We start from the raw sequence: 144,179 nt of genomic DNA on the forward strand, positions 1-144,179 counted from the left end.
TGTTTTCCAGTCAGACTCATGATAGAGGTTTCATAGACTAGACCAGTCAGTTATGTTATGTCAGACATTTGGAGTCGTATAGCCATTTTGGCTCACTCATGTTTTAAACAAGTACTTTATTAAGTATTATGAATTATTACGTTTTACAAAGGCTCATCATGCATTCACGTTATATTTCGCTTATGTTATGCATCATGATGATTTAGCAAGTCATGTGGTTCGCTCGGTCACATGTAGTCAGGCACCGAGTGCCGTGTTACGTCCAGGCCATGGTTCGGGGCGTGCCATCTATATCATATCAATCTCAGGCATAATCAACTAAAAAATACTCCATCTGTTTCAATTTGTTTGAACCTATTTTCTTTTTAGTTCGTGCCAAAATGAATGACCTCTTTCCTAATTTGGAAACAAATTCACTTTATGAATTTACAGCCACACAAATTTTCAAGGCTTATTTTGAACCATAAGTTTCAAAAGTCTTCCCTTGTTCTTAAATGTCGTGCCCAGTCAAATGGATTCATATAAATTGAAATGGAGGGAGTACTTTTTATGACAGTGTTATTTTCTATGCGAACTTCTTTTTTTATTTTTATATTATAGGAAAAATCAGTACAACATGATAACATAAAGTATAAATATCATTATACCAATAATAAAAATCATAATTTATACCAAAAATACTTTTAAAAATAATAAAAATCAAATTTAACCCCCGGGGCTTACGCTTTTGCGCCTGGAACTTATGTCCCAAATTCTAGGGCGTATGCCCTATGGATCTACGCCTTTCATTTACGCCCCGGAGCATTTTTGGTACACCCCGCCCCTGGACTCGCCCCAAAAACGCCTTTCAAAACACTGGTGTCCACTTGTCAAGTAATGAAGTAGCCTCACATAAATAATGTTGGTCATATGACTTACAAAATAAAATTTCTTAGATGGTGATTGTTAGAACCCGTATTTTTGTACAGTGGAATAATCCGGATTTATTTATGATAAGCTAAGGACAAAATTATTTTGGGATACAAAGTCGGGATTCTTGACCTTCGAATTTATTTTGAGATATAAGTTGTGCATGAATTTATTGGTATGGAACAGTTAGGAAAATTTGGGACCAAAAGTGAAAAATTGGAAGAAGAAAATCATCCACAACTTCCATGGTTGGCCCACACAATTTTGTGTCATCTTTTAATTGGGACAACACATTAATGTGGGCCAAGGGATATTGTACACTCTTTATATTAGATAAAAGATGACTTCTAGTCATTATTCTTCATTCACCACACTTGGAAAAAAAAGGGGCAAAGCTGAAAACCTCCAAGAAGGCTCACGGCCAGCAGGAACAAAGATCAACTTCCATTTCTTGTCCTCCAAAAATTATTTTGATGATGTAAACCCACTATATTGAGGTCCCTAAGTAGCGTGGAAGCATCGTTGGAGCGATCAACCCATTATTTTCATCTTTTGGAAACCCTAGGCTATTGGAAAGTTGAAGAAGGAAGGTAAGCATTCATTATGTTTTTGTGTTATGAAGGTTATATTCATGTTGTAGTATCTTATAGTGGTTGGAAATCATGAAATATAGTATGATTGGAAGTGGGTTGTGTGATGGGTGTGCTAGCCGTGTAAATGGGTATTGTGATTGGGTTGTTGAATAAATTCCTTGTAGCATGTTAAATTGTTGTAGTGTGTAGGATGGCTAAGAATCATCAACATATGTATATGTGTAGTGTTGGTCGAAATGGGTCATATTATATGACAATGAACGAATGAATATCGCTTAATGTTTTAGTCATCGTCATTGTAAATTCTATGTTGGAAATGAATGTCTAATGACTCAAATTGATGTTGTAGTTGTTGTGAACTGATTTGGAGATCATTGTACATTTAATGTATTTTGTATATTGATGAAAATAGCATTGTTAGAATGTGAATTGTGGGTACAAATCATGATTCGAAAATGAAGGAAAGGTTATAGGGGTGTCTCGGGTTTAGGGGCTGAATTCGGCCAAGTTGGAGAAAAATTTGGATTGTTGGGAATGTTGTATGAATTGCTTAGAACGTCCTTAAATATTGTTGGTATGGGTTCGGGTTAGTATGTGAATGTATAAGCGTCGACGTTGGCTTGAATGCAAGTCATCAAAGTGAATTTATGTAAGTTGTTGAATGATGGAAAAGAAAGCTATTATTGTTGTATTGCTTTCCGGATTGGTTGTTGATGTTGCTAGGTTGGTTATTGTTGTTGTTGTTGATTATTTTGGCCGAGTTAAATTCTCGGGGTGGCCTATTTACAGGGGAAATGCTGCCCAAATTTCTGTAGAATTAAGGGCAAATTTGGAATTTAATGCCCAAAACGTCTTTAGCTAATGTTTGGCATTTTATGGCTTGTTTGTAGACCTTGGGCAGCCCGAATCATAGGTTGGATTTAGCTTGAGTTTGGATCGTATTGGAGAGCGTTTGAGGTATGTAAAGTAATCCTCCTTCTTCGGCATGCCTTAGTTAAAATAGGCTATGATATAAGCCTCGAGGAAACTCTATTCTCACAATCCGAGCATGTTTATGAATCGCATTTGTTCTTTGGCATCCTTGCCTTGTCATGGCAAAACATTGATCCTTATGTTCTTGGAATCCATAATTTGTAAAGATTACATGAAAGCTGATTTTTGTTTTAAAGTTCATTCTTTAGCGATTTCAAAACTTCAAACGCCCATAATTTCCTCAGAAAAGCTCGGATTGCTTTGAAATTTTCGTAGGAGTTTGTATGATATAAAATGAGTATGTTTTTCATAGGCGGGCTCAGTTCGGGTCTATACTCGTCCGTGGGTCCCGCGACACCCTTTATGTAAATTCGACAACTTTGAATCAAAAAGTGATAATTATCATTCCGATTTCGAATATGACTATTTTACTTATCCTTCGGATTTATAATAATGATTTTATGCATATGATTCCTCACTACTCCGCTCGTGCCTACTATGATATCGTTCGCCGGTTCCCGGGCCGGTTCTGTTGTCGTGCGCTTTTTGATACATTCCGGTGTTATGCTGTGTTTATGGTTCACCGTGCTCCTCGCTCGAGGGCCGGGTTCCACTTATGTTTGGCGTTGTGCTGTGTTTGGCGTTATGCTGTGTTGTGATGTGTGACGGGGATTCGGAGATTTGAAACTTTCTGGTGTTATGCTGTGTTGTGGCGCCATCGACAGGCGGGCGACCACATTTTCCAGTGCCCTATGCATAATTTATACTTTGGAAATAAACATTTTGATATGTATTATTTTCTATATATCTGATTCGATTATTATTCAGATTTATTTCTGTACCTTCTGCTTTGCATACTCAGTACATATTTCGTACTGACCCCCTTCTCCGGGGGCTGCGTTTCATGCCCGCAGGTACAGACGCACAGCCTGGTGATCCACCTGTTTAGGACACCCTTTCTGCTATTCGGAGTGCTCCTCTCTTTCCGGAGCTTATACTTTTGGTATATATATTTATTAGTGCATTTGTATATATTCGTTCATGGGTACGGCGGGGCCCTGTCCCGTCATATGATTCTGTCGGTCTGTTTAGAGGTCTGTGGACATGTTTGTGGGTTAGGGTCTTTCTGTATGAATGTATGTACATGTCGTTTGGGCGATCCCATACGCCGAGGCGGCCGGTCCGCATATGTTGTTTGGGCGACCCTATACTCCGAGGCGGCCGGTCCGCATATGTTTATATATTGCTTGGTTAGCCCTGTGTGACTTTCGTTGGTATTTTCTGCGTGCAGGGTATATTGGATAGTCCGTAAAACAAAGGAAACTCTGCCGAAATTTTTCTGGAAATTACCTAAATTTGAAATAAAGCCTTGTCGGCTTCCGCCATATACTAGAATGAGTTGATAGAATTTGAGATAATATTTAATAGATGGGTTCGGGTGCCCAGATCGGGCACTAGTCACGGCCTACGGGGTTGGGTCGTGACAGTGATAGCTAAGGTAGGAAAAGAGAGCAGCTAATTGTTGGGATGTGAAACTCGCGAAAAAGTGATAGTTCAGGTGTGTTTTTCTCAAAATGCAATAAAGAAAAGAGAGTGTGTTTAATCGCAACGCTAACCGTTGTTGTTATCTGCTTCGAAAATAGTACTCTTTAAATACATGAAATTTATTTTTAAAAACTTAAATATTTCATAATTCATATTCAAATTAAGTTGAGTCTCCAAATTCGAAGGATACCACATTAATGTTGTTTCCTTATTGTTGTCCTACGTACAATGGTTGATAACTCCAATTTCAAACCCCTGTGGGACATAGCTCTGCTTTACTTGTCCGCGTTATTTTGGTGTTGTCCAATGTCCTTTTCATCTAAGAGCTTCCCTTCGTTTCCATCAATTGTACAATTGGTAATGAATATCCTTTGTTACCGAAAGGCAAGGCTATGTGCTCCTTTCATTGATTTCTTCCAGTGTACGAATGAATGTGATGGTCAGATTTTAGGTCTTGTAAAACCCACCAGTTAAATAACAGTATAGTATATAAATTCTTGCAAAGCCTTCAACTTTGTGATCATATTCTACTCACCAAGTCGTCTTCTTCTTTGCTTGCAAAAATGGATCTCGGGGAGTCAATCACCAACCAGACGGACGTTTTTTTCATGCTCGCTAAGCACGTTTTCTCGAAAGAGATTAAAGGCGATACCAACCTGGTGCTCTCTCCTCTCTCAATTCAAATAGTTCTTGGCCTCATTGCTGCTGGCTCTGAGGGACCAGCTCCTCTGTTTCCTCAAGTCCAAATCCATTGATGAACTCAACTCTCTTTATTCTCATCTTGTCAGTATTGTGTTTGTTGATGGAAGCCCCAATATAGGTCCGCGTTTGTTGATGGAAGCCCCAATATAGGTCCGCGTTTATCTGTCGCTAATAGTGTTTGGATAGACCAAACACTGCCTTATAATCCTTCTTTCAAGCAGGTTCAGAACAAGGTTAGTCCTTTATTATTCTCTCTATCCTAATTTATTGACGCTTTTCTCTTTTTAATCGGTCCTAAAAAGGAATGATGTTTTTCTTTATTTAATAACAATTACTTTGAACTTTTCATTTTACCTTTTAATAAGATGATTTAGAGCCACAAAAATATTTTGTCGTATTTTAGATCACAAGTTTCAAAAGTATTTCTTTCTTTCTTAGATTTCGTCCCCAGTCAAACAACCATTATATAAATTGAGTCGGACGGAGTAATTGAGATGTTTCATCGAAATCTTGTTTATCTTATATGCTGCTGACTGTTATAAATTGGTTTGCTAACTTCCCTAAATACTACTCCCATCATAAGCCTCCAAATACTATCATATGAAATGAATTCAGATTAATTGGTTGAAATGCAGTTTGTTGATTGATCTATTTGACTCTGAAGGAGTGAAAGGACTCGCATGGTATCTTGAAACCTCTTTGCTTGTCGGGGTAGGAGTAATTTGTATCGATTGGCCTTTAGATGATTTCAGCCTCGAATAGTATAAAATTAAATGTCAAATCGAAACCCCCTTCATATTACTCCGTCTGTCCCAATTTAAGTGTCTTATATTGACTGGACACAAAGTTTAAGAAAAAAAGACTTTTGAATCTTGTGATCCTAAATTAAAGAAGTGTTTAATGTATTAAAATGTCATTTGAATCATGTGGTTTTAAACTTGTCATGCAGGATGTTTGAATTGTCAACTTATTAAACATAGAAAGAGGCACCCTTTTTTGGACATATCAAAAAGGAAAGTAAGACGCTTAAATTAGAACGGATAAAGTAGCATTTAGATAGTTGAAATAATTAAAAAAAATTCCTTTCTAATAAGCAAGTACAGATTGAGGTAGATGCCTTAAGAAACCTAAATAGGCTCAACTGGATATTGGGTCCTAGGTGCTCAATAACTAGGTTCAGTTTTGGCCTCACTTGTGCATGTCTATGCGCAATCAGTACTAAAAATACCACTTAAAGCAGCCAACTTGTCACTTACCCCTTGTCAATATTGTCGTCCGCTTTTCATTGCAATCTTCCTTTGTTGGCAACATAGAACAGGAAACTGCTGGCTAAAACATATATGTGCTAATTCTATCATACTCTGTCTTGCTAATTGATTAAGCCTGCTGAGGTTGCCGATCAAGTCAATCAGTGGAATGAAGACAAATGATCTCATCAAAAAGATTCCTCCTCGTGATGCAGTAGACGAGAAGACAAGGCTAATCTTGGCCAATGCATTATATTTTAAAGAAGCATGGAATGAGAAGTTCGATGCTTCGGAAACAAAAGACCATGAATTCCATCTCCTCAGTGGAGGCTCTATTCAAGCACCCTTCATGACTAGCAAGAATAAGCAGTACATAGCACTGTTTAATGGCTTTAAAGTGTTGAGGCTTCCTTATAAACAGGGTACGGACACGAGTTGCCTCTGCATGTATTTCATTCTACCTGATTCTCATGAAGGCTTACCTGCTTTAGTGGAAAAAATCACCTTAGAACCTGGATTTTTAAATAACCATGTCCCATATGAAAAAGTTAAAGCACCTAAGTTTCTCATCCCTAAATTCAAAATAACTTTTGGTTTTGAAGCTTCCGAGGTTCTAGAGGGGCTTGGTCTCACGTTGCCATTCTCCCCAGGTGGTCTCACTGGGATGGTTGATTCCCGTTTATCTAAGGATCTGTGTGTTTCAGAGGTTTTTCACAAGTCCTTTATTGAGGTAAATGAGGAAGGAACCGAAGCTGCAGCTGTTACTGCTAGTAGGGTAATGCTGTGCTGCTTGAGAATTGAGAAGGAAATAGACTTTGTGGCAGACCATCCATTCTTGTTCCTCATAAGAGATGAATCTACGGGTGTGGTGTTGTTCATAGGGAGCTTGTTGAATCCTCAAGCTGGTTAGCCCACGGGAGCAACTAAGAATGAGTTTGCAAAGAACGAAGGCACGTGAATCTCTGAATTCATAGTATTGCATGGATAATAGAAAATTGAGTGGTGTTATGTATCTAAATAACCAGTTTCCTGATATGTTTGTAACTATGTTCTACGTACTATTATGATGAGACCTTGTTAGGTAATCTCTGGCATCTTTCATGATTGCCTCGTTTAGGCTTAATTTGCTTTGTCTATTTTGATCTGACAGAGTTTACACGTACTTAAAAGTTTAGCTACGATTGACTTTTAGTTATGTCCATAACTCAGTTATTCACTGTGCGTGTTTTACTTATCAAACTAATGACACCCATACCATGATGTCTTCGAGTAAAATTAGTTTTCTTTGCTATTGATAATGATAATTTGCTATTGATAATTTAGATCCACCCTGGGACAATGAAGAAAGGGAGAAAATGTAACCACCTTTACTAATTAGGCATTAAGTCATCTACACAAGCTTATGTCAACCAATAAAAATCAAGACATTTTTCAAAGTCCTTGTCAATGAAGAAGGAACATAATCTGCAATCTTTTTCTACTGTTAATGTAAAACTAATCAAGTTATTAGTGATGGGATGAAACCAAAAAATAACCCCTCACGTGTGAACTTATAGAAGATCCCCTTTACGATCAAATAAATTCATTGAATTGAGTATGATTGTATGTGTGTTAGCATCTCGGGCTACTAAATGAATTTTTACTGATCATCTGCTCTTGCTCCTCATGTTTTGGATATTATACAGAAGGTAGAGGCAGTGCCTAACATCCCACCTGGAAGCTGATTCGACCAAGGAAATAAAAAAGAACTTAATTACTATAATTCAAAAAAACTAAACTAACATCACAAGAACTATGGTTGATAACTCCAAAGTCAATCCCTGCTTTCCTTCTCTGAGTCATTTTGGTGTTGCTTTCATCTAAAGCTTCCATTCGTTTTGATCAACATGTCATTTTCTCTTTCATGTACTCATTTCTTAGATATTATAATTTATATTCCTAACATCCACCTGGAAGCTGATTTGATCAAGATAACTTATTGACAACAATAAAAAATAACAATAGTCTGTTGAATAGCAGTTCAAAATGTCACTATTAAGTGCTTCAAAAATAACAGCTGGTGGGACATGCTCGACTTTCCTTCTCCGCGTCATTTTGGTGTTGTTTCCATCTAAGAGCTTCTGTTCGTCTCAATCAATTATACAATTAATTAATACTGAAGATTTAATATTGATTTTGTTGTGGAAAGTTAGTGCTACGTGTTATTTTATTGATTCCTTCCTGTGTTGGTATGAATGTGATCTTCAGAGAATAAGTCCTAGATCAATTCATGCATTTCTTTATTCAATCAATCGACATCTCGCCAGATGGGCTTTACTTAATCAAGTCAAATTCAAAACCCCAACTGTTTAAGTAGCAGTATAGTATATAAACACTTGCACAGCTTTGAACTTTGTGATCACTATATTCACTAAGTCGTCGACTTCTTCTTCTTCTTCTTCTTTGCACCCAAATATGGATCTCGGGGAGTCAATCAACTACCAGACAGACGTTTCTTTCATGCTTGCTAAGCACGTTCTCTCCAAAGAGGTTAAAGGCGATACCAACCTGGTGCTCTCTCCTCTCTCAATTCAAATAGTCCTTGGCCTTATTGCTGCTGGAACTAAAGGACCAACTCAGGATCAGCTGCTTTGTTTCCTCAAGTCCAAGTCCATTGATGAACTCAACTCTCTTTATTCACATATTATCAATGTCGTTTTTATTGATGGCAGCCCGATCGGAGGTCTGCGTTTATCTGTTGCTAATGGTGTTTGGATCGATCAGACACTGCCTTTCAGGCCTTCTTTCAAACAGGTCGCAGATAATGTTTACAAGGCTGCTTCGGAGTCTGTTGATTTCAAAAACAAGGTTAGGCCTTTATTAGTAATACTTTTCATCGAAATCTTGTTCCCTTTATAGGCTGGCTGGTATGAATTGGCTAGGCCTTTGTTAATATGTTTCATTGAGATCTAGTAGGATGCATAGAGAAGCCTAAATAGTTCTAAGCTCAACTGGATATCGGGTTGTAGGTGCTCAATATGTAGGCTCAGTTTCGGCCTGACTTGTGCATATTTATGCTCAATGAGTACCAAAAATACCACGTAATTTAAACCCAACTTGCCGCTTACTGTCATCAATTTTTCATTGCAATCTTCTTTTGTTGGCAATATCGAAACAGAAACTGTTGGCTAAAACATATATGTGCTAATTCTATCATACTCTGTTTGTTTTGCTAATTGATTAAGCCTGCTGAGGTTGCAAATCAAGTTAATCAGTGGGCTAAAATGAAGACAAATGATCTCATCAAAGAGATTCTTCCTCGTGACGGAGTGAACAACATGACAAGGCTGATCTTGGCCAATGCACTATATTTTAAAGGAGTATGGGATGAGAAGTTCAATGCTTCAGAAACGAAAGACCACGAATTCCATCTCCTCAGTGGAGGGTCTGTTCGAGCATCGCTCATGACTAGCAACAAGAAGCAATATGTAGCAGCATTTGATGACTTTAAAGTGTTGAAGCTTCCTTATCAACAGGGCACGGACCCGCGCCATTTCTCCATGTATTTAATCCTTCCAGATGCACATGATGGATTACCTGCTTTAGTGGACAAAATTAGTTTAGAAACGGGATTTTTAAATCACCATGTTCCATATGAAAAAGTTAAAGTACGCAAGTTTCTCATCCCCAAATTCAAAATAACTTTTGGGTTTGAAGCTTCTAATGTTCTAAGGGGGCTTGGCCTCACATTGCCTTTCGCTCCAGGTGGTCTCACTGAGATGGTGGATTCCCATTTATCTAAGGATCTGTTTGTTTCAGAGGTTTTTCACAAGTCCTTTATTGAGGTAAATGAGGAAGGAACCGAAGCTGCAGCTGTTACTGCTAGTAGGGTAATGCTGTGCTGCTTGAGAATTGAGAAGGAAATAGACTTTGTGGCAGACCATCCATTCTTGTTCCTCATAAGAGACGAATCTACTGGTGCGGTGTTGTTCATAGGGAGCTTGTTGAATCCTCAAACTGATTAGGCCACAGGAGCAACAAAGAATGAACTTGGAAAGAACGAACGCAATGTGAATATCTGAATTCACAGTAAGGTTTTCTATTACCGATTAGGACAAAATTGAGTGGTGTTATGTATCTAAATAACCAGTTTGCTGATATGGCTGTGACTATGTTCTATGTACTCTAATGATAAAGACCTTGTTACTTAATCTCTGACATTTTACATAAAATAGTCCCTGGACATGTGTGTTCCTATTAATCAGTACAAACTTTTTTAAAACGGTATAAATAATAATAAAACATGTATGTAATAAGAACTTATAAATTTGGAAGGAAAAAGTACAGTTGAATTGGATAACTAGTCCAGGAAAAAAAAAAGGGATAAATGAAGGGATAGGGAGTTTTTGCTCTTTGGATTGAAAGGAAATAAAAAGGAAAAAGAGATAAGTAAAAGTTAAAGACAAAGAAGAACAGGAAAGAAAACACTCAGAAAAAAAAACTGATACAGACCAGTTTTGAAGTATACTAACAATACATAATGTTCCAAAAATATATTTCTGTTGCTAATTACAGAAGTTTCTAAATATCAAGTAATCTAGATTGTGTGGCATGATATACTACTACTGTACATACAACGATCACTCTCAATATCCTAGGAAGTACAACTACGTCATTTTAATTTGAACTTTTAAATTGTTTGGTTCTATAATAAGTATTACAAAAAAGATCTAGTGTGGCCAAAACTCATTGCCTCAATCGTGAATAAACAATAACATTAGAGAGTGGTTCTTAAAAGAAATTGCATGAACAAGAATATAAACTTTCATGAACAGAAAGCAACCAAAAAAAAAAAAAAAAAAATGAACACGCCTGGCATAAATCTGCAACTTGCCTTTACTGCTTCTTCTAATGGAGAAGGTTATAACTTATAAGTACTCTTTATTTATAAGTCCATTTATATAAATTGATTAGTGAGCAAAACTTAAGATATCAAATAAGATAATTCATCTATTTAATTTAGTAACGGAAGAAAATCAAAAGTTTTTCAGTTTAGGAGGTGGAAATGTTTCCATGATAAAATAATTATTTGGAAATTCGTAATGTTCTTTATTATTTCTATTGATTAACCAATAATTACAATAACTGAAGTAGCATTCAATGCTGGCCAAGCATTATAATGACACTTTAACAATCTAATAATAAAAGTAATTTATGTGAAATGTTAAATGTTAGCTACAAATGAGATATGGAAATAGCTTTAGATATATTGTAGTACAATCAAACCTCTTTATAGTGGCAGCGTTTGTCCGAAAATTTCATGGCTGCTATAGGGAGGTGTTGTTATGCATGTATACTGACATTTGATAGTTAGATCTCATTTAGCTGTTATAAACAAAAGTACGCAAACAATTAATTTTTTGTACTTTTTATGTTATGAACGAAAACAATATACTTGTAAATTTTAAAATCTCAATTGATTTTCATATCTCATAAACTAAAATTGAAAAGACTAATAAATTACTACTAAATCCATAACTAGTTGTACCACACAGATAAAGAATTAAAATCGATGGAACATATGCATTTTAAATTAATTGAGAATTTAAATATTTCAAGTTTAACGTAAGAACTCTACAATTGTAGGTTGTTTCGTAAATTCTAGTCTCTTAGTGATAACATAACGCTTGAACTGACGAAGAATTTTGTCCAAACGTTTAACAAAAGGAAATTCAATAGCTTTCCCTTGAAGGTTGTCTAAGTGCTTAACAGTTGACTCTTCTATCTCCAAGTAGCAGTAGGTTTAGGCTCTTCATCGACACTTTTGTTGTCACATAATATATTTCTTACAAAATACTATTACACGTTATTTGAGTATGGCTGTTATAGAGAAGTAATTTTACAAAGAGTGTACCCCTATAATGAATGACATTGCTGTTACAGGTAGAATGCTGTTATAGAGAAGTAAAATATAACATAAAAAATCGGTTCCGGAGAAAATCAGGCCGCTATAATGAAATGTTGTTATAACGAATGACAATTATAGAAAGGTTTGACTGTATAATATTATCACTAATTAATTGGGAAATAAGTTTAATTTCTGTAAGAGATTAAAGGATATATGTTACAAGAAGATAAATGGTTAAGATTAGAAGATGCAAAATTTCCTTCTCGGTAATTAAAATGCACATTAAGTACGTAATTGTAATTCTTCATTTAATGGGTGGCAATTATAATATTACTATTTAATATTTATTATATCAGATGTTTTATTACATTTGAATTAATAATTTACAGCATGGGCAAAATTGTAACCCAACTTTGAAAATAGGTGCTTCCCACTTTAATAATAACTAGTTTCTATGAGAGTTTCCTACCTAAAATATCACCAATTAGTTTGCAAAACACATATCAACTATCAGTTGTTCACTTTTCCTACGTAAACTATCATGAACTAGTTTGCAAAACACACCTACGCTATTGTTCACTTTTAATGAGATGTATTTTGCAAACTAATTGGTGATAGGTAGAAAAAGTGAACAACTGATAGTTGATGTGTGTTATGCAAACTAGTTGGTGATAGTTTAGGTAGAAAACTCTCGCATCTGATAGTTCAGATAGCAAACTCAAAAATAGGTGATACTTGAGGTGTATTTTTTACCCTTAACTCTTGTCTTTTAATAATTATATTTAATTATGAATATGCATCATAGAGGTGTAAGTGCCAGATTTTCATAGTATAGGGGTTTAACCGTTTGATTTTTATATACAGGTGTCGATCTGTAATTGAGTCATATTACAGGGATATTTAGTGTAGTTAACCTGTTACACCTCGGAAAATTTTCCATTCATGCACAGTGAATAGACTGACGAAGGGCACGACGTATGCAATGTTTTGATAAGTAAGAAATAACATTTGATGATTCTAAATGAGATTTCAAAGACATGTGAAGTAGGAGACGGAAGTTGTTAAGGAAGGCAAAGCATATGTTGTGTTTTGGAAAGATTTACGAGTATCGAATTAATGATGACTTAATGATGTTTTGGAGAAGAGTGATAATGTTCCTTAGATTGTTAATGAAGTATTAAACAAGTGTTAAGAAGGTTGTATAAGGATTAGAGATCAAACGAAACGACGAGGACAACTTCGGAAAAACTGTGAGTTACACGACCACCTTATACAGACCGTAGAACTTTATACAGACCGTATAAGGGTCCGTATAACCCAACAGAAAGAATGTTTTCCATGGCAATGAACCACGGACACTTATACGGACCGTACATGGTTATACGGACCATATAAGTGGTCCGTATAATGCCCGACGGACTGATTAAGTTGCAAGTATAAATAAATGCTCCCACTTTTATTTTCTCATTCTTTCCACTTCTTCATCTCTCTCAAGAGTTCTAGAGGGTTCTTGTCACGACCCGACCTAGGGCCGTGACGAGTGACCGAGCTTAACCTGCCCGATAACCCAACTCATGTTACCTGTGCTCAAGCATGACATTCAATAGGTTTTTTTTTTTTTCAATTAAGTCTGAAAGCTGTAAATAGAATACCGAAGTCAACCTGTAACTCAAAACATCCCAAAGCATATTTATATATACATAACATATGACAAGGCAAGCCAACGAGGCTACCAACACTTCTGTACAACAAAATAGTGGCCGGCAAGGCCAAACAGTAACCATAACACCCACGCTGTTCACAGACTTCTAAAGAGTATGACCCGCAATATATACACAAAACTATACCCAAACAGGAACAGCCTCCGAAGCAAGTGAAGCTGTCTGACTCCCAGTGCTGACTCCTCCTAGGTGGCTGGATTGCCGAACCGCGCCCCTGAACCTGCGGGCATGAAACGCAGCCCCCGAAGAAAGGGGGTCAATACGGAATATGTACTGAATATGTAAAGCATTACGGAATCATAAACAAGGAAAAGCGTAGCAGTAAACAAGTTTAGAAGCAGCCCGGGGGTAACCTGGATCAGCATTTTGAACCGTGCCATATGGTACCTTATCCAAATTCTAGCATTCACAATATAAATATGGCATACACAAATTCTAGAATACACAATATAAATATAGTATCACCATAGTCCCTTCGGAAAGCCGCTTCCGGCATAGTAACATAATAGTCCCTTCGGACGGCCGCTTCCGGCATAATAATGATAATGGCCCCTTCGGGCATGCCGCTTCCGGCATAACAACATAATAGTCCCTTCGGACGGCCGCTTCCGGCATAATAATGATAATGGCCCCTTCGGGCATGCCGCTTCCGGCATAACAACATAATAGTCCCTTCGGACGGCCGCTTTCGGCATAATAATGATAATGGCCCCTTCGGGCATGCCGCTTCCGGCATAACAACATAATAGTCCCTTCGGACGGCCGCTTCCGACATAATAATAATGATAATATGTAAAGTAAAAATAAGTCGTAAATGAAATGAATTAGTAAAACCTCGCACCCCCTTCGGAGTGGTTTTGAAAATAGCGCATTCAGACATAAGCTGAGGCCATAGCACATGCCTGAGGCCATAGCACACTCAGGCGTAAGCTGAGGCCATAGCACACTCAGGCATAAGCTGAGGCCATAGCACGCTCAGACATAAGCTGAGGCCATCGCACACCCAGACATAAGCTGAGGCCATCGCACCCCCTTCGGAGTGGTTTTGAAAATCTAAATAGTAAAATTCTCGCACCCCCTTCGGAGTGGTTTTGAAAATCAACTTTATGTTTCCTTTAGTACAAAACCAATTTTTATTGAAATCATTAGTAAACCACAACCACATTTCAAGTAAACCCGGGTTAATATAAGAAAGTTAGCAACCATATGCACGAACAGAGTAGTGAGAAACTAAATACACATAAGTCAACTTTTAAGACTCGATGGATAAGTATACTTACCGACGCCCGAAGACTCAGAAACAAGTTTCGGGTCAATCTGATTAGTGGGAGAAAGTTATCAGCGTTTGAAGTACAGAACCTTCTACGAACGTTTCAGAAGCCATTTTTGGAAAATCAAAGCAACACTCATGCTAGGAACGTTATTCATTATAGAAACCTCTACGAACATTTCCAAAACAATCCGAGACCATCCACGAAAGTTAGGGACATCACTACTTACAAAACTCTTTATGCTTTGTTGTTGTTCAATCGTACAATAAGCTCGACTATACTATGGGTACGCATCTTCAAGAAGTGAATAAGAATCATTAACATACTCGGAATCAAGAATAGAATTACCCCAAGATACGTATCATAACTTACTCAGCGCTAGGACATGCCAAAAGAAAGAAAGATTAGGCCTTACATACCTCGTCCGCTTACCAATCCTAAATCCAGTCTCGGGCTCCCCAAGATCTACAATAACGTCATTAAATACCAAACGTTAGCTACAAGTACTTAGGAATTCAATCTTAACTAGCACTTGTCATATCCCATTTTAACCGGGTTAAAGTAGGAGTACGACATATTGGTGATTCCTATTTCTTGTTTGTGTTAAGGAGTCGCCACCTAATTATTTATGGTGAATTAGGACACCTAAAGTTTATTAAAGTTATTTTCTAAAGTTAGCTCTGTTTAAGGTCTGCGAAACTTGAGATTCTGGGTAAGGGTTCAATTAGTCTAAAGGGAAGGTATTAGGCTTCCTTTAAGACCCATTAACAATGGTTAACCGACCGAACTTATAATTAATTAGGCTAAGTGTAAAAATGTGAACATTTTATGAAAGAAAGTATGTTGAAGATCTATTTTATAGTGTGTAAATTGGTTAACATGATGTTTTAACAAAAGTCCAATATGATTTTGAAAGTAGAACTTTGATTTGAAGACTTAGAAAAGTTTTGGTAAAAATGGGGGCTTAGGATTGAATACCAATTTTAATAATTGACTAACTCGATTAGACGTAGAAAGAAAAATATGTCTGGCTGTTGGAGTTGTTAAACGTCCCAGAAAAATGATACAAAATAGAGTTTTGCAAAAACGTTACTTTTATAGCATATCTTCCCTTCTAACGAAAAAAAAAATGTCAAACTTACGAGGAACAATTAAACTCACTTGGTTTAAGACTTAAATTCACTAATTGAGGCATCCTAATATAAAATAGGATCGGTTAAACATAAACAGCTAAATATTTATCATAATCACACAGTTAGGCAAATGTTAGTCACACAAGTCATTTAAATCACGCCAGCCAATAAACAAAGTGACACTGAATGATTTTAGCCATCTTCGGCTTTCACGAAGGGATAATGATGCGCAATTCTCTGTTCGAGCAAAGTGAAAAAATGAAGACGGTGGATGATATGTGGACTCCGTATGAAATGTCGATGAGTCTCAAAGTGAAACTCTTTGGCTCCGGTGTACTTGCCAAACAAAGAAAGAAATGATGAAGTTAGAGAGAAATCTTACTGTCAAAAGGTATTAAAGAACCAAGCAGTAAACCATACCATGATTTTCATATAAGAATATATATGAAGACCTTAGCATATATTTCGTATACTCAAACAGATTCCGATACCAAATGTGACCGACTATAACAGATATGAAAGAAGAACTATGTTTTCTAATGACCAAGTATGGCAGTCTATATTTTTTTAATATTAAGTTTATCCGAGATACAACACAGCGTCAAGTATAGCAACTATCTTATGTTTGACTTTGGCATTTATTCATCTTCGAATTCCCTAATAAGCACAACATCAAGTGATGCATCTGTTGATTTCAAGTCCCACAATAAACTTGCATCAAACATAGTATCTACTCATTTTGAATACAGTTGTCATTAGCCTTAAAGATGCAGCAATAGTGTGTCTAAACGCAGCAGTGATTCAGCTCAAAAAATGCAGTGGTTCATGGCTCGAAAGTACAACAATAAAGTGGCTAAAACTACAGCAGTTCATGACTGTAAGTAAGGCAGAAAAAGACTGAAATACAACACTTCATGGCCCACGGTGAAGCAGCGAAATGGCTAAAATGCAGCAGCAATTCCAGCCCTAACTAGGCTTCAAAATTAAATAGCCAAGTCCATCAAAGTAGAGAGATTTTTACTCTTTCTCTAATCCTTAAAATCGAGACATCTTCATTAAGCAAGAATGGTTTCATAGAGCAAGTGCATATATTCATCCAATTTACACAATGTCCTCAGGTGAGTACAAACAAATCCAATTTACTAAAAAATGATCAAATAGCACTCGACTAGCATGTTTCATCAATAAAGAAATTTCAGATATCATCACGAGACTCAGAAAGTCACTTGTACAGATTTAAAGTGGCTAAAACTGAGCTTTTAAATGCTTAGACTCTTTTGAACCTATTCTGTGATTTGGCAATATTAGGGCCAAGCAGCATATTTTATTTTTTGTTTGTAACAGAATCACTAAACAGATTTTAAACTGGCAGTTTCATAGAAAGAATAAGCATTTGAGGGACATCAACTGATTTTGAACACCAAATCATCTCGGCTTAATCATCCAAACATGAACTCATACGAACATCTAAATAATCACAAAATGAACTAAACTACCAAAATCGACTGCAAATAGTTAGAACAGAACCTAATGTCCAAAGAGTTACTGACTTTGGTGTATAATACGCAAAATGAAAAAATCCTCATTCTAATGACATCTATGATGTGAAGAAGCATATCAAAAACTAAAACGCTTCCAACGCATAAACACAGAACTCTTAACACACATTAAGCTTCGAGCAAAAATGCAAGAAAGGAAAGAAAGGAATAGCACCTCTTGTTGGTGCAGTGAACGGGGGCTCGGGTCTCGGATCTACGTTCGAAGACGACGAATAGAGAGTGCTCCGATTAAACCAAAACATAGATTGTATGAAAATATAGTGATTTAGAGTAATATCCGGCTAAAGTTCATCGGAAAAGTGAAAATCATGGTCGGAAGATGGTGGGTGTCCCTAAACACTGAATCAATTCCCAAAATCTGAAAATTGATCCCCTTTTTGTGAATAATTCTTGTACCTTTATAGAGTGAGGAGAGGGGGACAGGCGTGGGGGACAAGGGGAAGTGGAAGGAGCGTGAGGCGTGGGGGGACAGGGGTAAGTGGAGAGGAGCGGGGTGCGAGAGACGAAGGAGATGGAAGAGAGAGAAGAGGGAGGCGGCTAGAAGGAGAAAGAGAATGAAATGAAACCCTACTGGTTTCATTTCATGTTATGGGACGGACCGGGTCGGGCAAATTTGGTTGGGCTGGGTAGGGGAATTATTTGGGCTGGTCGGGTAGGAATGGGTAATGGGCTGGGGGAATTAAAATGTGTGGGCTGATTATTTGGGTAGGGGAATAATGTGGGCTGAATTGTTTTGGGTAGGGGAATAATGTGGGCTGGTCTGAAATATTGGGGTGAATTAATTAGAGTATGGGCTAATAATTTAGCTAAAAAGAAATTGTTCCTTCCTCCTCTATTTAATTATTTTTTGGGCTTCTAATTTAATAACTAGTACAATATAGACAATTAATATGTAAAAAAAAAAAAGGATTTAACAAAGTGTTGTCCTGTAATTAATTTAACGAGTCCAAACCCGAAAATGAAACGATGACGAACTATTTAAAATTTATGATAAAGTAATGCTTGTAATGTTGAAAATAAAAGTAGCGATATTAATAGTAGTAGCAATAAATAGTGAAAAATAAAGTATTTAGCTCGTCAATAAATTTAGAAGCTCTAGGAAATAAATTGAAATAAAGGAGGGACAAAATTGGGTGTCAACAGCACTTGTCTACAGAAATTTCGGCAGCACCTCCCCTGTAAATACAACAACCCCAAGAATTCAACTCGGCCAAATTTATCAACAACCATACCAACAATTATTTCAACAATACCAACAATCAATTTGAAACATGTTCTAACATTAGTAACCCGCTTTAACATAATTCAACGGCATTCTGTTTACATTCACCTTAACTACAACAATCAAACCAACGCCAATGCTCGCATACTCCAACACTAATCCAAAGTCATTTAAACAAGATCCAAGAACATTTCAAACAACCCGCACAACATTCAAACAATCCAACCAAAACTCCACTCCACCCGAAACCTTCCAAATGCAACAAAAGCAACAACAATACATTTTCTTCTTTCAAATTCATGGACTATACCAACAATTTACATGCTAGCAACATTATTTTCCATAAATACAAGAAGTGATATTGTAGTCACCTTAGCCTCTAAAACAACTCTCCAACACTTACAACTTCAACTAGAATCATCAAGCTTTCATTATCAATATAGAATCCACAACAATAACAACCAAAACACTAGATAAAATAATTAAGTCATTATTCCTACACACACATACACACGGCCACCATATATACATCCATATTCTCATGAATTTTACCAATTTCTACATACTACAACATACACAACCATCCATAACACATAAAAGAAGATTAATTCTTACCTTCTTCCCTTGATTTCCCTCTTGTCTAGAATTATGGACTTGCAACCAAGAGGGGTTTTCTTGCTCCAACAATTATACCACGTTAAAGAGGACCTTTGAATTAGTAGGAATACTAGAAGAAAATATTTTTTTGGATCAAGATTTTTGGACCTAATTTTTGGGCACCATGGCCGAAATGGCCTACTCCTTTCTTGTCTCCAAAGTTCTTGAATTTTCCAAGGGATAAAGATGAAAAGTGTGATGGATTAATCATCTAAATTCACATATATAATTTGTCCATGTGGGCCTTGGCCCATACCCAATTTGGACGGCCACTTTGGCCCATTTATTCAAGACCAATTTTTTTTTTTTTTTTTTTTTTGTAATTCATGAAAATTTATTTTCCAAATTCCAAATTTGCCCTTAGCCTTCCTCCATATTTCTATGAGTCATCTTGCGAATTTTCCTTTTTACCCCTAGCCATTCTTAATATTTTCATATCAAAATTTTCATAATCAACTTATATACCAAACAAGATCAAAATATAGCCTTGTCTTTAACTTGTCGCAATTATCTCAAAATATCCGAATGTGCAAAATACGGGATATAACAGTTCTAAATATTTCATCCACACAAATCAAAGGTTCATATCATAAATCCAAGAGAATCAAGTGCAAGAAACTCACTAGGGTTCATCCAAGACAAGAAATTTCATTGGAGGTGTACTAGGGTTTTGGCTCAAGAGAAGTATTTTCACCCAAGGCTTATTTCTACACCATCTAAGGTAAGTTTTATGGTATTTCTATGTTGTTTAAGGTATTAAGAAGTTGAAACACTTGGATTGTAGAGGGATATAGAAAATGGGTTACAAATATGAGAATAATGACACTTTTGAGTAGTAGCTTAATGTGAATCATGATTCTTGATATGTTGTGATTGTAATTACGTTATGAATGATGTTAAGAGCATGAGAGAAACGTTAGATGAGAATGAATGTAATGTTGTATTATGATCATGATTAGGGATGACCTTGAGATTTGATAATGATGAATTTGACGAAAGTTATTGATGATGATATTATGAATGTTATTATTGACGTTTTGGAGTTGATATACGATATGGAGAAAGTAGCAGAAACAAAGGAAATGCCGCCCAATTTTCTCTAGCTTTAGTAAGCACATTCATATAATCGATTAGCTAATGTTAATGCGAATTCTCTTGAAGGCAGACACGTGAGCATTGAAGGAGAACAATCTGTCACGACCCAACCCCGTAGGCCGTGACTAGTGCCCGATCTGGGCACCCGAACCCATCTATCAAATATTATCTCAAATTCTATCAACTCATTCTAGTATATGGCGGAAGGCGCCTCGGCGTATGGGATCGCCCAAACGACATGTACATACATCTATACAGAAAGACCCTAACCCACAAACATGTCCACAGACCTCTAAACAGACCGACAGAATCATATGACGGGACAGGGCCCCGCCGTACCCATGAACGAATATATACAAATGCACTAATAAATATATATACCAAAAGTATAAGCTCCGGAAAGAGAGGAGCACTCCGAATAGCAGAAAGGGTGTCCTAAACAGGTGGATCACCAGGTTGTGCGTCTGTACCTGCGGGCATGAAACGCAGCCCCCGGAGAAGGGGGTCAGTACGAAATATGTACTGAGTATGCAAAGCAGAAGGTACAGAAATAAATCTGAATAATAATCGAATCAGATGTATAGAAAATAATACATATCAAAATGTTTATTTCCAAAGTATAAATTATGCATAGGGCACTGGAAAATGTGGTCGCCCGCCTGTCGATGGCGCCACAACACAGCATAACACCAGAAAGTTTCAAATCTCTGAATCCCCGTCACACATCACAACACAGCATAACGCCAAACACAGCATAACGCCAAACATAAGTGGAACCCGGCCCTCGAGCGAGGAGCACGGTGAACCATAAACACAGCATAACACCGGAATGTATCAAAAAGCGCACGACAACAGAACCGGCCCGGGAACCGGCGAACGATATCATAGTAGGCACGAGCGGAGTAGTGAGGAATCATATGCATAAAATCATTATTATAAATCCGAAGGATAAGTAAAATAGTCATATTCGAAATCGGAATAATAATTACCACTTTTTGATTCAAAGTTGTCGAATTTACATAAAGGGCGTCGCGGGACCCACAGACGAGTATAGACCCGAACTGAGCCCGCCTATGAAAAACATCATGGTTCATATTTCATAAAAACATACATAAGAGTGCCAAAGAATATATATATGGATCATTACATGCTCGGATCTCGAATTTGGAATTCCCTTAAAGCTCTAATCTAGCCTATGTGAAACTAAGGCATGCCAAAAGAAGGAAGGTTGCTTTACATATCTCAAACGCACTCAAGATAGCCAATCTTAAGCAAATCCAAATCTACGCCTCGGGCTCCCCAAGGTCTACAAGTATGCCAACGAATATCCATTATTAACCATAGGTACTTAAGCAATTATTCATTCCAAACTAACTCTAAATTCTACAGAAAATTCGATAGCATTTCCCCTGTAAATAGGCCATCCCGAGAATTTAACTCGCTCAAAATCAACAACAACAACCACAATAACCAACCTAGCAACATCAACAATCAATCCGAAAGGCAAAATAATAATAGTAGCTCTCTTTTACACCATTCGACAACTTTCCAATTATTCAATTCTATGGCTTACATTCAAGTCACAATGTCGTTCATACGTTCGATTATTAACCCAAACCCATACTAACAACATTCAAGAACATTCTAACAATTCACATAATATTTCCAACAACCCACAAAAAAAAAAAAAAATCCAAAAGTGGCCGAAAACAGCCCCTAGCCGAGGGCAGTCCACTGTGCCCATTTCTCAATTTCAATTCGTGCTTTGTATCGACACTCCACAATATAACGATGTCATTTTCATAAAATATACAATTTACGTCAAACGCAAAACTATCCTCAAAACAGCCCACAAATTCTCAACATCAATCTTGAGTTATTAATTGCTCATTTCCAACTAGAATTCATAACGACGACAATTGAAACGTTAAGCGATATTAATGCGATCTTCGACGTATTATATGGCCCACATTCGTCCACACTACACATACATATACATGTATCGATGATTTTTATTCTTTTCCCCACTCGAGACCAATCTAACATAATATAGAATTAATTCATCAATTCCATTTCTCACACCCATATACACGGCTAGAACACCCATCACACAACCCACTTCCAATCATACTATATTTCATGATTTCCATCCCTATTAACATACCATAACATGAATAAAATGTTCAAAACACAAAAACAAGAGCAAAACATACCTTTCTTCTTCAACCCACCAAATAGTTAGGGTTTGCTAATTGACATAATGGATGGTTGGATGACCCAAACAATACTTCCACGCTACTTAGGGGCTTCAATATAGTGGGTTTGTATCAAGGAAATAATTTTGGAGTGGCTTGAATTTGATTTGGGTTTTCCTTTGTTCTTGGCCGTGAGGTGCTTGGTGATGGCCTTCAATTTTCTTGATATTTTACTAAGTGTTGAAAGTGACAAAGATGACTTAGAAGTCCTCTTTTTACCTCCACAAAATTCCTCCATGTGTCCTTGGGCCCACACATGTGTTGGACCAATTAAAATTGGCCACACAAGGTGTGGGACCATTTAATGGACCACACGGCTAAAAGGGCCAATTATTGCACAACATTTTTAATTCCAATTTTATGAATTGTGGTCCCAATTTTTCCTAAGTGTCCCATACCAATAAATTGATGCACAACTTATATCTCAAAATAAAATAGAAGGTTAAGAATCCCGACTTTGTATCCCGAAAAAAAAAAATTTGGCCTTAGCTTATCATAAATAAATCCGGATTATTCCACTGTACAAAAATACGGGCTCTAACATCCTCCCCCCCTTTAGAACATTCGTCCTCGAATGTCAGATTAACCTTACCGGTCATACAACAATTTGAGGGAGTTTCCTTACTAACTATCACAACAATACAATCATTGATCAACGATTCATTTATCAAACAACATAGTCAAATAGAGAATTGGATTACCTGTAGGCTCTGAAAATAAATGAGGATACTTCTTCTTCATATGCTCCTCAGCTTCTCAGGTCATTTCCTCTCGGTTATTGTTCCGCCACAACACTTTAACAGAAGCCATATCTTTGTTCCGCAACCTTTTTACCTGGGGATCCAATATGGCTATAGGCTGCTCCTCATAAGATAGCTCCTCGGTGACCTGAATATCATCTACAGGAAAGACTCTGGAAGGGTCACCAATACACTTACGAAGCATAGAAACATGAAATACCGGGTGTACCGCTCCCAAGTCAGCTGGCAAATCCAATTCGTAGGCCATCTTGCCTATTTTGCGAATAATCAGATAGGGCCCAATATATCTCGGACTGAGCTTTCCTTTCTTGCCAAATCGCATAACACCTTTCATCGGTGACACTTTCAGGAACACCCAATCACCAATCTGAAACTCTAACGGTCGACGTCGCTTATCGGCATAAGATTTTTGTCGGCTCTGGGCTGCCAACAATCTTTCTCGAATAAGTTTCACCTTATCCACGGCCTGCTGGACCACATCTGGGCCAATCAACTCAGTCTCCCCAACATCAAACCAACAGATCGGTGATCTACATTTCCTGCCGTACAAGGCCTCATATGGTGCCATCTGAATACTGGAGTGGTAGCTGTTATTATAAGCGAATTCAACAAGCGGCAAATGGTCATCCCAGCTACCCCTGAAATCAATAACACAGGCACGCAACATATCTTCCAATGTCTGAATAGTGCGCTCTGCTTGACCATCGGACTGGGGATGAAATGCTGTACTCAGACTCACCTGGGTCCCCAATCCCTCCTGGAATGATCTCCAGAACTTAGCTGTAAACTGGGCACCTCTATCAGAAATAACAGACACAGGAACTCCATGTAGTCTCACAATCTCCTTAATATATAACCTGGCATAATCTTCAGCTGAGTATGTAGTCCGGACTGGAAGAAAGTGAGCTGATTTTGTCAGCCGATCAACGATAACCCAAATGGAGTCGTACCTCCGTGGAGTGCGAGGTAAACCTGTAATAAAGTCCATATTAATGACCTCCCACTTCCACGTCGGTATCTCCATCTCCTGCAATAGCCCACCGGGCTTCTGGTGCTCAATCTTAACCTGCTGGCAATTTGGACACTGAGCAACGAACTCTGCTATATCTCTTTTCATACCGTCCCACCAATATAGGCATCTGAGATCATGGTACATCTTCGTCGACCCTGGGTGAACAGAATATCGGGCGTAATGTGCCTCGCCCATAACCTGTCGCCGCAACCCTGCAACGTCAGGTACACACAATCTGCCTCTGTGAAATAACACTCCATCAGGTGAAATCTCAAACGAAGTCTTCTCCTGTGCCAGAGCTGCATCTCTGTACTGTGCCAGAGTAGGATCCTCATACTAATGCCGCTTAATATCTTCTGTAATAGAGGACTCAGCAATACCTCGAACAGAAACCCCAACATCTCCCGAATCAGCCAAGCGAACTCCAAAACTAGCCAACTGATGAATATCGCGAACCATTTCTTTACTCTCTGATGGCACGTCTGCTAGGCTGCCCATAGACTTGCGGCTGAGTGCATCCGCCACAACATTAGCTTTCCCAGGATGGTAGAGAATGTCAACATCATAATCTTTCAGCAACTCTAACCACCTCCGCTGCCGCAAGTTCAGCTCCTTTTGCCTAAAGATGTACTGAAGGCTCTTATGATCTGTATAAATGTCAACGTGAACCCCATATAAATAATGTCTCCACATCTTCAAAGCATGAATGACCGCGGCCAGCTCCAAATCGTGAGTAGGATAATTCTTTTCATGTTTTTTGAGCTGCCGGGAAGCATAAGCTATCACCCTGCCGTGCTGCATCAACACACATCCCAAACCAATACCAGAGGCATCACAATAAATCACATACCCATCTGGACCCTCCGGAAGAGTCAGGACTGGAGCCGTAGTCAACTTCTCTTTCAGCAACTGGAAGCTACGCTCGCAAGCATCTGACCACTGAAACTTATCTCCCTTCTGAGTCAGCCTTGTCAAAGGCGCTGAAATGGAAGCAAACTTCTCCACGAATCTCCGATAATAACCAGCTAATCCCAAAAAGCTACGCACCTCTGTCGGCGTCGTAGGTCTAGGCCAATTCTTTACAGCCTCGATCTTCTGGGTATCCACCCGGACGCCATCAGCCCCAATAATATGTCCCAGAAATGCCACTGAAGATAACCAGAATTCACACTTAGAAAATTTAGCATATAATTCCTGGTGCCGAAGTGTGCCAAGTACCGTCCTCAAATGGTCCGCATGCTCTGCCTCTGACCGAGAATAAACCAGAATATCATCGATAAATACGATCACAAACATATCCAAGAACGGTCTGAATACCCGATTCATCAGGTCCATAAATACTGCTGGGGCATTTGTCAGCCCAAAAGACATAACTCTGAACTCATAGTGCCCATATCGGGTCCTGAATGCTGTCTTGGGAATATCAGCCTCTCGTACCCGTACCTGATGGTAACCCGATCGCAGGTCTATCTTCGAGAAGTACCTGACACCCTGCAGCTGATCAAACAAATCATCAATCCTGGGGAGGGGATATTTATTCTTGATGGTTACCTTATTCAACTGCCGATAATCAATGCACATCCGCAGCGAGCCGTCTTTCTTCCTCACAAATAATACCGGAGCTCCCCAGGGTAACGCACTAGGCCGAATGAAACCCTTCTCCAATAAATCTCTCAGCTGCTCTTTCAATTCTTTCAATTCTGCAGGTGCCATTCTGTACGGAGGAATAGAGATAGGCTGAGTGTCTGGCAACAGATCAATAGCAAACTCTATCTCCCATTCGGGAGGAAGACCTGGAAGCTCATCTGGGAATACATCTACAAATTCATTAACCACTGGGACTGACTGAAGAATCGGTGCCTCTGCCTCTAAATCATGAACACGGACCAGATGATAAATATACCCCTTTCTGATCATTTTCTCAGCCTTGAGGTATGAAATAAACTTACCCCTCGGCGATACTGTATTACCTGCCCACTCTATAACTGGCTCCCCTGGGAATTAGAATCGGACTATCTTCTTTTGACAATCAACATTAGCATAGCAAGAAGCTAGCCAATCCATACCCATAATCACGTCAAACTCGATCATATCTAACTCCACCAAATCCGCCTTAGTGCAGCGGCCACAGATAATCACGGAACAATCTCTATAAATCTGACTGGCTATAACAGAATCCCCTACTGGTGTAGCTACCTCAAAAGGCTCTATCGGTTCGGATTCTATCCCAATTTTATCAGCAACGAGTGGAGATATAAATGATAATGTAGAACCAGGATCAATCAATGCATACACATCACGAGAGAAAACCAGTAATATACCTATGACGACATTAGGCGAAGCCTCCTGGTCCTGTCTGCTGGCTAAGGCATAAATGCGGTTCGAAGGATCGCTAGAACCCGAAGCTCCGCCACGACCCCTGTCGCGGCCTGCTGGTGCTGGAGTACCTCGCCCCGCAGGGCGCATCGCCACCGAGGCTGAAGATGAACCACCGGCTGACCCGGTAGACTGAGCTGAACTGCCTGTACCACCTCTAGCCGGACAGTCTCTCATCTGATGGCCCTGATGGCCGCACACAAAGCATGCACCCGTAGCTCGGAAACAGTCTCCCGGGTGCTGTCTCCCACAGTAGGAACACAAAGGTTTGGGTGGCCTCATCTGACTGCTGGAACCTCTGTCCAACTGTGAACCTGAAGCCCTGGAGCTCGGGCCTGCCCCTGAATATCCGGCACCCTCAGATCTCCTGCCGATAAACTGTGGGGGTGTACCCCGGCCTGACGGAGGAGGATGTCTGCCTGACTGCTGCTGCTGAGGCTGTCCGCCTCGAGAATCTCCAGAATAACCTACGAATCTGGCCCTCTTGGGCGGCCTCCTGTCCTGATCTCTGCTAGAATAATCAGCTCTATGTCGGTCCTCCATACCCAGGGCATAAGCCTGTAGTCGGGAAATATCCATGTCTGCCTGCAATGCCACCGCCATACAGCCATCAATCAAAAAGCGGTCTAACCCCATCACGTATCTGTGCATCCGATCGGCCATATCTGCTACTATGGCAGGTGCAACCCGGGCCAAAGAATCAAACTCCATATTATACTCACGGACGCTCCGACCCCTCTGCTGCAGATGCAAAAATCGGTCAACCCGCGCCCGCCGTAACTCTGGGGGCAAAAAGTGGTGAGTGAAAGCAGTCACGAACTCGTCCCAAGTAGCTGGGGTAGCACCCTCACCCCTGGATAGCTCCCAGGACTCATACCAGTGAGCAGCAACATCTCGTAGTCTATGCGAAGCCAACTCAACAGGCTCAGTCTCTGAAGCCCTGACCAAATCTAGTGAGCGCCGCATCCCCCGAATAAAGTCATGGGGGTCCTCGTCGGGCTTAGACCCGTAAAACTCTGGAGGGCCACATAATAGAAACTCTCGAACCCTCAAGCTGTCACGCCTATCGTCATCATCATCATCTCTCCGTCCGCGTCTGCGAGCCTGTCCCGCTACCAGAGTGGTCAATAACTGCACAGCCTCTCTCAGTGTCCTGTCCTCCGCCCCTGGCTGAGGATCTGGAGGCGCGGGAGCTGAAGCCCCTGGAGCTAATGGTGAAGCTGCTCCAGACTTCTCTGACGATAAAGACGTAGCAGAGTCGGCAGGCCGGGACGTAATATCACGCATCATCTGAGCAAGGGTCCGAGTATCCTTCTGAGCCCGGCTGGTCTCTCCTACTACGCCCTTTTTCTTCTGGGCGGTCGTCGCCTTTTTTGGAGGCATCACTGAAAGAAAAACAACAACAGATCGAAACAGAATCATCCTAATAGCACAGTTCTATCGCACGATCTAAGATCAGAAGAAAAGACAACATCCTAAATGTCCTATAGCCTCCTGTTTATAGATGTGGTGCACAACACACCGATAAACAAGACTCTACTAGACACGATCTGTGGACACTCCGAGGACAAACCGCTCTGATACCACTTTTATCACGACCCAACCCCGTAGGCCGTGACTAGTGCCCGATCTGGGCACCCGAACCCATCTATCAAATATTATCTCAAATTCTATCAACTCATTCTAGTATATGGCGGAAGCCGACAAGACTTTATTTCAAATTTAGGTATCCAATATACCCTGCACGCAGAAAATACCAACAAGAGCCACACAGGGCTAACCAAGCAATATATAAACATATGCGGACCAGCCGCCTCGGCGTATAGGATCGCCCAAACAACATATGCGGACCGGCCGCCTCGGCGTATGGGATCGCCCAAACGACATTTACATATATCCATACAGAAAGACCCTAACCCACAAACATGTCCACAGACCTCTAAACAGACCGACAGAATCATATGACGGGACAGGGCCCCGCCGTACCCATGAACGAATATATACAAATGCACTAATAAATATATATACCAAAAGTATAAGCTCCGGAAAGAGAGGAGCACTCCGAATAGCAGAAAGGGTGTCCTAAACAGGTGGATCACCAGGCTGTGCGTCTGTACCTGCAGACATGAAACGCAGCCCCCGGAGAAGGGGGTCAGTACGAAATATGTACTGAGTATGCAAAGCAGAAGGTACAGAAATAAATCTGAATAATAATCGAATCAGATGTATAGAAAATAATACATATCAAAATGTTTATTTCCAAAGTATAAATTATGCATAGGGCACTGGAAAATGTGGTCGCCCGCCTGTCGATGGCGCCACAACACAGCATAACACCAGAAAGTTTCAAATCTCCGAATCTCCGTCACATATCACAACACAACATAACGCCAAACACAGCATAACGCCAAACACAGCATAACGCCAAACATAAGTGGAACCCGGCCCTCGAGCGAGGAGCACGGTGAACCATAAACACAGCATAACACCGGAATGTATCAAAAAGCGCACGACAACAGAACCGGCCCGGGAACCGGCGAACGATATCATAGTAGGCACGAGCGGAGTAGTGAGGAATCATATGCATAAAATCATTATTATAAATCCGAAGGATAAGTAAAATAGTCATATTCGAAATCGAAATAATAATTATCACTTTTTGATTCAAAGTTGTCGAATTTACATAAAGGGCGTCGCGGGACCCACGGACGAGTATAGACTCGAACTGAGCCCGCCTATGAAAAACATCATGGTTCATATTTCATAAAAACATACATAAGAGTGCCAAAGAATATATATATGGATCATTACATGCTCGGATCTCGAATTTGGAATTCCCTTAAAGCTCTAATCTAGCCTATGTGAAACTAAGGCATGCCAAAAGAAGGAAGGTTGTTTTACATATCTCAAACGCACTCAAGATAGCCAATCTTAAGCTAATCCAAATCTACGCCTCGGGCTCCCCAAGGTCTACAAGTATGCCAACGAATATCCATTATTAACCATAGGTACTTAAGCAATTATTCATTCCAAACTAACTCTAAATTTTACAGAAAATTCGACAGCATTTCCCCTGTAAATAGGCCATCCCGAGAATTTAACTCGCTCAAAATCAACAACAACAACCACAATAACCAACCTAGCAACATCGACAATCAATCTGAAAGGCAAAATAATAATAGTAGCTCTCTTTTACACCATTCGACAACTTTCCAATTATTCAATTCTATGGCTTACATTCAAGTCACAATGTCGTTCATACGTTCGATTATTAACCCAAACCCATACTAACAACATTCAAGAACATTCTAACAATTCACATAATATTTCCAACAACCCACAAAAAAAAAAAAATCCAAAAGTGGCCGAAAACAGCCCCTAGCCGAGGGCAGTCCACTGTGCCCATTTCTCAATTTCAATTCGTGTTTTGTATCGACACTCCACAATATAACGATGTCATTTTCATAAAATATACAATTTACGTCAAACGCACAACTATCCTCAAAACAGCCCACAAATTCTCAACATCAATCTTGAGTTATTAATTGCTCATTTCCAACTAGAATTCATAACGACGACAATTGAAACGGTAAGCGATATTAATGCGATCTTCGACGTATTATATGGCCCACATTCGTCCACACTACACATACATATACATGTATCGATGATTTTTATTCTTTTCCCCACTCGAGACCAATCTAACATAATATAGAATTAATTCATCAATTTCATTTCTCACACCCATATACACGGCTAGAACACCCATCACACAACCCACTTCCAATCATACTATATTTCATGATTTCCATCCCTATTAACATACCATAACATGAATAAAATGTTCAAAACACAAAAACAAGATCAAAACATACCTTTCTTCTTCAACCCACCAAATAGTTAGGGTTTGCTAATTGACATAATGGATGGTTGGATGACCCAAACAATACTTCCACGCTACTTAGGGGCTTCAATATAGTGGGTTTGTATCAAGGAAATAATTTTGGAGTGGCTTGAATTTGATTTGGGTTTTCCTTTGTTCTTGGCCGTGAGGTGCTTGGTGATGGCCTTCAATTTTCTTGATATTTTACTAAGTGTTGAAAGTGACAAAGATGACTTAGAAGTCCTCTTTTTACCTCCACAAAATTCCTCCATGTGTCCTTGGGCCCACACATGTGTTGGACCAATTAAAATTGGCCACACAAGGTGTGGGACCATTTAATGGACCACACGGCTAAAAGGGCCAATTATTGCACAACATTTTTAATTCCAATTTTATGAATTGTGGTCCCAATTTTTCCTAAGTGTCCCATACCAATAAATTCATGCACAACTTATATCTCAAAATAAAATCGAAGGTTAAGAATCCCGACTTTGTATCCCGAAAAAAAAAATTGTCCTTAGCTTATCATAAATAAATCCGGATTATTCCACTGTACAAAAATACGGGTTCTAACACAATCAAGTGATGGAATTGTTAAACGAAAGAGGTATGTAAGGCTAGTTCCTTCTTTCCAAGGCATGACTCCTATGGTATGAATCCTCCTATCTTTCCATGATTTTCCTACATATCGGAAATTATGAGTCTACGATTATAAAGAGCTTCATACAAGATAAAGAAAAGGGATACGTTACGAGCATGGCAATACTGATGATGAATCTAAGTCTAGAAGTCCTCAAGCTCATGATATGACATTCCTACGAAGCTAATGATCCTTATATGATTCCTATGATATTATTTTCCCTACTTCTCCATGACTTTCTTACATTCCGGGAATTATGAGTTAAAGTTGATAAAGAGCTTCTTATGAGATAAAGATGAGAAATATATCATGAATACGATAATAATGATGATAATAAAAAGCCTAGAGATTCTAAAGCAAGATATGATGTCTATGAAGTAAATGATCCTATTTACGATCCCTTGATGTTGTCCATGGTGTACACTCACCTTAAAATGTTAGTTCCTTCAAGGTGAGATATGATGAATATGATCACTCCATAATGTAATCGGGGGTTCCCGACCTTATGTCACCCCATTATTGTTATAGATTGTCTATAAGCTCTAATACATATCCTATGACCAATGTTCCGAAAGATTATGAGTCTATGTTCGTAGGGGGCTTCATATTAGATAAAGGTAAGAGATATGCCATGGATACGATAATGGTAATGATGAGCCTAAGTTTAGAAATTATAAAGTCTATCATACGATTTTTTTTACGAAGTTCATGCTACGAATATGATATGACTTTTCATAGATTGTCTTTAAATTCAAATGCATGCTCTATGAAGCTTTAAATTCAAATGCATGCTCTATGAAGAGTTATGATAAGCTTATGAGATGTATGTGATGATAAAATATTTCCGTAGTGATAATGATAATGATGACGACGATAATGGTGATGATGATAATGATGACGATGATAATAGTGATGACGCTAAAGATGTTTATTGGCTTTTACGTATATGTGCCTGTGTATGGATATTATGAAACCTCGAGCTTATATGGCCAGGTAGAATATATATTTATATATATGATGCGCGCGCACCACTGCAGTTGGGTACGGATACCACTGAGCCTTGGTAGGGCCAGGTACAGATACCACTGAGCCTTGGTAGGGCCAGGTACGGACAATACTGAGCCTTGGTAGGGTCAGGTACGCATAACACCAAGCTTTATTATAGCTGGGTACGTAAGACACCGAACCTATATGGTCGGGTATGATACTACTATGTATTCAAATGTATGAAAAGCCCGGAAGACATGTATGTGATATTGTCGAGCCACTAAGTGACCGAATACGGATAATGTTTAATGTGTATGAGCAGATACGTTACTATGATATATATATATATATATATATATATATATATATATATATATATATATATATGATACGATGATGTACACGCTATGGTGATACATGTACTATGATTATATATGATATAGGCATGAAAGGTATCCACCCTTAAAAGTTATGCAGGTTATATCTTCATCTTATGTTTTATGATTTTTCTATTATGTTATTTCATTCATGCCTTACATACTCAGTACAATATTCGTACTGACGCCCATTTTCTTTGGACGTTGTGTTCATGCCCACAGGTAGACAGGGAGGCGACCCAGATTTATAGAGGCTGATAAGCAGACTTTTGAGAGCACTCCATTATTCCGGAGGTGCCATTGATTTACCATTTTGTGTACATATATGTTTTGGGCACGACGGGGTCCTGTCCCGTCCATATGTCTAGTAATCTATTTATTCTCAAATTCAACTCTGTCGAAGAACTTAACTCTGTTTATTCTCGGGTCATCGCCGATGTCTTGGCCGATGGCAGCCCCATGGGAGGTCCTCGTCTGTCCGTCGCTAATGGGGCTTGGATTGACCAATCTCTGTCTCTAAGCATTCTTTCAAACAAATTATGGACAATGTTTATAAGCCTGCTGCAGCTTCTGTTGATTTTCTGCACAAGGTTAGTCTAATCCTTCACTCATTAGAAAAAAAAAAATCAGATTTTCTAACTTTGATAAACCATTTTTCACATATGCTGACAAATATTATGAGCATGTTGGTAGACAGAATATTTTCAAATTAGCAAGCACATTAGAAATATTTATTACTATACTTTTCCAGTAAGATACGAACAAATGCAGGTATCTGATCTAGACAGACTAAGATCAATTGAGCTAGTGAATCTAATGAGCAAATAGGAATATATGTGTGATAAAATCTCACTCCAGCTCCTCATATTTTTTATATCATACACAAGGTAGAGGCAATGCCTAACATCCAACTTGGAAGCCGATTCAACCAAGGAAAAAAAAACTTAATGACTATAATAAAAAACTAAACTAACATCACAAGAACGATGGTTGATAACTCCGAAGTCAACTCCTGCTTTCCTTCTCCGTGCCATTTTGGTGTTGCTTTCATCTTTCCCTTGGTTTTGATCAATTGTACAATTATTTAATTATATTCAGTAGAATATAATATGTTTTTTTCCTGTGGAAAGTCAGTGCTGTGTTCCCTTCAGTAATTCCTTAATGTGTATAAGTGTGATCTTTAGAGATCAAGTCTTACGATCCTGCATTAATTTCTTTATTCTCCAACTCTTGGTATGGGTTTTACTGAATCAATTTAAATTCAATACCCCACCTGTTAAACAACAGTAGTGTATAAAATAATGAAAAGCTTTCAACTTTGTGATCATTCTTTTCACCAGGCCGCCTCCTCCTTTGCACTCAAATATGGATCTCCGGGAGTCAATCACGAAACCAGACGGACATCTCTTTCATGCTCGCTAAGCATTTTTTCTCCAAAGAGGTTAAAGACGATTCCAACCTGGTGCTCTCTCCTCTCTCAATTCAAATAGTTCTTAGCCTCATTGCTGCTGGCTCTAAGGGGCCAACACAGGATCAGCTGCTCAGCTTCCTCAAGTCCAAATCCATTGATGAACTCAACTCTCTTTATTCACATATTGTCAATGTCGTCTTTGTTGATGGCAGCCCCAATGGAGGTCCGCGTTTGTCCGTCACTAATGGTGTGTGGATTGACCAAATGCTGCCTTTCAAGCCTTCTTTTAAGCAGGTTGTGGATAATATTTACAAGGCTGCTTCAGAGTCTGTTGATTTTCAGAACAAGGTTAGCCCTTTATTAATTGTGTCATTGAAATTTTGATTCTTTTAATGCTGATCAATGAAAATTGAATTGTTGACTTACCAAAATTACTACCCACGTCATAAGCCTTCACATACTAGTCACGTCAAATGGATACAAATGCAACTGCAGTTAATCTTGGGATCGAGGTGTAGTTGATTGATGGATAAATTTGATCTGATAAGTGTTAGACAACTAGGAAAAATGTTGTATTGCTTGACCTTAACCAAGTAAAGATGAAAGAAAAATTAATGAATGCATATCATCCATGCCACAAGGTAGTTGACTAGTTGGGCATTTATACTGTCATCAATTTTTTATTTTTTATTTTGATGCAGTCTCCGTTTGTTGCAGGCTAAAGCTTAAATGTCCTAACCTGTCATTCTCTTTTTGTCTTGCTAATTTATCAAGGTTAGCGACGCTGCCAATCAAGTCAATCGGTGGGCTCAAATGAAGTCAAACGATCTCATCAAAGAGATTCTTCCCCGTGACGGAGTGAACTTCATGACAAGGCTGATCTTTGGCCAATGCAGTATATTTTAAAGGTGAATGGAATGAGCAGTTTGATGCTTCAGAAACGAAAGACCATGAATTCCATCTTCTCAATGGAGGGTCTACTCGAGCACCATTTATGACTAGCAAGAAGAAGCAGTACATAGCAGCGTTTAATGGCTTTAAAGTGTTGAGGCTTCCTTATAAACAGGGCACGGGTACATGTTGCTTCTATATGTATTTCATTCTCCCAGATACACATGATGGATTACCAGCTTTAGTGGACAAAATCAGTTCAGAACCTAGATTCTTAAATGACCACGTTCCGTTTATAGAAGTTAGTGTGCGCAAGTTTCTTATCCCTAAATTCAAAACAACTTTTGGGTTTGAAGCTTCTAACATTCTGAAGGGACTCGGCCTTACGTTGCCTTTCTCTCCAGGTGGTCTCACTGAGATGGTTGATTCCCATATATCTAAGGAACTGATTGTTTCAGAGGTTTTTCACAAGTCCTTCATTGAGGTAAATGAGGAAGGAACCGAAGCTGCAGCGACTACTGGTTCTGTCGGTATATTTGCCTCTTATAAGATTGAAAATTCAATAGATTTTGTTGCAGACCATCCATTCCTGTTCCTTATAAGAGATGAATCTACTGATGTGGTATTGTTCATTGGGAGCGTGATTAATCCTCTAGCTGGTTAGCCTACTGAAGAAATGAAGAATGAGTTTGGCGAGTATGAAGGCGACGTGTATCTCTGAATTCACATTATTGCATGGATGATAGAAAGGCTAAGCTATGTAGCCTGCTTACTCTACGGTTTTGCTTGAACTATTGTCAAGCCTGAGTGCCTGTGCAATTTTTAAGACAGGGTGTTATTATACCAGTGGTGGAGAGGCTTGAATCAATTTTATATTAACTTGTTGACTGGTGAGATATTATATATGCAGAGAATGAATGATCTACCATCTGTTAGGACAAAGTTGAAACTGTGTACCCTTATTATGGTGAAACCTTGTTATTTAATGCTCCCTCTATCCTACATTAACAGTTTACGTCAAAAAATTTATCCTAAAATAACTATCAATTTAGAAATACAATATTAAAGTTAGTACTTAATTGTTTTCAAGGGAAGATAAAATCTGCAACTGTATTAATTAATTCATAGAATGATTGCTAATCTAATCCTCTTGTTAGTTAAGTAGACCTTGTTGCAGTAGAGAGTGTGTTCTAAATACAAATGCTAGCATGTACTAGCTGTAGTGCATATGTGTTGGAAATTACTTTCGGTTACTACTGATTTATCAGAATAAAAAGTAGTTTAGCTTTAGGAGGAATCTTTGTTTAAATTTAAATTTAATTTGATAAGATTAGTTAAGATATTTTAGGTTTCTGAATTTTAAAATGTGCAGATTTTTTGTTTTAAGTTGGCTATTTAAAACCCTCTAGCTTATGTAAAATTATTGAGAGACACTTTCAATCAATTAACCTTTTTGATGCACCATCTTTTAAAAACCAAACAATATGTGCTTTACTTGATAGTAACTCAAATGCTCAAACCAAATTATGTTCATTTTAATTATCTCTTATTCACAGTACTTGTTTTGTAAGGTTTCATTATCTTTATCGTCGACTATACTATATTTTAGCATAATGTCATGACTCATTTCAACAAGAAATATTTGGAAGCATTAGTTACATGTATTGTGTTGTGGAGACGTTACTGATAAATCGAAAACAAACCAAAAATTACAAGACCCAAAACCGACTTTTGTTAATTTGATTTATAGATTTTTTTAAAAAATATAATTAATTTAGTTTGTTAAATAAAAAAAATCGAATCAAACCGACATATGTGCCCCCAAAGTTTAGAATCATAAGTATAAGAAAGAACTTTTTCCTGAAAAAAGATGTACGTATGAAATACAATTGACAATTCATGAGTATTATGAAGGCACGAGGAAATAACAATAATAATAATAATAATAATAATAATAATAATAATAATAATAATAATAATAATAATAATAATAATAATTAAATTATGAAATATATAATCCCGTGAACAATAAACAATAAAAATGGAGGAAGAAAAAGTAATTAAAATTGGAAAATCAAAGGTGGCGGCAATATAATCGAGCCTGCATCGGTTAAAAGCAATTAACAGTTACCTTATTGATTAGAGTAGGAAAACGTAGCTCAAGTATTACACTATTACTCCACTTTTCATGCGAAAAAAAAAGGGGGGGAAACTGAATCCAATTATAATCAGAACACAGTATTAGTAACTATTAACACAACGCTAACCAACTCCTATATAAGGAGTCTCTCTCAAGTTTTGATTTCACTCATCACAAATTATGGATTTCCGTTCTCAGTTTCAGTCATCAGAAAGTATGGATTTCCGTTCTCAGTTCGATACTATGTATGCATCTGCGTGCATCGATTCAAAAACAGAGCGATGTTCCATTGATTCTTGCAAAGCATGTATTTAAAGCCGACGAGTCCAACAACAAAAACATGGTGTTTTCCCCGCTCTCCATTCAAATAGTTCTATTGCTGCTGGCTCTAGTGGTTCCACATTGAACCAACTCTTGTCTTTTCTCAAATTCAACTCTGTTGAAGAACTTAACCGTGTTTATTCTCGGGTCATCACTAACGTCTTGGCCGATGGCAGCCCCATGGGAGGTCCTCGTCTGTCCGTCGCTAATGGGGCTTGGATTGACCAATCTCTGTCTTTTAAGCATTCGTTCAAACAAATTATGGACAATGTTTATAAGGCTGCTGCAGCTTCTGTTGATTTTCTGCACAAGGTTAGTCGTAATCCTTCACTCATTAGAAAAAAAATCAGATTTTCTAACTTTGATAAACCATTTTTCATATATGCTGACAAATATTATGAGCATGTTGGTAGACAGAATATTTTCAAATTAGTAAGCACATTAGAAATATTTATGCAGGTTGGTATCAATTGCTTGGTATCAATCCTTCAATTATTAGAAAAAAAATATTGCATACATTTAATGTTTGAAACGCGATACTTACTATTTTGAGAGTCAAACGAGTTTTTTTTTATCGCGATTTTTCTTATATGTCTTATAAGAATATTTTGAATTGTTAGTTACACTGACTTATAGTACGTTTTACATAGTCTCTAAATATGTAACTTTTATGTCAAAAAATTAAAACTTCATGTTCGAATTCACGATCAAAATTGAAAAGTTTTTCTTATATGGCTTATAATGTTTTGTTAAACATTATGAGCATGTTGGTAAAAAAAAAAAAAAATCAAAATAGTAAGCACATTAGAAATATTTATTACGCTTTTCGAATAAGATTACAAACAAACGAATCTAATGTGCATATAGGATATCTTTTTTGTTACTTTGACTTTCAACTATATCGTGTTACTAGCCTGCTGATTTTATGTTATCTGTTTTTTTTTATTTAAAACTGTTTTTATGCTAGGCTGACGAGGTTACTGCTGAAGTCAATAAGTGGGCTGAAGATAAAACGAATGGTCTCATCAAACAGGTTCTTCCTCCTGGTGCAGTCAATGGCGGGACAAGTTTGATCTTGGCGAATGCACTATATTTCAAAGGAGCATGGACTGAGAAGTTGAATGCTTCAGATACAAAAGAACATGAGTTCTATCTCCTCAATGGAGGATCTGTTCAAGCACCCTTAATGACCAGCAAAAAATGGCAATACGTGAAGGCCTTTGATGGTTTCAAAGTGCTAAAGCTTCCTTATAAACAGGGCGAGGAGAAGCGATCTCGCGGCATGTATATGTTTCTCCCAAATGGCCGTGACGAATTACCAGCTTTACTGGAGAAAATTAGTTCGGAACCTGGATTCTTAGATCAACACATTCCCTTTCAAAAAGTTAAAGTGCGCAAGTTTCTTATTCCTAAGTTCAAAATATCTTTCGGGATTGAAGCTTCTGGGATTCTAAAAGGACTCGACCTCACATTACCTTTTGAAGGCGGTCTCACTGAGATGGTGGGCAACAATTGCTCTTTGGCAATTGCAGAAGTTTTTCACAAGTCGTTTATTGAAGTGAATGAGGAAGGTACAGAAGCTGCAGCTGTTACTGTCGCCACGATGACGTGTGGGGCCTAGATGATGACGGTTAAAGAGGAGGAGATAGACTTTGTTGCTGATCATCCATTCTTGTTCCTCGTGAAAGATGAGACTACTGGTGCGGTTTTGTTCATGGGGACTCTGCTGAATCCTCTTGTTGTTTAGCATGTTGCTTCAGTACTTTCATTGCATTCATTAGTCCATTGTAGTTAGTTACATTGATGTTACGTTTATTTTAGTATGAATTTCAAATTATGTTAACTAGAGAAGTTGTGTCTCAGTTAATTTATAATTAAGTTCTTTCTTCGTTTTTTTCTTTTGTTCAGTGGGACTCTGTTGAATCCTCTTGTTTTTAGCATGTTGCTTCAGTACTTCCATTGCATCCATTAATCAATTTTAGTTAGTTATATTGATGTAACGTTTATTTTAGTAATTTCAAATTATGTTAACTACAGAAGTTGTGTCTCAGTTTGTAAAAGATATAGTATGTGCTAACAGTTTTTTTGAAGACGTTTTCGGGGCGAGTCCCAGAGTGGGGCGTACCAAAAACGCTACGGTGCGCAAATGAAAGATGTAGATTCGTAGGGCATATGCCCTAATTCGGGACGTAAGCCCCGGGTGCAAAAGCGTAAGCCCGGGGCCTAAAAGTGTACGGCCTGGGCGTTAAATTTGATTTTTTTTCAGGCATAATTATCTAAAAGAACTATTTATGCAGTGTTGTTTTCTATTATAGTTGCTTTTTTAATTTTATATTTTAGAAAAAATCACTACAAGATGAAAATATGATAGCATATAAAACAAAATACTTTTTGTTTAAAAAGTAGATCATGTTTTTTATTATTGGTGTGATGGAATTAATACTTTATATGCTATCATGTTTTCATCTTGTAGTGATTTTTTCTAAAATATAAAATTAGAAAAGCAGCTATAATAGAAAACAACACTGCATAAATAGTTCTTTTAGATGATTATGCCTGAAATTGATAGGATAGAGAGATTCATTTTTTTGTCATTGCTTTACCTTTTTATTCTTCTCCTTCTTTGAAATGTATTCACAAATCAGTGCAAATATTAGTTGATGGTGGGAAGGACAAGTAGATGTGGAGATCAATGATGATTTTCTTTTAAAGATTATCTCAGTTATTATCATGTTACCTTTCTCAAATAATAAATATAGGAGTAATAATTTTTTATATATAATTGGTGATTTATTTGAATTTATTTGCGGAATTTTAATGAAAATATTTCTTTACTCATTTTCTTAGTAATAAAATTAAAAATTGAAGATACATGAGACTAATGCCCTAAATATCCATAGGACTTAGGATTGCGCCTCGCCCCGTGCTGCATAGAACGCCTCGCATCACGCCCCCGCCTCTTAAAACACTGTGTGCTAATTCTATTATACTTTGTTTGTTTTGCTAATTGATTAAGCCTACTGAGGTTGCTGATCAAGATAATTAGTGGGCTAAAATGAAGATAAATGATCTCGTCAAAGAGATTCTTCCTCGTGATGCAGTGGACGAGAAACACTAATCTTGGCCAATGCTCTTTATTTTAAAGGAGCATGGGACGAGAAGTTCAATGCTTCAAGACACGAAAGACCTTAAATTCCATCTCCTCAATGGAGGGTCCATTCAAGCACCCTTCATGACTCGGGAAAAGAAGCAATATGAAGCAGAGTTTAATGGCTTTAAAGTGTGGAGGCTTCCTTATAAACAGGATACGGACTCACCTCTGTGAAGAAATAAAGTTAATTTTTTGGAGGTACAAAAAATCCTAAATATTTAGTATGGGATCTAGAATAGTCTAGTGTAGGATCTTGGATAATTATCTTAAAGAAAAATCTAGATATTCTAGAGTAATGGTAGAAGATAAAGTTTACTAGATTTTTCTTGTAGATGTGTCTAGAATAATTTCTAGAATCATCCCTACACAAGTATAAATAGGGGTGGCCTTAGTCATTTGTAATCAACCCATACAAACCCAAAACAACCCATAAAAACACAATTCAAGTAAACACTTCCTTTTCCAAAGCTTCCTCTTCTTTAGTTGAATCTTCCGATCTTAGTTAACGATCTTGGCTTGCAGAAGGTTTCCCCGATTTACTTTTCTTCTGCTATATTTCTCTACATGGTATCAAAGCCGTAGCCGCAGTTGGCTTCTGAATTTTACTTCAAGATCGAGTTAGTGGTGTTGACACCCAATTTTGTCCCTCTTTATTCCAATTCATTTTCTTGAGCTTCTAATAGTTGTTAATAAACTAAATATCTTATTTTTTACTATCACTACATTATTATTATTATTATTATTATTATTATTATTATTATTATTATTATTATTTATTAATACCTTGTACATTGCTACTTACTAATTATGTACTAATCATAAGATATAACCCGGATAATATTTTACTCTACTATTACCTTACTTATACTTTATCTACTAATAATAAAATTAGCATGCTAAATTACACCTTATTAATGGTAATTGCTAAATTATTATTATCGTTAATTCAAAGAAGCTCAAAGAAATACAAGGAAAAGAAGTTTAAATCCTAAAATAGGCCCAAAATATTATCCATTACAGAGAAGCATCAGCAGACCAGGTTTTACGACCCAAACGTAGCCCAAAATTAGTCTTCAAACCCACTCAGACCTAGGCCCAATTAGTTAAGGTTATATGTTAATTAGTTAAGGTTATATGTTAATATGCTAATTAAATTATGTATGATTTGTTTCATTCTCTGTATGCGTTTGGTTCAGCCTAAATTATGTTTAGTTTATAACATATGTTTATCTTGGTTTAGTTAATAGTTTGATGCAGTCGACTTTAACAGTACTATGTATAGCCTTGTGTTTTAAATCCTTGATAAATGATTTGGCTTAAAACATGCTGCCTAATTTAATCTTGAATTTGGTTTATTTGGAAATGAGCCAGGTCTTTCCTTTAAATTTTAAAGTCTCAATTCTGTCCATTTTATGGGTGTTAGTTTGGTTCCTTACATGTTTGGTTGAAGGATATTCTCAGCCTGCTCTAGCTATGGAATTTGGTCTAGTTTGCTTCCAAAAATGCTTGTTTTTGTTATGTGTGTTAGTTGTTTAAGTGGTGACCTGATAATCACCATACACCCGTTTAAAGAGAGTACTAAATCCTTCCAGCAGTAACTTTTTTTCTCTTTATTTTAATTCTCATAGTTGTGAAAATGTCGTTAGCTCTCGTTGTTTTTGTTTAAACAAATATCAGTATATTTATGTTTAGACTTTGGCGCTGTCCATTTGTTGAATCGACATTCTCTGCACCTTAAATCATGAAGTAACCATGTTTTAAAGATCTTAGCAATTTTACAGAAATGAACAACTCTGTTTTGTTTCTTTTGAGTGTTTAAATATCGAATGAACTAGTTTGAGTATCCTTATTTGTTATCGCTGTGAAATCCTTTAAGAGTGTGTTTTCGCCTTGAAGATTAGTGACTTATTTTTTAGAACTTAAGAGAATTGGTTTTTGACCTTTTTAGTAGACTGTTGGGAATTTTCTTGCTCAAAATCAAGTCCGTCTTTTCAAACCTCCTTAAATTATGGAGCATAAATGAGTTTGAGAACTGAAATGATCACTGGTCATTGTTCTTTCTTGTTGGATCAACATGAGATTAAAATATGCTAGCCTATGTGCTTTCTTTAAAAGTTTTTGTAAAAAACAACTGGGGCTTTTTGTAGAAACTAGCTAGTTTTGTCTGTTTAGGTGTTGTTTTTCTTAAAAATTGGGTTTAACATATAAAAATACCGGATTTAACATGTGTTTAGTTAGGAACTCAGTAAAGTTAGAAGTCTAAGGTGAATTCCAGTGAATGTTTGGTAATGTTTTTTTTATGAATTTTGAAGATTTAATAACTTGATTGTTCTAATGTGATTAAAATGCTAGTAATCTGTGTTTTTGTGTCTGGGTTTATGCTCATATTGTAGCTAAATGTTTCTATAATTAAAAGTGAATTTTAGCTTTAAAAAATTTGGGGCTTTTTGTGTCTTTACTTAGAAACTAGCTCATATTGTAGCTGCTTATATTTATAAGTCGATTTTAGCTAAAAAAAAAAAATTGGGGCTTTTGTACTCTCATTGTTCAAATGTAATCAAAATGCTAACAGTAGGTTTTTTTTTTTTTTTTTTTGTTCGGATTTATGCTCATATTAGAGTTGTTGACACCCAATTTTGTCCCTCCTTTATTCTAATTTATTTCTTCGGGCTTCTAAATTTATTAACGAGCTAAGTATTTTATTTTCACTACTATTTCTACTACTATTAATATCATTACTTTCATTTTCACTCTTCTGCTATCAACATTAATAGTATTATTTTATCACAAATTTAAATGGCTCGTCATCGTTTCATTTTAGGATTTATACGTGTTAAATTAATTTTACTTTATACATACTAATTACTATTTGTCTTCACATAATATATAGTGTACTAGTTATTAAGTTAAAAGCCCAAGAATAATTAAAATAAAGGAGGAAAGACCAATGTTCTTCAGCCAATTAATGGCCTAAACAATCAAGCCCACGTCCCTTAAACAATTCCAACGGACCAGCCCACAACAATCCGTAGCCCATTAACTTTCAGCCCAACTCCCGACCGGCCCACTATCACTACCCGACCCGACCTGGTCCACTTCCATTCCTTTTCATCAGTTGAACCTAAACGAACCCTAAACAAAAACAAGAACACAGTCGCGCCTTCTCTCTTCTTCATCTCTCTCGTCGTTTTCCCTTTTCAACAAAGATTCGTTTCCCTTTTAGCCATGGCAGTTTTGCCTATCCCATTTCCATACAAAGAAACTCGTCCCTACGTCTATTTAATCTACGCGCCCTGTCGTTGACAGAGGATATTTCCTTTTTTTTGCTTCAAACACAACAAATCCACGAAGACCAGAAAGAAATCGGTTCGTTTTGGGCACAAATCTGCAACCAAGTCACGTGAAGATCTGTTTGGATCTCAACGGATCTTTTTCTTTGACTGATTTTTGAAAACCCTAGTTCAACAGCCCGCCTAATTTCGAACCAATAAAACCCTATCTTGATACTATAAATAGGGAGGCATGAGACTAGTTTGAGGGGGGTTCTTCTTCAGCCGCCTTAACGCCTCCAAAATATTTACACTTTTCAGTGATTATATCTGAAAAATTATCATCAAGATTGCCTCACTCTAAAAAAAAAAAACAACGTATTACTCTATTTCGCTTCTCAGTTTGAAACTTTAGTTACTTTAATCGGGTTCGAGTTCGGGTTCGTTTGAATTCGAGCATAAATCCGAGACCTCGACGTCCCATTTCACTGTACACAAAACAGGTCAATAACTCTCCATCTCTTTTTGCTTCAATTCTGTTCTTTGTGTTTAATATTTTAGTTCGTTTTATATAGATTTCAGAATGTTAGTTAAGGTTTAGTCGTCTAATCTCAATCGGAATAGGAGTTAGTTGTAGCTTTGTTTCGATTTCATGTCGTTGCGCCGTTATTGAGCTTATTTCTCTTTTCATCGAACTTGCGAAATATGAGCCCATTACAGCTTTTGTTACCCTTTTGTCTGTCCAAAAAGTGAACTAGCTTAAGAGGACTAACGCAAAGTATAGACTAGGTTTTATTTGAATCATATCTTCAAATCTCTTCCCGCATGCTTTTAGTACTGTCTTCATAACGTTGTTACTAGTCAGTAAAGTTATTAGGCTGCTGATTGATAAATTTATTTAAAGCTCAAGAATGCGTTCTTGCATAAAGTTGAGTTTGTTTTGTTTGGTTTGAGATTTAGTTTAGTTATAAATTAATAAGAATTATTCGATGCTTTCAGTTCTGTTTGCTTTGTTATGTTTATTTGCTAGTTCTATTTAGCTTGTTTTCAGCCGAGAACTAGCTGGTTTGATTTCATGGATAGTTTAATTCTGCCTTGGCTATGGTATGAGTTTAGTGTATAAATCGATCTTACGTTTTAGTTCGGTGTTTTCACGTTCGGTTGTTATTTAGGTTCTAGGTGTCGAATTCCATTTACTTTCTTCTTTTTCTTCTTCCAGTTTTCCTGTTAATCAGTCTACTTTCGGTTTGTTGGGTTAGTAACATGTATAGGTTCATGTATTAGTCTGGTTTAACTTGATCTTATCTTGTTGGATTCTGTAGTTGTTTAGTTTTAGGTGCATTTGGAAGAATGGTTATGTAGATTTTAAAACTCGTTGTATATTTTGATTAAGTTATAAGCCAGCTTTATGACGGCAACCTATTAGTCAAGCAGATTTGTATTTTTATCAGTGTTTGAATCGTCTTGTCAAGTTATGATCTTCTTTGCTTTGAAATGTGATTTATGTGATTAAAACTAATTAGTCATGAGCTTATTAAGTCTAGAATCTTAATTCAGTTATGTCTGGTAAGATTTCAGTCAGTCTACTATGAATTGTGGCTATCTACTTATTTGCTTATTGTGTTAAACTCCCTGCTCAAGGCTTTCCCATAATGACACTGCTTAATATGGGAGATATCAATACATGCCTAAATGTCTTACTATGTTATGTATAGTGTCGAGTACCTGAAATCCGTATTCTCTTCACATGCTTGCTTATTCGGTTGTCATGCTGTCTTAATGGCACAATTGCACACTCGACTCTATATTTGTTATGCACTGTTTGACCTTTTTATATATCACCATGCTCCTCTACACCCCATTGTGTGCGTTACTTTATCCATGGTCTTGGGACTAGGCCCTTTTATCCTTGATTACCTTTATGCAGGCCACTGTAATTTGTATTAGAACGTCCCTGGTCATAGGACCGGGCTTTCCCATTCCTGCTACCTTTCTCTATATGCTGAAATGTACAAATGCTTCATCAGATGCCCCTTTCAGATCCTTTGAACAATTGCCCCTTGTCTAGACTGCCACCCTATATGCTCGTTCTGTTGACAGTATGTGAAGTACACTCAGTATACACGATATGTACACAATCTACATGGTCCACTGGTTTGTTTGAATTTGCATTATGCACGTTTGGTCTTATTTGTTAGTTATGTACTAATCCCTTTTCTTTCCGTTTTTTTTTATGCATGATATCTCGAGTCCAAGGGACTCGTCACCTCCCACATTCGGTGTTGGGCTAAAAGCCCAACGAAATTTCTCTCGAGTCAGCCCATTCGCAGCAGTCCGTATGAAATCACTGGGCCAAAGCCCAACAGAGCAGACAGCAGCAGTCCTAATGTTATATCCCGTGTTTTGCGTATTTGGAAGAAAAAAAAAAATGGAAATAATCTTGACTTGTGAAAAATAAGGTCATAATTAATTTTATGTAACACATGAGTTGTTTATGAAAGAATACTTTTGTGGAAGTGTGGGATAAGGCTAAGGGTAAATTTGGAATTTTGGAAATTAGTTTCGGGAATTACTGTTGACACCCAATTTTGTCCCGCCTCTTCTCCGAAATACATATTTGCGCTTCTAATATTTTCAAAAAAAAAATATATAAAATGAAATAATAATATATATTATGTTTACTATAGTTATTAGTCTCTTATCAATAACGGCGTTTTATTATTCTGTTACAACTATTATTATTATCATTATTATTATTATTATTATTATTATTATTATTATTATCAATTATTATTTTTGTTATTAATTATCAATATTTGTTATCTACTATTATTATTATATCTATTATTATTTTTCATCACCATTATCATCAGCATTATCATTATTACCATTGTCATTATTGTTATTATTATTAGCAGTATTACTACCACTATTTATTTGCTGCTATTATTTAGTATTATCGGAATTTGCATTTCTCAACGTTCTACCAACTTCCGCATGCACATCGCATTTATTTTGCACATTTAAATGATAGCGTTTGTTTGTTATTAAATATTATTGCACGGTCATTGCAACATCATATAATTTTATTATCCGGATCTTTTATAGTTACATATTTCCGTATTAGGTGATATTCTGGCACATTTAGTGCATCGTTAATCAAAATGGGTCTCTTATTAAAATTTAGAAGCAAACTATTTCTTGCACTCAGTCCGTATTTCCACTTACCGGACCCCAAATCAAAGTCCAATTGACTCCTAAATATTTTTTGGGTTGGCCCATATATTTTATCTCGATTTTTTAGATCAGTCCATGTTTTAATTCACTAGTCCATCCTTTTAATACCCAGTCTAAAATTTGACCCGGTCCACAAATGGACCGGGTCCGATCCATTTTCAGCCAAATAAGGGGAACCCTTTTTAGGGTTTCCCCTTCATTCCCTTCACTCTTTTCCCTTCTCTTTCCTCCTTCTCTCCGCCGCTCCCTTCTCCTTTTCCCTCTCCTCTCTTCCCTTTACCCCGAAAACCCTCGCCGCCGCTCCCACTTCCCCCTTTCCCTCCTTCTTCTCCGCTCCCCACTCACCCTTGTCCCCCACTTCTCTCTCCCGCTCCTCCTTCCCTTTTTCAGTACAAAACAACAACAAAAAAAGCTATAAAGGGCAATAGGGAACGACAAAAAAAGGGGATCGGAAAAAAAAGAAACCTAAAATTTCCTTTACACACAAAAAAAACGGATCTTGAACCCAAAATCCCTAAAAAAGGGGAAGTTTCTTTTAGCCGCAATAATTTCTGTCAAGTTCGATCCTTTGTGGATCTTCCTTCTTTGTTTTGTTTTCATTTTGTTTTGAGTAAGTTCGTAGCCTTAGAAACGAGGATTCGACCTCATTATAGACGAATACTACACTAAAAGAGGATCTCAATACCTCGCGAATTCGAGGTAGATCGGAGACTCGAAGCTTCAGTTCGCCGCACCCGAAGAAGGTAATCCCCCTTCCTATTTTCCATTTTTTTTTGCATTTCCTATCAGTTTAAGTTATTTGTATATATATGTTCTTATGTGCTAGTCCAGTCAGCTAAGTTTTTTTTTTTTCTTTTTCTTTTGGTATCAGTTTTGTTTGATAATTAAACTTGTTTATAAGCTAATGTTTTAGTTTAGTTTATAGAATCATGTATGTTAGCTTAGCTTAGTTTCACGCAGTTAGATATATCTTATATGTTATTACGGTCTAATATATTAAACATAATTATACCGATTTTTAGCTTGTTTGGTTAAAATGCCTTAAGTATTATTCTGGCCCTGGTCTGCCCATGACAAGCATCTATTATATTGGTTTTGCTTTAACTAGTCACGATTTATAGGTGGCCTTGCCAGTGTTAATTATTTAGTTATTGTATGGAGAGATTTAGATGTTGTTTGTTTTGAAATCTGACTGCTAAGTAGATATTAGTCCAGTTCATATAGCTTGTTATTGGTGTCATTGATCCCTTACTGGGATAGATGTGGTGCTAGTAATGCTATGAATGGTTAAATGTGCTAGTATAAAATGTTTAGCCTGTTTCTTGCATAATGTCATGTCTTATGGAAATCGATCATGTCATAGTTTCTGTGCTTTTGCTGTTTCCTTCTGGTGGAATGGGAGTGGAGGCTATATGTCTCCATATTGGATACCAAAATCCAGTTTAGCTTTGCTTGTTACCTGAATGTGAATTTGGATAATCGTGGAGTTAACCTTGAAGTCGTTTTGATCTGTGGTATCTAAAATAATGAGCTGATTTTCTTAATGATATATAGTTTCAAGCAGAATGTTGTTTTACCTCAAAGAATGCAGTGCTAAACTTAGAGTATGACTTCTATGTTTATTAGACACAAAAAAAGGGAACTGCACTTTTTTTTAGATTACAATATCATGTGACTTGAATTATTAAAGTGACCAAGACCTTGTGTGCTCCTTTAAAGGATTCTGTCTAGACTATAGTACCTGTACATTCCAACTTGCTGATTATCACAGCATCTAAATATCTCAGGATACATTCCTTTAAATGGGTAAAGATGTTCAAAGTTAGTTCTGCCCCTTTTTCAAACTATTCTACACTCTTGTCGAGATTAGTTAGCAAATTTTTGAAGTTCTGTTAGGTGCCTGAAATATGGTGATTTCCCTGTTAGTGCATGAATTCTGAAATTCATTCCCTCCTTAAGCAAATATGGCTAAAACATTTTCATACCTTCCCTTTTTTCCCTTTAGGATTAGGCTTAAAAGTTAAGAATATAGTGTGTTCAGGACAAGAAATCAAGTTACATTTAAATGTTCTGAATATGCTGTTATGGATTTCCAATTAAAGGAATATATTGTTGCATTTTGGCCTCCCTACTGTTATTACTGTTTTTACTTGGTTGTTGCATTCCTCTTGAATAAGTTATTATTGCTCCTTTTTTGCCAACAACCGCTTCACTAAGAGTCTGTGTTTGTGTACAACCTGTAAGTTTCTCCAGAATCATTTTGTTGGCCTGAACTAGAAATTGACCAAGTTGTGTCGAAGTGGTCATGTGTCTGACTGAACTAGAAATTCTCTTATTTACAAATCTGTAATGAGTCTGCCTGAGTTCTTACCGAATCTTCATTGATGGTTGAATAGCTTGATTTATTTAGCAGCCATTTGGTCTGAACTGTTTGTAATATTTCCCTATAATTGAATGTTGTATCTTGGACATGGAATCCCTGATTAGTTTGTTAGTTGGGAATTTCCATGTAGTTAGAAATATGTCTTCAGGAAAGTTTTGAACATAAGATCTGCTTTATATCACCCACGTTGTCTCTGAATCACTTGGTTTAACTATTGGCAGATATACGTTGATTATACAAAGCATATACATAACCTTCGATCTTTCTGCATATCTAGTTTACACGTTTAACCATTATTCATTGATTGTGTACTAATTCCTTTTCCTTTTCATTTTATGCATGACTACCGCACACGAGTCCGAGAGACTCATCTCCTTCCGCGTTCGATGTTGGGCTAAAAGCCCAACGTGCTCACTTTTCTCTGTTCAGCCCCATCAACTACAGCAAAAAAAAAATAAAGAATCGATATTCTGGGCCAGGCCCAATCCCAACAACAGCAGCAGCAGCCCAGTAATAAAAGGACTGCTGGGTTGAAGCCCAGCAGTGGCCCAGGTCAAAAAAAAAAAAAAAAAAGACTGCTGGGCTGAAGCCCAACAGCAAACAGCAGTCTCAAAATAGGCCGAGCCCATTTAATCTTATTTTATGCCTTTGATTTATTTTATACCTTTTAACTTGTATGTATTATTTGACTAACACTTTTCATATTTTTCTGTTCTTCCTTAGCTTAGTTGAATTATTGAGAATTAGTATAGATAGCTTAGTAATGGGTAGTTAGTTTAAAGAAGACTAATAACCAATCTTATAAGTTTATTCTCTTCTTTTTTATGTTAAAATTATTTATGATGTCTAATATTATTTCATTTGGAATAAACAATTTGCAAAAAAGCGCAATTATATATCAATCGGTATCTCGGCATTTCAGTTTATTTATTAAAGAAAATTGCACAAACCCACTTTGTCTTTTACTTATGCGTCTTATTTTAATAGCATCATTATTTTAAAATCTTTGCAAGTTTATTTTTTAACGACATTTAAAGTTTCCTTTTATGCGAATTATTATATCTTCTACAAATTTCATTCTAAATAGCACTTTTATTTAAAACTTTAACAATATTTATAAATCTCATGGCATTTGAAGTCTCCTTTTATATAAATTATTATATTCTTTCCTATAGGTTTTATTAGCATTTTATTTCGGAGCCTTAGCAACATTTATAAACTTTTATTTCAAATAGCATTCTAAAATCTCCCCTTTATGCAATTACTAGTCTCGTTTTTGTTTAAACAGCATTATTATTTGAAATCTTTTTTTTTTAAATATGACATTAAAAAATCCTCTTTTGCATATTCTTACAAGTCTTATTTGCACAAAGCTGTTTTCTTAAAATTTAAATATTATATCCAACATCGATTAATTAACCTTAGTTTGGTCGGATAACCGCAAGTTAACGGATTCTAAAGGATGCCTAACCCCTTCCCTTTAGGATAATATAGAACCCTTACCTAGAATCACACTGATTAAGCAGATTATTTAACGGAGGTTTAATTATTTTTACCTTAGTTAATAATTAGGTGTCCTAATTCATCGTAAATCAATTAGGTGGCGACTCCTTAAAACAAATCAATTTAGGAATCTCCAATATGTTGTACTCCGCTCTAACCCGGGTTAAAATGGGGTATAACAATTACAAAACGTGGACTATAAGTCATTGGGCCAAAATAAAGGTATGGAAATTAAGGCCCAAGGCACAAGGGTGGTCGGCCATGGTGTGGCCCAAGCCCATGCCTTCATTAAATTCCCATGTGATGAATTTAACTAAGGGACTATATTATTATATATCCTCATCATTATCTCTTCTCTTAGAAGACTTAAGATAAGAAGCAAAGCAAGAGCAAAAAAAAAAAAGAGGGTTTCGAGTTTGGCCATAGAAAATCACCTCCAAAAATCTTGCTTCAAAAATTTATATCTTGTGGTTTTCATACTAATTTAAAGTCCCTCTACAACTTGGTGTAGCTAATTTGGGAGGTAGGGAGCTTGTTTCTTCAAATTAACAAGTGGGTTTAGTGAAGAAGCTTGGAAGAACAAGGGTAAGATCTTGCTCCTTTTACTTTGGAATATATATATATATGTGTTGTAGCATGTAGGAATAAGTAGAAATTATGAAAATATGGAAGTTTACGAAGTGGGTATATATGGGTGCATTTGGCCTTGTGGTATGGAGATAAGAATGACAATGAATTAATTTTGTTTAATATGTTAGTTGTGTTGTTGTGATCCTTATAATGTAAATGAAGGTTTAATGAATTGAAATGGCATTGAAATTGCTTGTATGTAATTATGAGAAATTATGTGAATTTTATATGATTTTTGTATAAGTGTGGAAGCAAGATTCTAAATGTAAATTATGGTTGTTAATGAGTTTGGAAGGAAAACAATGTGATTTGGAAAGTTTTGTTGCATTCGTAGAAGTTTTGGATAGAATATGGAAAGTGGCGGACTACTCGAATTCATGTATATCGCTTGGAAAATTATTGGAAGGTGTTTGAATAACCTTGAATGAGAAAATGAATACGATAATGTTGATGTTAGTTTGATGTTGTGAAGTTCGAATGAAAGTTGTCGCTTTGGGTAGAAAGGAAGAATATTGACGTTAGATTTATTTTGTTATGATTTATGATGTTTGTGGTATTGTGGGCTGTTGTGGTTGATGTATATTGAGCCGAGCTAAGCCTCGGGGATGTTATATGTATAGGGGAAGTGCTACCGAAATTTCGGTAGACAAATTTGAAGTTAAGTAAATTCTTAAAGTTTGCAAATTCCTAATTGGTAACTTTGACCATTTGTAGATTCTGAGCGAAACGGGATTTGAGTTTTGGACGAGTGCAAGACGCATATAAGGTATGTAAGGCTGCCCATTCCTTCTTTGGCATATCCTAGATGTACTAGGCTTGGAATTACGTCTCGGGGAATATTCTGTCCATCGGAATTCGCTTTGGAAATTGTTGCATTTTCATTCAATAGAATTGAATCCCTTAAGTATGCTTTCTTGAAAGATTATGCAAATTTCCCCAAAATTGCTTAGGAAGCTATGGAATGCCCTAGGATCTCTGTAGGTGATCCCATAAGCTTAATATACGTAATTTGAGCCCACCGCTTCATTTGTTCCGAGGTGGGCCCACTATTTCCGATTTTACCCTTTTGTGGTTATGACTTGTCTTCAAGTATTTCCTTTAGAGATATTCTAACTACTCCTCTAACCATTACCTAAGAATTGTTCTAAACATTCCGTTAAGTCTTATATATTGTTTTGGGATCTTGAAAACGATCTTAGAAAGATTATGCCTCCGTAATCCATTATGACATCTGAAATCACTTACTATGATTCCATCCGATCTCATTGAGTCTCTGGTAATATATACGGTATTTTTATTGCATTTAGTTTCTCACTACTCCGTTCGTGGATGCCTCAATGTTTCCCCCACTGAGCCCGGGCCAGGATATGTTGTCAAGCATGTTCCTCTGCATTGTTCGCCGTGCCTCGTTGGTGAGGGGGCAGGTATACGTGTACATGGGTTGTGGAGTATGTTGTGCCATGTACACTATTTTGATATGATATGATATGATCCGATATGGCCAATTGTTATGACATGCTATGTTATGGGGTTGTCCCTATTCTGATCCTTATGCGTTGTGGCACCAGTGTCGGGAGGGTGACCACGGTCTGTCTACCGAGTCCCTTGGCGGGAGGTCGGACATGATATGGCATATGTTTTTGTACACATTCCTTATGTTTTGAAATATGCATTTGATATTCTGTATTTTTGCATTCCTTTCTGTTCGTTCTATTTCCAGTTATGGTCTTGGTTTCTGTACTTCAGGCTTTACATATTCAGTACATATTTCGTACTGACCCCCTTTCTTCAGGGGCTGCGTTTTCATGCCGCGCAGGTACAGACGACAGGTTTGCTGATCCGCCCGCTTAGGGTCTTACTCTGCTATTCTGAGGCGCTCTCTTATCCGGAGCCTATATTTTGGTACAGTCTCCTGCTATTGTATATATGTACGTCATTCAGGGGTACGACGGGGCCCTGTCCTTTCATATGATTCTGTCGGTCTGTTTAGAGGTCTGTGGACATGTTTGTGGGTTGGGGTCATTCTGTATGGATGCGTGTATATGTTGTGTTTGGGCGATCCCATTCGCCGCGGCGGCCGGTCCGCATATGGTTATATGTTGCTTTGTTGGCCCTGTGTGGCCTTTGTTGGTATTTTCTGTGCGCAGGGTTATATTGGATAGTCCGTAAAACAAAGGAAACTCTGCCAAAATTTTTCTGGAAATTATCTAAATTTGAAATATAGCCTTGTCGGCTTCTGCTATATACTTGGGTGCGTTTAATAAAATTTGAGATAGCATTTAATAGATGTGTTTTTGTGCCCAGCTCGAGCGCTAGCCACGGCCCACGGGGTTGGGTCGTGACACCTAAAGTGGGTTGAACCCATTTTAATTAAATTCATTCTTCTATTTTATTTATGCCCTTTAATTCATATTGTGCAACTAGTGCTCTATTTGTTTTGTTTGCCTCTATTTTCTTGTGTGATTGTTTAAAATCCACTTTAGGTTACTCATTATCTGTTGAGTCTCGTGATTAACAATAGGATTTAGAATAAAATTCAATTATTCATTTAGAATTTCTCCCCCATTTAACATTTTTATATCATCACCCTCACTTGCTTTCAAACTAATCTTTGAACTCAAATGTTGAAGGTTAAATCAAGTACTTTTTCTCTTTCACGTTAAAATGGATTATGTTTTTAACTGATTCAGTTAAGGCTCTTTTAGTTCCTTTTTGAATCACTTGGCCTTTCTTCTCATCAGCAAAACCTTATTTACTCATATAGTAAATCTTGTTTGCAACATATACATTACTAATATTTCTTCAAGTATTTATAACATTTTAAGCGTTATTGTACATTAATACTTATTATTTCTAATTAATTAATAGTCTTTCTATAAGAACTTTAAACTTTACCGATATTAATCTTACAATAACTCTTTTTAAATTTGTTAGTTAGCATGACTCATTTTCTCCAAATATTTACAAAACATTATACATCTCGCATTTTTCCCAGTTTATTTACAACTAAACTCTTTTATGCAAATCTTTATTTTTTCCTACAAGTCCTATTTTAAACAACATTCTCATATGCCTATTAATAACTTTAGCAATACTTACAAGATATTTTCTTAAAACATTATAAAATATTACATCTACATTCTTAGCCTAATTAAATTTTAGTCCGGTCGGTTAACCATTATTAATGAAATTTAGAGGATGCCTAATACCTTCCCTCTAGATTAGTTGAACCCGTACCTAGAATCTTTTGGTTTCGTAGACTTTAAAATAAAATCAACTTTAGATAATTACTTTAATTACCTTAGGTGCCCTAATTCACCGTAAATAATTAGGTGGCGACTCTTAACTTTAAATAACCCCGGAATTACTCGGATATTATAAACTATTTTGACCCCGGTTAAAATAGGGTATAACAAGAGTAAAAAAAAAAAACTGATTTTAGCTAAAAAAAAAAAAAAAAAAAGGGGGCCTTTTTGTGCTCTCATTGAGAAACTAGGTCTGTTTGTCTCTAAATTGGTTAACATATTAAGAATAAAATTGGTTAACATATCTTTAGTTGGTGGAGCTTGCTCCCTTTGTTCTTTTCTTTTTGGTGTCTGGTCAAGCTGGAAATGTTAGGAATTCAGTCAAGTAGATTCCGGGGATTGTAATATTAGCTTCATGAATAGATGAGTGCATTTTGTTGATCAACGAGTCTGAAATTGAAGTATAATCAGAAAAGAATGTAATCTCCGTGTTTGTCCAAATGAAGATGGTATATTGATAAATCCAATGATTTTTTCTTTGACTAATATACTGTGAAAATTGCTCATGTACATTATCTATTTAAGTACACGAAACTTGGAAAGAATGTGTCAAAATCTCATATGTTAAATGAAGATATTATGGAACTTTGTCAAAATATATGTTCAGTTTGATAGTTTTCATACTTTAAAACTATACGGCTGATTTGTATGAAGAATTTGTTTAATTTTCGTAGTTTCCCGTGTTTTTTTTTTATTATTTGTATCTTGCATTCTAATCCTTTTTTCTTCATCGTCTTTGTTTACATGTGCACCCTGGGAGCAAATAGAGTCCTAATTCGGGACTCTTGCAAATTTGAAGTCTTAACCCAAGACTATCCTATTATCGAGCATGGAGTCTATTCCGCAGATTCTCCTTTAAATGCATCAAATCTGTCAAGAGGAACGAGCAAATTTGCTCGGGATTTCTTTTGGCTATCTTTCTATTACCACTTATTCCATTTTCATTTTTATTTTATTGCATTTTTCTAATTTATTTGCTAAATACGATCGTTGGTTTGTTTACGCTTGGTGTATTCCTGTTTTGGGATTTTAGGATAAACTTAGTTAGAGTAGGTTTTTTTTTTATTCTATCATTTAGACTATCCCAATCATTGGTTATTAATAAAGTAATATTTTCATCGTTTAAAGAGTGGTAATATTTATATAAGAACTGAAGATGAATCTGAAAACAATTCTTCGAAGGTAGTATTATACCCGCTGAAATATATCAATGCAGTGTTTGGGCTGGTATTTTTATTATTATTATTTTGCAAATATTATTTTATTTTTTCGCTAAAATCGTGGCTTTCCAAACAACTAGACCAGAAACTCCGTTTTCAGTTTTGGCATATTTTGAGGTAAAAGAATACCGTTTTATAAAGCTTATTTCGAATCATTCAAATTCAATAATATTTCGATATGTGAAAATGCCAAGGATTTGTAAAGATTTCTTTTATATTCTATTCTAGTTTTGAAACTATAAAGTTGACTGCTCTTATTTATGTTTTAACGCTATAAGCTTGCTAGTTACAAGTTATTTTTCTCAAATGGTTATAAAGTACCTAAAATGCTATACTTATATTTTAAGGCTATTTAAAAAAGAAAAAAAATTAAGTTTGGCCGGTTGACCGTAGTTAACGGATCTTAAAGGATGCTTAACCCCTTCCCTTTAGGATAATTAGGACCCTTACCGAGAATCACGTTAGTTAAGTAGACCATTAATCGGAGTTAATTTTTTAGCATTTACTTAGTTAAAATAGGTGTCCTAATTCACCTTTAAAAATAATTAGGTGGCGACTCCTTAAGTTAAATAATATAGAGATCACCAATATGTTGTACTCTGCTTTGACCCAATTAAAATGGAGTATAACACGGATAAGGCTAGCCCAATCTTCCAAGAGTCAAACTAGGTTTACCCTCTCTCATAATTTTCTCTCTCCCCACGCCTTCACTACGTCCCTTCTCCATCTTCAGCCAAAATCCAAATTCCTTCATTCATAAAACAAAGTTTGACTTGCTATTCTTGTGCAAGAGATGATATTACCCTCTCTCTCTCTCTCCTTTTTCAACTACAAGATTCAGTCAAAAGGTGAATTCAAAAGATGACAAAGCCTTTCATCAGAAATCTCAGCAAAAACAATACTTTTCAGAGATTTGATTTTTAATTTCAAACGACTCTACACCCGTGACTCTATTTGTTGTGCTCAAAATTTCAAATCTGAAAACCTTAACTTTCTCCTATAAATACCGTGTTAATGCTTCAGCCGAAAAAAAAAAAAAACTGGAACGATGAAAAACTCTCTCCTTTAAGCTATTGTTATTTTTCTACTATTTCTAAAACAAAACTTTAGCATTTTGTAATCCTCAATCTCTGTCCATTTCGACTTTATTCGAAGGAAAGTAGATCTAGATCGCCGTCCCGTTCACTGCACGCACAAGAGGTAATATCCGATCTTACTCTTTTTCCATTTTGTCAAAACATCGTATTCTGTTGTAGAAATATAATGTCTTGAGATTTTCAATGAGTTCTGAAATATTCGCAACATTTAAGTTTGAATTTTAAAAGTCGTGTTTAGGCGTCAAAATGCTTCTCCTATGTTTGAACATTGCTGAATAAGAAATGTGTTCTCTCTTTTTGAAATATGGCGTTAACTACTTGTTGGGAATTTCATCTCATATATTCCGGATGTAATCCTTGAATTTAAGTGTAATGTAGTAAACTAGGAAAGTGTTCTTGCTCATAAAAGTCTATAGGTATTTAAATAACTTCAAAATATGTTGGTACTAGTATCAGGTTTTAAAACATGTAGTAGCTTTCTGCTTTTATGTAGATGCTCATTAACAAGTTCCATGTGAGTCTTCTTTTACACCTAGAAACCATGCCATCAATTTTAAATTCTGGTTTGTTAGTATAAGTGATGAGCCTGTGAAGCTAAAGCTGAAAATGCGCGTCTTGTGTTGAGGATATTATGATCTAGCTTTTTCGTTTGTGATATTAGAAGCATGAACATATGATACGAAGCTTACTTTAGTTTGTTTTATATATTCAAAAATGATAGCATAATTTATTTGAGTGTCGATGCACATCTTTAGTTCTTTATTCTTCAATATAAGACTTCTAATTTCCTGTTCTTTTCCTTGCATGTACTATGGAGCCGAAGAGTCTCAAAATGAGACTCGACGATATCACCATTAAGTGAAGACCAGCGTTTCCTCTTCATTTTCCTTCATCTAGTGTCTGTCGCTCCTTCATACGAATCGAAATTGAAAAGAGGGGCGAGAAAAGATGGCAAATGCTCCTCAATATTCCTTGGCTTAATACCTAGATGGACCCTTAAACTTGACATGTTTTGTAAGATAAGCATATAAACTTATAAGGTGACCAGATAGACACTTAAACTTACTCAAAGTGTATTTTTCAAGTTTTTCAGTTGTTTTGAAAACAAAAACTATATTTTTCAAACACTCACAATTTTCATGGCCAAACAAGCCCTAAATATATCACAAAATATTTTTTTTAAAATGCAAAAATAAGGCAAACGCATATACATGAGATTATAAATGTGCACTTAAACCAATAAATACTCGCTAATCGCAATTTTGCAGCTTTCAATTAACTCGGATTTTTTTTTTACACTTGAATAATTAAAAAAACAATAACTTTAACCAATAAAAATCCTTAAAAAAGAAATTTCAAATTAAGAAATTTCTAAGTTCAGTATTTCAAGTGTAAAAGAAATTTCAAATTAAGAAAACTGTAAAGCCGAGAAGAAAATCCTTAAAAAAAAAAAAAATCTTAATTTGAAATTTCTTTTTTTATTGGTTAAAGTTATTGTTTTTTAATTATTCAAGTGTAAAAAAAAAACCGAGTTAATTGAAAGCTGCGAAATTGCGATTAGCGAGTATTTATTGGTTTAAGTGCACATTTATAGTCTCATGTATATGCGTTTGCCTTATTTTTGCATTTTAAAAAAAATATTTTGTGATATATTTAGGGCTTGTTTGGCCATGAAAATTGTGAGTGTTTGAAAAATATAGTTTTTGTTTTCAAAACAACTGAAAAACTTGAAAAATACACTTTGAGTAAGTTTAAGTGTCTATCTGGTCACCTTATAAGTTTATATGCCTATCTTACAAAACATGTCAAGTTTAAGGGTCCATCTAGGTATTAAGCCATATTCCTTCAATCGCTAAGCGTATTATGTTTGCTTTGACGACATCTTCTGTTGAAATTATGTGACCATTATTTGTCTTCTGGTTTATTTGTTGAAGGCTACTTTAGTTAAATAACAGGGTAGTTTTGATCTTATAGGAATTTTCATTTTGTTAGCTGGTTTAAATACATTAGCGGTGCTAAAGATATATTCACACCACGTCTACTAAGTTTTTATCAAGAATTGGTCAAATTTTTGCTGGAAAATATTCTGCTCTAGTGTTCTGGAAGCTTTCACTTTTGTTTACAGCAGTAATCAATATCTTTTCAAATGGAATTTTCCTTTTGTTTATCAAATTTTCTAAATCCTTTAAGTTTGGGAGTTTGAACTATTATATTAATCCCATTTCCCCTTTTTAGACTTCATAAAACGTAAGTTTAGTGTTTTAAATCTGTAGTTTTTTCGAACTTTTACGTTCTTTTTTTTATTACCTTGAGTTGTTGAATACTTCATATTTAGCTAGTCATGTCCAAGTTAACTTGAAGCATATGAACGTTTTCTGATTTACTATCTCTTTAAAACTTTAAACAATTGATTTTCATGCTCAGCAAAAACCTTTTTAATTAACTTTAAGTCCGGTCGGTTAATCATTTTTAATGGATCTTAAAGGATGCTTAACACCTTCCCTTTAGATTAATTAAACCCTTACCTAGAATCTTAAGTTTCGTAGACTTTAAAATTGAGTTAACTTTAGACAACCACTTTACTAATCTTTAGGTGTCCTAATTCACCATAAATAATTAGGTGGCGACTCCTTAACTTTAATTAACCCCAGAATTACCGGTATATTTTAAACCATTTTGACCTCCGGTTAAAATGGGATATAACAAGTGGTAGATTCAACTGGTTTCTCTAGATGAATTTGAGCAACCGTGTTAATGGACTGGGGATGGAGTTTTTGAATCAGTCCAATTACAAGGTATGGAAGACATGTATGGAGTCATACCTTGCTGGTGAGGATTTGTGGGATGTTGTTAATGGGAGTAACACAAGTCCTCCTACTGACGGACCGGAAAATAGCAGCGCATACAAAAAGTGGAAGCAGATTAATGTGAAGGCGAAGTTCATCCTGAAGAGGTCCATCTCTCACAACTTGTTTGATCATATTATAAGGTACAAATCAGCTCATGAAATTTGGAGGACCCTTGATCGTCTGTTCAATAAGAAGGATGAAGTGCGGCTACAGATCTTGGAGAATGAATTGGCTAATATCATTCAAGGTAATCTTTATATTGCCGAATATTTTTTGAAGATTAAGAAATTATGTTCAGAGATCTCATTATTAAATCCGGATGAGGCTATCTCTGAAATTATGATTCGCGGTTTGAAGAAAGAATATATTCCTTTTGTTACATCAATTCAAGGATGGGCTCAACAACCATCCTTGGAGGAGTTTGAGAATTTGTTGTCATCACAGGAGCTACTAGCCAAACAGATGGCTAGCGTGTCTATCAAAGAAGGGGAAGGAAATGCTCTTATAGCCAACAAGAGGAACTTCAAAGGAAAAACATTCACAGATACGCCTCACTCTCGATTTCAAAGTGTTTGCAGCTCGCCAGAAAAGGAGGGAGAGTCTACTAATAACTATAAGAGGACTCCCAAATGTTACAGGTGTGGTAAAATAGGACACATAAAAAGATATTGTCGAACAAAAGAGAGCAACATGGCTCAAGTTGAGAAAGCTACTGAAGAAGAAAAGGACTAGGGAAGGTGTTTCATAGCTGAGGCTCTAGTAGTAGATGCCCTGGCTTCCTTTAATTTCAAAAGAGATTGGATCATGGATTCAAGAGATAATACAGTCCATTACGTGGAGAAGGAAGGCATTGGTGTCATCAACAAAAAGCAAGCAAATTCCAAAGACGTTCAGACTAGTGACGTGGTAGCTGCCATTGAGGAAATCAACGAAACAGATCCTCAAATTGGTAATAAAAGTCTGGACGTGGAGGATGTTGAAGTAGATCCTGAGCATGAAGTTTCTGAAACTATATATGACAATGGTGACCACTCTAGAGAAAGCATTGAGGGAGTTGTAGTGGAAGTTGAAGTCTCTAGTCAATCATCTGTCATATTAGAGTCAATCACTAGCTCAAATCAAATACTGGAAGCAGATGGAGAAGTTGACGGTCAAATAAATGAAGAGGTTGACCTTGAAGGCTCAATTTCATATGGAGAGACAGATAATATGGTTCTCGGATGCTCTGAAGCTGACAAACAGTTTATTGAGGAGTTGGGAATGAAATCTAGTGGTGGATCCTATGTTGGTGTTGAGTCTTCGAAGGGAATTCATCGTCAGATCGTCATCGACTCAGATGCCTCTCCAGATAATACAATTGTCAAGGAGCTAAGAGAAAGGGGGAGTCTGGAAACTCAAGAATATGAAATTCAGCATGAAGATGATTCACGTGGTTCGCAAAGGCCAAAAAGAAACAGTGGCAAGTCTGCCCGCTACAGAGATGAAAATTTTATCAAGACGTATTCATGTTTCTTTGGAGACCCAATTATTAGCGGAAAACCATCATCATTTGAAGAAGGAAGAAGTGTCGGGAAAACATTGCTAAGATCTTCACCAAGGCATGTCCAAAAGCTTCATCTAAGTTCTTCTGCAACAAGCTCGGGGTAGTTTCCAAAAAATCACTTTAAGGGGGAGTGTGAAGAAATAAAGTTGATTTTTTGGAGGTACAAAAAATGCTAGATATTTAGTATGGGATCTAGAATAGTCTAGTGTAGGATCTTAGATAATTATCTTAAAGAAAAATCTAGATATTTTAGAGTAATGGTAGAAGATAAAGTTTACTAAATTTTTTTTGTAGATATATCTAGAATAATTTCTAGAACTATCCCTACACAAGTATAAATAGGGTGGCCTTAGTCATTTGTAGCCAACCCATACAAACCCAACACAACCCATAAAAACACAATTCAAGCCAATTCAAGTAAACACTTCCTTTTCCAAAGCTTCCTCTTCTTTAGTTGAATCTTCCGATCTTAGTTAACGATCTTGGGCTAGCAGAAGGTTTCCCCGATTTACTTTTCTTTTGCTATATTTCTCTACAGCCTCTGCATGTATTTCTTTCTCCCTGATTCTCGTGATGGCTTACCTGCTTTAGTGGAAAAAATCAGCATAGAACCTGGAGTTCCCATATGAAAAAGTTAAAACACCTAAGTTCTTATCCCTAAATTCAAAACAACTTTCGGGTTTGAACGTTCTAAAGGGACTAGCCTTTCTCTGCTGGTGGTCTCAAAAAGATGGTGGATTCCGCTCTAGCTGAGGACCTATTTGTTTCGGAGGTTTTTCACAAGTCCGTCATTAAGGAATATGAGGAAGTAACCGAACCTGCAGCAGTTACTGCTAGCGTAGTAACGCTGTGCTGCTTGAGAATTGAGAAGGAAATAGACTTTGTTGCGGACCTTCATTTACAACTGTGCATTCTGAGATTTTGTGTTGGTTATCATAAATTCTTGATTTCAATAGTTGGAAGTATTTAACAAAGACTTAGAATAAGTAAGAAGGGCTCCTTCTCTCTCCCCTTCTCAAATTCCGATTCATATTTTTCCTGCTGTCTTGATCAATAGGCAGTGTGCTGATTTTGTAAGTCAATCTACAATTACCTAAAGGCGTTAGTTATTTTTAATATCAAAGTAGAAAACAATAGCGGCTGGGGACAACTATAAATATAATGATCCAAAACGGCTTTTATCAGGAAAACAGAAAATAACTGACGACTTTGATTCATCTATTTCACCAAACTTTGAGATACTTCAGTTTTAGTTAAAATGTTTCTATCTAACACTTCAGCTTAATGTGTCTTGTATATATGCTACGGTCAACTTTTGATATTTATTGCTAAACTATGATCACGTTGAGTTTAATTCTTGGATATTCCCGTGGATCTTCAAGAGTTTATGCCTTTGATAAAAGCCAAAGCCGGCAATATACTGTTAACTATCACCAAATATCTCTCTTTTTTTCTTTTTTCTTTTTTTTTTTTAATTTTATATCTTTTTCATTTTTGACATTCTTGGGCTCATTTCTTATACTGATGTTTTCTAGAATTGACCCATGAAATTGTTTTGAGAGATTATTAGTATGAGAGCTAACTACTGCCTAAATGGTTCATGAACATTAACTCAATAAATTTTGGTAGTTAAACACGAAAGCAATCATTAGATGCAATGTTCTTGACTCCAATAATATGGGTCAAAAGAAAGCAAAACCTTGACAAGTATTGTGAAATAATATCTGAGCAAGTTAAACGAGTAAATAAGCTGCTTCTTTTTTTAGAGAAAAGACTCTTCCTTTGATTATTTTCGTCCGGCTCAGCAGACAAGTAGTCGTATTCGACACCTCTCGACATGTTGTAATGCTTCATTATAGTAAATCAAATTTTCTGTGTTAAAAATCATCATATAAGAGTTATTCTAGAATATATGTTGCCATCTACATAGCTCTAGCATAATAATGTTAGTATTTGTCCTAAAGTGAGTGTCAAAATGCTAAGTTGCAATTCAGCATCAGAGCTCAGTTGACCTCCTAATGATTAGCTAAGACTGACTGAAGTTCCTTTTTATATTAAAAATGTGTAGGAAAAGCATGCTTAAGGTTTTAACAAGTTTATTTTGATAAGTTTCAACTACTATGTTACTTTAATTAAGCGGCTTAGAGAATGAAAGAAAATAGCAGAATCTTTTTTATTTTTTTGGATGCACTGTTAACTGATACTTATTGTCCCTTTGCTCGGGTTAAGATACCATTGATCAAATGAGAACTATAAAGTGTAAATTCCATAAAACATCACTATTTTGGAGCTAAAATATTACAACCATCTGTTTAATTAACTCCATGTTGGCAGATGAAAAGAAAAATTATACTAGTAATTGGAATATACTGCCTAGTTTTCACTAATGAGTATTGTTCTTTGTGATTAAGGTGTTTGTTTTTTGGTAGTCCCAGACAAACATGAGCTGGGAGAGCATAATAATTAAATCTAATTTTCAGCAGACTAAGTTTTTCAACTAATTAGGCATTAAATCATTTCTAGGAGCGAGGATTTAAAGTTTATGAGTTCTAAACTTGCCACCGAACAATAGCTCGTTTTAGTTGTTGGGCTCGCACTTAAATATTTTATACATATTTGATGGATTTCTTGATACAAATATAGGATCTAAGCAAAAAGTATTGGGTTTGTTTGAACCCGTACCTAATATTGTAGCTCCATCCCATAAGGAACAAAAAGAACCTTCTCCACTCATTAAGTTTACAAATATGAAAATGCATTTTGATTCCTTTTATCTTTTCTTGTCCCTATGAGAAAGATTATATCTATTCATTTTACTATATAAAGGAAGGATTATATCTATTCAGTTTACTATATAAAGGAAGTTTTATGATAGATTCTAATAAACTCAAGCATTCATAGGAACCTTTCTAACTAGCAATATACATTTCACATTTTGGTGCTTGAAGGAAAACTCCAACATCAAAATGGTAAGCTCTCCTAGACAACATGTAGAAAAGAGAAGTCTTTCATGACTTAGAATTATGCATGGAATTTATGGCTAATTAGTTTTTTTTTGTGTTACTTATATGCAGGGAATGTGCAGAGATGTCAAGACTGAACCCAAACAACCACCTAGGCTGGGAGGAAATAGAGCAGCTTTATTTGTATATGGTAAACAATTTGTGACTCTTTAATCGTGGCATAACTCACTGGACTTAATAAGCAATGAAATACGAACAACTGGCTTTCAGAGTATTAATATGGTAGTCTTTTACCAAATGCAGCTATAGCGGGAATCGACACCATGGCTTTCATAGCAACTGGTGTGAGCTTGGTGACTTACTTTTATGGATTTATGAACTTCAGCATAACAAAATCAGCCACAAGTGTTACAAACTTCATGGGAACAGCATTCTTGCTATCATTATTTGGAGCATTCCTTTCAGACACTCTCTTGTCCAGATTCAAGACTTGTGTTCTGTTTGGCTGCTTTGAAGTTGTTGTAAGTTAACTACCCCCCCCCCCCCCCCCCTTCCAACTTAGCACTTGTTGCTTATCAACTACTTTTAATCAACTAAATCAAACGGATGCTTTCGCTTTCAGGGGTATGCACTTCTAGCAGTGCAAGCACATTTCAGGCAACTAAGACCCTTTGCTTGTAAGGACATAACCTTGAGCCAAATGAATCAATGTGAGTCTGCAAATAAAGGCCAATTGGCAATCTTATACGCCGGACTTTATCTAGTTGCAATCGGGACTAGTGGAGTCAAAGCAGCTGCACCGCCTTTAGGAGCAGATCAATATGATGAGAAGGACACTAAAGAGGCTGCTAAATTATCAAGTTACTTCAATTGGCTTATGTTTTTCCTCACCACTGGTGCCTTATTTGGTGTCACATTTGTAGTTTGGATAAGTGAGAATCAAGGATGGGATTGGTCTTTTGCTGTCTGCAGTATTGTAGTTGGATTGGCAATTCTGTTCCTAACAATGGGAAAATCACTGTACAGAAACAATGTCACAAATGGAAGCCCCCTTACACGTATTATGCAGGTGTTTGTTGTAGCACTTAGAAACAGAAATCTCCCTTTGCCAGAGAATGAACACGAGTTACACGAGATTCATGATGAGGAAGCTAGATATGATACTGAGATTCTTCGAAAAACTAACCAATTCAAGTATGTTAAGACATTTTACAATCTCCCAATTTGTATTCTAGTTGATATTTCATATAGCATAAATGATGAAGCCCCGAAATATTTGCAGGTTTTTAGACCAGGCAGCGATAATGAGGACTCACCAGGCACATGGACCATGGAGACTATGTACAGTAACACAAGTTGAAGAGACAAAAATTGTAGTCAGAATGTTTCCAATTATATTAAGTACTGTCTTCATGAACACTTGTTTGGCTCAGCTCCAAACTTTTACCATCCAACAAAGCACAACAATGGACAGAATAATCCACAAGTTTGAAGTTCCAGGGGCTTCAATTCCTGCAATTCCCCTGTTGTTTATGATTATCCTGATCCCAATATATGACCGCGTTTTCGTTCCAATAGCAAGAAAATTCACAGGGATTCCAACAGGGATCCGACAGCTGCAGCGTATAGGTGTTGGCCTAGTACTTTCAGCTTTGTCAATGGCAGTAGCTGCAATTGTAGAAAAACACCGGAAATCAGTTGCCATTAAGCACAACATGGTTGAATCCGCCACACCATTGCCAATGAGCGTCTTCTGGCTAGGCTACCAATATGCGATCTTTGGTTTAGCTGATATGTTCACATTTGTCGGATTAATGGATTTTTTCTATTCAGAGAGCTCATCAAGCATGAAAGCACTAAGTACCGCGATTTCTTGGTCTTCACTGGCAATTGGATACTACATTAGTTCAGTGGTGGTGAGTATTGTGAACAAGGTGAGTGGCGGCTGGTTGGCTAACAACAACTTGAACAAAGACAAGCTTGATTATTTTTATTGGCTGTTAGCAGGATTGAGTGTGCTTAATTTTGGATTTTATTTACTTTGTGCTTCTTGGTATAAATACAAGAATGTGGATGTGAATCCAGAAGATGATGTCCCGAGTAATAAGGAGGCCAAGGGGAAAGATTGAGATGAGTATAGTTTAGGAATTCTACAAAATAATGTTGTTTGATCTAGTGTTCATAGTATGTGCCTGAGAGGTTTGACTGTACTATATTATGTCATTTATCAAGGGTTCAATAAAACTAAAGTAATCTTTGGCATCTACCAACACATAAACTCGCAAGAGCAAGAGTCTAGAGCCGAATATAATATGGGTTCGAGAAGAATTTACTACTTAAGACACAAAGCTTAGATACATATGTGAAAATTCATTGAGGTGACGGTAAATATTAAATTTTGAATCCACAATCTCAAAAGTGTAATGAGTTCGATAGTAAGAACATTACGATTGAACCATAAAATCTAAATCTTGAATTGACCTCTCGTTTGATCATGCCCTTCTTCAAAGACCAAAAGACTCGGAAGGAAAAAGAAAACAAAGAAATGAACGGACTTGCTAACCAAGAATCAATTGAGAAGTCATAAATGGCTTATGAAACTCCACAATAAGCAATATGACATTGTATTAGTGGCATAACATGAAATTGATAGAAAACACAAAACTGCATATGTACCGGAGCTAGGGGCACAAGGGTACATCTAAACGCGCAAAATTACACTATATATAGGGTCAAAATATGTATATTAACTGGTCAAATCTTCAAAAGGTTAGGATACCATCTAGGGACAATCATTATTTGACTCATAACTAAAGGACCATTATATTAAAGTCCTTTCTTAATGGTTTCTGAGGTTGTTAATGTCCTTTATAATATCAAAATTACGCCGCAAGCACACTTTGGGCCCTAAGACAAGGATGATGGGAGGAAAATAAGTCACATCATTGTCCACTAATTGCGACAATAATGTAGTTACAAAATCATTACTATTACATTCAATAAACTTTCTGAGTACTTCTACTATAGTATTTCAGCTTCATTTTCGATCAAATCAAATTAATTAAAGTTGGCTTAATACCCAGATGGACCCTTAAACTTGGCATGTTTTGTAAGATAGGCATATAAACTTATAAGGTGACCAGATAGACACTTAAACTTACTCAAAGTGTATTTTTCAAGTTTTTCAGTTGTTTTGAAAACAAAAACTATATTTTTCAAACACTCACAATTTTCATGGCCAAACAAGCCCTAAATATATCACAAAATATTTTTTTTAAAATGCAAAAATAAGGCAAACGCATATACATGAGACTATAAATGTGCACTTAAACCAATAAATACTCGCTAATCGCAATTTTGCAGCTTTCAATTAACTCGGATTTTTTTTACACTTGAATAATTAAAAAACAATAACTTTAACCAATAAAAATCCTTAAAAAAAGAAATTTCAAATTAAGAAATTTCTTTTTTTTAAGGATTTTCTTCTCGGCTTTACAGTTTTCTTAATTTGAAATTTCTTTTACACTTGAAATACTGAACTTAGAAATTTCTTAATTTGAAATTTCTTTTTTTAAGGATTTTTATTGGTTAAAGTTATTGTTTTTTAATTATTCAAGTGTAAAAAAAAATCCGAGTTAATTGAAAGCTGCAAAATTGCAATTAGCGAGTATTTATTGGTTTAAGTGCACATTTATAGTCTCATGTATATGCGTTTGCCTTATTTTTGCATTTTAAAAAAAATATTTTGTGATATATTTAGGGCTTGTTTGGCCATGAAAATTGTGAGTGTTTGAAAAATATAGTTTTTGTTTTCAAAACAACTGAAAAACTTGAAAAATACACTTTGAGTAAGTTTAAGTGTCTATCTGGTCACCTTATAAGTTTATATGTCTATCTTACAAAACATGCCAAGTTTAAGGGTTCATCTAGGTATTAAGCCATTAAAGTTTATGAATGATCACCCAACATGGGTTCAGTAGTGGCTTTCATATTAGAAAACGGTTTAATTTTTTCCCCTTTTTCTGGTTTTGCTTTTGCCTTGTTTTTTCCTTCTTTATTCACTTTTTCTTTTTTGTGTGTGGGGGTTTGATTTTAAAAGATTTGGTATTATAAAAAATAAAAATAGAAATGCTTCGTGAGAGCTACATTACAATGATTTTGCAAGGGGAAATAGTCCCCATCTAATACCTTAGAATATTAGTATCTAGTACAAACGTTGCTTAGAGTGATGGCATCACAAAAATTAAAGCACAAATAATTAATATGATCTCCGTACATGTGTAGGTCAATTTGTCAAGTGATAAAGCTGGAGGATACAACGTTAAAATTATGAAAGATATGAAGAACTTTTATTAAGTATTTGCCACCTTTAAGTTTTGCTTGCAAAAGGGAAGCTACAATTGAAATGGTAAGTTGCCTTTGTTATTGTGAGTTTCCTCTCAAAGTTAGCATACGAATAGAAGAATTACCTTTTTTTCTCTGAACCTAACAGTTACATGTTTGGCTAAATAGTTTCATTGGTTACTTGTTGCAGGAAATTTGCAGAAATGTCAAGACTGAAGCAAAGCAACTTCCAAACAAGGGGGGAACTAGAGCAGCTCTTTTTGTCTATGGTAAGCATCTTTCAAGTATCTAATTGTTGAATTCCTTTGACATGGAGCGGAATTCAATTGAAGCCCCTTAGTCGGAAAATAATACCGTGCATATATGTAATGGTGAATTGTACGGGGTTATATTGTCAAAATTCTCTTGACACGAGAGAAACTTCTATTCTAAGGTGGCTCAAATTTTGCGCTTGAATCCCACTTGTGGCACTCTTAAAAAAAAAAAAAAAACTGAATTCTCTCGTTAGAATTTTTGGCTCCGCTACTGAACTTGACTTTGGAGTTTTGATATTCTGATATCTGATCATGCAGTTGTGGCGGGGATCGATACCATGGCTTTTATTTCAAATGGTGTGAGCCTGGTTACTTACTTCTATGGGTACATGAACTTGAGCTTAACAAAATCTGCCACTACTGTCACAAACTTCATGGGAACTGCATTTTTACTCTCATTATTTGGAGCCTTTCTCTCAGATACTTACTTCTCCAGATTCAAGACTTGTGTCTTGTTTAGCATCATTCAAGTTTTGGTACTTCTTATTGCTTCATCTTTAGCTAAGCAAGAAAACAAAAAAACAGATATTTCACATGTTTATGCAGAATCAAGAATTGACTTTGATCATTCTTTCTTTCTTAGGGATATGCACTTCTAGCAGTTCAAGCACATTTCAGCCAACTGAGACCATTTCCCTGCAAGGATGTGCCTTTAAGCCAAAACAATCAGTGTCAATCTGCAGATAGAGGCCAATTGGCAATCTTATATGGAGGTGTTTATCTGATAGCACTTGGAAACAGTGGAGTCAAAGCAGCTTTGCCATCTTTAGGTGCTGATCAATTTGATGAAAAAGATCCCAAAGAGGCTGCTAAGTTATCAAGTTACTTCAACTGGCTATTGTTCTTCATCACCATTGGAGCCATGCTTGGTGTTACATCTTTAGTCTGGATAAGCGACAACCAAGGATGGGATTGGTCATTTGGTGTCTGCTCTGTAGCAGTTGGTTTGGCAATCCTGCTCTTGACCGTGGGAAAACGGTTCTATAGAAACAATGTTCCTAAAGGAAGCCCTCTAATGCGCATTTCACAGGTTTTTGTTGCAGCTTTTAGAAACAGAAATCTCCCACCACCACAGAACAAAGACGATTTACATCAGATCAAGGGTAGAGAACCTGAAAATGGAACTGAGATTCTTCAAAGGACTGATCAATTCAAGTACTTAATAAGAACTTTCTTAGTTTCAGTTTCTTGTTGATATATTGCTTCACTTAACCAAATTCCCACTATATGTACAGATTTTTGGACCGGGCAGCAATAATGAGGATTAATCAGGAGGCATCCACATCAAGTGTACATGGACCATGGAGCCTTTGTTCTGTCTCACAAGTTGAAGAAACAAAAGTTGTAGTCAGAATGCTCCCAATTATACTGAGCACTGTCTTCATGAACACCTGTATGGCTCAACTACAGACCATCACCATCCAACAAAGCATAACAATGAACAGAAAAATCCAAAACTTTGAAATCCCAGGGCCTTCCATACCTGTAATTCCTCAACTATTTCAAATCTTCCTGATCCCAGTCTACGATCGTATCTTTGTCCCAATAGCAAGAAAATTCACGGGGATCCCTTCAGGGATTCGACAATTGCAACGTATAGGTTTTGGACTAGTACTTTCAGCAGTTTCTATGGCAGTAGCTGCAGTTGTTGAAAGTCACAGGAAATCGGTTGCCATTAACCATAACATGGTTGATTCCGCCGGTCCATTACCTATAAGTGTGTTCTGGCTTGGATACCAATTTGTAATATTTGCAATGGCTGAAATATTCACATTGGTGGGGTTGTTGGATTTCTTTTATGCAGAGAGCACATCGGGCATGAAATCACTGAGTATGGCCGTTTCTTGGTCCTCACTGGCATTTGGGTACTTCACAAGCTCAGTAGTGGTGAGTGTAATTAACAAGGCGAGTGGTGGCTGGTTAGCTAATAACAACTTGAACAGAGACAAGCTTGACTACTTCTATTGGTTGCTAGCAGGAGTCAGTGTGCTGAACTTTGGCTTCTATTTGCTGTGTGCTTCTTGGTATAAGTATAAGAAGCCAGAACTGAACCAAGAAAATGCTATCTCTGATAAGAAGGCCGAAGGAAAAATGGAAACATGTGTTCTCTAGGAAATATGCATCCTCATGATGTTTGACCAAAATTATGTTATATAATAATATTGTGCTTGTGACCATATTACACAGAGTCCATGTAATCCTGCATCGTGTTTTTAGTTGATCGAATATTCAAAGGTGCAAGTATCAGTATCCAATGTACCTAAACCAGAGCAAGGAGAAAAAGTCCTGGGCATGAGAGTGTATGGACTTGATTTTGATATTCTATCCAAGTACCCTGTTACGACGGAATGTAATACATTGCATGGTTCAATGTCTTCATTGCTAAACTTCTCCTTGCTATATTTCGTTTTGAATGTCTGATAATTTAGAATGAAGGCTACTGCATTTCCATTGGTACCAAACGAACATGGTCTTACACTGCATTTATTCTTCTTTTGTCTCACCCTCTTTTTGAATACCAGAGCTTGGACAAAGTAGCTAAGATAAACTTTAAACAATCAACTGGTCGTAAGAAAACATGGACTGCGACAAAGTGGATTGAGTCGACAATCCCACAGACAAAAGCAAACGTGTTAGAAACCAAGGGTCCTTGGCCGATTAACATCCTGGAACCGCGTACTTTATAATCTGGGGTTTTCTACTGACAGAATTCAAGGTCACACATAAGTGAGCAGCATCTCATCCTCAATCCCGACAAATGTCACTTTTACGGATTCACAAAACAGGTAATCTTTTATAGTTCCTTTCCAACGACTTTCAATATACAAATGATATGATGTACAAATCAGGCAACCATTTTCAATTTACACAGTAAGGAAGATAAGAATCTACATTACAGCAAGCCAGACTGGTTATAAATAAATAAACAACCTGTTATTCCCTACCATCTAACATCCAATGTTAAAGGCTCTGGTGGGACAAGAAAAGAAGAAATTTTGGTAAAGGACAAATTTGACATCAAATTACTCCATGATGATGAATCTACTTCAATAAAAGGTCTGACCTTCTTAATCAAACGCGGCTTCAAGATCTCTGCCTCAAACCTTGCGGTTACTTCAAACCATGAACGCTCAACAACTGGCCTTGTTCTCCACTCCCCTAAAGTAGTCCAATATGTGTCGTTGTTCTGAATACCTCTTTCCAACTCCAACTGGAAGCGAAAAATAGTCAAGTCTTTAACTTTCACTTTTATAAGATTGAAATTTGCAATTTGACTGGCTTTACCACCTAGAAAACTCCTTAGCACTTTTTCCAGTAATACTATCTTCTGGCTCAGAAAATCATTGTACAAGCTCCGTTTTCTGTATATATGCCTTGTATAACATTTTTCAGATAGCAACTTGATAGATCTTCTGGACACAAACGTAGTTTCAATTCTTAAATCAGGGTTTCTGGTTATGTAGGCAAGTACTGAAGTAGGTCCCCTTGCATGTACAGGAAGCAACGGTATGCAACACGATTGTGACATATATCCAAATTGACCGCTCCCTGACTTGGTCAAAATGCTTCCATTTACTAATTTCAGCAAATCAGAGATGTTGAACATTGATATTTCATCAGCACCTTTAACTTCTACAGTGATGCCCTCACCAACAAGGATCTTTTTCAACCCCGTATAGGAAGAGTTCAGCTGTTAAAAAGGTAAGTAACATAATGTTGTTAGCCCACCTGAAAACATAATGATTAGTAAAATCTCACTTTCAATGCTCGAATAGAACACATAAGGCATCAACTCATGACGAATCACATTGAGGCAACTAGTTGCGAACTAGCAAGAAGAGATGAAAGCACAAACTCTATCCATTTCAAGAGTAATCTAAATGATTAAAGAAAAATGTCAAACATCAACATCCAAACAGGCTATGTCAACCACGTCCGGCCACAGATAAAGAATTTCTCCGTGATACAACATGATAATATTCATATCCTCGAATCTTATGTAACACGAATAAACATAATAGCTAGAAGATCATCGATGGAGAACACACGCTAGTGTGACATTTTATCCCTACTACACAGTCAATACGTTGAACTAATATATACCACATGCATTCACAAATTAGATGTTATCTCCCTGTTAAAGAATAAAGTTCTAGTAAAACTGCATCTAAAGAAGTTCCACGCGTATGCAGCAGCTCTATTTTGGACTAACCCTAGACCAGCCTATAACAACTTTGCTGCTAAAATTGCAGCTTCCTAAGAGGAACCTGATAAGTCAACTGAAACGTCAAGTGGGTTAGCACTTCATAAATATGCTGCACCTAAGAACTTCTGAAGTTTTGGCCGGTAATGCCTTGATACACAAAGACTCTTATGGTAGATTTGACTTAACAAATGCAGCTAATAAGCCTGGGGGCCTAATGCCATGGGAGAAGATTCGCTTCATCCAACACCATCTACTTCACGAAGGCACTCCAACATAAGGATCAACAACCAAATACTAAACCTGTAATATAGTTCCACAGTTCAATTACAACACAATCCAAAACTTTGAAACCAATCTGAGGTGGATCTACAATTCCAAGTCAGCAGGTGCTAACTACCACTACAACCATTACTCCTTTGTAACAGTGGGTGCAAACTCCTTTGTGACAGCCATGAATCCTTAGTGTGTTTATCCATTAAAAAAATTCAACCATATAGATAAAGCTGCTACCACTACTCTTTGTGACAATGAATGCTATCTTATTGTGCGTGTGTATTTAAAAAACAACTATACATGCATAAAGTGGTAAAACTAGAGCTGAAGTGGGTGTACCAGCACCTCCTTCCAGGTACATCCACCTATGAAACCAATTATATATACATATACAAGACTTAAATGCAACTAAGGAAACATTAGTTAAGAAGCAAAGGCCATCTACATAATTTACTGCTACAAAGTACAAACAAAAGCAAAATCAAAGAAACTGAGAAAGAAATTATTAAAAAATTAAAGAAAGATAGCCATACAGGTAAGGTCAGTGAGAGGTAATCATCTCCAGTAGCGTACAATTCGAATGGCCCTTGGATTTTTAGGACATCAAGAGTAGCCTTTGAACCAATCTCTTTAACCAAAGACTCGAAGTCAGACTCAGACTCATTCTTGCTAGGAAAATGAAAGCTTTTCCAGTGAGATACTTCATCTGACATCATGAATACGAATTCCGTCTTCCCAATTCGGACGCGAAACTCATACTTCCTTAAAGTCCCAAACTTCGATTTCTTTACATCCAATTTGGAAACTCTTAAGTCCTGCAAATCCCATTTCTCTCGTTCAGCAATCCCCTTTAACACATCCTGAATAACATATACAAATAAAACCATTAGAGAATCAGAAAAATAATACTCCCTCCATTTCAATTTATTTGCCTTACTTTCATTTTTAGTCCGTGTCAAAACGAACACGTCTCTTTTCTTTTTTGGCAACTCTTTAATTCCAACTTTCCACATGACATATTTAAAATCACAAGATTAAACGGCGTTTTGATACATTCTAATATCTTTAGTTTAAGAAACATGAGTCAAAAGTCTTCTTTACTTTCTTAAACTTTGTGTCAAGTCAAAATCAGACAAATAAATTGAAATGCACTGAGTGGTAATAAGGCAAAACCCACTTGAGAATCAGACCAAATAACAGTAATGAGGCAAAAAACATTAGAGAATCAGAACAAATAACAATAATTAGACAAAACCCAGAACAAATAACAGTAATTAGGCAAAACCCATACGAGAATAAGATCAAATAACAATAATTAAGCAAAACCCACGAAACCTGGAGAAATGAAGGAGGATTAGGTGACAATTGTGGATATTCCACGTAGCTGATTCTTGGATAAAGATAGTGAGAAATATTGAAAGGTAAGGAAGATGACGTGGCAATAGAAATTAGAGATGGGGATATAGAGAGAAGAACAAAGAGTATGAGAAAAGTAGAAGAAGAAAAGAAAGGGGTAAGGATCATCATTGATCTTTGATTTTTTTGCACTGCAATGGTGATGGGATTATTAACAGGTTTTTCTTTGCTTTGCTTTCTGCAGAGACAACAATCAGATCTCTTGCAGAGGGGCAACTAAAATGACTATTTGGGACACTGCATTAAGAGATTGTACGCAGGGGAGTGTTGGCGTTACTGGTAAAGTTGCTGTCACGTGATCCGTCACGTGATCCGGAGGTTACGGGTTCGAGTCGTGAAAATAGCCTCTTGCAGAAATGCAAGATAAGGTTGCGTACACTAGACCCTTGTGGTCCCACCCTTCCCCGAACCCCGCACATAACGGGAGCTTAGTGCACCGGGCTACCATTAAGAGATTGTACAACATGAATTATAAGTCGTGCCAAATAAGTATCTCGGGTTGGCAATATGGAGCCCGTTTGAATTAGCTGGAAAAAAAAAAGTGACTTTTAAGCATAAATGCTTAAAGTATTTTTTTAAGTGCCAAAAGTTATTTTATAAATAAGCGGTTACGTGTTTTGATAAAAGTGTTTAAAAGGTTTTTAGAAGGGTAATATTGGAATTAATAGAAAATATAAGGGATAAAAGGGTAAAGTTGTTGGTCAAATCAAAATGGCTTTTAAGCCAAAAAAAAAAATTGGGATTGAGCAACTTCTTGATTTTGGCTTATTTTAAACATTTTTTAACTTAATTTAAACTGTTTTCTATTTTACGAAATGCCCAAATAAATTCAATCCAAACGGGGCTCGTGATCTTTTACTAATGTTGCTTCATTTAAGTTCTTAATAATAAGCCAAAAGAATATTTGGCACTAAAAATGATCCATATTTTATAGTACCAACGTATAAATTTCTGACAAGACCGAAAACTATTGGCAAATTTTGGACCCAATGTAAACGTACTTAACCCCGACTAGTAATTAGTATTGCTTATATAGATATTTTTCTTTTATTGTGTCTTATTTTTCATTAGGTTACACATTCTACTAAATGTCAATCATTTTTAATCTTATACGACTCCACACCAATTTTTGGTGGGCGTTCGGTTCTTCAGTTCGATTTTTTTAAATTTCGGTTCGATTTTCGGTTTTTTGAAAGTGGGAACCGAACACCCGGTTCAGTTTTTTTCAAGTTCGGTTCAATTTTTCTAATTCTATTTTTTCAATAGGGGCCTAGTTAATGGGCTATTTCTCTGCTTGTAAAATGGGCTAGTTTTTTTATTAAAAATAGGTTACTTAATGTTTTTTAATTCCAAAAAAGCTATTTTAAGTTGTGTTCCAAAGTTTAATTCAAATGAGCTTCTTTCACTTCTCATTTTCATTCTTGTGTAACATGATTTCTGCGCAGGCTTACAGTTTGTGGTATGTAATCTTATTGCACCACGATTTAATACTACCATCTTTGAACAATTCAATAGAAAACAAATAATTTCAACCATAAAAAAAAAAATAATAAAAAAAAAAACTAACAAAACTAACTAATGGGCTTCTTTTTATTCTACTCTGTTCCATTTCATTGTTTATGACAGATTGACAGCACTATTTTTTTTCATTCCGCAACCTCATAGCCATATTCAAACTTGGGAAAAATGACAAAAGTTGTGTAGTATATATATTCCAACTTGCAAGATGATGAAAGCAGTTGTGATCCTATTCAGTTGTACTCATATTGCAAAAGTTGGGTTAAACCGAAATATCGAAAAATTGGAACGTCATAATCGAACACCGAACTTTTAGAAGAAAAAAAAAGAACTGTAACCAAACGGAAGAATCGAAAAAACAAAACCGAAGAACCGAATTAATTCGATTCAGTCCGATTTTTTGGTTTTGCGTGTTTATGCCCACCCCTAATTTTCAGAGCTCTGCTACAGCCATCTTGTTACTTGCCAGATATTTATTCGCATATAATATTATTGGTCACAATAATTTTATAGAATTTTTCTTTCACTCGATTATAACAGTAACTACATCTCAATCCCAAAATAAATTGGGCTCAACATATAAATCACCATTCACCGTTTTTCTTATTAAAATTCATCACATGCCAACACTAAACCAAACACAGAACTCTTTGATAGCGCCTCTCCATTTTAACCATCCTATTTTGATCTATATGTGACATCTTGATTTATCATATCATTTCAAAATAATTTTTTTACTTTTTTGAAAAATAAATCAACCAAAATTTTAATAAATTTTCAAAGCAAACAAATGTTTTAAACTGCTTGATTATTAGATAGATAATCACATAAAATGGATCACATACTTTTGATAATGTCTCAGTGTGAAGTTCAATGTGTATGAAACTTAAGGAACAAAGGAGTGACTTTCTGCCGAGGGGATAGAGCAGGCTTTTCATAATAATATAGTAGTAAGAACTGAGAAGCTTTTTTCCTTCAAGATTTTCATTTTAAGCGTTTAACACTAGAAAGGATCAATTTATAATTTCAAGATCAATAGCAAACTTTTTTCCATATATTCACCTAATAAGCATACTGCAAAAGCATTCCCAGAAAATGCAGATTTACTCAACCACGATCGCCACAGAAATAAATAAGCAATTAAGCATTAAACGGTTTCTTTTCAGCAGTAGCATTACACAGTTGAAAGTTGATATAATGATTGCAATTCTTAATTTTCACAACATACACGAAAAGACGTAAGAACTCAGGAATATTACTACATCATAGTTCACTAATAGTTATTGGAATAGCCAAAAAGATACAAGGGTAGTGCTACGAAGCCAAGAAAACTCATCTCAAAAGGATGGTCAATCTTGAGGCTAATTGCCTCCCAATTCAAACCAATATATTCCAAAATCTTAAAGCTGTGCAATTGTAGGTTCATAACACACTGACAACACAGCAGAGAAAATTGTTACATGGAGACCATACTTCAAAATCAACTGCATTCAGCAGGAATAAAAGCAAATATTAAACATATTCAGCCTCAGAATATTGTCACAATTTACAGCTGAAACTTTGTTGGGTCGATGTAGACATGTCTCCCTAGTCTGGTTCTCCACTCCAAGGTTTGGGAGAAAAGAAAAATGTTCCAGTTCTTCAGACCATGACAACTGAGTTGCTAATTCCAATGATCAGCTTTATCTCTGAGGCTTTCCACTACATAAAATTGCAGAAACACCCAAACTAGGGCCCTTGAGAAAAATAATAACACGGCGGATTAAGATAATCCATCCTCAAACTTGTTCAAATTCTGGATCGAACAACACCAGACAGGATGGGATAAGATTTTACAGCTGATTCAATGAGCCAAAAGGCAGAAAATGATCAGTCAAAGAATAAAGAGATGAAAGAAGTCAGTTGAACACCTTCCCCTCCGAAAGGGTCAAGAAACTGCAATTACTCTCTTCTCCATTAGTGAACCATGTAGGGTGTCCGACACTCTGGACGGAGGCCAATATCTGAATACTGACCTGCCAATAATGTTTTCAATGGGAAGTGGACCCCTGAAAAAATTAGACAGTAAAGATGAGATCCATAAATAAATAAATAAATAAATAAGACACGAAATGCTATAAAGGGTTAATTTTTGCTTTTCCAGCCATGAAGGGTTAAATAAATAAGACTCAAAATGCTATAAAGGGTTAATTTTTGCTTTTCCAGCCATGAAGGGTTCACATGGAGAACATGATACACCAGTTCTTTCCTCTTGATTCTAATTGTTTCAGCTTCCTAGCCACAATGCACAAGCGTTCCCCTATCACTCATAAACAAGGGAATTTTTTAATTATATTTAAAGAAAGGCTTGTTTTTAGGGGAGGGGGGAGGGCAGAGACAGAAGACGAGGTTGGACATTATTTCAGCTCTTTTTCAGCAGTGAATTGTTGCTTCTCTATTGAATAAATTAAATCTATCAATGCTCACCAGTCATGAGAATCAACGCTATTATTACGATTGTCCCCCATCACGAACACATAGCCTTCAGGAACAAGCTACAAAATGACCAAGCAAAATATTAGATATTTGATGAAATTACATAATAGATATTATCACATAAAGACAGAATAAATGCATTACCACTGGTTCCATTTCATAGGCAAGGGGCTCTAAAATGAAGTCTTCATCTTGAGCAATACCATTCACAAACAGTTTACCCTCACGCACCTACATAAAGTGTTATCCTTGAATAAGACAGCAAACTTACAAAGCTACTTGTAAAACATGGTAAGAGAAGAAGAACTTACATAAACATAGTCCCCAGCTAATGCAACAACTCTTTTAATGAAGACGTCTCCAGCATTACAACCAGAAATATGCTGCAACAAACAGAAAATTGCCAGCTGCTGAATGCATGTGCAGAAAAAAATCTCACACTACAAGCAGTACAGACAACTGACATACCTGAAGGATTGGCGGTGCTCTAAATATCACTATATCTGAAATTTCAGGATTCCGAAAAACATATGAAACCTGAAATGCGGTAGAGAGAGCATAATAATCAGTGAAGAGCTAGCATCACACATGCTAAAGCCTTTACAAGGTTGGTAGATAACCAGGACATAGAAAACTTTATTTGGATGGAACTACAATATGTCAAAATTCCTCTTAATGATTGTAGGAGACACATCTCTCGCGTGAAAGGAATAAAGCTATAAAGACAGAACTAATCATTAAACATAATGAGCATTCTTTCCCCAATTAGGAGGATTGGTTATTTTGCACTACAAGAACAACCCTCTCACAAAAGTTGGGTGCAATACAGGCTTTATGATAAAGAAGTCAGCTCAACAATTGTATTTGTCATGAACATTAATGGACAGTCACCATTTCTGAAGTCTAAACAAATCATTGACAAAAAAATGGAGACGGAAGACATCAACTGTCTAACACAATTATTATGGTGCAAGGAAACTAAACCACGCTCTTGCAAAACATCGAAAAGACCAAATAAACTAGTAGGCAATATGGCTCAGGGTTAGCCAATATATCCAATCAATTGACTATGCCGCACATATCAGTTGAAAAGTACTACTATGATCAAATAATTCTAGTAAAGACTCTGAAAACTACACCGGTAAAGACTAGATTTTCCAGGCACAAATGATCACGATAACCACCAATCACATATTCAGCCCAGCTATCTGCGAATGAAAAAAGAAATAAAACAGCAATAAACTTCTAATTGATCATACTAACCCAGGTTCAAAGCAGTGATTTCAAGCACCGATGATGTAATTAAGACATACCCAAAATACACATAGCACACTAGTTAGAACATCTCTAAGGGTGTGTTTAGTATGGAGGAAATATTCCAATTTTCTGATCTCTGGATATGTTGTTTTAGGAAAACAAGTTCCTTAACAACGAGGAAAATGGCTTCCCTAATGGAAGTAGGAAAAAAGGTCCCACAAGTGGCATTCCACACCAGCGAACACATCTCATCTTCACCCCCACAAACACCCACCAACCCACCCCATGCCCCACCAACCTACCCCTACCCCACAACCCCGCCAGCCACCCACCCAGCCCCTCGCCACCACACCCCCCAACCCGTATAGTATTTGTCTAGATTATATACCAATGCTTTTATTTAGGATAATATTTTTTGCGTAGTACCAAACACAACAAAATAGGCAAGAAATCCACGGAAAACATTTTCCTTCATACCAAACACACCCTAAGTATTTAAGCTATATCAACAAAACTCAGAAGAAAATATACCTTTTCAGCCATTATACGATCCCCTTTATCCAAAGTAGGTGACATAGAAGCAGATGGAATTGATCTTGGTTCAGCCAAAGATGATTTAAACATTATACTAACACTCAACGCTGTAAATGCAGCTTTTGCATCATCAGAACATATATTCAACAACTTTGACACCCAACACGTCTTATTAACCACCTTCAATTCACTAACCAAAGGTTCCTTACTAACAACCACCCTTTCACTTTCACTACATTTACTACTTGGCTGATTACAAGGAAGCCACTTTGAACCTTGTAAAAACGTAAGAAACGACGACGCTTTCAATGGTGAAATACCCATTGTAGAAGATGACTTCATCAATGAAATCAATCCAACCGCCATAGGTGAATTGGAACTTTCACAAAGAAATTCAAGAGCACGTGATGAACATATTGAACCGGATGAAAAAGACCGGACGGGAGGTTTGACCCGGTTTCGAAAATCGGAGTAATTTGGGGGTGATTCGGGTTTTTGATGGAAGATGCGAGATCGGACGGTTATAGTACATTCGTGAAAGAAACGACAACCTGCGACTTTTGATGAAGCCGAGGAAGCTATGTTTTGGGCTAGGTAGCCGGAATAAGTGACGGTTAATCGGATCGCCATTGTTATGAATTGTAATAAACTGAGAAAGATGTAGAGAATTGCGGGTTCGGAGATTAAAGGGGAGAGTTGTAGAAAGTTTACAAGGAGTGATGAAATGCCATTGGGGTTGATCAAATCGGTGAATTGGAGAACAAATTGGGGAATTGGAAAGTTAGGTCAACGATAATGGAACGGGTGATTTGGGAGAATCGGGTCGGAATTAGGGTTTGAGATGATCGGAAAAGTGATCGGACGGCCGGCGGCGACAGATCGCCGGGAAAAGAGGAGAATTGTGAGACGCCAGGAATGTGAGAAGTTTTGAGAATTTTGTCAAGGGTTTTGGGTCTAATAGTGGGCGGCTATTTGTTGTATGGGATTTTGCCCTTGGTTGTTCAAGATAATACCGAAAATGCCATTCCTCACCTCTGGGACTTATCCAATTATATTGGGTTTTATCCGGCGTTCAACTACCTGAATTTGGCGATTTTTTTTTTTTTACACACCCTTAAAAAAATACTTCTTCCGGATCGAAAAAAGTGTTAACTTAGTTATTTTCACACTCCTTAAAAAAATACTAAATTTTAGGCATAAATAGATAATTTGAATAAAATACTCCTAGTTAATTATTGAATTTGATCACTTAACACTTAATAAGAGTAAATTTGAAAAATAAGGCTAATTATTTCTTGTTTTGGTTAGTGGACACTCTGTTTTATCCGGAGGAAGTATTAATTGGGAAGGGTATTACCCTTATTTATGTATAAGTTATAATCTCTCTCCATTAATTTTTTTTTTTTTTGTTCTATTTATGTGTCGTCTCCATTAATGATAAAATTCTATTAATAAAAAATCAGAAAGAAATAACTGTCTTGAACTTCTAAAACGCCAAATAATTTAGACAACTATTTTTAGCAACCACCGGATAATTTGAGAGAGAGGGAGTATAAGATAATGAAAATATTTGGGGAAATGATTATTTTTAGAAAATTTTGCATGTTTAAGTTCAATTTAAACGAAATATAGTTGGATTATTTTGTTGTAGATCATACTTTTAGCTGTCTTTTTTTATTTTTTGGAAATTAAAAAAAATAAAATTCAAATTGAAGTGTTGATCTTAATCTCGTTACTCATCACATAGACCTGTTATGATATTTTTCTTTTCTCTTTTTTTAATCACTAATATATATTTGTTCTGATTATTTATGAGAAAATAATATGTTGGCTATAAGCTCAATTTCGATTATTTTATTAGAACAAATATTATAATTTGACAAAAAGACGAAAGCATTTGTTCTTGTATAAAAATTAGTTACAAATCTATCAAGTTAAAAATTTCTTTTGTATTAATGTTACACATTTCTTTATATACTTCACATGTTGTTCTCTTGATATTGTGTAGCATACTACTTATAAAATCTTACTACATGAAAAGGGGAAAGGGCTAAATGCTCCTCTTTTAATTCAACATTTTTATTCGTTCGTTACTAAACTCAGAAAATGACAAGTACCTCTCTCCTTTTACTTTCTTTCTCTCAACTCCTCTACTTTCAAGCAAACAAACAAGTTGACAAATCAAAGAAAATTTTGGTATTGATAATTTAAAGTTCTATTTTATTTTAAAAAAATAATCATCCATTAATTCAGATCTCACTCTAAAGTTTAGTATATGAAGCAATAACAGAATAATAGAGAATTGGTAATTATTATTTTTTCTCACCCGTATTAAATATTATTTTTTAGGTTCGCTTAATTCGAATTCATGTCAAATATTTTGACATTGCTCCGTATAAAAAATGAATGTTGTTCGCGCCGAGAATTGGTGATTGTTATTCAAGCCATTTTAAGTTTTCAACCTTAAAATGGTAAAAATGAAAAGTCCAAAACGAGAAAATACGGCATAACTCAATAATGGCAGATTGGCAAATATGCTTTAAAAAGGTGGGGAATTTCTTAATAGCGACCTTTGACTTGATTTAGTTAGTAGCCATCATTCTGCAGGTAGTAGGTAGTTGCGGGACGGGGTGTTTCTTGTGAGCTTCCCCTTTATATTTTAAAAACGGAAAAGGCCCAAATATACCCCTGTACTATTGGAAAAGAGTCAGATATATCCTTCGTTATACTTTGGGTTCAAATATACTCCTGTCGTTATATTATTAGTTTAAATATACCCCTCCTCCGTTAAAGTTATCCACTTTGAACATCCTATCCTGCGTGGCACTGACGTGGATGTCACGTGGCACTGACACCTCATCACCCCTAACTCATTTTACTCTCTCTTCAACCACTAAAATACCCCCCATCACCACCACTACTGCTGCCACTGCCGCCATTACTCTGTCTATTGTGTGCTTAGGTAAGTAGCATAAATTTTTGAATGGTGATGTTCTAACATTAAGAATGTGTATTTCATGACTTCTTAATATTTACTTATCCGTCATGGGTGGGTTTTCGAACTACCCCTGAAGCAGAGTTCTGTGTGTATATGTATAACTGCCATCAACACCAAACCGGTGAAGTTACTATACAAGGTAATACTAGTATTAGGAGAAAAACGAAAGAGAAATACTACACATAAAATTAAACGAAAGAGAAATACTACACATAAAATTAACCATTAATATTATCACCACATTGAATTAGAGTAATACCAGTATTTAACCATCTTGCAACGAGTGCATTGTTTTGTGTAGATATTACCACATATGCCACATACCAAAGCTCGACGAAGAAGGAGACTCAAAATTAGAGGGGTGGAAATTTTAGTGGTTGAAGAGAGGAGTGAGGATTAGGGGTGATGAGGTGTTAATGTCACGTGGCATCCACGTCAGTGCCACGTAGGATAGAATGTTCAAAGTGGACAACTTTAACGGAGGAGGGGTATATTTGAACCAATAGTATAACGGCAGGGGTATATTTGAACCCAAAGTATAACGAGGGGTATATTTGGCTCTTTTCCAATAGTACAGGGGTATATTTGGCCCTTCTCCGTTTTAAAAATATGCGATAACTTTAGAATATACAGATATGAAAAGACAAAATTAGTCATTTGCTACCACAACAATAATAAAAATATACCCAGTGTAATCTCACGAGCGAGGATTGAAAAGAGTAGGATGTACACAGACCTTAGGGTTAAAAGAGATTGTTTCCGATAAACTCTAGGCAAATTTGCAATATGATATTTATCGCTTTGTTTTTCTAGTTTTATAAATTTTGGTGTCTATTAGTGACGTTAATTTGTGGACTTCACTTGCAAATAAAGATGTTAAAATTTATAAAAAAAATAGACCTCTTGCCCTCTTACAATTTGAATAGAAAAAAATAATTTTAAAATTTCTTATGTGTTTTTTCAGATTTTTTATGTGTAACAAATAAATATCTCTCGTAAAAGAATCATAAAATTTAAAAAGTTTGTAAAGAATTAAAAAATATTTCTGCCTAACCATTTTTTCGTGAAATGAGGATAACATTCGAATCTGTTCTTGTTACTTTTTTGAAGGTATGCATTTCTATTGAAACTTTTCAAAAGTTCAATATTGACTTCAAATAATTTTTTTCTAACTTCAACTTCAAAGTGTTTGTCCAAATGGCTTTTAAGAGTATCTATTAGCATACTAACCTATTAGCATAATAGATTTTCCGCTCCAAGACTTGTTTTAATAAACGGAAAAGGGCCAAAATTACCCCCGAACTTTGAAAAAAAGTTCATTCATACCTTTCGTTATACTTTAGGGCAAATTATACCCTTACTGTTATACTATGGGGTCAATTATATCCTTATGTCTAACGGCTGTCACGTGACATCATCCCAACCCTTCGAAATTATTTTACCCTCAAATAATTTTTTACCTACTAAAATAACTCAACCCGACCCGAATTATTATTTTTTTTCCAGCCAAACTAATAGGGATAATTTTTCTAGCAAAAAAAAATATTCCGTATTAGTTTGGCTGGAAAAAAATAATAATTCGGGTCGGGTTGAGTTATTTTAGTGGGTAAAAAACGATTTGACGATAAAATAATTTTGAAGGGCTGAGATGATGCCACGTGGCAGCCGTTAGACATAAGGGTATAATTGACCCCATAGTATAACGGTAAGGGCATAATTGATCCTAAAGTATAACGAAGGGTATGAATGAACTATTTCCCAAAGTTCAGGGGTAATTTTGGCCCTTTTCCGTTTAATAAATGATGTAAGGGATTGGTTGACTAATTAGCACATTTTTGTCGATTTTTTGTTGCCAGACATTGTAAAATGGTGACTTAAATGCTGAAAGAGGCTCCAAATTGGTTAAACGTATATAATTACTTATCAATTTTGACGAAATACCAAAACTCTTCACAAGATAAATAAGGATTCTACACCAAAAAGATGGAATCTCTGTTAGTATTAAACTGTTAATTGATCATGCCCTATCACACATACTTAACAGATAAGATTACTAGTATAAGTTGGTTTAATATCATTTTGGTCCCTCAATTATTGCCAAATTTCAATTTTCTTGCGATATTTAATTAAGCATATTTAACTTTTATTTATTGAAATGTGCATTTTACATTTTTTTTATCCCTTTGCTAGTGAATATTCACAAATTTACCATAATTATTAACTTATTAACCTATTCCATCATTTAATTACCTGTATTTTATGTTACGCTTGTAGCGTCTCCATATTTGACGGTAATATAACAATAAAAAATAGTCCAAATAAAACATATTTCTACACATTTCAAGTAATTTAAGGTTTAAGAGTGATTTATCAGAACGATAAATCAGAATTTCTTCAAATTCTGCAAATGCATCGACTTGTTCTTCAGCTCTTCACTTTCCAGATCATGTTTAAGCAAGAGCACTCCAAAAACGTTTTGTTAGATTTTAGCCAGTTAGTGTAATTGTAGACTAAGATTGTCAGCTAGGTGGATACAAGAATATATCCGAGGAACAAGAACCCAATTCTACCAATACTACACATGCCATTAGGTGATCCTCCTCCTCAACAGCTAGATCTTGTCTTGCCTCAGCAGGCTCCTGAGGAATCACATGCTCGGCCTGTAAGGTGGACAGATCAATCACTGGGAGACCCCAGCGCTCAGCAATCAAGGCAGGTAGTTGTGTGCTCTGAGTCGACTCTAAGCTATCAATCCTCTTCCTCAACTCTACGATATCCATATTAGTTTCCCTTTGGCCTTTGACCATCTCCTTGAGAACTTTTAAAACCTCATCCATTTGCTTTGCGGTGGCTAGGGGCTCCTTAGTCAATGAGGTGGGTAGTTGTGCGCTCGGAGTCGACTCTAATTTCTCAATCCTCTTCCTCAACTCTACGATTTCCATATTATGTTTCTTTTGGCCTTTGACCACCTCCTTGAGAACTTTTAAAACCTCGTCCATTTGCTTTGCAGTAGCTAGCGGCTCTTTAGTTAACGAGGCAGGTAGTTGTGTGCTCTGAGTCGACTCTGAGCTCTCAATCCTCTTCTTCAACTCTACAATTTCCATATTATGTTCCTTTTGGCCTTCGATCACCTCCTTGAGAACTCTTAAAACCTCATCCATTTGCTTTGCGGTGGCTAGGGGATGCTTAGTTAACGAGTTAACCTTGGCTTCGGTGACAGCGACCGAGGAACTCAATGACTGGAGCTTGGCAGGGAGATGGAGAATGAATGTCTGGCCTACCTGAAGTCTAGGTGCTGAAGTGGATGGACCTGCCGAGAAAGTAGCGATGGTGGTAGGCGGCTGTGTTGATAAACCTGCTGAGGAAGTAGGAAATGTGGTAGACAGCTGTGTGGATGGAGCTGGTAGTGCCTTCGAAGAAGTGGTCTCAGACTCTAGGGCGACTGACTCTTCAGACTGGCCAGTCATATCATCAGCCTTCCTTTTCTTTTTGGTTGGGTTATCCTCATCCTGAATTCGAAAAATATCTATCACCGTCTGGTGTAGTGAGCTCATCAATTCCAGCAGCTTAGGGACATGAGCTTCCATCATCAATCGAGTCAAGGTGCTAGGGAATGTGTCCTTTTGTGACAACCCCCTATACACAATCTTCAGAACTATAATTTTCCCCACATCAATAGGGAAACCCTGCATAAGAGAAGCCACCAATATAGCTCGATGGATGTGTATCTGCTGATCATTGCCGCTTGGCATCTACCTGCTACAGACGAAACTCAGCCATCCTTTGGCTTCATAACTGAAGTCCTGACGCTTAATCGGTCCTTTGATAGCCCATGATCGTGACTTGCCACGAGTAAGAATAGCCGCTAACTAGGGACGTGCACCCTCACCCAACTTCACATGATCATCATACTCTTGTGTCGACACTGGTGGCACAATACCTAATGTTGCATTTATATCCTCCGATGTGTACCTGGCCGACTTCCCTCGGATCATCACTGTCTTCGCGGATACATCACAACGAGTCATGTTTGCATCAAATTTTCGGACAAGCTCTTCATTATAGGGTGGTGGTGGAGTCGTGAAGACAGACCATTTTCTTTCGGCGAAGTTGTCAAATACCTTCCGATATTTCTTCTTGACCCCCTCGAGACTAAATTTCTTCTCAATATGAATTCGCCTCGGCTTTTTCAATCCATTACTATAGCGAGCAATTGCTTCATCGTCTTTCAATTGAGTCTGCCTAGCAGCTCGTTGAGCTCCCACATCCTCATAGTTGTTTTGATTATTAAGTGTTGCGGGAGCATTCTGTGGCTCAGGAGAGCTGCCCGAGATGACTGAGAAGGGACTGCCTCCCGTTTCTCCTCTGCCTCTGATCCGGAGCCAAATTCCTCTTCAGACGGGGAACCCAATTCCGCGCTCTCTTCATCTACATCTTCCTCACCCGAAGACTCAGATTCAACAACCTGTGTGTTCTGCCTCGCAAGTAGCTTTTTCTACTCTGTTCCTTTAAATGAAGCAGCAGCTCTACGCCCCCTAGCACATGGAGGAACTAGACCTTGATATTGTTACACCCCGTATCTTATAACTAAGGTTAGACTCGTATCATTAGAGTTTTAGTGGAAAACTGAAGGTTTGAACGTTTTGCGAAAATGGTTGATAGGCCTATTTCGGGCAGCCAGAACTCCTTGATTAGTTGGGAATTTGGGTAATTACCTTTAATGAAAGTTGTATTACGTAGAAATACCTTTCTAATGATATAAGGACCAGGCCAATCAGAGATCGGAGCAAGGATATATGATCGTCTCAATATGGCTAATAGTATGGCGCTTAAAATTCTATAGAATCGGCTATGTTTTCGATACGTCTGCCTTCCAATCAAATTTCGTGACAATCCATTGAGAATTTGAAGAAACTTAAAACATGAAAGTTGTAGCCCTTTGAAATATATTTCCAACGGTATATTAGGGATCCTGAATAGAGCTATGTAAAAGAAGTTATTCCCATTTAACCGAACACTGTGCAGAACCGACATAGGTCGCTTGTGAGGGCCCGTGGGGGCGCGTGCGATGGCCCCAGGTCGCCGGCCGATCACAGAAAAACACTCTCTCTGAATACTGACCTGCAGGGGGTCGTGTGCTGCATGTGAGTTGCGTGCCCATCGCGTATAAGGTTGGGTTTGGGGTCAAAAGTCGTGATTTCGCGTTTTAAGTTATATTTAAGCTTGGGGTTTATTTCCCTAACACCCCTAGTCACGAAAAATCACCCTAAAGTCAGAGGGAATAAGTTCCAAGCCTCAAGAACCCTCCAAGGTAAGTTTTATCACGATTCTAGGTTGAATTCAAGTCCCTAATCTCTTTCTAACTTGAGTAAACCCTTCTAATCGATAGAGTTGTGAGTGGAAACCCTAGAACTCGAATTCAAGAGGATTGAACGTCAAAAAGGTAATGCTTCTACACTTTAATCATTCATAATAGTGAATTGATGAGTTCTTGGGAGAATAATAAATGGGTTTAGTAAAGAGAATTACACGAACTATAGTAGGGTTTTGGATTGTTGACTTGAGATTGTTATAATCATACGGGTGATGGATAATGATGTTAATTACACCTAATTGAGATTGTAGAATCACCTACAAGTAATAGAATGGGAATTGGGTGAAGAAACGCCATTAAAGGAGATTGTGGAGCTTTATGCCCACTGAGTGTTTGATAAAATGCTTAGATGACCAAAACATAGATATTATTGCAAATATAGAATCCCTATGACTTGTATTGATATAGATCAAAGTTGAAAGGGTTGACGAATATTGTATTATGCTCAAAGGCTGGAATTAAGGTACGTGAGGCTAACTATCTACGTTAGGGAATATTCATGATTCTCCCTACGCCTCATTCTTCATACTTGTCAGTAATTTGACTCAGAATATAGTTTAGCCCTAGTTTCATGATATGATATAGAAATGTTATCTTCTAGGGTTGCAGTTACAGAATTCGTTCATGGTTGTCACTTTGAACATCATGAACTTAACACGTAATCTTTATAGACTTATGCATTGTTATCACATGAGTCTCAGTCAGTGTATAACCAGTTGTTTGTATGAGTCCCATAATCAGAAACAATTATCATGCTATCAGCTATAGCCAGTCTCAGTCTTATAAATTGTTAATGTTGAACACCTATACCTGTATTTTTGGGCCCTAAGCCACAGTTTATGCATACGTATTGCTTGGGCCTGAGGCCACAGTTTTTGTGCACATTATTTGGGCCCTAGGCCACAGTTATATTCAAAGTTTTACAGGTGATTCTGCATCCAGAACAGGGAGTACTTCAGCGTCTTGCTTTCCTGTTTAGTTCAGTTTCAGTTTCAGTTCCGGTATTTTATTGCTTCAGTTACTTTACATACCAGTACAATTCAAATGTGTTGATGTCCCTTTTTATTGCTTAGGGGTCTGCGATGCAGGCAATGACATACAGGTTGACGATCCAGCTACTTAGGAGTGTTCGTATCAGTTACTTTGGTGAGCCCCAGTTTCCTTCGAGGCGATATCAGTCATGCAGTTTTACAGCTTTCTAGACAACTACCTTTTTGTATTCATTAGAGGCTTTATAGACACAGTTCACACAGTCATATATTTATTATGTTAGCCTTGTTGGCAGTTGTTCAATTGTTTTGGTTTAGTCATGTTGGCTACGTTCAGATATTTCAGATTGTCTAAGTATTTCCGCATTATGATCTCAGACGGACCTTTAGTATATCAGCATGTATTTCGTTGCTTTTCGCATTCAGTTATGTTTTGATATCACATGTTGATTCAGCCAGCCAGTTGGTTCGCTCGGTCACATGCAGTCAGGCACCGAGTGTCGTGTTACGTCCAAACCCAGGTTCGGGGCGTGACAGATATACAGGTTTTCCATGCGCCGGGTTAGGACACGGTCTAGCATTCGGTTTCATAGCCTTCTCAGAACCACCTCGAAGCCTTGCCATGCCTGCACATGTAACAACTAATTAAAACCAAAGAACGAAATCCTAAAAATAAAAAATGAATTAAAAAATGGACTAAATCAGTAAAGAACTGATAACTGGTCAGATTTACATATTTATTTCAGTTTCAGCTCACACAATCGAATCTTGACTTAATCACAGCCAATAGAAACTGGACAAAACATAATTAAAGAACTAGTTATGCATAACTTTCATTAAACTAGAAGCTTGTTCCAACAATTATGCACTTGGAAATTTTTTAGTCACTTTTCAATACCAAACAGTAGGAGGAACCTCAGCTAAACAATTTTTTTTCCATTTTTTAAATATCAAGCAAGCTCACAGATCATTTCACAAATTGTGGATAAACTCATACAGTTCACTTGGGACTAATGGTGGCACATGTTGGATGTAACAGTTAACTTCAAAAATACCACATGTCTTCACAGTTCACACACTCTTTCACTTAGTAGAAACAACCAAATTAAATTGCATTCCAAAACTTATAACTGAAAGCTAGCTACTAAGTCAAGAAAATGAAGATAGAAATTGATGATTGGGTATGTCAAGAACAATGTACAGCTCGAACCCTATCAACAAATACTTCAAAACCAATAAGAACTATCCCTAATATCGTTCAGTTACTCGACTTCATCTGCGAATGAAATCGTCTCTCAAGCAATTTGTCAAACAGGTGGCAGGCATCACTTTAACCAAGTTCTTTGTCCCAAATAACGAGGAATTATAGTTCAATCATCCGCTACCCAACTATCAGAGAGACAAAATATTGAAAATAGACCTGGGGATTTATGTGCGTCGTATTTTTTTAGCAGAAATTTAAACTTCTGCGTCTATCACAATAGAGTGCGAGGTCGCACTATGTACCGCTGTGTTTCGCGCATTGAGAAGCCATTTGCTATTTATTACTCCTCCGGATAAAAAAGTGTGTGCACTTTAGTTTTTTTTTTTCTTGAGTCAAAAAGAGTGTACACTTATCAAATCAAGATGAAGAAAGAATTTACCTTATTTTTTCATATTTTCCCTATTAAGTGTTAAGTGATCAAATCTTAATACTTATTTAATTAGGGGCAGTTTAGTCAAATTATCTATTTTTATCTACGAGTTAATATTTTCTTAAGGGGTGTGCAAATGGCTAAGTGAACGCTCTTTTTGATCCGGAGGGAGGACTACTAGTTTTTCTGGTTTTATAAATTTCGGTGTTTATTAGTGATGTTAAATTGTTAATTTGTGGATTTCACTTGCAATTAAACATGTTTCGGGCCAGTTTAAGCTTGTGAGATACTGTTATCAAACCTGTGTTCAAAATCAGAAAACAGAAACCAAAAACTGGAAACGAAAAAACCAGAAACTGGAAAAACGCAAAAAACCAGAAACAGGAAAAACGCAAAAAACCAGAAACTGGAAAAAGAAAAAAAATAATGTAGAAAGTAAGAAAATATCCGAGACAATAGAATTCACTGTGTGTCCTTAAGGAATTTAATCCCCTCACTGTACCCGAGGTTATGGATTACTTCCTCCCAGGATAAAATGGATATACCTGTCGTAGGAGTAGCGGTACCTCAAATGCCTACGACTTCGACGAACTCAAATTAGGCAACGAACCACACACAGGCTCTAGAGTTTTATTTCAGGGAAAAGAATGCAGAATTTGCAATGCAGAAAAAAAAATCAGTTATTGAAAAATGAGGCATTGCCTTAGTTTATATAGCCGCAAAACATACCTGTTCAGAACAGGTTTGGTGGCTGTTCGGAAAGGCCTTGCCTTTTCCGAAAAAATAAAAACGTTGGGATTTAAATTTAATTAATTACCAATTAACATTTTCCCACGGAAATAAAAAATAATTTCAGAAAATGAAGATTGAATTTAAATAAATTTGGTCCAAAAAGATTATCAATCAAATCATTTGACCGAAGCCGAAGCCGAGCGACAATGACAACGCGAGGGGAGTCTCTCTTCTCAACCCTTTAAGAGCTAGAAGAAGTGTTTTCTAATATAAGCACATAACTTTCGCTTTCTACCACCAATGTGGTACAAAACTCCTTTTCAAAGGAACTTTGCTTTAAACTTCATTTTCCTTCCATTGTTTTTTTTCCTCCATTTCTCATTCACACCAACTTAGCTAGCTTCAATCATTAAGTAGCTTTATCAGATACTAGCATTTAATTGTGACGAGAATAAAATTCGAACTTGAACTTGAATTTGGGGTTGCAGTTTGAAGGTATGCAAATCTATTGAAAATTTTCAAAAGTTCAACTTAGACTTCAAGTATTTTTTTCTAGCAAACTAATCTATTAGCATAATGGATTATCGCACTAAGACTTGTTTTAATAAATTATATAATAGTTTGGTTCACTAATTAGCTCGATTGTCGACTTATATTACGAGACGTTGTAAAATGATTATTTGTATGCTGAAAGAGGCGCCAAAAAGTAGCTTTGAGATAACTTGGTTGATTGATTATAACTTGTCAATTTTTTACGCAACAAATAGTCTAAACAAAAAAATTGATTCGTGATCTGGTTAATTACCAGATATCATCACAAGGTAAATAAGTATTCTCACCAAAAGACGGAATCTCTGTTAGTGTTAAAATGTTAATTGATTCTATCCTGTCACACATATATTTACTTAACAGATAAGATTACTAGTATAAGTTGGTTTAATACCATTTTTGGTACATCAATTTATTACCAAATTTTGAATTTAGTTCTCATGATATCTTATTTGGCATATTTAACTCTCAATTAATTAAAATGTGCACTTTTGATTCCTTTACTCGTGAATATTGACACATTTACCATAATTACTTATTGTTATACTACTTAATTACTTGTATGTTATGTTAAGGCTACTGTTACTCTATATTTTCGTAAAATAGCTCTAATAAAAATAGTCCAAATATAACATATTTCTTACATATACACATCTCAAGTAATTTAAGGTTAAAGTGTGTTTTATCAGAAAATATAGGGAACAAAATGCTACTAAGAATATGAAATTGTAACATCGTATATAGGTTTAACTATATTGGCTTTCTTTTTGTCATATTGGCTACTTTGCTACCGTAGTTTGCACCCAATCAGTTTAATCCCTCTGTTAGTACTCACTTTCTTCATTCAAAATTTCTAGTAGAGCAAAAAAAATTCTATTCCTGTTCAGAAATACTATTTCAGAAGAAAAAAAGTTCTTAGAACTCTTCAAAGTCAACTTTATCTCCACTTTTGATCCCTTTTATAGGCAATTCAGATATAGTTTTTGCTATTGATTTATGTTTGGCAAACGTGAAAGATATTGCCAGTAATGTATCGAGGCTTGAGTTGGCAGACACCAAATTTTTTATTTCCTTTTGGCGGTACTCTAAGTAGTTGGTACCTTGAAGGAAATTTCACTAGATTTTAATATTACAAGTTAACTAGTTAATTCACATCAAATAGAGCAAAGAGAAAAGCTTATAACAAAATAAAATAAAATAAAATAATGGAGTAATTGTTTTATAGTCTAAAACCCCTTTCAAGTTTCACCTATAACTATAGTCTATAAGTCTATTATTGTCCTCGTGTCTTTTTTCTTTTACACCTTTCTCATTTTTCGCCACACTTATGTTTTTGCGGGAAAAAATTAGATGTTGGATATAGTCTATGACTCTATTCTAGGTTTGGTATGTGAGATTCACTAGTTAAATTGAACAAAATCTTTAAATATTTCATACTTTCGAAGATCAAGGCAAAAAGTATGTTTTCATATTGAAAGAGTTACAATATGTTAATTTGACCAATTGAAACTACTCTCTAAATATTGAATATCTCTAGCTTGTTACCAACCGAAAAATGTCAACTCCTTTTCATTGACTTCATTGCACGTGGTACCAGCTTCTTCACCTTAGAGAACTTAAGACAGAAATGTTACTGATTTACGTAAAATAAAATATCTAGGAACCTAGACAAAAATAATGCTAGTAAACAGAAAAAACAAATTAAAGCAGAAAGAAGAAAAACAATTTCAGTTTATCATTTTACCAACCTAAGCGACAACCACTTTTGAATCCCGCACCTCAATTTGCTTCATCTACTTTCTGATTTAGTCAATCTCTGGATGATTTTTCTTTTCAAACAATTCAAATAAATAAAATGAACAAATTTTAATTATATGGTTCAAATTTTGTGTAGGATTGAAAAGATTCTAAAGGGCTGGTTGGTCAATCAATGTTACCTCTTTAGAAACTGGTGATCAAAAATTATATATCAATCAAAACCTACTAATTAGCAAATATTCATTTGATTAAACATAAAATTTAAACAAGAAAAAAAATTTAAAATATACCATGATCTTTATATGATTACAAAATATAGAAATAAAATTATGTTTTTCCTTAAGTATACTAGAAGGAAACTAATTCTTCCGTTCGCTTTTACTTGTCCACTATACTAAAAATGCATTTTTACTTTTGTTTGTCATTTTTAGCATATCAAGAGAAAACATATTCTCTTTTATGTGATATCATTAGTATTAATTATTTATTCCTCAAATTATTTCTCAAGATCAAAGATTAAAACATTAATTAATATGAACATTGTGAGAAAACATCCATATCAATTATAATGATGTGTAAATTCTAAACTGGATAAGTAAAAATAAACGCATATAGTAAACTGAGACGTGTGAGTTCTTAATACTGAAGGAAGCAGTGATGGAAGCACACACATCAGCCTGTAGTTTTATAATGGAAAAACTCTGGAACTCATTTGAATACAACCAAAATATTCTCTGAGTCAAACATTACTTTTGACTTTCCATTGGCTTATTGGGTGATCAACTTTAATTTCATTTAGTGGTCAAATACAATGTACCTATCCATTAATTGAAGGAGGGCCCATTCACTTCGTTTCCTTGCTTGTTTTCTGGTAACATGCTGGGATTAATGCAGCTTCCAAGCTGGAGTAACAAGCTAACTTTATCCTATTTTATTTATATACTAGTGAATATATTCTCGGGAATTATTAAATAATTGGTTTTTACAAATATAAAATTAGATTAGTGGAAGAATCAAGAAAACTACAATAAAATTATCATAGAATAAAGGCATAGTTCCTACATTTGCTTCAATCAAAGAAATGAAATTTAAAAATATAAATTATCTAAAAATATAACTAACATGTTAATAAAATATATAAAGTTGTATATTTACTGGAAATGAAAGAAAAAATATGGAGAGAAATGATAAATGAGAAAAAGAACATAGGATGTGTTTGTTAGCCTAGAAACAATTACAACTCAAGGACAAATAAATAAATTTAGAATTATTTGCCGATTACCATACCAAAAGAAAAAATAAAGGGTAATATAAAAGCAATACTACACCAGTCATGATTAAAGATGCTATTTTTATAATCATTCATAAGAACATACAATTTTCACCCTTCATATCATCATTGGAATGAAGAAACGCTAAAAGAAAAAAAGAGAAGAGAATAACAGAATAAAAAGATAGATCACAACAACCAAAAAAAAAAAAAAAAAGAGAAAATGTCAAAAAAAAATGAGAAAAAAGATAAATAGGTTTCTTGACCACAGAGAGGTGTCGCATCACCTTATCTATTCCTCGCTTTAATATATATATAGATTTCGTGTTATTGTAACTATAATTAAAGGGTTGTTTAGTATATGGGATAAGAATAATATTGCTGAGATAAAATTTCAAAATAATTTTATTCCATATTTTGTTTGGAGTATTAGCTAATCCCAGAATAACTTTTACACTAAAATGATGGGATTAATATCTCATATAGAAGGGGGACAGCTAATCTCATGGGATATCCCACCTCATGAGATATCCTATCCCACGGTTGTAGCAAACCACAAATTTATTAACTTACTTTCTACGATATAAACCAATTGGGTGGGTCGGAAAAATAACTTATATACTTTCAGGCAATTTGCACGATTCCTTTATTCGGAGGCAGTCTTTAATTTTTGCCCCTCAAATTGCTGGTCTTTAATTTTTGTCCTTCGGCTAAAATATTTCGAGGTTCTGAATTAGAATCCGGCTCAGTCAAAAAAATAAAAAATTCACAAGATAGAGTTTCGTTGAAAAATTAGGCCTATTCGGGCAAAATAAGGCTCAACTTTTGTAGAATTCCAGCGGAGTGGAAAAACAATTGCCTTAAGGAAGACTTTTCGAAGCCTTGCCTTGCGATTTTTTTTTTTTTACTAAGCGGGGGTTCAAACTCAGAATCTCAGGATATTATCGGCCACTTTTTTAAGCGAAGAGCAAAAATTAAAGACCAGCAATTTGAGGGATAAAAATTAAAGACCATCGCCTTTGAAGGACAATCCGTGCAAAAAAAAATGTATACCTTCTAGGGAAAACTATATATATACACATGTTAAGGAGAAATATTTACGAAACATGATGATAGTTTTCCTTATTTACAAAACATAACAATATATTACGAAACATGACGGATTTTCATATATTTTTCGTTTTTTTATTTTTTTTCCAAAAAAAATATTATTTTTTTTTAATTTTTTTTTTTGCTCAAAGGCTTAAAAAATTACCTCAAATTTTTGTGTATGAAAGTTGTATAAAATGTGTATGTATGAGCGAAATTTTTAATATAATTTTCATACACAAAATTGTGAGCGAAAACTTTAAGCCTTGAATATTGTATGAAAGTTGTTACAATGTTGTTGTAGTTGTATTAATTTTTTCAGAAACCTAATATGAACATTATATACGAAAAATGTGAATGAAATTTTAAGTCTTAAGCGAGATATACACATTTTATACCATTCTCATGCATAAAATTTTGAGTGTCATGTTTAAGCCTTGATCGAGATATACACACTTCATACATTCTTTATACATAAAATTTGAGCGAACTTTTTAAGCCTTGAGTAAGATATACACATTTCATACACAAAAAATTGAGCGATTATTTTAAGTCTTGAATGTTGTATCAAAGTTGTATACAATGTTATTGTAGTTGTATTCATTTTACAGAAATCTAACATGAACTTTATACACAAAAATGTAAGCAAAATTTTAAGACTTGAGAGAGATACAAATTTCACACTATTTTCATACACACATTTTGAGCGGATTTTTAAAGCCTTGAATGAGATATACACATTTCATAAATTTTTCATACCGTTTTCATACACTAAATTTTGACCGAACCTTTTAAGCCTTAAGCGAGATATACACATTTCATACAACTTTCATACATAAAATTTTGAGCGAAAAAAATATATAAAAAAGATAATTTTTTTTTTTTTTTTTTTTTTATAAAAGCTTGTTTTGTATAGGGTTTGTAATGTTATGTTTTGTAAATATAAAACTATCGTCACGTTTCGTAAATATTTCTCCATAAAATGTATATATACGTAGTTGTCCCTACTTTCTATAAGTCTAATAACGCGAATATGCTGGTGTTGGGCTCAATGGGTAGGTCTAGAATTCTGTTTTTGCGTGAATTGTCCTTCTTTTAGGGTGGTCTTTAATTTTTGTCCCTCCAATTGCTGGTCCTTAATTTTTTCCCGTAGCTTAAAAAAGTGATCGAAAATACCTCGAGATTCTGGGTTCGAACACCCGCTCAGTCAAACAAAAAAAATTCACAAGACAAGGTTTTTGCAAAAAGTCTGCCTTATGCGGCAAACTTTGTCTTAAGGCATAATTAAAAGTCTGCCTTATAAGGCAAAGTCTACAGTCTCCGGAATAGGTTCTATGTAACTTCACCCGAATAGGCATAGGTTCATAGAACTATGAACCTATGCCTTGCGAAATTATTATCATTTTTTACTCTGCTGGATTTTAAACCCAGAACCTCAAAGTATTTTCAGCCACCTTTTTAAGCAGGAGACAAAAATTAAAGATCAGCGAATGAGGGACAAAAATTAAAGACCAGTCCGTGTATAGGTCAATTTGTGCAAATTGTCCGTCTAGAATCGCAGGGCTTCTTTTTGTTGGGCCGATTAGTGGTTTAATGGATATAGCAAGTCTTTGGTTTCAAGATACTGAGAGTTGTCCAAACACTCAAAGGGTTTTGGGAGATTGACCTATATATACATACTAAGAAAAGTATTTATAAAATATAACCAAAATTTTCAGTTTGCAAAAATAGCAATATATTTCTTACAAAATTTATATAAAATTTTTGCTCAAGTTTTTTTTTTTAAATTAAACTTTTTTTAAAAAAATTATTATATATATTTTTTTAAAATATATTATATTTTTTAAAAAAATAATTTTTTTTCTCAAGGCTTAGGAAAATCGCTCAAAATTTTGTGTATGAAATGTCTATATCTAACTCAAAGCTTAAAAAGTCGCTCAAAATTTTGTGTATGATAAATGTATGAAATGCGTATATCTGGTTCAAGGCTTAATACTTTCGCTTATTTTGTGTATAAAAACAGTATGAATTATGTATAACTCGCTCAAGGCTTAGAATTTCGCTCACACTTTTTGTGTATAACGTTCATGTTAGGTTTCTGGAAAATTCTTACAACTACAACAACACTGTATACAACTTTCATAGAATATTTAAGGCTTAAACAATCGCTCAAAATTTTGTTTATGAAAAATGTATGAAATATATATATCTCTCTCAAGGCTTAAAAAGTTCGCTCAAAATTTATGTATGAAAACTGTATTAAAAATTTCGCACATATATACACATTTCATACAATTTTTATACATAGAAAATTGAATGAGTTTTTAAGCATTGACCGATTTTTTTTTTTTTTTAAAAAGTATGAAAAATGAAGACTGTTATATTTCGTAAATAAGGAAAAGTATCGTTATGTTTTGTAGCAAAAAGTCTTAAGTAAGTAGCCTATGTCATTTCCCCTTATTTTTTCTTATTCTGAAACAGTTTTGTTTGGTTTATTCAGCGTTTGCCTCGATTTGGTACCGCTCTCACGGCCCGCACCGAAACAGTGCTTCACCCCTAGATGTCCAGTCAACTGCTGCGCCTCAACGCATTTCGGGGAGAACCAGCTGGCTCTGGGTTTGAGTGGCATTTCACGAATTGGTGAAATGACAGAATCCATAAAGATTATTCAACAGGCTCTGGAAGGAATTCCAGGAGGGCCTTACGAAAATTTAGAAATCCGACGTTATTTTTGTTCAATAAGATACCAAAGTGGATGATTGACTCATTCCATACTAGAAATAATCGTAGGAAATCCTTTGATAACCTGGATTCCTATTTCTCAATGATATGCCACGATCAAGACAATTGGCTGAATTGCGAAATTCTCTGCTCCAAAATTGGGTAAAGTGCACAGATATCCGATTTTGACGTCACCATTTAATTTGTGTCCGCTTTTTATTTTTTATTTTTTTATTTTTTATACATGTACTAATGTATCCATGCGGCATTATTCAAACATACGGTGTTTCATATGGCTGAAATTCAATCATTTGAACTTTGACTTCAATCATTTCTGTATGAAGCTCATACACATATTACTGAAGTTCAAAGAAAATTGGCTGAAGTCGGGCAAAAGAGATTAAACTTCAGTTATATATGCATGAAGTTTCGACAAAAATCAGAAAAGTCCAATCATTTTTACCTGAATTTCACTCATACATAACTTTAGACATTTTATATGAAGTTTGATTTTGTCAGACTTAATTTCAAACACCATATGTGAAGTAAATATATATGCAAAAATTGTAAAAAGATTGGATTGGTCACGGTATCAAAACAAGCTGCCCGTGACATTTGCCTCCAAAATTTCTTTAAAGAGCGGACCAGATGCATGATCAAATGTTGATCACCACTGACATACAAAAAGGGTTGACTGGGCCTGCACAAACTCTGGGCTCTTTCTTTCGGCTCGAAATTTCTTTAGTGGTCCACATCTAGTTTTCTCGACTTGATTGTTAATTAACTTTTTAAGTATTTAACAAATAAGAAATAAACATAGTAATCTTACCAGATGCAAGCTTGTCCCAAAAATCTGCTCATATTATTTGATATGATAGCTATTTGTCTGGTGGAATTTTACAATATTTGAAAACTGAAACCTTCTAAAGTACTTTTCAAGAAGGAACTTTCATAGTGGGGTTGTAGCATAAATCATAATTCAGGATTCATTATGCAGAGTTCACTTTTGTGTTTCATGGCGTGAGAGAGATGAGGGCTCCATAGATTTCACTTTATGTCAATCTCACCTTTATTTCAGGTACTTTAAGAATATAATGCGATGTGAACTTTGGATTAGCCATCACCAATATAAAGAAGTTCCGTACGAGAGGAAATTCCATCTAGTCTTGTCTCTACCATGTCCTCACAATAAGTTGCTTACCATCTCTTCTAAATACCAGAGAAGTGACACTTCTAATGCAATAACAACAACGGATCAGACTATCAGGTAATCACACAAGTGAGGTCTGAAGAAGCGACACTTTCAATCTTTACATAAATTACAAGATAACTTACTAAGTCAGACTAAGTCCGTAAAAAGGGAGCCTAACATTCCAAGACTGACTTCATAACTAACCTAACTTGCTCAAGAATTAATTAACATTATCTCTCGAAATATCCATATTGTTTAATTTTGAGCTTTGTTATTGTATAGAACGTTATACTTTTTATTGAGGAAGGATCTATAACGACAGTGAACACAAACTATCATTAAAATCGCTCAATTTCTCTCTCTCTCTATACTTTACTTTCTATTCATCATTTTACTATTTAGTTTCGATTACATTAGCTATTAGTTGTCCCATTCCCGACCCTTTAGTAGATTTTAGCATCTTGCTGGATATTATTGGAACAGCAATGAGAAAATTGTCAGCTTCTCATTTGTATTTTTTGCCATCTTTCCACTTGGACTTATTCATCATCGATCACTCTGCAGGTAAATACATACAGATATTTATAAGAGTAGTAGTGACTTTTTTGAGAAAAATTAGAAAGTGTGTATGAAACTGAAAAGGAATATATAATATTCTTTCCGTTTCAATTTGTGTGCCTCTTTATTTTTAATTAATAATTTTTTTTTAATATTCAATAACAATTTAACTTAAAATTTTTTATTTCATTGTTAACGAGATAATTTATAATCATACAAATATCTCTTTTTATTTTAAATTACAAATTCAAAACTTTTCTTTTCGTTCTTAAATTTCATGTCTAATCAGAAACTGCAACATAAGTTAAGAACTAAGGACTACTTCACATAAAATGATGCTATTTATAAAAGATCAATATTTGTTGGTATCTCGAGGAGTTTTCACAATAATTATATACTCCATATCAGGGTGGCAGACTACTTTTTATTTTATAAAAGAAAAAGGAATTTAAAAGAGAGAGATGAAGTCACAAGAAACAAAGAGATCAAATAGATATACACTGTTACCAGTGTTGTCGGGACCATTCTTTTTGTATCAATTAAGACACACAAAATCATTGCGAGCCCACTAGCAAGCGTATTGTGTTTGTGTAATTTTTATAGGCAAAATAATCTTCTTTTGACATATCATATGATAGATATTTCTTGAAAGTCACTATTTTATATTGGGACGGATGGAAATTGGAGCTAATACCTAAAAGATTATGATCGAAATGAATGAATAACGCATCGAAACAATAATGATCAGTAATCTTCGTTTTTTTTTTCTTTTTCAAGAAGTTTGTGAAAAATGAAGAATGTTAAATTTAAAAGCATAGCTAATAGACAACATAAAATTAATCTTAACTAGTACTACTAACTTTTTCACATTTTCAACTGAACAGTTACCACAAAAAAGTCGTAATATTACGATTTGAATTGTGTTATTTTGACCAAATAGCTTAATCATGTGACAAATAAGTTAATGAACTTTAAAACTTGTGGTTACTAAAACTAATGTGTAGGTACTACGATGGATATACGAATATATGTCAATCTTATATTGGTACAGTCCTATTTTATTGGCGCGTATTAGAAGATGTCAATTTGCACTCATTTATGTCTGTAAGCATTAGTTTTTCTTTATTTTATGTGATACCTTAGTTTTTTAAAGGCAAATTATAATTTTTTGTTTTAAAAAACTTACATGCCCCAATACATATCTTCAAGTAAAATTAAACAGGAGAGAGTAATTATTTTATGATATGTGAACCAAAAAAATAAAATGAGAAAAAATATGAGTAAAGTGGGGCATCCGTTACCCTTGCTGGTCAAACAAAACAATAATATAGTGAAGAAAACATTGATTGTCTCGCTTACATTGTTGTCCTCAACCATCCACGCGCATGCTCTTCCGTGTCCTAATGCGTTGCCTCATTCTCTATTTCTTTTACCTAGTTTAATCTCCTAATTATTTTTTCTGTTTCATTTTATGTATCAGTATATTTTAGTTTATTAATTGATCGAGGAAGCATCACCTAAAAAGTGTTATAGAGGCGGTCAGCTGGTGGTGAGTCATATTTATATGATTAAAAAAAAATAGCGACACAGAGTTAATATTTACATTTATTAGTGTCAAACTTGAGAAAAGTTTGAACTCCTTATAACACTAAAATTTTCTATATTTAAAGGTCCAAAAGGTTTATAAAATTGATAAAGTAGCATAACGGCAAAATATAAATTTTTTCATATGATTGATGTGTGTCAACACTCAACATCACTTTTGACATTTGCATTGATCTCTCTAACCATTTGTCCAAATTCAACACTTACCTACTAGCATGCTAGCAGCAATGACCATTTCACTTCATCATTACTACATCCTTCATCTCTTGAAAAATATATATTGACTTGATTTCTACATATATATAAGTTGTAGTCAAATAAAGATTAACATTCTACCTAAAAGCTTCATGTGAAGATAAAAAAAGAAAAGAAATTCAACCTTTAAATATTTGTAACAAGTCTTGGTTCAGTCTCACACTCTCCACTCTCAAGACTCACTCACTTTCCTTTCTCTGTTCATAAACTGTCACCAAGAATCAAAGCTTTACTTATTTATATTCACACATTAGCACCACCCCAAACAACCAGCGCTGAGTATCCAACCTCCTCGAGATTGCTGCATAAAATCAAAGCCTTAATTCACATCAACGGCCATAATTCAACCTTCAGCTTGACTACTACACAATCCCACACACATTGCATGTGCAGCTCTCAGTATCACACACTATCACTCTCACTCTATATATTCTTCTTTCCTTTCAAACCCCTTTTTTCTTCCTTACACTGACAACAACAGTGTCAAACACAAACTAAACAACAAACGAATAAGTACCCATTAGTCCATTTTCATTTTCCCACAAAGAATAATTCACCTTTTCTCATACAAAAAACCATTTCTTGATTGATTGAGTTAGTGATGGAAGAAAGACCAGAAACTGAACTAATTTCAATACCAGCAACACCACGTGCATCAACACCTGAGATACTAACACCATCAGGTGTAAGGTCACCAAGGGGTGGACATACATCAACTGGTGGTGTATCTAAAGATGCTAAGTCATGGACACCAACTTCATTTATTTCACCTAGATTTTTGAGTCCTATTGGTACACCAATGAAAAGGGTGTTAGTTAATATGAAAGGTTATTTAGAGGAAGTTGGGCATTTGACCAAGCTTAATCCTCAAGATGCTTGGCTTCCTATTACTGAGTCACGTAATGGCAATGCTCATTATGCTGCTTTTCATAATCTTAATGCTGGTATTGGGTTTCAAGCTTTGGTTTTGCCTGTTGCTTTCTCTTTTCTTGGATGGTATTATTACTCATCCCTTTCTTTTCTTGATGTTATTCTTACCATTGCTTTTATCTTGTTAAATTTCTTGTCTTATTGTTAGTACCCTTTACTCTGTTCCAACTAGTTGGGGATTGTTTTTGCCATTTTTATGCTGTTGTGGTTAAAGATAGGATCTTTTTTGCATTTCTTTCTGGAATTTATTGTTATATGATATATGTTATCATTGTCAAAAAAATGATATTTGTAAGAATTACATTAGTATTTGCTTACAAAGCTGCTTGCTTTGGACTTCTTCCAACAACAATTTATTGATAATGAATGCTTATGTGTAGTCCTTTTACTCTGTTCCATCTGCTTGGTGCTTGTTATCGCCATTATTGATGCTGTTGTGGTTAAAGATTGGATCTTTTTTACATTTTTTTTGTGGAATTTATTGTTATATGATCTATATGTAAGAGTTATATTCAAATTTGATTGAAAATATTCAAATTTGATTGAAAAGCTGTTTGCTTTGGGCTTCTGTCAACAACAATTTTTGGGCTTATTCTGGTTTGTCTATCTCTGTTCAATCTACTTGGTTCTTGTCATTGCCATGGTTGATGCTGGTATAGTTAAAGTTTGGATCTTTTTACATTATTTTGTGGAAGTTATTGTTATATGATCTATATGGTAAGAGTTATATTTGAATTTTCTTGCAAAGCTTCCTCCTTTTTTCAACAATTTTGTTGGGCTTATTCTGGTGTGTCTATAAAGCTTCTATTTTGCTGGTTTATAGAACTATCTCTGTTCAATTTGTTTGGTGCTTGTTATTGCTATTGTTAATAGTTTTATTGTTAAAGATTTGATCTTTTTACATTTCTTTGTGGATTTATTGTAGTATGATGGTAAGGGTTATATTCAAATTTGCTTGCAAAGCTGTCTTTTGACTGCTTTTCAAGAATAATTTTTGGGCTTATTCTGGTGTATCTATAAAGCTTCTGCTTTGTTGGTTTAAAGAACTACTATCTCTTTTCCATCTGTTTGGTGCTTGTTACTGCTATTGTTGATAGTGTTATGGTCAAAGTTTGTATCTTTTTTCATTTCTTTAGGGACTTTAAAGTTATATGATCTATATGTAAGAACTTCATTAGAATTTGCTTGCAAAGCTACCAGCTTTTGACTGCTTTCAGGAAAGTTTAGGCTTCTTCTGGTTTGTTTTTTTCTATGAATCTTCTTTTTTCTTGGTTTAAAGAACTCTCTCTTGCTAATTGGGGGATTTACTTGAGTTGGGAATTTTTTTTTTGTTTCATACATTTTCTCAAAGCAAATCTTCAGTCTCGAAAGTCTTGATATTTCTGCTATTTTTTGAACTATAAGTACTGCTTTTCTAAATGCATATCAGTTGTCTTTGAAAATGGGGACCTTGATTGACTATAGTGCACTCATTTAAGATGAATTAATGGACCCCTCTATCTATTGATTTGTTACTATGTAAGAAAATTATCGTTTTGTGGACCAACAAGAAATCTTCTATATCTGTCTCTTTGGACTTACTTTTTCTTGCTTTTCTCAAATTTCAAATGAAATCAGTAAAAAAAGATATCTGCACCAATTCTTGGGTTTGTGCCTATACCTTTATTCCATCTTCCTTTTGCATTTCCATGTCATTTAAGAAAGATGGTCCCATGCTGCATCAAAGGATTTAAGTTCAGTACATTTACCAAAAAATATTTTTACTTTAAAAATCAACTACATGTACATATCTTAATAAATCTTGATACAATAATGTATAAAAGGAATTAATGTAGTTTCGAGACCATTTAATATAAGAAAATTGATATTTTTGTAACATTCTTGGCACTGCAATTTAGTCAACAGTTGGTCCCGGAAATTTTAAGGCAGGTTTGTTTTCTGTTGGCTATGTGAATTTACTTTTGGGATGGCCCAAATATGATTGCTTTAGATGATTTTGACCTATCATTTTGACTTTAAGATCTAATATCTCTAAATGCTACTGAAACTACCAAGTGGACTATTGTGCCCTTGTTACCGTATGTTCCATCTTCAGTGATAGGAGATATTGTAAATTTAATAACTAAATTTCCTTTTATGATCTGATGTATACCTCTTAAATAACTGATCGTCCATTCTATGTCCTTAAATTTCCATTTTATTAACCTTTCGCCAGCATTTACCAGAGACTCTTAAATTTTTGTCTTCTGAAAGGAACATAGAGCGTTATCATGCTAACAGCTTAGTGAAACTCAAGCAGTGAGCTAGGAGTGTCATAGCCTACGTCTGTCAAATAAATGCCGTGCTTACAAAATTTTTCCTATAATATTCTTGAGAGAATCGAAACAGTAATATTTCCTTCTGAATGCAGGAGCTGGGGAATAATTTCCTTAACTATAGCTTATTTCTGGCAACTCTATACTTTATGGATCCTTGTTCAGCTGCATGAAGCAGTTCCCGGGAAGAGATACAATAGATATGTGGAACTTGCGCAAGCAGCTTTTGGTAAGAAAATCAAGTAATAAATTTTTTAGCTACCAACTATTCAAAGTTGCCTGCCCAATCTAATTATCTCGTTCTGTTATCTCTGCTCAATTTATATCCTATTTAAGCATCTCAAACCTCACTTATCCGATACGTCAAACTCCATGTCTTTCAATTTATATGACAACCTTACCATCATAATGTTTAACACCATTTCATTTCCATCCAACTTCCACAACTTCCGCGAACTCAAAAACATTAAATTATTCATATTCTAAACTTTTATGTGAGGTTTTTCTCTTAATCATTTTTTTACTACTCCTTCCGTCCCAATTTATGTGAAGGTGTTTGACTAGCCACGGAGCTTAGGATGAAATGAAGACTTTTGAAACTTGTGGTCTAAAATAAGCAATAGATATTTGTGTGGCTATAAATCATCTCATTGAGGATAAAATTCAAGTATAAAGTCAGATTTTTACTAAATATAGAAAGGTGTCATTCTATTTGTGATTGACTAAAAACAAAAGAGTGTCACATAAATTGGGACGGAGGGAGTATTTTCATTCACTGCCACTATTAGAATACTTAAGTCCAAATGAATATCTTAGACTCTGTGACCAGTCAAACGGTATCCCGATGAGATGTATGAAATGATGATAGAGTTATTTAAATCCTACTTGTTATTTAAGCGTAAGGAAATGAACATAGTTTCACTTTGCTTTCTAACATTGCCAAAATTGTATTCACTTGCACTTTCAGGTGAAAGACTTGGGGTTTGGCTTGCTCTCTTCCCTACTGTTTACCTATCTGCAGGGACTGCGACAGCTTTGATTCTCGTAGGAGGTGAAACCATGAAGATGTTCTTTCAAATTGTTTGTGGTCCGCTCTGTTCATCGAATCCTTTAACAACTGTTGAGTGGTATTTGGTTTTCACTTCCCTCTGCATTGTTCTATCCCAACTCCCGAACCTGAACTCCATCGCTGGACTCTCCCTCGTTGGAGCAGTGACAGCAATCACATATGCCACTATGGCGTGGGTCCTCTCTGTAAGCCAACCAAGACCACCTTCAATTTCATACGAACCCATTTCATTGCCTACCTATACAGCTTCTCTCTTTTCTGTCTTGAATGCTATGGGTATTATAGCATTTACCTTTAGAGGACACAATTTAGTTCTTGAAATTCAGGTAAATTTTCTCTTTCCATTTCCGGGTGTGTTGACACATCATTTTTGCAATTGTAAAGATGTCCACTTTATTATGTTTCATTTTTCAGGCAACTATGCCATCAACTTTCAAGCACCCAGCTCATGTGCCAAGTTGGAAGGGAGCAAAAGTTGCTTATTTCTTCATAGCCATGTGCCTGTTCCCTATTGCCATTGGAGGCTTCTGGGCTTATGGAAACCTTGTAAGTATCGCTATCTTTCTGTTATTTCCGCCAATCTAATAGGAATTGGTTGTAATAACTATTGAATTCAGTCACATTATTTTGACAGTAAAATATTTCTCATTTTTGCCTTTGAGAAAGCTTTGCCAAACTATGATACGTGTATTAGTAGTAATCTTGCTACTTTACTATCCACACAGATTTTTTTCTTGTTGCATTTGTTTGCATGGGCCATATATCCTTTATAGAACGGTAGACTCCTTCCCTCCAGACTTCAGACTATATATGTTTTCCTTATTTCCAGTGACGGATCCAGGATATAAATTCTATGGGTTCAATCTTTAAAGTTCTTAGTATTGAACCCATTGTATTTGTAAAAATATGGGTTCAGACTTACTATTTGTTGCAATTTTAGTGAATTTTTATAAATAAAATAAATTTATGCTCCGCATCGAAAGTATTGGGTGCAGCCTGGTATGCATGTGCATCCGCCACCCGGCTTATTTCTGGTTTGATTGCTTACTTAATTCCTTACAGATGCCATCGGGAGGAATGCTAAGTGCCCTATACGCCTTTCACATTCACGATATTCCAAGAGGACTTCTCGCCATGACATTTCTCTTAGTCGTTTTCAACTGCTTGAGCAGTTTCCAGATTTACTCGATGCCAGCATTTGACAGTTTTGAAGCTGGATACACCAGCCGTACCAACCGACCATGCTCAATCTGGGTCCGTTCCGGTTTCAGAATATTTTTCGGATTCGTTTCGTTCTTTATCGGAGTGGCACTTCCGTTCCTGTCGAGTCTTGCAGGGTTGTTAGGAGGACTCACACTTCCAGTAACGTTTGCTTATCCTTGCTTCATGTGGGTCCTCATAAAGAAGCCTACCAAGTACAGCTTTAACTGGTATTTCAACTGGATCCTAGGATGGTTAGGTGTTGCTTTTAGCTTGGCTTTTTCGATTGGAGGAATTTGGAGTATGGTCAATAATGGACTTAAACTCAGGTTCTTTAAGCCCAGCTAAGAGATGAATAAGAAGTTTGGTATGTAGACTTCTATTTGCTAGTAGTTTGTAATGTGTGTTTCTATTCTAAGCTTGAGAAAAGGTGAAGTGGAGAAAGAATGCGCCCGTGTTTGTCGAGTTGTTCCGGGTAGGGGGCGGGGTTGGGAAAGGAAAGGAATATGTATAAAGCCATAGGTACAGACATGTTCTTGTTTGCTGCCTTTTGGAATCTGGTGTTGTGTCAACTTGTGAAATGCTCCAATTTGAAGAATATATAGAACCACTTGGCTTATGATTGAAATCCATTCGCGTTGTATGCTTATGATATCGCTCTAAAGCCACATTTTATAGCAACTAGATCTTTATTTGACAGATTAAAGCGATTTCATGTTTGAAAGTTATGCTTGCATTGTTGCATTTGCAGTACTGAAGAAAGATTTTGAGACGAGTTACTCTTTGTAGAGTAGATGATTTTTGTTTCTCATGGAACGATCACTTTGACATTTACAATTTTTTGTAATCATTTAAAACAAAACCGGGCTGCATACTTGGACAAGTTCATTGAGCTCATAATCAGAATGCTTCTTTGCATACAGCTAATATATAATGGTGCTGATGGGATTCTATTAAAAAAGTTGAATTCATTTTGCATGGAGTAAAGACTATCTGAGCACATGGGCGAATGTTGCGTTGGGATCGAAATAATTAGAAATTATATGTAGGCTAACAAGAAATGTTTATGAATTACGATACAATTAAAGTATTATGTGTAGACTGTAGGGACTTAGTAGCTTAGTTGGTTGACTATTTGAATTTTCACCTTGTTGGTGAGGGTTCGAATCCCCGCATTGTAATCCCCTCCTCCATTTTCCTTTCCCCTTCCCCTACCCGTATGTAATAAAAACACTTTAAAAAAAAAATTATGTGCAGACTAACAAAGCGTGCAAATCCTGAATGGCAATTAATAAAAAATAAAAAAATCTCCATAACAAAATAGATATAAAAGCTTAACATGGTTTAAGTGGTCATTCCCATCCTAACATTTTGGATTGCATTTATTGTTCTCAGTTTCTCAATTTGAATAATATATCAGTAAATAATTTTTAAAATTTTAAATTATATATGCTAAATTGCATTCATTCATATAGGGGTCATTGGTACGGAAAATTTGCATGCACTAGTTAGGCTTGGATATATTTACCATCTTGCTAACTTATTTTGTTAAAACACTTTTAAAAGTCGATTTATAAAGAAGAGAACTAAGGAAACTAACAAGTAAAACAAGTTTGATGGATAAAATTGTCTACCATTATCAAGGGCATATTTCCACCACCTAAATTACCTTCGGGACAGAGCTATTATTCTAGTTACGGTTTTGACAAAACCTTAATAGTTTTCGCCAAAATTTTGCATTTGTTTTTTAAAAAAGTTACTTATTATGTATAGATAATTTATCAAAAACCAATAGATTACTTTTGTTACAATACAAAGTTCATCAACTCAAAGTTCTCAATCTACCTCTAAACTAGTTTCGAGGTTTAATAATTTTGTTCCATGAATTGTAGGGAGTTAATTTGCATAACCACAGGGGCGGAGCTAGCATTTCACTTATGGCGTCGGCCGAATTCAATAACTTTAGCGTATATTCTATACTTACGTTAAAAACTCTACTTAATATGTACAAATAGTTTATCAACAACTCAATAATTTTCTTTTTTAGAATATAAAACTCATAAACTCAAAATTCTAGCTTAATCTCTCCGTAGAGATTACAAAAGCATGCATGCATAGCCTAATAAGGCGACTTAACCATGAGATGTAGTGTGGAACCAAGTACAACTAACGTATATAAAGCTTATACAATAGCAGTATAATAGTAGTACACATCCTATGTTGGCCAAATTATGCAGTCAAGTCATTTTATTAATGGTAATAAAGGAGACAACGTGGAAAAGTGACATGCAAAAGGTACAAATTCTTTGGACCCTACCCCTTGGGTTGGGATTGGGAATCAATTCCATAATATCGGCCACTGTCGGTGGTGCATATCAACCTCGGCTGACGCTTCATTCAAAGCAAATGCGCCGCCGTCCCTTTGGTGGCTTTTTCTTAACATACTGTGAAAACCTAATCCTCCTGTCCTAAGCTTTCATTGGTGACATTCATCAGTCCTACCAGCATGGGCAGAGCTAGGATAAAAATTAATCTTGTATATAAAAATATCGAACATTAAATTCCTGTAATTATTTTGTTCATATATTTACGTACTCTCTCCGGTTAAAAAAAATATTCACAAAGCCTTTATTTTTTCATTAAAAAAGAGTGTTTCCTTAATAAATTAAGAACAAATTAATCTTATTTTTTAAAATTTGTCCTCATTAAGTGTAAAGTAACCAAATTCAATACTTATTTAATTAAGAGTAATTTAATCAAATTATCTATTTTTATCTACAAGTTATTAATATTTTCTTAAAGAATATGCATATGACTAAGCAAACACTCTTTTTAAATAGGAGCCAAGAGTGATGAATCATGTATAATCGTCTCACTTCAAATCGGAAATCATAATGCTATAAAATATACCAATTTTTTTCGCTATGATAAAAGTTTATACACGATAAGACATGCATGGTTTTTATAACCATGATGTGGTGGACAGTTGTGCACCTTGATTAATTTTATCAATCACCATTAGCCAGCACAAGTATCACATACGTAATTCTATCAACTAAGGTTTGAACAAAAGGAAATTAAACTAACACCAACACAAATACCCAATAATCCTATCAACCACGGTTTTAACAAATGGAAACATTCATCAGCACAAGTATCAAATAATTTTATCAACCAAGGTTTGATCAACAAATGAAAACAAGTCACGTAGTATTTTAGCTTTTACCAAGATTAGAACATAAACCTCATAGTTCTAAACTTACGCAAAACATGGAGTTCCCGTTCAAACATTCAACACTTAACCCAAAAAATATGTCAGATTATCAGGAGTTTTTAAAGTTCACATTAGACAATTGTGTAACACGGGTCAAAGGAAAGGGGAAGGGCCCCCTTCAGAACTGGAAAAAAAAGAACTTCTGAAATTCCAGGCCCCTCTTTCTCCCTAACAAACCTACAATTCTACATATACTTTAGATAATAGGATTGTAAGAACATATTTTTTGCAGGCGTTTAAACATATAAGTAGAAAACAAAATAGAGGAATCCCCAATCAAAGCCCCGAGGCCAATAGCAAATGAAAGAAAAAAGTAAAATCCTCAAAAGTACCGCACATTTTGCAACTTAATAGACCATGGAAGGAGGACAAAGAAACAACAAGACGACATGGACAATAATAGAGTAAAGAACAAACATTAGTAATTTATAAGGATAAAAGGATTAAATTTAAAAATTTAACCAAAGACATGGACGATAACATTCATGGAAGCAACAAAGAAAATATATTGTTCATTTCATGAAAGTTGCACCTATTTCTGTCAAAGAGAAAAAGGAAGACCCCCAAATACATTTACACAAAAAAAAAAAAAAAAAAAAAACCAAAGACACTTGCCCACCAAGCAAAAATAGCCTTGCCTACAATATGTTTTAAGTAGATTCCTACAGCCAAACCAATCCATGCACCCCAGAAACTTGCAAAAAGACAGACCATTGAAGTTAAATAAAGAGATAAGAAACAAAAAGGCAAAAGAGAACAAACACCTCCTTTTTTTCGATTTCTTCCATGAAACTATTAAAGTACGTACATAATAATAATATTATTATTATTTCTACTTAGTAAGTACTTCATTTAAGACTGGTCCCTGGTGCTGATATAGCAAGATCAGGCCAACCACCAAAACAATCATCATCATCACCGCCAGCACCACCTTCAATCTCACCGTTACTCATCTGCCACTTGTCATTATCACCACCGTCCCCTGCATTCCCTCCTACTTGCTCCATGGGCCAATCAAGATTCCCAAGCCCAAACCCACCTAGCCCGAGCCCAAATCCACCTAATGGCCCAAACCCACCACCCCCTACAGGACCCGTCAACAAAGAAGTAAACGAAGCCCCATTATTCACCCCCTCTTGCACTGACTCATTCAAGTTCACTTCACAACCCATCAACGAAACCGAACCTTGACCCGACCCGGTTGCCTGGACCGACCCGGATGCTTGACCCAAGTTGGTTGTGGTGCGGGGGCGTTTGTGGGAGTTCTTACGTGTGCCACCACCTACGGGGACGTTACGTAAGGTACCTCCACGTGTCCAATAACGACGGCATGACTTACAAAAGTGACGAGGCTGAGAAAGATTATAGTTGTTGTAATAACAGAACTTTGTGTTTGTTGAATCACAACGTGGACATGGCAAGTTCTCAGGTTCCGATGGTCGTGTTCCGTTCACCGGCGCCGGTAGTCTTGCCGGACGTCTATTGTCACCCATTTCTGAAGACATTTTGTGAAGTTTTTTTTTTCTTCTCTTTTTGTGGGGCTTTTGTTCAGGTGAATAAAGGAGGTGTTCTTTTAAGGAACAAATTAAAGTACTTTGAAAGAAGACAAAGATTTGATTTTTGAGAGAGAGAGAGAGAGTGAGTTAAGAGAGTAAAGAGGGAAAAAGAGAAATCTTTGTTCTGGAGTGAAATAGTGGGATTCTTTTCTTTTATATACGGATATGGTGAAGCTTTTGAAATTACACAATGGTTCTTTTTTTTTTTTTTTTTTTGGTTACTATAAACATTCAAGTATCTTGTCAATATTACCGAGGACTTGGGAGTTTTTATGTGTAAACAAATTGACCTAATCTAACAACAATAAAGGAGATGGTCTAAGTAGACAATATAGCGGTAAAAAAGTCAGGAGCTGAGAGTTACATTTAGGGAACTTTCCAGTAGATAATTTAATGATCAAGAGACCAGTTAAAAGTGAAAAGTATCACGTCAAAACTTTCACTCTGTAACTCAGTTAAAATAATACTTGGAGCACATTATTCACAAACTCAAAACACATTTTAACTTACCATTTCAAGTAAAAAAAAAAAAACAACTATAATGACCCATCTAGTTTAATTTCACAAGTGGATTCTAGAGATAATATTATGTACACGGACCTTATCTGCGGATATAGAGATACCGTTTCGAACGACACAAACCTTATCTTACCTTGCGGATATAGAGATATTGTTTCGAACGAGTTTTATATATCGGATGATTAAAAAGTACTCCATCCGTCTCATAATAAGTGTCATCTTGATCAAAAACACGCATATTAAGAAACCTATAATGAAATGTGAAGTTTACCAAATTACTCCTATAAATATAATAAAAATAAATTACTTTTACCTTTTGATTGGAGCATGCACAAAAAGTAAACCTTTTGACACTGGGATTCCAACAATACTAAGTTACTATGTGACTTTTCCAATCATCATTTAGATGTTACTTTATTGCCTAAGGGTAGAATTGAAAAAAAACTAGTCAATTTATGTCTTGATTTCTTAAGATGACACTTATTATGTGATAAAAAAAATTGACTAGGGTGACAACGGGAGGAGTACTGTTATACAATTTAATATGAAAGTCAAATATATTTCCTTCTTATGCATGCTTCTTGTTGAGATTATTTGTCATTAATTAATTATATCTTGTATTAAGTTGGTTTAGTTAAATTAGTTTTGTTATCAAGTCTAGTTTGTTATTAAGTAGTCCACGTGGCAGGCAAAGCCGGTTAGGTAGTTATTGATTCTAGATATTTTTGCATTGTGTATATATACACACACGAATTGTATTAGATACTAACTTCTCACAAATCAATGAATTGATTCCACAAAATACTCTCCCCAGTTCATGGTTTCCATAACTGTTTTCTTCCATCTCTCACCTTAGCTTCGAGTTCCATTAATGGAATCACCAACTTTCCTTGTTTTATTGCTACTTCTCGACATGGTATCAGAGCACAGCTCGATCTAATTTCATTCCGCACTGATGAGATTCGTAAGTAATTGATTAATTTCTCATTCGATTTTGGTTTTTGGTGAAATTAGGGTTCGTATTCGTTTTGTTTGGGAAATTGTGATTGACGATCGAATTAGCGGTTTTCTTTTCTGTTTAGATTGCTATTTTTACTTAGCATCACAATTTTTTAAACCACAATTAGCTGCTTTCTGGAAATCGCATATTCATTCTTCCTTAGGATCGTTGAGACACACATATTCTTCATTTCTCTCAAATAATCATGATTGATCTTCCAAACACTACAACACAAATGAACAACTCCACCTCTGCAACTACTACTGATGGTGTGGATATCACCAGTCCTCTATACATGCATCCATCTGAAATTGCAGGATCCACTTTGTTACCTGCAATTTTCGATGGCACTGGCTATAGGTCATGGAGAAGAGCTGTTCTTAGAGCTTTATCAGTTAAAAGTAAAACAGGTTTTATCAATGGCAAAATTAGAAAACCAGATTTAGAGGATCCTAATTACACGCAATGGGAGAGGTGTGATGACATGGTCACCTCGTGGATTTTGAACTCACTGTCCTCTGAATTGAGAGATAGTCTCCAATATGTCAATAATGCTAAGGAGTTATGGGAAGAACTAGAGGATAGGTATGATCAAACTAATGGTTGTGCCAACTACAAAAGGAGATAAATGATTTAGTTCAAGGAACCTTGGATATCACTGGTTATTACAACAAAATGAAGAAATTGTGGGAGGAAATGAACACAATTGACACTAATGCTCAGTGCACCTGTGTATGTACATGTGGTGGTAAGATCAAATTGGTCAAGGTTGAACAAGATAGAAGGCTCATACATTTTCTCATGGGATTAAATGAGATGTACACTACCATAAGGGGAAACATTTTGATGTTGAATCCCCTTCCTAGCATGGCACAAGCTTTTTCTATACTGTTTCAAGAAGAGAAGCAAAGGGAAATAAAGCCATCAAACCATAGTGCTTTAGAGTCAACCTCACTAAATGTATCTGGTTTTAAGACTGATTACAACTCCTACAAGGGAAATGCAGGTGCATCTAGTTCTGGTTCCAGTAGAAATACATACAGAGGAAGTCCTAGTTCTAGTAATTTTTCTGGAGGTAGTAGGAATGCTAATCCTCACCCACAAGGCAGGTCAAACTTGTTCTGTGATTACTGTAAAAGAACTGGTCACACAAAGGAGAGGTGTTATAAGTTGCATGGTTATCCAAATAATTCCAAATTCACAAAAGGAAGGAGTAATGGTGCTGCAGCTAATGTCCATTCTTCTGATAGTGAGGGCAATCTGTATGGGGAACTTTCTTAGTCTAGGAAGCTAGTGAACTTGTCAAAAGAGCAATATACTCAGTTGCTGAACCTGCTGGGAACTCTTCAAGTTGGGCATGGAAATGGGAATAGCACAACAGAAGCAGATAACATGCTCAATAGTGGTGGTGCTGTAAATCTAGCAGGTATACTTGCTTGTTACTCTTCCATTAATGAAATTGGTGATCTTTCTTGTAAATGCTCTAGATTAACTGCTGGCTCATGGATCATAGACTCAGGAGCAACTCACCACATGACCTTTACCAAAGCTAACCTGAGAAACATTAGACTTTTACTATATCCTTTCCTAGTGACCCTACCGTATGGCTATAAGGTCAAAGTAACTGAGATTGGGGATGCCTTTTTGAATCCATCTTTAACGTTGTATAAGGTCTTGTTTGTCCCTAGTTTGAAATTCAATTTGATTTCTGTTCACTGCTTGGCTTTGTAACTCAAAGGCATAGTTAGCTTTAATGTCTACTCTTGTTTGTTGCAGGGCCCTTCTTTGAAGAGCCCTCTGGAACTTGGTAGAGCCAAGAATGGTTTATATTTCTTATGCCCAAGGTGTCACAACTGTTCCTTGGCTTCTTCTGGTAACAGTCTCAATGCTACATCTAATAGTTGTAATGGTTTTTCTTTTGTTAACTCTGATGGTTCTTTGATCAGAAGTGACAGGACTTCACCATCTTCTGTTGTAAAATACTCACCACCATGTAATAAAGAAGTCTGTCCTATGTTTGCTTCCAATTCTAATTCTACTTCTGTTAGTCATGTGCTTACTTCTTTTTCTAATACTGCTTCTGTTAGTTTTTCCTCTTTGTCTGCATCTCATTATGATGACATTGAACATTTATGGCACAGTAGACTGGGCCAAGTACCTTTTGTAAAGATGAGGAGCATCCACACTATACCTGTAAGCTTCTCTTCTAAACAACCTTTCACGTGAGCCATATGTCCCATGGCAAGGCAAGCTAGAATGCCTTTCTAAGACAGTACTACTGCATCTACCAAATTTTTTTAAATCCTACATGTTGACCTATGGGGTCCTTATCATACACCCACACATGATGGATACCGCTATTTTTTAACCATGGTAGATGATCATAGTAGATCTACCTGGACACAGCTACTTAGATGCAAAAGCAATGCTCTACAAACAGTGAAAGCTTTTGTCTCCCTAATAGAGACTCAATTTCATGTTCACCTAAAAACTATAAGATCTGATAATGGCCTGGAGTTTGTCAACACAGAAGCCACTATATTCTTCTAAGAAAAATGAATCATCCACCAAAAATCATGCCCTTATACACCCCAATAAAATGGGATTGTTTAAAGAAAACATAAATTCTTATTGGAAACAGCCAGAGCACGACTCTTCCAATCAAAACTGCCTATGAGATATTGGGGTGAATGCATTCTAACAGCCACCTACATTATTAATAGACTTCCAACCACATCACATCCAGATAAAACACCATTTGAGGTCCTTTACCAGAAGAAACCAACATATTCTCACCTTAGATCTTTTGGATGCCTGTGTTTCCCAACTACTGTGAAAACTCATAAAGACAAGTTTGAAACAAGAGCAACCCCTCATATTTTTGTAGGACATCCTTTCAATACTAAAGGCTACAAGGTACTAGATTTAGTTACCAAGAAATTTCATGTTTCTAGAGATGCTGTTTTTCATGAAAATATATTTCCCTTTGTCATAGCACCTGCAGGCTCTAGTTTCAGCACTGCTTTGAAGTTGCTTGTTCATTCTTCTGTCAATCCTACTGATATACCAAGTGTTTTTGATGATGTATTGATGAATCAAAATGTATCACCCTCAGTTACTTCAGACCATATGCCAATTACTCCTAGTACCATCACACAAGCACATGAACACACTGATCCTGCAACACCTAGCCATATTGATCCAAATCCTGCAACACCTAGCACCTATACTGGTGTACCTACTAGCATTCAACTTCCTCCAAATCCTAACCCTGCACCTAGAAGAACCTCTAGACAACATTAAACACCTAGCTATCTGAAAGAATATAACTACAACCTTCCAAATTTACACTCTCACTCCCTTGTCTCCACTATGCACAACCATCCTCAGTTCTGTTTTACTACTCTGTGTCCTGAAAGTCAGTAGCTAGTTAAGACCATTTCCCATGAGAGTGATCCTACTTCTTATGAAGAGGCAATTTTGAATCCTGCCTGGCAAATGGCCATGACACAGGAATTTGAAGCAATATATGCCAATGATACTTGGGAACTAGTGCCATTACCTGATGGAAAGAAAGCAATTGGTTGTAAATGGGTGTACAAAGTAAAGCATAAGGCAGATAGGAGTATAGAGAGGTTTAAGTCCAGATTAGTGGTGAAGGGGTACACTCAACAAGCTGGGATTGATTACATTGAAACATTCTCACCAGTGGTCAAAATGACCACTGTGAGAACCTTGTTGTGTTTAGCAGTTAAACAAAAGTGGGACTTGTATCAGCTAGATGTAAATAATGCCTTCCTTCATGGTGACTTACATGAGGAAGTATACATATCCTTACCACAAGGACTCATGGTAGATGCTGGGAACACAGTCTGCAGACTAAAGAAGTCACTGTATGGCTTGAAACAAGCTAGCAGGCAGTGGTAAGATAAGTTGGCAAGCTGCCTGTGTTCTAAAGGTTATACACACTCAGATAGTGATTACTTATTGTTTTACAGAAATAAGGGATCATCCTTGGTATTTGTTGCCATCTATGTGGATGACATTATCTTGACTGGTACAGATATGGAGGAAATTAACTCACTTAAAGCTTTTCTACACAACCAGTTCAAAATCACGGACCTTGGTAAGCTACACTACTTCCTAGGATTGGAGATATTGTATAGGGATGATGGAGTGTTGATATCTCAGAGGAAATTTACTACTGACTTGTTGAAAGAGTTTGACTCTATAGACTACAAGGCAACCACATCCCCACTCGATTCCACAGAGAAGTTGCAAGCCACAGAAGGAATTTTTTTGGAAGATCCTACACAGTATAGGAAGTTAGTTGGGAAGCTCAATTTCTTGACCAATACAAGGATGGACATAGCCTATAGTGTGCAGCATCTCAGCCAGTTCATGCAATCACCAAGAGAACCTCATCTCAAGGCTGCATATCATGTTCTCAGATATTTGAAGCAGGATCCTACATTGGGAATCTTTATATCTAATAAGCCTGAGTACACAGTCACTGCTTATTGTGACTCTGACTGGGCTGCCTGTGCTGATTCAAGAAGGTCAGTAAGTTGATATTTGGTGCTCATAGGAGACAACCCCATTAGATGGAAGTCCAAGAAACAAGCAACTGTGTCATTATCCTCAGCAGAAGCTGAGTACAGAGCTGTGAGGCAAGTGGTAGGGGAGCTTGTTTGGTTTGAAAGATTATTGAAAGAGTTAACAGTGCCAGTTCCTTTGCCAATACAGGTCTTTTGCGATAGTCAGGCTGCAGTTCATATAGCCAAAAATCCTGTGTTTCATGAGAGAACCAAGCATATAGAAATGGACTGCCATTTTGTTAGAGACAAACTACAAGAAGGGCTGATTTCACTTCATCACGTCTCCACAGATTCACAACTTGCTGATATATTCACAAAGGCTTTAACTGGGATCAAACATGCTACTGTCTTGAGCAAGTTGGCTGTGATTCCATCCCCTCCAACTTGAGGGGGGGGGGGGGGGTGTTGAGATTACTTGTCATTAATTAATTATATCTTGTATTAAGTTGGTTTAGTTAGATTAGTTTTGTTATCAAGTCTAGTTTGTTATTAAGTAGTCCACGTGGCAGGCAAAGTCGGTTAGGTAGTTATTGATTCTAGATATTTTTGCATTGTGTATATATACACACACGAATTGTATTAAATACTAACTTCTCACAAATCAATGAATTGATTCCACAAAATACTCTCCCCAGTTCATGATTTCCATAACTGTTTTCTTCCATCTCTCACCTTAGCTTCAAGCTCCATTAATGGAATCACCAACTTTCCTTGTTTTATTGCTACTTCTCGACACTTCTTTTCCTTAACAGTACTTTTTAGCTTTGCTGGTCATTATTATTGGTCACACAAACAATGGAAAATTATGGCATGAGCCACGAGCTACTGTTATTTTGTCATCTATCAATTGTAAAGAAGTTTCGAAATCATAACCAAGTTTATGATTAAAACTTTTAGAACATGCTGAAATTAGTTGACTGATTTCCAGAATCACCGGTGCGAAGCTACTTATTTGATCACTTCTACTCATAATCATATCTCCGGTCACAGTTTCACAGGAGTAAAGCTAGGGACGTAAAGGGTTCATTCGAACTTCTTTCATTGAAAATTATACTGTATATAAGTAAATAACGGTTTAAAATCATTTTTATGCATTTATTATAGATGTTGATTTTTTTTAACTTTTTGGTGTTTTTATTTATTATATTTTGAATCCTTTTAATAAAATTCTGACTCCGTCACCGTATTTTGATATTTGAACTTTTGAGTCTCTATGATTATATAGAATGCTACAGTAAAAGCTTTTCATCATAGTTGTCGAAACTAGTGGCGCGTATATTTTCTACTATAGAGCACATCATTGGTTAGTGGTCATGAATTGTGATTGTTTTGATGTTAGCGGCGCATTTTTTATGCATATATATACCACTGTTTCCACATGCAACTTTTCATAAACTTCACTTAGACATAATCTTAGGTTCTCCTTATCTTGTTTGGACTAAATTATATGTGAAGGAAAAAAACGTGTGGTTTTCTCATTTGGTATCTACAAAGAATTTAACTACTCCGAATAGCGTACAAAATATATATTATTGAACGATTTAATTAGTTATAGCAAGATGGTGCATATTATATAGTATATATTTTACGCACAAAAGATTAAGCTTGATTTAACGGTACCAGTCACTTTTTTCTCCTAAAACTTTGACTTTTGCTCCGTCTTTGCAGATATGATTACCATTATTGGCAAGGCAATAGGACCACCTGGAACCTATTTGACGATATGAGGACTTCTTCTTATGACTAAAGGAAATGACAGTTAACATTAATTTAGAAAAGAAATTAGTGGATTACTAAAAAAAAACGAATTATTTGGGAACAGCTAGCCTCTAACAAATACGGTGACATGTCTTAGCTAGCTATTGATTATAGATTTTGAATCAGGTTTTAAAAATTTATTTTCAAATTTCAATTTTTGAGAAATGTTTTATTTTCGCTCACAAAACTTTAATTTTTTTATAAATAAAATGCATGTCCAAACATAATTTTATAAACCCAAATTTGCTAAGTTTTGATTTTCAACTTCAAAACATATGATCGAACGGAAGCTTAAAGTCTAAAAACAATACAAAGTCAACACACTCGATAATACTACATTTTAAAGTTATGCTGATCATACGTGCAACAAAAAGGTTGATGGCCTTTAATATAATTCAATTTTTCCCCAGACTTCGCGCATAATGCGATTTTTGTGAGCCAAATTGCTCTTTTATCTATTTGATATTGGATAATAACTGATTCACCTAATTCAAATTTTCGTTATAAGGCCTAATACTAAAATGTAAAATACCCCGCCATAAGAATTTCTCAACTTTCGGAGATCAAAACTCATGAATTAGTCTATAGCAAAAAACCCTACCCAATAACCTGCATAAGTTTGATCAGTGATGGAGCCAGGACTTTCACTAAGGAGGTCAAAATATAAAAAGTAAATTCACGAAAAAGTCAAGGGTGTCAATATGTAATACGTGTACATAGAAAGTAAAAATTTACCCAGCTACACAGTGTAATTTTCCGATGAAGGAATGTTAACTACACGTGGCTCCACCCACTGAGTTTGGTCCATAACTTTGATTCAGTGGTGGAGTCACATCAACTAAAGGTAGCTAAATTGAACATCACATCACGCAATTTTTTTTTAATATGTGTATCCGCGATAATTTTATTTCTTTCGATGGAGAGGTAGTCCATCTTTTATTAGAAAAAAAATACCATTTCCTTCGTTCCATTTTGGTTGTAGCTCAATTTATGCCATCAGAAAGATAAAGATTGATTGGTTCTTCTTAAATAGCGTGCATGCGTTTTAATACTAGGGATATTGTTGAAAATAATAACTAACTTTAATCTTGAATATTTATCTAAAGCAATAATTAAAATGAGATATATCAATATATATCCAAATCTATCCACGGTCGACGAAATTCCTAGTCTGGCCGTTGAACTGAAACTCAAGGTAAAAAGTCACAGGTTCGTAGATATGCAGTGTTGATTTATTTTGAGTGGGGTAGGAAACAAAAGTAAAATAGTGGGGAAATAGGACAAGGAAGGGAGTCCTTGAGCACCAAGAAAAACGCATGGGGAGACGAGGGAATAATGGGAATTTTAGGTTTAGGGATTTGAGAATTGCAGACAATATAATTGGGGTTGTCGGGTTAGCGTGGGAAGCAATTACTGGGTCCCCCTTCCCCTCATCATTTCTAATCAAATTGATCGTGAGCACTAGAATTTGACAAAAATTAATCCAACATGAACAAGAACCCCATAGAAACGAAATCATAAAATAGATTTAGGATCCGTTTGGCCATAAGAATTTTTTATTTTTTTTCGAATTTTTTTTTTCCACTTTTTTTTTTGGAATCAGCGTTTGGCCATAAAAATTTCAAATACAACTTCTATTAGGATCCGTTTGGCCATAAGAATTTTTTATTTTTTTTCGAATTTTTTTTTTCCACTTTTTTTTTGGAATCAGCGTTTGGCCATAAAAATTTCAAATACAACTTAAAGTTGTATTTGAAATTTGAACCAAAATAAGTACATTTCAACAAAAAAAAAAAAAAATACAATTCCAAAACAATGGTCAAACACAATTCAAACTCCAACTTCAAAATTCCAAAAAAAGTGAAAAAGTTTTTTATTTCTATGGGCAAATGCCTACTTAAAAATATGTAAGTCATGCAGAAGGTACAGAAGAATATGGTCGCCCGCCCGTCGATGACGCCATAACACAGCATCACACCAGAAAGGTTTCAAATCTCCGAATCCCCGTCACATATCATAACACAGCATAACGCCATACACACCATAACATCATATATAAGTGGAACCCGACCCTCTTTGGCGAGTAGCTCGGTGAACCATAAGCACAGCATAACTCCGGAGTATATCAAAGTGCGCACGACAACAGAACCGGCCCGGGACTCGGCGAAGGGATAACAGAATGCACGAGTAGATTCGTGAGTAGTCATATGCATAAAATCATTATCATGAATTCAAACATAAGTAAAGTGATCATAATTGAAAATCGAAATAATAGACATAACAATTTCTTTCAAAAGTTCTCCAAATTACATAAGGGAAAGTCGCGGGACCCACGGAAGGGTATTGACCCGAGTCAGGCCCGCCTATGGAAAACATACTCATCATGAGCCATGCAAACTCATACGAAAATATCAAAGCAATCCGAGTCTTTATGTGAAAGATATGTCATTCAAAATTCACGAAATTCTTTAAAGTGAAACTTTTCCATACAAAGTTCGAAAGACGATTATTTCAAATACATGAAGGTTCATATTTCATCAAACCATACATAAGAGTGCCAAGAATTATATAAGGATCATATCATGCTCGGATTTCGAATTTGGAATTCCCTTAAGGCTCTAATCTAGCCTATGTAAAAAAACTAAGGCATGCCAAAAGAAGGAGGGTTGCTTTACATACCTCGTACACACTCCCAGCTAGCCAATCTAAAGCTAATCCCAATCTACGCCTCAGGCTCCCCAAGGTCTACAAATATGCCAACGAATATCCAATATTAGCTAAGGGCACTTAAGCAATTATTTATTCCAAACTAACTCTAAATTCTACAGAAAATTCGGCAGCATTTCCCCTGTAAATAGGCCAACCCGAGAATTTATCTCGCTCAAAATCAACAACAACAACCACAATAACCAACCTAGCAACATTGGTAATCAATTCGAAAGGCAACATAACAATAGTAACTCTCTTTTACATCATTCAACAACCTTCCAAATATTCAATTTAACGGCTTACATTCAAGCCACAATGTCGCTCACACATTCAATTATCAACCCGAATCCTTACCAACAATATTCAAGGACATCCTAAACAATTCACATAATTTTTTTCCAACAAGCCAATATTTTTTTTTTCTATGTTGGCCGAAAACAGTCCCAACCGTGAGCAGCCCCTTTTTACCACATTCCTCATTTTCAAGTCATGATTTGTATCACAATCCAAAATGTGACGATATCGTTCTCATAAAATATACCAATTACATCAACGCATAATAAGCCTCAAAACAGCCCACACAATCTCAACATCAATCTTAAGTCATTAAATGCTCATTTCCAAACTAGAATTCATAACGACGACAATTAAAACGCTAAGCGATATAAATGCGATCTTCGGCATATTATATGACCCACATTAGTCCACACTACACATATACATATGTTGATGGTTCTCATAAATAAAAAATTGCATTAAGTGCACAAAATTCTCCAAATCAGTCCGCACATTTACCATATCAATTTTGGGACATTAACTCTCATTTCCAACATAAAAATCATCACAACAACCATTACGACGCTAAGCGATATCAATTCATTCTTTGCTACAAATTGGAGGCTATATACACGGCTACATACCCACCTATATACATACATCGATAGTTCTCATTCATTTCTTCACCGTACAACAATCAACATACTAAATAGAATTAATTCATCACTTAGTCACAACACCCATTTACACAACTTCACACACCATACACGACCCAACTTCCAACATACTACTTTCATGATTTTCATCCATATTAACATACTACAATATGAATTAAACGTTCACAACACATAAACAAGAGCAAAACTTACCTTTCTTCTCCAAGTCCACACTTTGGTTAGGGTTTGCAATTGACACAACGAATGGTTGGATGACCCAAGCAACTCTTCCACGCTACTTAGGGACCTCAATATAGTGGGTTTACACCAAGGAATTATTTTTGGAGTGACTTGAAATGGTCTTGAATTTTTTTCTCCTCTTGGCCGAGAGAGGGGTTTGGGTGAAGCTCTCCAATGAGTTGATTTTTATCTAAGTGTAGAGTGGTGAGAAGATGACTTAAAGTCATATTTTTAAGTCCCCAAAATATCTATATTGTCTTTGGCCCACACAATGTGTTGGACCATTTAAAATTGGCCACACAATGTGTGGGACCACCCTATTTTACACGGCCACAATGGCCCTTTTTGCACAAGATTTAATTCCAATTTTATGAATTGTGGTCCCAATTGTTTCCTAAGTGTTCAATGCCAACAATTCCATATATAACTTATGTCTCAATATAAAATCAAAGGTCAAAAGTCCCGACTTCAAAGCCCGGAATGGCCTTGGCCTTAAATTATCATAGTTAATCCGGGTTGTCTCAATGCATAAAAAATACGGGACATAACAATAATTAGCATTGTTCCTTCTTGTTGTTAGAAGGTGGTAAAAAAAAAAACAGTGTAGAAGGGAGTTAAGACTGACATTATATATTGAGTATAGAAACTGTTATCTCCCCTTATATGATTTTATGGTTTGGCATGTTGATAAGTTCTCGTTTCTTATGAAAAGAGTTAAAGTCTAGATTCAAAATCAAAAGCCTGTCCTAAGTTCAAAATGGAAACTGTTAACTTAAAAAAAAAATATGGTGTGTATATGTGAACTGTATCAAATAAAGTGTGATGAATCAGTCCCCTATGTTTGAAACAAATATCATTTTGCTTTGTTGTTGTATGCAAGTCCTTTGACAATGTAAAATTTTTCATTCGGTATTACTTCATATGACCTCTGTTGAATTCGAAAGAGATAAGCTGGTTATTAATTTAACTTATGATTATACCTGTTTGGATTTGTGTGAGCTTATGTAAAGTATAAAGGGTATGTTATTTATACTCCTGTATTAGCATACTGTCCATTAGGAATCTATCTACCTATGTAAGTGATTAGCGTGATTACATTGTGTTGGTTTGGGATATCTTGTTTAGTTAGAGCTGCTGAGAACACTTAGGCAGCATGCTTGATGATGTATCTTGATTCAACCCTTGCATTGTTTTTTAAAACATCTTACTCTACCTACATTCTGTGTGCATCACCTTTAATGTCATTATCCACATCTCATGTCTTCATTCACCAAGCTCCTATTTCCTGTTAACAAGACCATGTCCCATGCTCATTGTATTATTATCTGAGCTGCCTAAGTGTACGATATCTCTCTGGTAACCTCATCATCAGTCCTGTCCACCTGAAACATTTCTCTTGTGGTATATCATGATTTTGTTGTTCCCTCAATTTGACTCATATGTGATTATACGGGTATACAATAGCATTGAACTTAGGCTTATGTGTTAACTAGTACCTGAAGAGGCTGTTTGACTGTCTAGATTCTGTACCTAAGACCCATCCATGTTAGTTTTGCACAGTTAGTTTTCCTCTTTGGAATCCTGTGGTGTCGTATTTCAGTCTAGACATACTTATTGATTGTGAGCATTCACTTTATACTTGTTTTACTTTTCATCTCATGGACTTTGCGTCGTTATTGTGACTCAGCATTTTTTTTTCCCCTCTTAGTTTCAATTCTGTTCAGTTGATTCTGTGTGCCTATTAATGCCTAAATCTTTGAATGTTCAAGTCTGCAATAGTTCCTTCTTGCACTTAGCTGCCATTGCATGAAAATTAATTCACAACACTGATTGCAAATTGGTTCGAAATCTCACATGTATTCTTGATAAATGGCTACTCATTTAATCATCAAAACCTAAGCCTTGATGCCTGCTTGGTTACACTTATGCTCCCAAATACTCATGTTGACTTACCTTCGTATATTCCCTCTCTGACTTCCTGTTTGTGGTATGATATACCTCGGAGTATACATAATATATGAACTTCAGTATACACCAAGTTTACACAAGGGTCGCGTATCAGTGTATACCTTTCAGGTATACCAGGTATACCCTGAATACTGTGCATATATTAGTCATTGCATATGTCTGAACTTTGGCACGCGTCTAATGCATAATAGACGTTATACGGTTTGATCCAGTCGTGTTTGGTTGTCGCCTTATTTATACGTAGTAAATGTGTGGTGGCTGAGTTGTGTATACACGAAATATATTTAAAATATACACAGAATATACAATCTGTTAATTTGTCTTGAGTTCATATTTCGTATGTTTAACATTATTCATTGATCTATACTAATCCTTTTCGTTCGTTTTTATGCATGACTACCGCATACGAGTCCGAGTGACTCGTTTTCTTCCACATTTGGTGTTGGGCTAAAAGCCCAACATGACCTCTTCTTGTCCAGCCTGCCCACAGCAACAACAAAAAAAAAAAAGGGAACTTTCTGGGCCGAAGCCCAATAACAAAATAGGCTGCAGCAGCAGTCCAAAAATGGACTGTTCCATTTGCTCTTCTTTCCTTCTATATTATTTTTGTTATGTATTTTTTATTTACCTTGTATGACTAACACTTTATTTTTGCCTTTTAGTTTATACGAATGATAGAGAATTAGTACGGGTAGTTGTAGAAACAATAAGTAGTCATCCTAAGGAAGCACTATTAATAATTCCATCAGTTTTGTTTTCTTTTTATCTATTTTATCTATTTATAAAATTGTTTATAGTACTTATATTCACTTATATTACACAATTGATCTTCAAAGACGCGAAGTCGCGAACATCTATTTTGAATTAAGGGTACGTCCTATTCTTATTATCTTAGAAAATTTTGAAATGCCACTAAGATGTAAGTATGAACTCATGTATACTTTATCAACAACTCTTCAAGTTTGAATCAATCATGTACATTGAGAAGGAAAAAAAATCCATCTTATCTTTACTTTTAAAACAAAATCAGTTAATGTCTCCCCTTTTGAGTTATTTTCAAACATGTTTAAAACATTACACCATCCCGCGTTTTTCTTCAATTTATTTTCTTTTATGCAAATTATTATTTCCTACAAGTCTTATTTTAAATAAGCATTCTTACATGGCTATTTACCACTTTAGGCATATTTACAAGGCCACATTCTTTTTTATAATACTATACTTACACTTAGCCTAATTAATTATAAGTCCGGTCGGTTAACCACTGTTAATGAGTCTTAAAGGATGCCTAATACCTTCCCTTTAGACTAATTGAACCCTTACCTAGAATCTTAAGCTTCGCAGACCGTAAACAGAGCTAACTTTAGAAAATAACTTTGATAAACTTTAGGTGTTCTAATTCACCATAAATAATTAGGTGGCAACTCCTTAAATTAAAATAAACAAAAAATAGGAATCACCAATATGTTGTACTTCTAATTTAACCCGGTTAAAAAAGGGTATAACAGTTATAACTCAAATAACAAGTCGTAGTATTGCATATTTACTATATGAGAACATCGTGAGGGTGAATATCACTTAATATTTCTTTTAAGAATACATAACCGAATTGTGAATTTTCACTTGTCATTAGTCTTTTGTCCTATGTATCAAAATTATCATATTTTATTATTTCTCTATTTGAAAGTAATTTTATTTTTGTTCATGAAGAAGTTACGTTTCAATTATAATACTGATAAAGTTGTTTGTAGGGAGATACAATGAATAGAATGATAGTAATATTGTTTTAACAAATTGTGATTTTTCATTGTTTGAAAGTTAAGATGTTAGAGTTGATTTGCATTTCATAATAGCTTTTATTTCATTGTATTGTTTATACTTGTAAGGTTATATATATATATATATATATATATACACACACACTTTTATTTTATTTTTTATGTAATTTTACCTATTTAAAAATATTTATTATAATTATATTATTTTATGAAATACAAAAAATTAAATACCCATGGGGCTTACGCCCCGTGCCACGAGGCTTACGCCCCGCCGAGGCATATGTAAAACGCCTCGCCTTACGCCCCTGCCTTTTTAAGCACTGGGTAAGAGGAGGTAGGGATCCTGTTATGATTGAATAGCCAGAGGAGGAATTTGGTCTTATTAGGAGTTTTTAATTTCCAGATTCAATTAAATTTCTGGTTAAGCTCTATAGGGACATTGTTTAGGAGTGAGTAGGCACTTTTGGTGCTAAATTCCCCAATATTGGAGAGGCTCCAATGGTTTGAGTCTTCTTCATTGTTGAGGGTGGTTCTGAAGGTATTCATGATGATATCTTTGATGTGCCTTGGTAAATCAAATGAGAGGCTTACAAAGTTCCAATCCCCATTAGATTGTACATCAAGGACCTTAGAGTGTTTTTCATCAAAGACCCTATAGTGTTTTTCATCTCTATTTAGGGGTCCTATAATAAGTTTCCTAAACGTAGTACTATCTGAGATCTAGTGATCATTCCAGAAATTCACCATATTCTCTTTGTTTACTACCCATTGAGTACCTTGCCTATAGTATCTATAACCTTTAAGGATGTTCTTCCAGGTTCTAGAGCACTGATTTGTGTTTTGATTCTACGGTTCCTGGCAATTAGTGTTGAGGCCCAAAGGGAATCAGGGTTTTAAGGAGCCTCCAGGCCAAGCCTGTAAGAATAGCCTTATTCTTAATATCAGTCTTTTGCATGCCCAATCCCCCTTCTTGTTTAGGTCTAGTAAGGGTTTGCCAACCTATTAAATACATCATTTTTTTATCAGCAGTGGTCCCCGAGACAAAGTTTCTCTGAGTTCTATTAATTTGGTGGGTGATCTTAGCAGAAAGCTTGATGTATTGCCTGATATAGTTGGGAATGCTACTTAACGAAGATTTTGTTAGGGTTGTTCTGCCAGCTATTCTGAGGAATTTTGTTTTCCACCCTGCCAGCTTAGTATTGAGGTTATCTATAATGAATTGGTAATTAGATTCTTTAGGTTTCTGGTGCATAATAGGAAAGCCAAAATACTTACCAAAGTTGTCATTTGCTCTAATACCAAGGCAGTTTGAGCAGAGATCCTTGTTAGCCTCAGTGCAGTTTTTAGAAAAGACTACTTTAGATTTAGCATAGTTGATCTTCTACCCAGAGTACATATTAAAGTTACTCAAAGTGTTGATAATAGTATTACAGTTCTTTAAGTTAGCCCTTGCAAAGAGAGCGAGGTCATCAGCAAAGAATAGCTGGGACAGTTTAGGGTTATTCCTACAAGTGGATATGGAAAACCAATTTAGGAGATTAATCTGGTGATCAATATCTCTACTAAGTCTTTCCATACATAGAATAAAAAGATAAGGAGACATAAGGTCTCCTTGTCTGATACCGCTTGTAGGTTAGGGGGGCTCTAAGCTGGTCCTTGTTACACCCCGTATCTTAGAACTAAGGTTAAACTCATGTCATTAGAGTTCTAGTGGAAAAACTGAAGGTTTGAACGTTTCGCGAAAATGGTTGATAGGCCTATTTCGGGTAGCCATAACTCGTTGATTAGTTGGGAATTTGGGAAAGTACTCTTAATGAAAGTTGTAGTATGTAGAAATAACTTTCTAAAGATATATGGACCAGGCCAATGAGAGATCGGATCAAGGAGATATGATCGTCTCAATATGGCTAATAGTAAGGCGCTTAAAATTCTATAGAATCGGTTAAGTTTTCGATACGTCTGCCTTCCAGTAAATGTTCGTGGAAATCAGTTGGGAATTTGAGGAAACTTAAAACATGAAAGTTGTAGCCCTTTGAAATATCTTTCCAACGGTATATTGTGGAGCCCAAACAGAGATCTGTACAAGAAGTTATGTCCATTTTACCGAATACTGTGCAGAACCGATACAGGTCTGATGTGAGGGCGCGTGCGCTGGCCCCCCGTCGCGCACCGATCACACAAACCCCCCCCCCCCCCCCCTCTCTGAATATTGACCTGCAAAGGGTCGTGCGCTTCATGTGCGTCGCGGGCCCATCGCATAACAGGTCCGGTTTCGGGTCAAAAATCGAGATTTCGTGTTTTAAGTTATATTTAAGCTTGGGGTGTATTTTCCTAACACCCCTAGTCACGAAAAATCACCCTAAAGTTAGAGGGAACAATTACTAAGCCTCAAGAACCCTCCAAGGTTAGTTTTATTATGATTCTAGGTTGAATTCAAGTCCCTAATCTCTTTCTAACTTGAGTAAACCCTTCTAATCAATAGAGTTGTGAGTGGAACATTATTGTTGGGCGTGGAAACCCTAGAACTTGAATTCAAGAGAATTGAACGTCAAAAAGGTAATGTTTCTACACTCTAATCATTCATAATAGTGAATTGATGAGTTCTTGGGAGAATAGTAAATGGGTTTAGTAAAGAGAATTACACGAACTATAGTAGGGTTTTGAATTGTTGACTTGAGATTGTTATAATGATATGGGTGATGGAAAATGATGTTAATTACACCTAATTGTGATTGTAGAATCACCTAGAAGTAATAGAATGAGAATTGGGTGAAGAAACACCATTAATGGAGATTGTGGAGCTTTATGCCCACTAAGTGTTTGATAAAATGCTTAGACGACCAAAGCATGAATACTATTGCTAATATAGAATCCCTTTGACTTGTATTGATATGGATCAAAGTTGAAAGGGTTGACGAATATTGTATTACGCTCAAAGGCTGGAATTAAGGTATGTGAGGCTAACTATTTACGTTAGGGAATGTTCATGATTCTCCCTACGCCTCATTCTTCATACTTGTCAGTAATTTGACTCAGAATATAGTTTAGCCCTAGTTTCATGATATGATATAGAACTGTTATCTTCTAGGGTTGCAGTTACAGAATTCGTTCATGGTTGTCACTTTGAACATCATGAACTCGACACTTAATCTTTATAGACTTATGCATTGTTATCACATGAGTCTCAGTCAGTGTATAACCATTTATTTGCATGAGTCCCATAATCAGAAACAATTATCATGCTATTAGATATAGCCAGTCTCAGTCTTGTAAATTGTTAATGTTGAACACTTGTATCTGTATTTTTGAGCCCTAGGCCACAATTTATGCATACGTATTGCTTGGGCCTGAGGCCACAGTTTTTGTGCACATTATTTGGGCCCCAGGCCACAGTTATATTTACAGTTTTACAGGTGATTCTTCATCCAGAATAGGGAGTACTTCAGCTTCTTGCTTTCCTGTTTAGTTCAGTTTCAGTTTCAGTTCCAGTATTTTATTGCTTCAGTTAATTTACATACCAGTACAATTAAAATGTACTGATGTCCCTTTTTATTGCTTGGGGGCCTGCATCTCGCGATGCAGGTAACGACATACAGGTTGATGATCCAGCTACTTAGGAGTGTTCGTATCAGCTACTGTGGTGAGCCCCAGTTTCTTTCGGGGCGATATCAGTCATGCAGTTCTTACAGCTTTCTAGACAGTTACCTTTTTGTATTCATTAGAGGCTTCATAGACACAGTTCAGACAGTCAGATATTTGTTACGTTAGCCTTGTAGACAGTTATACCCAGTCGTTCAGTTGTTTTGGTTTAGCCATGTTGGCTACTTTCAGATATGTTCAGATTGTCTAAGTATTTCCGCATTATGATATTTCAGTTAGAATTTTAGTTAATCAACATGTGTTAGTTTTATTTTATAAATTAGTTATGTTTTGGTATCACATGTTGATTCAGCCAGCCATTTGGTTCGCTCGGTCACATGCAGTCAGGCACCGGGTGCCGTGTTATGTCCAGGCCCAGGTTCGGGGCGTGACAGTCCTTTTCTTCCCTAGTTAGTGATCCCCTAATAGATGGGTTGGTAGAGCATCTCTGGGGGGAACTTAGGTGGTCAGTACTAAAGAGTTTGATGTAATAATTTGTGATAGTCTCTTTTATAGCATTAGATTTATGGATCCAGTTGCTTACTTCATCCTTAAGAGTGAGGATCCTATTTTTCCTCATTCTATTGAGGGTGGAAGTGTGAAATAATTTTGTGTTCGAGTCTCTCCCAGTAAGCCAAGATATTATGGATTTAAGTCTCCAAAATTCAGACTCTCGTTTAAGGATCTCATCATAATCGTTTTGAAGGGCGACTTCAAGGTTCTGGAGGAAAGAGCTACAGGGGTAGTTGGTAGATTTTTGGATTCCCTCCAGTCTAGCAAGGATTCTTTTTTTCTTAAAGAAGATATTCCCAAAGACCTCTTTATTTAATGGATGAGTTTAAGTCTAAAGGAATAAGAGGAATTGGTAAGGTATTGGAATGCTCAAAGTATTCATTAACCATGTCATTAAAGTCAGGGTGACTACGCCACATAGTTTCCAGCCTAAAGGGTTTGTTCCTATTGTTATGAATATTGTTGGTCAGTTTAATTAATAGGGGCAGTTATCAGAGTGGGTTCTAGGCAGATGAGTTACAGTGGCATCAGGAAACAGGTGGATCCATGCATCACTAGCAAAACATCTATATAATCTCTCTAGCATGAGGTCTTGCATGTTTCTACATCTCTTGTTAGTCCATGTAAATCTACTGCCTTTAAAACCTAAGTCACCCAGCTTCCAGTGGTTAATAGATTTCCAGAATGAGTTAGCTCTATTGAAGTTAATAAGCTTACCTTCAAATTTATTAGTAGCTCTAAGGATTTCATTAAAGTCACCTCCCACTAGCCAGTTATCATCAGCAGTAATATTATCAAACATAGTGGAGAGTTGTTCCCAAAGAGCCTTTCTATCAGTAATATTGTTACTAGAATAAATAGCAGAAAATAAACCATTGTTTTGCAGAATTATTTACCTTAGTAATAGAGTGAATTCCCTGTGAAGTGACAGAGATTTCATCTATCTTCAAGGCATCATCTTTCCACATAATAATCAAACCCCCAGAATTCCCAACAACATGACTTTGAATGAGGCTGCTAAAACCTAAATGCTCAGCAACATGCTTATGTTCATTCATTTTGGTTTCAAGTAAGACACGCATAGTAGGCTTGTGTAAGCCTATTATAGCTGTGCAGTGCAACCTAAATTCTACACTGTTGGTTCCCCTAGCATTCCATTTCATAAATTTCATTAGGAGCATCTTGGGCGGTTTTGAAGGGATCCTCCTGATCCTCTTTCCTTTCCCCCTCATCTGGGCCATGTTCCATTGGGCATCTAGGCTTTGTTCCATGCTTGTTACAATATACTAGTCAACTAAACACTCCTTTATTCAAACTTACTTTTCCAACCACACCCAAACCATAAAAAGGGGATTAATCTCAACTTAATGCTTCCTTCGTCCTATATTAGTTGTTCACATTACTAAAAATATTCGTCTCAAAATAGTTATCCATTTACAAAACCAAGATAAAATTAGTATCAATTTTTCTTATTTTGTCTTTAACATTAATTATTTTTTAAAGCAATCAATATTGATCAGAGTGTAATTTATTGGAGAGAGATAAGAGTAATATAGTAAAAATACATTTTTATTTATGATTTCTTAAGGGGCCTATAAAAGGGAAAGTGGATAAGTAATATAGGACGGAGGGAGTATATGACCGCCAATATTACTTTATTTCTGCTCTTTCACTCCAATGCTACTCCTTCATGTTCATAATACATGTTCATTTAATCTTCTTCATGCCCCTTAAGAAAATACTAATTTCTAGAAAATAAATACGTAAAATATCCTTAATAATTTTTTCTTAGGAAATTGGAGTAATCAAAGACTTCTTAGGCCATCTCCAACCTTGCACTATTTTTTGCACCAAATGCTATTTTGGTGCAAAAAATGGTGTTTTGGAGCTCCAACCTTGCACTATTTTTTGCACCATTTTGGTGCCTGAATAGTGTTGCACCAAATTTGGTGCAACACTATTCATTGCACCATTACTATTCATTAATAATTTTTTTTATTATATAACAGTTTTAATTTAACATATTATAAATTTTAATTTTTACATTTAGATTCCTAATATACCTATTCATCTACACCATTACTATTCATTAATATTTTATTATTATTTTCTTATTATATAACACTTTTAATTTAACATATTATAAAATTTAATTTATAATTTTAGATTCCTAATAAACCTAATTATTTTTTATGTAATATATTATAATATTAATTTTACATCTTAATTTTGGAGTGTAATTTTTATAAATTAATTTTCGTATATATTATTTTATATAAAATTGTAAGTTAATTTTATTATAAGTTATAATTTAACATATTATAAATTTTAATTTATAATTTTAGATTCCTAATATACCTAATTATTTTTTATGTAATATCTTATAATATTAATTTTACATCTTAATTTTGGAGTGTAATTTTTATAAATTATTTTTCGTATATATTATTTTATATAAAATTGTAAGTTAATTTTATTATAAGTTATAATTGTATTAAAAAATATAACCATCACAAAAATGAAAAGTGCAAATATAAAATATAATATGTTGTTAATAAATAACACAATGTTCAATAACATAGTAATTTCGAATATATAACTCTGGTAGGTCATTTCCAGATCCACCAATATCATTAAAATATTGAGTGTATGGGGCAGAGGATTTTTGTGGTTGTGGCTGTTGAAATTGTTGACTTCTCTTATCCATTATTCGTTTTTGTTCTTGTAGAATAAATTCACGAATATTTGGATCACCAATTGAATCTAAATTCGACAATAAAATTTTATTTTCTTCTTTAAATTCTTTTAGTTTCAAAGCTTTATCTTTCATCTCCAAATCTCGCTGCCTGTCTACACCTGACTTTGCCAACAACTCAACAAGCCGATTATTTTCTGATTGGACCATTTGCATAGCAGATGAAAAACCTTCTTCGATTTTTCTCTTCAATTTTGCTTTCTTCACCCCAATAGGTCGTTGTGATGATGTGGAATCACTTGCAACATCCTCATTCAAATTTAGTGAAAATGATGATAAGTTAGGAGATTGTAGCACCCCTTTTTTTGGGAGGATGCCACCTACGAAACAAAAGCAAATTTCATACCTCAACGTTCAGAATAAATTTATTTAATAAGATTTTCATAATAATTTAGTAGCGAAAATAGGCCCATGTGAACAAGTTTCAAAACTGCATACCTAAGTGTGTCATATGGATTATGTACAAGTCCCCCAACATATGCAAAATGAACATGCTTATGCAAATGTGATCTTCTTCTAAGATTCCAAATAGTCTACCTCAATTGGCCATCCTTAAGTCTCCCTCGGAGCATCACCTACGATAGTAACAAACTATCGCTAAGCATAAAGCTTAGTGGTACATAAACGTAACTAACATTTCGTATCAAAAAGAGAAGCAGGCTATGTAAGGAGCACATAATAAATTCTGGGAATAAGCTTGTCAAAATCATCATAAAGTACATAACGAAAGTACAATGGTTTCAAGGAAATGAAATATCAAACAAGAACTAAATGAAGGTACAATTCTTTCGAGAACGTAATATCATATATTAAAATAGTTCAAGATATCATTATTCAAAATCTCACGTATCAAGAAGCTTTCCAAAGCAATTCCAAGAATTTCCACCATTTGGTTAATTTAATAGTGAGCTATGAATCAAATAAAAGTGCAAGAAGTAAGTTCAAGACATAAGCTCATCCGAGTTATAGCCAAGTACTTAATCAGTGTACGACACTTCAAGAGGGTTACCAAACCATAAGATAGTTCAAGATACTAATATTTCAAATACTAAGTGTCAGGAAGCCTTCGAAGTTTCAAATACCAAGTGTCAAGAATGCTTTCGAAGCTTCAAATACCAAGTGTCAAAAGGCTTTCGAAGCTAATTCACGAAACGTCATTCAGTTAGTTAATTTCTCCCAACACATACTTCATGCCATCACATCAAGCATTATCAAATATCAAGAAGGACTGAAGCCCCTATCAAGAAGGACCGAAGTCCATATCAAGAAGGACCGAAGCCCATATCAAGAAGGATCGTCATCCAATAAACAAGAGAATCATGAACCATGTTGAGAGTGGCTTTCCACTCATACTCGAGAATGGACAAAAGTCCATCATCAAGACGAAATGCAAATCCAAAGTCAAGATGGGCAAGATCCGAAATCAAGAAGGGTCGTCACCCCATAATCAAGAGTGCAATAACGCTCAAGCAATCCGTATATGTGGGCGAATTAAGTCGTCTTACAAAAACGCTTCATATAACACCAATGTGATTTTAGCATACTCATAACTCAATTTACAAAATCATACTCTCAATGATCATGTTATCATATTCTTCACAGCCCACAAAACAAGTAAACTATCCAAGTAGCAACAAAATCAATATGCCAACAATTTAAAGTAGATATTATTTCACCAAGATTCAAGCTTCTCACAATATCTCAAACCAAATTAATCGAGGGCGAAGTTAAAGTTTAGGTGCAAACCTTGGAGGTTTAGAGCTTCTAAAGCTAAAACAAACATCAAGAAGTTATAAATCCCAAAGCAGCGATCAAGTTGATATGTCGACTTCCTTAGCCAATTTCCCTTTAGCTTATACAAGAGTATATATATGCCTTAACACACGACCAAATGTCTAATTAAGATTCAATAGTTTCAGCACATCAAAACTACCCACGATATCGGTGAAAATCACCTTAAACTAGCAAAACAGGAATTCTGGACAGTACTACTGTCTTGTACTGTTGCTCAGTTTCAAAGGAGTAAACGGCAAAAATCGACTTTGTGGCCTTGATAAAAGTTGTAGGTATATGTCTTGGGGTTTCAGAGAAATTCGAATCACTCATATGGAAGTTTGTACAAAAGATATGCTCAAAATACTAATAGCAGTACATGTAGGATTTGCAAAACAAAATCTGGGCAGCACCTGCCCTTTACTTCCTCGCCCCTTTTCGAGTAAATACAAGCAAAACTGGGTTTTGAAGCCTGAACGAAAGTTGTAGGGCTATGAAGTAGCTTTCTAGAACATCTTGAATCACTTAAAACAGAGCTTTATACAAGGAATTATGATAAAAACGCTAACAGTAGTCCCGTCCAAAAACGGGTTGTAACTTACCTCAATCATGTGGAGTTGTTTGGGGCTCAACCAAGGCAAATCTTGACGATTGATTTAGTGAACGAATATTATGAGAGGAGAGAGGTTTTGGTGTCTTTCTTCCTTGGACAAAACGAAATTGGAGGGGTGGAGAGGATAAGAGATAAAAAGGGTATGAATCTTACTTGATAAGATTGGAAGAAATTAATAAAATAATTTGTATCTTACTTGGTAAGAATGAAAGAAAATAATAAAATAAAATAAAATAAAATAAAATAAAATGGTTTCCCACTCTTATAAATATCTAATCCATTTAATAAATTTAATAAGATAATCATAGTAGGAGTAGTTTATATAACTACACCATAACACTTCAAACAAGTTTCAATGTCGTCAAGTTCACATTCAAGAAGTGCGAAGTACAATATACCCTTATTATCAAGATGTGGTCAATCGAAAATTCAAGTGTTAGTTTAAAAATTTCGAGGTGTTACAAAATGATACTAGAGGTGAATCAGGAGTAGGAGTCTCAAAGTCCGATGATATATAAGAAGAGCCTTGCTTTCGAACTTTTTTACTTCCAGCATCGACATCTTTAAACTTCTCAAAATCCTTCATCATATCCGACACATGATCAAATTTAAAACCTTTTTGTAGTTCGGATCTTGCATAAGTAAACATTTTGCTTGATTAATCTGCAATATGTTTAAAAAAAATTGAAGGGAAACTGTAAGTAAATATATACAAATAAAGTATAAAAATTTACAAAATAAATACTCACAATATCTTTATCTGAAGCACCACTAGGATGCAAATTTTCAACTTGACGTACACAACCATTTAATTTTCTTATAGCCTTCTCAATAACTTTAATTCGACATTCCAACGATCTTTTGTTGCGATACTCCCAACACTCATCCTTTGCACTATTGTACCCATCTTCCACTCGACCCTAAAAATTATCTCTAGATTGATTTATACCCGTTATTGGATCTTGAGTTACATCTAAATAAACTTGGCATAATACCATATCTTCATTGGTAGAGTATCCTGTAGATCGGGTAGGCATTTTTTGCAAGTGAATAGAGGAAAAGTGGATTATATGGTTAAAGAAAAACTAAAGCCAATTTCGTATGAATGGGTATTTTGGGACTTGAATATATATAGATAAAAGTAGAGCCAAAATAGGATAGATTACATCTATTTTCCAATCTTGCTAAAGGTATTGCTCCTCCCGCCCATTATGTTATTCAAGGAAACGAATATGATGTGGGTTATTATTTAGCTGACAGTATATATCCAAAATGGTCTACAATTGTGCAAACCATTCATGAGTCACAATCTCAAAAGAAGAAATATTTTGCGACGAAACAAGAATCATGTCGAAAAGATGTTGAACGTGCATTCGGAGTTTTGCAATCTCGTTTTGCAATTATTGCAGGGCTGTCGCGTTTTGGAGAAAAGAAGTGCTACATGATATATTAACATCATGTATTATACTGCACAACATGATAATCGAGGATGAGCGTGATCTTAATGCACCAATTCAAGATGCTTGGGAAGGTCCAACTCCAACAGTAGAAATGGTAGTAGATGAAAATTATCGATTTGAACAATTTTTAGCTCGACACAAAAAAATTAAGAACAAAGATGCTCATTTTGCACTTCGTAATGCATTACTAGAGCATTTATGGGAGCAACGTACTAATCATGGAAGTTGAATATTTATGTAGAAATTAAAATAAATTCTACCTTAATGTAATAGTATTTATTTAATTATATTTTATCAATGATTTCACTTTTATTTGAATTATCCATTAATATGTATAACGTATAATATTTGCTTACAATTTATATTATTTAAAATTTTATGGTATAAAATAATTTTATATTAAATGATTATATAACAAAGGATTATGAATTACATGGGATGGATATGCAAAAAAGTAAAAAAAAAGAAAGGATTTTTTTTTATGAAATTAAAAATAAAATTTAAGTAAAAGAAAATAATATAATATAAAAGAGAGAGAAGAATATAAAAGAAATATTCCTTTTTGGTGCAAAAAATGGTGCAATGGGTTGGAGATGCCCTTAGGGATATGTAAATAAGGGCAAATCTGATTGTGTTGATTTTTTCTAGATTATGTAAAAGGACACTTAGTTTGAACCAAAATAAAAATGTTCGATAGACACTTTTTATGAATCGGAGGGAGTGGTAAAATAATAAGATGTATGTCAAGTTAGATCATTTATTTCGATTATTTTGTAAAATCGGCAAAATCACAAAAATAGAACCAAACCGGCAATTTAGATTAAATTGAAACCGGAAAAATTAATGCTATAAATGTTTGATTTGATTTTAAAATTTTTAAAAAATGTCTTAGTTGATTTGATTTTCTTTTAAATGAAATATTGAGTCAAATCGCACCAGGAACTCTCCTCTCCAGTTTACATTATTCATCTTTTAGATTTATGCACATTTCTTAAAAAGTTATAATAGTATTCATTATAAAAGTGATCTTCGCTCTTCCAATATGTATTTTATACTCCCTTTAAAAAATTCAATTAAATATTTATGTTATTAACTTTATACTCTTTTTTTTTTTTTTACATTATTCGTCTTTTAGATTTGTACACATTTCTTAAAAAGTTATAATAGTATTCATTATAAAAGTGATCTTCGTTCTTCCAATATGTATTTTATACTCCCTTTAAAAAATTCAATTAAATATTTATGTTATTAAACTTTATACTCTTTTTTTTTTTTGTAAAATTGAATCTCATAAATTCAAAATCTAGAACTGCCCTGCACCATTGTGTCAAAAGCCTAGAGAGTGGCAGGAAAAAAAAAGAGCATTTCGTAACTCTTCGTTAGTTCTACGTTTAATGCAGGACCAAATAGAATACAGCACTGCTAATTTTTGTCTTTCGTTTTCTTAAAATTGTAACCAGTCTCTGTGTCAGTTTGTGTCAAATATTACAGATATGTATTGGCAAAACAAACCCTCTGCTTAATCCCAGAAATTGTACTACAAAACTAGTCACTTATCTCAGTTATCTGATGTGATCTCCCTCTGCTCTCGGCCCATTCTGACTTCTGATTTTCTTCTACTACTACTACTACTACTATGCATTGTCGCTTTCACCTGTTTAAGACCCGAGTCACTCACTGCCTTTTCCTTTCTTAATTGCTATATTTGTGTAAAAATATGATTTTTTTCTCGGAGCATTCAACCTTTCTATGCAAAAATGTTTTCTCATTTTTGTATATAGTAATAAATCACTATTCCATCCGGATAAAAAAGAGTGGGGAAAACAATATCAAATATTCTTAAAATATAAAATATTTAACCGTCTCATGTCCCTCTTAAAGTAATTTCGCTTCTGCCCCAACCGGCCTGAAATATTTACCCGACGTACCCCATCGCTGAAATCTCTTCTCCCATGATAACATCGGAGTATATTTATATATCATGATGGTATCATGGAGGAGTAAAAGAAGGACTCAAGCAGTCCTCTATGATACCATCTTAGTATATTTATATTCCACGATGATACCATTGTTCTGAGGAGTGTCTCATTGAAGGACTGAAGAAACAATCCTCCATGATACGATTACAGTTTATGTATATAAGATGATGGTATCATAGAGATTTTTTTCCCGAGAAAAGTGTGTCTTTTTTAATAAATGAACATGATCATCTATAATACCATCTCAGTATATTTATATACCATGATGGTATGATGGAGGACTAAGAGAAGGACTGAAACATTCTTCCATGATACCATCTCATTATATTTATATACCGTGGTGGTATCATAATTTTGGGGGCATCTCAGGTAAATAGTTTTGATTTTTTCTGGGGGTACGAAAGCAATGGTGGTATAGGCGGGTAATTATTTTGTTTAAGAGGGCATGCACGTTCTTTCCCCAGAAAAGCGTCCACTTAGCCTTTTTTTTTTCTAGGGTAAAAAAGAGTGTCCACTTATCAAATCAAGAAAGAATTAATCTTATTTTTTCAGATTTGTCCTATTAAGTGTTATGTGATCAAATCTCAATAGCTATTTAATGAGAGACAGCTTAGTCAAATTACCAATTTTTTCTAGGTATTAGTATTTTCTTAAGGGACGTGCAAATTAGTATTTTTAGAGGCATTTTCGGGGCGAGTCCAAGGGCCGGGCGTACCAAAAATGCTCCAGGGCGCAAATGAAAGGCGTAGATCATAGAGTGTACGCCCTAGAATTTGTGGCATAAGTCCTGGACTCAAAAGCGTAAGCGCCGGACGTAAAGGCATATACTCTAGGAGTTAAATTAGATTTTTATTGTTTTAAAAGTATTTTTGCTATAAATTATGATTTTATTATTAGTATAATGATATTTATCTTTTATGTTATCATATTTTCATGTTGTAGTGAATTTTTAAAAAATATATAGATAAAGAAATTGACTCTCATGGAAAATGGCGCTGCTATAAATAATTTTTTTAGATGATTATGCCTGATTTTGATATGTTAGAGATTTCATAGCGCTATATTTTTTAAGCAACTTTATCTATTTTTTGTCATTGCTCTTACACATTTTGTCCTTCTCCTTCTTTGAATATACAAATAAAAGTCAGTGTAAATATTAGTTGAAGTCGAAAAGGACTAATAGATCTGGAGATTGATGATGAAGTGAATGAAGATTTCATTTTAAAGATTATCTAGGCTATTATCATTTTTTGTGTTGTTACCTTTCTCAAATAATATTTATAATAATTCTTTTTTTTTTATTATTGGTGATTTATTTGAATTTACTTGCAAAATTTTAATGAAAACTTAACTTTTGCTAATTTTTAGTATAATAAAATTAGAAAATTGAAGATACACGGAACATAAGCCCCGTAGATTCACGGGAATTATGCCCCGTGTCTCGGGACTTACGCTTTTCCCCGTGCTGCGTAAAACGTCTCGCCTTGCCCCCTCGGCTATTAAAATACTGTTGCAAATGACTAAGTGGACACTCTTTTTGATCTGGAGTGAGTATAATACAATATCATGTTGTTACCGGAAATTATCAAAAATTATGTACTAAAGTCATTTTTTTTTACTTTATCATAAAAACTTACTTTTCTATTGTAATTTCACACCAAAAATTATGCTGGCCGATTTTGTGAATTTTCATTGCCAAATCCATCGATTCTTTTTGCTGCGTTTCTCAACGGTAGGCCCCCATGTTGTCTTATCCTATTCCTATTACCAGTACTAGACGTGTGGAGGGTTTTAAATTCCACATTCATTGAGAGAATGAATT

At 35.6% G+C, this 144,179-nt stretch overlaps 7 protein-coding genes, 1 long non-coding RNA gene and 4 pseudogenes across 9 annotated transcripts; 9 read left to right on the top strand and 3 right to left on the bottom strand.

Moving 5' to 3' along the window:
* The first annotated feature begins 1,346 nt into the window (after positions 1 to 1,346).
* Positions 1,347 to 3,751, top strand: LOC132623465 (uncharacterized). Its single transcript, XR_009576244.1, has 3 exons — positions 1,347 to 1,499; positions 2,393 to 2,459; positions 3,389 to 3,751. It is a non-coding gene; the product is annotated as an uncharacterized LOC132623465 (long non-coding RNA).
* A 487-nt stretch (positions 3,752 to 4,238) lies between these two features.
* LOC132627923 (serpin-ZX-like) lies at positions 4,239 to 7,091 on the top strand (annotated as a pseudogene).
* A 207-nt stretch (positions 7,092 to 7,298) lies between these two features.
* LOC132627922 (serpin-ZX-like) lies at positions 7,299 to 10,158 on the top strand. Its single transcript, XM_060343536.1, has 2 exons — positions 7,299 to 8,815; positions 9,193 to 10,158. Exons 1-2 carry the CDS (start codon positions 8,423 to 8,425, stop codon positions 9,970 to 9,972), a joined length of 1,173 nt encoding a protein of 390 aa, XP_060199519.1. The 5' UTR covers positions 7,299 to 8,422; the 3' UTR covers positions 9,973 to 10,158.
* Positions 10,159 to 34,169: 24,011 nt separating this feature from the next.
* LOC132623475 (serpin-ZX-like) lies at positions 34,170 to 35,770 on the top strand (annotated as a pseudogene).
* A 1,723-nt stretch (positions 35,771 to 37,493) lies between these two features.
* On the top strand, positions 37,494 to 39,439 carry LOC132623483 (serpin-ZX-like; annotated as a pseudogene).
* Positions 39,440 to 39,591: 152 nt separating this feature from the next.
* LOC132629121 (serpin-ZX-like) lies at positions 39,592 to 63,575 on the top strand (annotated as a pseudogene).
* On the top strand, positions 62,387 to 66,970 carry LOC132627924 (protein NRT1/ PTR FAMILY 4.5-like). 2 transcript variants are annotated; one of them, XM_060343539.1, is made up of 5 exons: positions 62,387 to 64,723; positions 64,829 to 64,907; positions 65,021 to 65,238; positions 65,340 to 65,911; positions 66,000 to 66,970. In XM_060343539.1, exons 1-5 carry the CDS (start codon positions 64,721 to 64,723, stop codon positions 66,844 to 66,846), a joined length of 1,719 nt encoding a protein of 572 aa, XP_060199522.1. In that variant the 5' UTR covers positions 62,387 to 64,720; the 3' UTR covers positions 66,847 to 66,970. The 2 variants fall into 2 exon arrangements, with proteins under 2 accessions (XP_060199522.1, XP_060199521.1); XM_060343538.1 differs by having other exon boundaries at positions 62,387 to 64,907.
* A 1,936-nt stretch (positions 66,971 to 68,906) lies between these two features.
* LOC132627925 (protein NRT1/ PTR FAMILY 4.5-like) lies at positions 68,907 to 71,837 on the top strand. Its single transcript, XM_060343540.1, has 5 exons — positions 68,907 to 69,125; positions 69,252 to 69,330; positions 69,634 to 69,851; positions 69,959 to 70,530; positions 70,611 to 71,837. Exons 1-5 carry the CDS (start codon positions 69,123 to 69,125, stop codon positions 71,485 to 71,487), a joined length of 1,749 nt encoding a protein of 582 aa, XP_060199523.1. The 5' UTR covers positions 68,907 to 69,122; the 3' UTR covers positions 71,488 to 71,837.
* A 312-nt stretch (positions 71,838 to 72,149) lies between these two features.
* Positions 72,150 to 81,994, bottom strand: LOC132629122 (uncharacterized). Its single transcript, XM_060344856.1, has 10 exons — positions 81,053 to 81,994; positions 79,733 to 79,801; positions 79,576 to 79,647; positions 79,409 to 79,495; positions 79,256 to 79,323; positions 78,720 to 78,837; positions 78,223 to 78,273; positions 75,191 to 75,487; positions 74,389 to 74,715; positions 72,150 to 73,066 (listed from the first exon to the last, which is right to left on the bottom strand). The coding sequence occupies exons 1-10, from the start codon at positions 81,683 to 81,685 to the stop codon at positions 72,317 to 72,319; spliced, it is 2,472 nt and encodes an 823-aa protein (XP_060200839.1). The 5' UTR covers positions 81,686 to 81,994; the 3' UTR covers positions 72,150 to 72,316.
* Positions 81,995 to 103,868: 21,874 nt separating this feature from the next.
* LOC132627927 (lysine histidine transporter-like 8) lies at positions 103,869 to 110,068 on the top strand. Its single transcript, XM_060343541.1, has 5 exons — positions 103,869 to 104,775; positions 107,120 to 107,253; positions 107,992 to 108,419; positions 108,508 to 108,639; positions 109,156 to 110,068. Exons 1-5 carry the CDS (start codon positions 104,381 to 104,383, stop codon positions 109,639 to 109,641), a joined length of 1,575 nt encoding a protein of 524 aa, XP_060199524.1. The 5' UTR covers positions 103,869 to 104,380; the 3' UTR covers positions 109,642 to 110,068.
* Positions 110,069 to 113,301: 3,233 nt separating this feature from the next.
* On the bottom strand, positions 113,302 to 114,304 carry LOC132623489 (dof zinc finger protein DOF3.4-like). The gene has a single exon (XM_060338256.1). The coding sequence runs from the start codon at positions 114,070 to 114,072 to the stop codon at positions 113,416 to 113,418; it is 657 nt and encodes a 218-aa protein (XP_060194239.1). The 5' UTR covers positions 114,073 to 114,304; the 3' UTR covers positions 113,302 to 113,415.
* A 22,024-nt stretch (positions 114,305 to 136,328) lies between these two features.
* On the bottom strand, positions 136,329 to 136,983 carry LOC132629123 (uncharacterized). The gene is made up of 2 exons (XM_060344857.1): positions 136,971 to 136,983; positions 136,329 to 136,852 (listed from the first exon to the last, which is right to left on the bottom strand). Exons 1-2 carry the CDS (start codon positions 136,981 to 136,983, stop codon positions 136,329 to 136,331), a joined length of 537 nt encoding a protein of 178 aa, XP_060200840.1.
* Positions 136,984 to 144,179: the final 7,196 nt, after the last annotated feature.

Source organism: Lycium barbarum, chromosome 2 (assembly GCF_019175385.1).
Source record: "Lycium barbarum isolate Lr01 chromosome 2, ASM1917538v2, whole genome shotgun sequence".
NCBI classification, from domain to species: Eukaryota; Viridiplantae; Streptophyta; class Magnoliopsida; order Solanales; family Solanaceae; genus Lycium; species Lycium barbarum.

What these genes read in the sequence shown, in the direction of transcription:
- LOC132627927 (XM_060343541.1), top strand. Translation starts at nt 104,381, where the DNA reads ATGGAAGAAAGACCAGAAACTGAACTAATTTCAATACCAGCAACACCA. An exon ending in GCTTTCTCTTTTCTTGGATG is followed by an intron (nt 104,776 to 107,119) that starts GTATTATTACTC and finishes TTCTGAATGCAG; the next exon opens with GAGCTGGGGAATAATTTCCT. An exon ending in ACTTGCGCAAGCAGCTTTTG is followed by an intron (nt 107,254 to 107,991) that starts GTAAGAAAATCA and finishes TTGCACTTTCAG; the next exon opens with GTGAAAGACTTGGGGTTTGG.
- LOC132623489 (XM_060338256.1), bottom strand. Translation starts at nt 114,072, where the DNA reads ATGTCTTCAGAAATGGGTGACAATAGACGTCCGGCAAGACTACCGGCG.
- LOC132627924 (XM_060343538.1), top strand. Translation starts at nt 64,823, where the DNA reads ATGCAGGGAATGTGCAGAGATGTCAAGACTGAACCCAAACAACCACCT. An exon ending in AGCAGCTTTATTTGTATATG is followed by an intron (nt 64,908 to 65,020) that starts GTAAACAATTTG and finishes TACCAAATGCAG; the next exon opens with CTATAGCGGGAATCGACACC. An exon ending in TTGGCTGCTTTGAAGTTGTT is followed by an intron (nt 65,239 to 65,339) that starts GTAAGTTAACTA and finishes TTTCGCTTTCAG; the next exon opens with GGGTATGCACTTCTAGCAGT.
- LOC132627925 (XM_060343540.1), top strand. An exon ending in TTAGCATCATTCAAGTTTTG is followed by an intron (nt 69,852 to 69,958) that starts GTACTTCTTATT and finishes TTTCTTTCTTAG; the next exon opens with GGATATGCACTTCTAGCAGT. An exon ending in CAAAGGACTGATCAATTCAA is followed by an intron (nt 70,531 to 70,610) that starts GTACTTAATAAG and finishes CTATATGTACAG; the next exon opens with ATTTTTGGACCGGGCAGCAA.
- LOC132629122 (XM_060344856.1), bottom strand. Translation starts at nt 81,685, where the DNA reads ATGGCGATCCGATTAACCGTCACTTATTCCGGCTACCTAGCCCAAAAC. An exon ending in ATCGTATAATGGCTGAAAAG is followed by an intron (nt 79,802 to 81,052) that starts GTATATTTTCTT and finishes ACCGCATTTCAG; the next exon opens with GTTTCATATGTTTTTCGGAA. An exon ending in CCTATGAAATGGAACCAGTG is followed by an intron (nt 79,324 to 79,408) that starts GTAATGCATTTA and finishes GTCATTTTGTAG; the next exon opens with CTTGTTCCTGAAGGCTATGT.
- LOC132627922 (XM_060343536.1), top strand. Translation starts at nt 8,423, where the DNA reads ATGGATCTCGGGGAGTCAATCAACTACCAGACAGACGTTTCTTTCATG. An exon ending in CTGTTGATTTCAAAAACAAG is followed by an intron (nt 8,816 to 9,192) that starts GTTAGGCCTTTA and finishes TAATTGATTAAG; the next exon opens with CCTGCTGAGGTTGCAAATCA.